This window comes from Xiphophorus couchianus, chromosome 15, assembly GCF_001444195.1.
Source record: "Xiphophorus couchianus chromosome 15, X_couchianus-1.0, whole genome shotgun sequence".
Classification (NCBI taxonomy): Eukaryota; Metazoa; Chordata; class Actinopteri; order Cyprinodontiformes; family Poeciliidae; genus Xiphophorus; species Xiphophorus couchianus.
The window spans coordinates 15,762,447-15,874,301 of NC_040242.1; the positions used below are offsets into that span (position 1 = coordinate 15,762,447).

At 40.7% G+C, this 111,855-nt stretch overlaps 6 protein-coding genes across 10 annotated transcripts; 3 read left to right on the forward strand and 3 right to left on the reverse strand.

Moving 5' to 3' along the window:
* The first annotated feature begins 27,165 nt into the window (after nucleotides 1–27,165).
* On the forward strand, nucleotides 27,166–29,399 carry fkbp3 (FKBP prolyl isomerase 3). Its single transcript, XM_028039914.1, has 7 exons — nucleotides 27,166–27,324; nucleotides 27,521–27,622; nucleotides 27,752–27,853; nucleotides 27,945–28,080; nucleotides 28,193–28,260; nucleotides 28,879–28,976; nucleotides 29,108–29,399. The coding sequence occupies exons 1-7, from the start codon at nucleotides 27,223–27,225 to the stop codon at nucleotides 29,160–29,162; spliced, it is 663 nt and encodes a 220-aa protein (XP_027895715.1). The 5' UTR covers nucleotides 27,166–27,222; the 3' UTR covers nucleotides 29,163–29,399.
* A 1,052-nt stretch (nucleotides 29,400–30,451) lies between these two features.
* faua (FAU ubiquitin like and ribosomal protein S30 fusion a) lies at nucleotides 30,452–33,015 on the reverse strand. Its single transcript, XM_028039916.1, has 5 exons — nucleotides 32,878–33,015; nucleotides 31,389–31,470; nucleotides 31,099–31,243; nucleotides 30,787–30,842; nucleotides 30,452–30,685 (listed from the first exon to the last, which is right to left on the reverse strand). The coding sequence occupies exons 2-5, from the start codon at nucleotides 31,461–31,463 to the stop codon at nucleotides 30,560–30,562; spliced, it is 402 nt and encodes a 133-aa protein (XP_027895717.1). The 5' UTR covers nucleotides 31,464–31,470; nucleotides 32,878–33,015; the 3' UTR covers nucleotides 30,452–30,559.
* Nucleotides 33,016–33,481: 466 nt separating this feature from the next.
* Nucleotides 33,482–40,705, reverse strand: prpf39 (PRP39 pre-mRNA processing factor 39 homolog (yeast)). 2 transcript variants are annotated; one of them, XM_028039913.1, is made up of 15 exons: nucleotides 40,558–40,705; nucleotides 39,234–39,645; nucleotides 38,884–39,074; nucleotides 38,644–38,769; nucleotides 37,918–38,036; nucleotides 37,659–37,826; nucleotides 37,381–37,561; nucleotides 36,878–36,985; nucleotides 36,638–36,802; nucleotides 36,024–36,150; nucleotides 34,942–35,210; nucleotides 34,611–34,795; nucleotides 34,442–34,525; nucleotides 34,211–34,325; nucleotides 33,482–34,133 (listed from the first exon to the last, which is right to left on the reverse strand). In XM_028039913.1, the coding sequence occupies exons 2-15, from the start codon at nucleotides 39,610–39,612 to the stop codon at nucleotides 34,044–34,046; spliced, it is 2,307 nt and encodes a 768-aa protein (XP_027895714.1). In that variant the 5' UTR covers nucleotides 39,613–39,645; nucleotides 40,558–40,705; the 3' UTR covers nucleotides 33,482–34,043. The 2 variants fall into 2 exon arrangements, with proteins under 2 accessions (XP_027895714.1, XP_027895713.1); XM_028039912.1 differs by having other exon boundaries at nucleotides 39,234–39,648; nucleotides 40,558–40,691.
* Nucleotides 40,706–46,402: 5,697 nt separating this feature from the next.
* arf6a (ADP-ribosylation factor 6a) lies at nucleotides 46,403–62,354 on the forward strand. Of its 2 annotated transcripts, XR_003598419.1 has the most exons (3): nucleotides 46,403–46,605; nucleotides 46,762–48,013; nucleotides 62,312–62,354. XR_003598419.1 is itself a non-coding variant. In XM_028040108.1 (2 exons), the coding sequence occupies exon 2, from the start codon at nucleotides 47,425–47,427 to the stop codon at nucleotides 47,950–47,952; it is 528 nt and encodes a 175-aa protein (XP_027895909.1). In that variant the 5' UTR covers nucleotides 46,405–46,605; nucleotides 46,762–47,424; the 3' UTR covers nucleotides 47,953–50,764. The 2 variants fall into 2 exon arrangements, 1 of the variants encoding a protein (XP_027895909.1); XM_028040108.1 differs by lacking the exon at nucleotides 62,312–62,354 and having other exon boundaries at nucleotides 46,405–46,605; nucleotides 46,762–50,764.
* A 1,610-nt stretch (nucleotides 62,355–63,964) lies between these two features.
* Nucleotides 63,965–79,379, forward strand: LOC114158785 (E3 ubiquitin-protein ligase pellino homolog 2-like). 3 transcript variants are annotated; one of them, XM_028040647.1, is made up of 8 exons: nucleotides 63,985–65,287; nucleotides 69,595–69,724; nucleotides 70,037–70,138; nucleotides 70,606–70,803; nucleotides 70,876–71,061; nucleotides 71,139–71,344; nucleotides 79,065–79,111; nucleotides 79,201–79,295. In XM_028040647.1, exons 1-8 carry the CDS (start codon nucleotides 65,208–65,210, stop codon nucleotides 79,203–79,205), a joined length of 954 nt encoding a protein of 317 aa, XP_027896448.1. In that variant the 5' UTR covers nucleotides 63,985–65,207; the 3' UTR covers nucleotides 79,206–79,295. The 3 variants fall into 3 exon arrangements, with proteins under 3 accessions (XP_027896447.1, XP_027896448.1, XP_027896446.1); XM_028040646.1 differs by lacking the exon at nucleotides 79,065–79,111 and having other exon boundaries at nucleotides 63,965–65,287; nucleotides 79,201–79,379; XM_028040645.1 differs by lacking the exons at nucleotides 79,065–79,111; nucleotides 79,201–79,295 and adding an exon at nucleotides 72,288–77,749 and having other exon boundaries at nucleotides 64,023–65,287.
* A 14,540-nt stretch (nucleotides 79,380–93,919) lies between these two features.
* Nucleotides 93,920–100,520, reverse strand: LOC114158129 (homeobox protein OTX2-like). The gene is made up of 4 exons (XM_028039399.1): nucleotides 100,149–100,520; nucleotides 96,388–96,605; nucleotides 96,086–96,237; nucleotides 93,920–95,819 (listed from the first exon to the last, which is right to left on the reverse strand). Exons 2-4 carry the CDS (start codon nucleotides 96,482–96,484, stop codon nucleotides 95,151–95,153), a joined length of 918 nt encoding a protein of 305 aa, XP_027895200.1. The 5' UTR covers nucleotides 96,485–96,605; nucleotides 100,149–100,520; the 3' UTR covers nucleotides 93,920–95,150.
* Nucleotides 100,521–111,855: the final 11,335 nt, after the last annotated feature.

Consider the following 111,855-nt stretch of genomic DNA (forward strand, 5'->3'; position numbering starts at 1 on the left):
CCGGTATTGATACTTTGACAGGCATGATAGAGAAGGAATGCGTCTAAAGGTTGCATGACAGGAGCTGTCGACGATTGGATTTGAACACCCACGATAGACGAGTTGTGCCGCCAACGAGCAGCAGGATTTTTCTAACAAGAGCTAGAAATCATTTCCAATTGGAAAAGCAGTACGGTGAGCAGTACGGTGAGCAATATCCACCTGCCAGGTGGATATTGCAAATAAGAATTTACTCTGAACATCTCATTTGGTTAAATATAAAAGTACATTTCATTTTAATCTCTGTCATTTCCTTTCGAAGCAAAATGACTAATTAGACGTAACAGTGCCATCAGTCCGGCACCGCTTGCTGCTTCCTGCTTCCTGCACTGTCGTCATGGTTTCTAAAAGCTCACAGCCGCGTTGGGTATTCTCCACTTGTGATTTATAAATGGTACAAGGCAGCTAATGAAGAACCATTTAAGTTAAATGGGTTTTTTTTCCCCTGCAACCTGGTTTCAATCCACTCCACAGTCTTGAGATTTTGATCACGAGCCTCGGCGCTCTGATGGATCATAATATCTCCGTTTGGGGTTTGCATCTGGAATTAGGGCGGGCGGCGATGGTATCCCTTTTAATTGGTTTTCACCTCAACGAGTCAAGCTTCATCTCACTGCGCATGTGGACCAACTGCGGCTGCTGACAGTGAGACGCATTCGTCCTGACTGAGAGGCACGCCGCTCCGCTAATGCATATTTAATTTTGTGAGCCGCAGCTACACGCTGGAATATTTCAATTACTTGCATTAGACTTTTCCTGGGAGGAACAGCTCTGCGTTTAATTTGATTGTATATAATTACTGTAAAAATGAGTTTTATTTGTCATGGCCCGTCTTTAAAACAACTTAGTACATATCTCCTTGCTACTAGTTAGCACGGGTCTCAAACTCCAGTCCTCGAGGGCCGCAGTCCTGCAACTTTTAGATGTGCCTCTGCTGCACCACACCTGAACAGAATAATTAGGTCATTATGGCTCTGGAAAACTGATCTACACAAGGAGGAGGTAATTAAGCCATCTCATTCCAGTGTTTTGTACCTGTGGTGCATCTAAAAACTGTAGGTCTGCGGCCCTCGAGGACTGGAGTTTGAGACCCCTGAGTTAAGGTGTCTTCTTTTATGCCAGGGAGAAAAAAAAACACAGAGGCTCCACTCAGAGTATATTTGGCTAAATTAGGAGAATGAAGTCAGGCTAGGTAACCGTGTGAGAGCAGGTCATGAAGACACAGAGAGATCTTATTAACCCGTTTTTACAGAGGAAGAGCCAAACCTTGGAAAACTCATCACAGAGGGGGCGCCGCTTGTGTTGAGGCAATTTGAATGTGAAAACAAGACCGCTAACCCTTTTTGTTACATCGGCATCAGGCGGCGCTTCCAGATAAATCCTAACGAGCTACATTGTTCCTCCATCCAGACTTTGTTATGGGGCTATTATTGGGCATCACAGTAGCCGTATTATCTGCCACGTTTTTTTTTTACAGTTGGTTGCCTGTTCCTGCTCTCAAAGAACACCGGCACCTGGGTTTTTTGTTGTTCACCATGAACCCCCTTCACTGTCTCCCCCTGCCACAAAAAAATGAAATATGCATCACTCTCGCTCTCTGCCTCTCTTTCCCCATCGGTGGCTTCTGTTGTCCGAGTGGATCCGGCGGGTTCCGCTGGGGTGGAGATGAGCTTCGCCTATTCGAAAATCGGGAGACACAGCCGCCTCATAATTAGATTTGCTTTCTGTGTGGCGCCGGTCCCTTCAATCTAATCTATTTATGCATTCCCTCTTTCAGGCCTCATTGAGATTCTATCGCCTTGTATTTGTACCCTGCCTGTCAAAACTGCCTTCTTTTCTTCACAATTTTGGGCTCATTTCACTGGCGGAGATGGGCGATGATTGCCCGCTGGTCTCATCGCGAATGCAATGTGCTGGAACTTAAGAGGCTTCTGTGTTCTCTTTAAAAGGTAGCTCTGCTTGAATATGCGTGTGTGTGTGTGTGTGAGCTTGCATTTTTGTTTATGGGGATGACACATAGGCCGTGGGATGTGTTTTTGTGAATGTGTGCTCATGTTCTTCGGTCTCTCTCATATTGATGTGGATGTCAATAAATAGTCTGTATATATCTGTGTGTGTGTGTGTGTGTGTGTGTGTGTGTGTGCGTGGGTGTGTGGCAGAGGTGTAGGACTGTGAAGCCAACAGGGAAGAGAGGGAGGGAGGGCTGGAGTGTTAAAGTAAGATTAACTTTATTGATCCATGAGAGACAGAAGTGGTTATTGTAGCCACAAACACCAGGCTATGGTTGAAAATGCAGTGAGGTGAAGATGACGGTGCGTGTGATTCTCACTGGCACCACGTTACAGCCCGTGGCTTAAATCAGATCTCAAATTTGCAGACTTGTCTCGTTCTTGGAATGCTAATGTGCTCAAGTTGTCAGGCCCAATTTTTTGCACTGAAGGTAGTCTCTGGTCAGGGGGAGTCTGTGTTGCCGCTCACACCTTTGTAGTCTATTAATAAAAGGTAAAATGAAAGGATTGAACGCAAGACAAGGAGTGTAAGGGCAAGAAGGCCCTGCTCACACGGGAATCAATAATAAAGTTTTCGGACATATGCAGGGGTTTATTGAGAATAAATAATTCTGTTTTCTTTTTATCTCTTTTAATTACCATACTTTTAGGACTATAAGCCGTTACTTTTTCCCCACGCTTTGAACCATGCGGCTTATGGCCCGCTGCGGCTTTTCTGTGAATTTTTCTTCAACCACCAGGGGGCTCTTTAGCAGGAAGTGAATCATTGGAAGTCAAAATTGGAAACCAAAGAAGAAAGCACTAATTTTCACTTAGAACAAGCACATGCTAGCAGCAGGCAAGACGGAGAAATGTTTTCAAACTCATACCATGGAAACCACACGAAGAAGTTCATATGATGCAGTTTTTAAGTTTAGGTCTATCGATCTGGCAGTTCAGGAGGAAAATAGAGCCCCTGCACGTAAGCTCGGCGTGAACGAATCCATGGTTCGGTGTTGGAGACGGAGGGCTGCTACCTTAATAGCAGATTTATTAAGGACCCAACCTGCATCCTTATGGAAAACCGAGAGCGGCGGAGATACCAGCAGCTTATAGCCCGGTGCAGCTTATATATGTACGTTTCCAGTTTGTTTTTTAAAAAACTTTGTGGGTGCGGCTTATAGTGAGGTGCGCTCTATGGTCCGGAAAATACGGTAGTTGCAAAGCTAAAGCTAAAGGAAATAACATGTTAGGAAACACCCTCAAAGCTAAGGGTAAAGGATGTGACACACTAGGGAATGCCCTCTTTAGGGCATAACTTAGATAGAGGCTAACCAAGAGAATGGAAAACTTTTGTTTGATGCCATTTTGACCTACTAACTACTAAAGGTAGCATGAGAAATGGACCAGCTGTATTTTTGTATTAATAAATGGAATTCATTTTTGTTAAATGCCATCATCAGAATCATCACATATCTCAATCAATGATGATGGATTCATTCATCAATGTTTGGATTATAATGAAACAAAGGCAGCTCTAATAAGGTGGATTTTTAGTCTTGATTTAAATGAACAGTTTTTCAGCATCTTTGCCGTTTTCTGAAAGTTTGTTCCAGATTTGTGGTGCGTAGTAAATTGAAAGGTTGTATTTGGAAGATCCATGTATTTGGTGGTTTCAGAGTAGGGGGGCTGAACAAAAATGTCAGATGTAACTTTTAATTTTAGTATTTAAAAAAACTGTTGAATGTGACAAAATGTGGAAAAGCTTAAGATGTATAAGTACTTTTTCAAAACACCTCATGTCTTGGAAATGTTTTACACAGTTTCTCTTTCTGTCGTTCATCTTTGTAGCTGTGCCTCTAAGAGAAGAGCTGCCTGCTGAGACTGGAAAAGAGTTGAATTTTGTTTCTTAAAAAAACGCTTGGATGTGTTGTACAGAGAGACTCTGAATGGACCTATTACAGCTGAAATCACCGCGTTTTAAAACCAGGTAAACCAAAACGGTCGAATTGAACCAGACTGCCACATCAGCCATTAAGTGCAGTTATTCTGAGAAACAGAACGGTTGTACCAAGCGTTGAAAATCTCGGAAATAAAAATATGAAATGTGGTTCTTAATGCTGGCTATTAGGGGAAATTACAAGTTTATACAATCTCAGACAGAGCATTACTCTTTTTGACCTTCCCAGCTTCAAAGCTTTCCCCTATCGCCCAGTTTATGTGAGGGGACACAAACATAAGGTAATCACATACTTGGCAGTAAGTGCAACCATTATTCAAATTTTAATGCATGGAAGTGAGTCCTTAGATGTAAAATGATACAAAGAAACATGTCAACACAGATGTAATATTTTTAAGTTTGAATAATTGTTCCCCGACTTTGCTGTGTGTTCTAAAGGTCTGAAAGGCAAAACTTATTTTGTAAATCGGATTAAACTATCTTTTTTATCTGCAAATAAGAAAAAGATATTTTCAAGCTTTTTGTTTGATTTTCTTCCAGGAACTTTTTTTTTTTCTGAAATGGTGGGCAGAAAAAAAAAGCTAAGAAATTGTGTGGACAAAATCTGACCAGACCATTACATCTGTCCCACAATGAAAAATGTGTTTGTTTGTTTTTTAATTCCAGAAAAAGGGTTTTGTTATGCCTTGAAAGGCAAGTGGGGGGAAAAAAAGGTTGTTGAGAGGTTTATTTACTGCTAAGCACTTTGGATTGAATATTTCTACACAAATAAACTTGCCTTTTATTGCCTTGTGTTGAGTTTGTGCTGTTGTTTTGTGTTCACAAGAAGACAGGGAAGGACATAGATAGGTTATACAACGCATTTATCTCATCACATTATCTACTGACTACAGAATAACAGCTAATTGTATGATAGACTGGGATGACGTGGGGTAATCTGAACCTAACTACCAGCAGCCAGGGTGTCCCGAGCTGATACTGATATCGGAAATCCAAAAAATTGAGTATCGGATTACATCGACCTGAATCTAAAATCTCCAATATAAACACTCAGCATCTCTATTCAGCAGAGCTTGCATTCTGCATGCAGACATGTTATTAATAAGTGGGTCATTTGTTGTTGATTATTGTTCTGTTTGAGTAATATAACTTGAGCAAACCTTTTCTGACATTCCACACTATAAAATAAATAGTAAAAGTATGATTTGTGCTGATATTGAGTAGAAGGTGAAAGGTTGAATTTGGAAACACTTACCAGAGCATTGTGTCAGTTTCTCCTCTGTTTCTGAGGTTCATCATGAGGAACATTACTATTACTCTGATGCCTGTGGCCAGGCGTCACCACTGTGCTTGTGTAAACCATAGCATAATTGAATGGAAGCAGCTGAAAGTCTCACTTTTTTCTCACAATCACCTTGCGTTTTCACTCATGATGGTTTAAATACAGCTGTCAAAATATGATCCACTCAAACTCTAGAAGCCTGTTCCCATTTAAATTTCGTAAATCGTCACGCAGTCTCATTAAGCTTTGCTCGGAATGTGATTGATGCAGAGCAGGGAGGTTAACATACTGCAGTGCAACCAGAAAGATACCACAGTAAAACACTCTTCTTCTGGAGAAAACATAAACACTGGAGTTGATCGAGAGTGAAATGATATAAATAGACTGGTTATTGATTTATTCAATTAAATGATCTGGGCCACAAGAAAGCAAAGATCATTTTGAACAAGTATTCTGATGAAAGAAATTAATAATTTTTGAAATTTTGTGTTAGTGCAATCAAGTGGTAGAAAGATTAAATACACCCTTAATAGATTAGAGATAGTCCGAGCTTCAACTGGCACCAAACCTTTAAAGCCAATCCACTTTCTGTGTACAAGATAATTAAATTTAAAAAAGCACTTGCATAAAATTTGAGGAAATCATTATACTCCGCGAAGACTTTGAGTCACCCTCATCTTTATTCATCTTCAGCCAGGCTTCTCTTTCTTGTAACGAGCAGCACTGATCCTGATCAATAGTTCTCCGGGCTTTCTAAAAGTCTTTCAGAGTTTTTCTTTGGACGTTTTCTGTGTAATCGCTCATTTCCAGCCGTGTCCCTCTATCTGACGGTGGCAGTGCGACGTTCAGTGTGTCCTCAAGAAACTCTGAGGAAACCGGAGAAGTGGAGGGGAAAATAGGAAGTGGCAGGTCTAAAACACTATCTAAAATAGATGAATAGAAACTGTAAAGCATGTCCTTAAGAAATGCTGTGAAAAAAAAAAAAATCCTGACACAGGGTTTAAGAGATGCATCATCCTGCAGTTTATATATTGCTAAAATGCCAGCTAACAGTTCTCTGGTGTCATCTTGTTTTTTATCTAAAGATTTTATTTGTGTGGTTCACTTTTAATTAAGTCAGTGATATGAGTGCTGTTATTTTTCTACAACAGTCACTATTAAATTAGCCTCTAGGTTTGCAAATGAGGCTGATAACATTGGAATTGCAAGTTTTAATTAGTCAGAGGGATTTTCGCAAAGCTGAAAAACTGATTACTGGTTTGTAGAAATATATTGTGGTCATGCACTTACCATGGACATAAAATAATTTAAACAACATATTCATACGCAGTGTTGCAGAATTATTTAACATTTAGTGTTTTTCGTTTTTAGCCAGAACCGTACAAGTTTGGTCCCTTTCTTTCTTACACCGACAATGGCTTTCTTCTGTTCAAGATATTGACCACCTCATAAATAAATATATTTCGCATGATTTTGTTACAGGCTAATACATAGTTGTCTGCTTTGTTTGCCTTGTCTTTTTAGACCAAATTTTACTCAGCAAAATAAGTAGCGCTGAAAGTTTTACGGTGCCTTGCAAAACTATTCATAACCCTTAATTTTTCACATTTTTACATCCACAGAGTGTCTATTTCATACAGGGATTTTTTTAATAGTCCAAGACAAAAGTTACATATAGGGAAAGGAAAAATTTAATTGATTTTTTTAAAGAGTTTTGTTATGATGACGTATGTAAAGGAGCCTCTGCAGAAAACAACTGGAGAGGCTGTTTAGTAACAAAACATGGTTAAGTTACTGAGGAAAATCACTGGAGGAATAAGGCATGGCAGAGTAGCAGATAGAGTAATGGAAGAATCCAGCAAAAACAAAAAAATATTATAAACTGTGAGTTTATATACTGAGGCAGGGGTTGGAAAATAGAACAAACAAAAACAAAACAGATAAACTAATCAGAGGCAATGAAAAAAGAATAACAAAATGGGAGAATGAGACAGGTCTAAGAGAACCAACTTCAAATTTACGGAGAACACATAAACTGAGAAATTAAGCACAAAGGAATGAACCTGTACAGCAACACCATTCTGGCAATAGTGAAGAGACGTGATCATAAACAATAGAAACATGCTTAAAACTGTGAGACAAATGAAAACCAAAACACCTGTGGATTGTAACAGGTTTTTACATATAAGAACTGTTGTTGCGCAACACCCCCCCCCCTCCTTTCTGTCTCTACTCTCTCACTCTCGTACTTCCTCTTCTGAGAGGGGAGATGTGCTACCAGCTCTCCGTCTAACGGGTCCGTTGAGTTTCCTAAATCTGCTGGGATTTACCCTGTCCAGAACTGAAGTAAACTCTGTTTAAGCTGGTTTCGAGAAACGATTCGCCTGGTTATCTGACGGCCTACATCCAGGTGTCCCACCCTTCTTCCCCCTGTGAATTAGCCAGACTGAGCAGCCTACAGCCAACTAGTTTCACAGAGCACACCTGTTAACGGTCGCTCGTTCTCTATTTTACAACTTGCATTTGTTATTGAACCAGGTAGGTTTTAGTGACTCGGTCGAGTCCCAAGGATGATGTTTTAAATATGGGCTACCAGCAACCTAAAAACATTTTCCACTTTTTCCTCTCCAGAATCAAACATCACAGCTATTTTACAACCATCAAAGAACTTTAATGTGACTCATTAACTGAATGTCCACAACATCTTTAGATTTTCTTTATGCTAAATATTTTATTAGTAAGGCAGTTTTGCAAGGGTCAGTACAGCTTAATTCAGTAGCAGAAATAATCAAATAAGTAAAATCAATCATCTAGTCTATCTTTCCCTACTGCTGACACTGAGAACTAAAAAAGGGAACCTTTGAGAGAGACGGACGGAGTTTGGCGCCTCGAACCCCAGACCTGGCACGACGACGAAGAAGGTGCGGCAGCAGGAGGAGGAAGTTGATCGACGAAGGCAGGGATCTCCGCAGGTCCGATGAGCTTCTTCTCCGCATGGATGCTGAGGTCACACAGGACTTGGTGCTGGCAGGAAAAAAGGCACCAGCTCTTCTTCCTTGTCTTTGTCTTCATCTTTGTCTTTGGGGTCTGAACCCAGCCGATGAGAGAAGTGCGATTCGAAGCCACAGATTGTGGGCCAGACGGGTTGGTCTCCATGTGCAGGACAGTCTCCGGCTCCGTGGCCCCGGCTCTTCTTCAGCTGCAGAGTTCTTTGTCCATCTCGATCTTGGCTCGAAGCTGCCCGGAGGATCCAACGAACGGTTCCTCTTTTGCACCCACCTTATATAGGGTTTATCTGTCTGCTTAGACAGATGATCTCATATCCGTCACTGTCTTAAGAGACATCATGTCATGATGTCTGTGCCAATGTCTCAGGGCTGCTCAACCTCCTGTTTCCATATAAGGTGCTGATCATCTCTGCTCTCCTGTTAGTTCCCCCTTTTCCCTTCCTGTCACCTTTCACCTACCATCTACCTCCAACATATCAGTGATGTTTAATTGCAGTTTTACAACCTTTTACACCATTTCAAGTTCAATGTCAAAATCACATTTATATCACATTTATTTTCTTTAGCTTCTCTGATTTAGCATTCATTTATAATTTTATAACCATAACTTATATCACATTTATTTTCTTCAGCTTCTCTGATCTATCATTCATTTATGATTTTATAACCATAACTTATTAGTTACTCTTATTATGATCTTAATGTGAGTTATTACAGATGTTTTTCTGAAAAGAAACCAAGAATAATACATGATTCTAATTATTTACTACTAAAGTTACAGTTACTTGTTTTTCTTGTAGGTGTTCTCACAAATATAAGTGTAAGTATTATTACAAGTAAACCAATATTAATATAAGTATTTTACTTTGAATCTTATCAAATTACTCAAAATGTTTAGATTTAATTTTTTAAAATTTTCATGCTTTAAAATAGTCTCAGCTATTTTTATAAATCTGCAGGCTGGAAACTTCCTCTTTTTCCAGGAAACCTGCTTTTCCTGTTTCATGAATCTCTCTGACTGACTATGATTTCTTATGATTAGATGGAAAAAAGTAGAATTAAAGCAAAGTTTGCATGAGACAAAAACAACACACACAACTAGATTTATTTTATTGACACTTAAGTCTACTGTTGGGCCTTGATATCACTTGAGTGATTCATTTTAAAGATAACTTTATTTATTATTACTGTTAAACTAACTTTATTGACACTTAAGTCTACTGCTGGGCCTTGATGTCACTTGAGTGATTCATTTTAAAGATAACTTTATTTATTATTACTGTTAAACTAAAATCTCCAGCATGGGGAAGTGGGATGAGCTTGGATTTTCTTGACAGAACTCTTGACGCGTTCGTGCTACTTTTCAGTGAAGATCAGATTTGTGCGATCTACAATCACTAGTTGTTCTTTTGACAAATGTTCCCACCTGAGCTTTGGGTCTGTGCAATTTCTCAAACTTACCTTTACCCAACTGGTTGCTTCTCTGATTAATGCTCTCCTCTCTTCTAGACGTATCACTGTTGTGCTATTGTGTAGTTGCACCATTATCCTTCCTTTTGCAGACAATAGCTGGAGTATAGCTCTGTGAGAACTGTAGAGCTTGTATTATTTCAGAACCTTACCCTGCACTAAAACTGCCAATGGTGAGCAGAGCTAGCCACAACGTTAGGTGCACTGACCTCTAATTAGTTATAAAAAAACAAAAACGAATCTTAGCTTACAACACTAAACCACTAAACACATTTTTAAAAAACTTAGCGCAAGATAATGCTAAACTGCTAAGCATTAAAAAACATTGCTAAACATAAAAAGCTCTGCTATCGCGAAACCATTATACACAAAAAATTTGCAAAAGCTAACACTTAATCACTAACCTCATAACAAATTATCAGAAGCTGACGCTTAATCACTGAACTCATAAAAAGTTAGCAGAAGCTGACGCTTAATCACTGAACTCATAAAACGTTAGCAGAAGCTAACACTTAATCACTAACCTCATAACAAATTATCAGAAGCTAACGCTTAATCACTGAACTCATAAAAAGTTAGCAGAAGCTAACGCTTAATCACTGAACTCATAAAACGTTAGCAGAAGCTAACGCTTAATCGCTGACCTCGTAAAAAGTTAGCAGAAGCTAACACTTAGTCACTGAACTCATAGAACGTTAGCAGACACTAACGCTTAATCACTGAACTCGTAAAAAGTTAGCAGAAGCTAACGCTTAATCACTGAACTCATAGAACGTTAGCAGACGCTAACGCTTAATCACTGAACTCGTAAAAAGTTAGCAGAAGCTAACGCTTAATCACTGAACTCATAGAACGTTAGCAGAAGCTAACGCTTAATCACTGAACTCGTAAAAAGTTAGCAGAAGCTAACACTTAATCACTGAACTCATAGAACGTTAGCAGAAGCTAACGCTTAATCACTGAACTCGTAAAAAGTTAGCAGAAGCTAACGCTTAATCACTGAACTCATAGAACATTAGCAGACGCTAACGCTTAATCACTGAACTCATAGAACGTTAGCAGACGCTAATGCCAACCATTAAGAAAACAGTTTGTGCCACACATCTTCATCTCCTTCCGGCTGATGACTTGCTGTAAAATTTGAACTTAAAAATTAAAATTTTAAGTTGAAAACTTTCACATTTTCAACGTGAAATTGTAAGTTGAACGCACATAATGGGACATGATCCAAGACATGGAAATGGGTAACATTGTATGGCAGTAACAGGTTCAAAAAGGCTCAAAAACGGCAGCGATCTTGAAACATGGCCGTCATCCTGAACTTCAAGTTGTTAATGGGAAATGTGAAAAACCATACGGCGTGAGGGTTGCAATTTTTAAAATTTGTTTTGCTTGTAACCACATTTGAAAGATTTTTACAGTAACATGCTGCACCGTGAAAACAAAGAGTAGAATAAAATAAGAGTTTTCATCCACAGCGAGGTGAAGGAGGGCAGAGATTGTGTTATTCTTTGGAAGTGAAAAAGAAGAGGGAGGTGGGTGGAGACCAGAGATAAGGTTCATTAGAGGAGGTACCCGGGAACCAAGCATTATCTCCCGTTTTAACCTTACCTTTAGACGAAGGCCGCAATTGATGCTGTGATAAAGGACTAGTACAGCCTTCAGGTATGCACAGCATACTGATCAATCCCTTACTATTGTTATCAGGAGATGTTGGCTAATGCTGCGATGGGGAACGGCTCTTCTGCTGCCAAGGAGGACATTTTTCTCCCCATACCCTTTCTGTTCCTCGCCGCTCTTTTTCACCGTCTGGATCTATCCATCTTTCCTTTCACTGCTGAGTGGAGAATAGCTGCCCGGGGCCTTTGATGGCGTAAAGGGGCGTCCGTGTTTTGATAAGTATTGATATCAATCTTTTTAAATCTGAATTTAATGGCCCGATATGCCTGGACCGTGGACATTTGTCTTTCCAATCCTCATATGAGGAATCATGTTAAATAGGCTTCCTGAATTAGCATTAACTCATTTTTGACAGGAGGCCGCTCGCATGCCAAACAGCGCCAAACTGCGCGGCGCGTCTCCCCAAATACGTACCGTCGGAGCAGGAGGCGCGTCCTTTGTGCAGGAACCAGTCGAGGAAGGTGATGAAGCAAAGGCAATAAGATGGGTGAAAGACGAAGGGTTTGAAAGAGAAAGAAAATACACAAAGGAAGGAAAAAATCCAATAGGAAGAGAAACCGAGGCTCAGCAGGAGTTCACTCTAACCTCCTGTGCTCCTTCTCCTTCCTCTTCGCTTCCCCTCAGCCTGCCTCCCTTGATGGATTGGCCCGTCGGTTAGAAATAATTAGGATGAGCTGTACTCTGGTCTTCCTGAATGCGGCGTTACAGGGGAACAGGGTCGAGCTTTAAAAGCAGCACTCCACTCCGCCTTTGTATTTCTATAAGCAGAGAAATACAAAGGCATTAAATCACATCATTCCATTTGCTCTCGCTCGGCTCATGAACATAAATATTGCAGTTACGCGGGCTGAGGTTTGAAGCCTCCCTGGAACTGCGAAATGACTCGAAACACTGGCGCATTCATTTTTGAATTCATGTCCGCTTGTTTGTGCCCAATTATAAAACCATCGGCGTTGCAGCAGTTGTTGAGTCACCCACGTCTCTCCCAACCTTTTCCTCCCCATTTCTGATCTACGGTTTCAAATTCAGCTCGTCCTCCTGTCCGCGTCCACGCGCCGGATCTCTCTGAGCCTCTGCCACATGATTGGCTGATAAGATATGCGCTGTAACAAGCCGTCGAACAGGTGTGCAACTCCTGTCACATAGTAAATTACCGAGCCTGTGGGCATCATCGCGTCTGCATTCTCCCCTCCCATCTCTGCTCCCGTCTCATCACTATGTAGAGAGTCGCTCGCTCTCCGGCAGACGCTCATGTCCACCGGAGGCCGACGCTCAATCCCGCGGATTGCCGATTAAATCCATTGTCATACTTGCGCGCCTCAAGTGTGCGCTGTTTATTAAACTCCGTCGTACCTGCGTGACTCGCGTTGAATGTCGGAACAGAAAGATGAAGGCAGGTGTGAGACGCCCGAGTCTCTCTGCTCAGCAGATCTGTTCTCGGCTTGTTTTACAACCACGTGACTTAAAGGAACAGCGCAAACACCAATCAGGAGATTCATACTACAACTAATTGTATTATTATTATTTTTAAGGGTTTATTGTGATTACGCACCCAACCGCCAGAATAAGGCCCGGTTAGAATACGGAGCCCTCTAGGGGACATGGGATTTTTTTTTTCTTTTGCGTTACCTCACAATACTATACTGATCAATACTGTAAGCCTTTTTTATGGTGGCCATCGTTATATATAAGGTTTTCATGAGGTTTTTCCATGTATCTTAATATCTCGTTGTTAAATATCTGAAGTTTTATATCTTTTTCTTTAGGATAGAAAGGCGCCACAAACCTATGACATAAACAGAAACTTTCCGTAAGTAGGAAAGAAATAAAAATACATCCAAACTATTTGGAGTAAATCAGTCATCTGACAGCTTTGATTGTGTTGGTAGTCTGAATGCTTTAAAGGGCCGTTTCCATCTCAGCCTTACACAGACATAAACATGCAGTGAATAAATCGATTTTTAATCAGTGTGTTGCACCAAAGAGTTAAGGATAAACACGATTTCGCCGAGGCTCTTTAAATGTGCACATATTTGACATTTTAAAGTGACATTGGTGACTGTATACAAAATAGACCGGCAAATATTGCGGTAAGCATATTGCGAGGGAACACAAAACTTACTGCAAGGTAGCGCAAAAGTTTTGAGAGGGAACGTAAAAGAAAACAAAACATTTCCCCATGTCCCTCAGAGGACTCTGTAAGAATGCACTGCAAAAACACAAAATTTTTGTACTCTTGAAAACAAAAGTAACATTTCAGCAAGACGTAGGAGTTTCTTTCAAGCCTTTCATGCATTTCATGAATTATGATCCTTTATGTCAGGATTTTTTTTCCATTTTGTTTATTTTCTTAAGGCATGAAATAGGTGTGAAAACAAATTTTGTTAAACAAATATATATATATAATTTTTTTCTGGGTGATCAGTTGTATATTTTCTCCAAATACAAAGTTGTTATCTAGAACATTATTTAGAAAATACATCACTCTAGTATTAGTCTTTAGGGGTTACTTGTCACCGTATTTTGTTTTACCTGCAAGAATCCTCTAAAGTAGAAATGGGGACTGGATATTCCTGCTTTTTCATTTGTCTGCCATATTGGATTTAACAAACCTTTTTTTTGCACTGGCAGTGGATGGCCCGTTGTTGATGATGTATTGTGTGGTGTACTAGAGTCCACTTCAGTGGACTGTGTGCATTTATAGCATAAAAATCCACAAGAAACACAAGAAAGTGGCTTTTAGACAGCTGTCCCTTGCAGTGACCGCCGTGCATTGAAAGGGTTAAGTAAATAGTTCCTTAATATTGACTTACAGTCCCACTTGCAGATTAGTTCACTTATAACATGGGGAAAATCTCTTGTTATGTATTTTTTAAAAAGACAGTTTAATAAGGTGCTATATTTTCAAATGGAAGTTAAAATCTCCAACTCGACAACTGGAATAATTGCTCACTTTTACCAAGTGAGAACCAAAATGTCTTCTGACTATTACCTCAAGCTTTCAACTGTGACATGAAATGTCTGCCGCGCGTTTTCATGTCTGTGAGGTCAGTCAGAATTATGACCTATTTAGTAGTGTTTGCACATTGATTGCAATCATTTTATCTGGAGAAAAAAAATCACACAATGTAGAGCAAGGTTTAGTCAGCCCGTGATATCTGGGTTCTCCGAAAGCTTTTGACTGAAGTATTTCATTAGGCCACCAAGAGGCTTCAAACGCTGGATTTTCACATTTCTAATTCCTCAGACTTAGGTCGCCATGGACTCGTCTGAACACTTGTCACACAAGTAAAAAAGTACAAAATGAAAAAAATAATAGAGGAAAAAAATAAAATAAGTAATTTCAGGTAAATGTTTTTAATGTGACTTGGACGTTGAGCGATATCGGCGAATGTGAGGTCAAGCATTGACAATGAAAACTGAAAAGAACTCAAAGGCCCCTTTTGAGTTTTAAAAGTCTCACGGAGAAAACAAGTTATTTTCCTGCTGTGCTGCCCGATCAGAAAGGAATCTAACATTTACTTTGCCCTTAGCACGCAATTTTTATGTGCGCAAAAAGCTTTTTGGAGAAAAAAAATAAATCTATTCTATTAAACACCAGAGAATTGGGTCAAAAAAAAAAAAGATGAGCAGACAAATCCATGCCTCGTATAGCAGAATTTAGTTTTCCTTAAATGTGCGATCTCTCTCACAAGCTGTGAGCCGGACATCCCTGAATGCCTATGGACTGAAATTGAAAGAGCAGCGTGCGCGCGAGACTGGAAGGAAAATGAAAGTCGTCTCTAAGAAGAATCAAACATGAACTGAAATGCTTTTAGCCGTCTTCCAAAAACACATTTAAAAAGAGACACTAACAGAACCAATCAAACGTTGGCTTCTGGCTCTTTGCCTACTTTTTTTTGCACATGAAAGAATGGAAATTAAAATAATCTTGCTTCCCAAATAAAGGAGAATATAGACATTGTCAGAGTTTGTGCCAGGGGAGAGAGTTTGGACAGCCCTACCTGTTTCAAATTACACCTGTCTCCAACTGTATGAGGTGTTATTGCTGTCCTGGGGTCGCCTTGACCTGCCGACTGTGTATATTGTCTGCAGCCTTCCTCTGTTTTTTTTTTTACAGTGATGAAGTTTGAGCCCCAGGGGGTGTAATCTACCCTCACAGGTAAAACCTTTCAGAGGTTGGGTTGTGGCTCCAACTGGTGCCAATCCTTAACGTCAAACACATTCGTCAAAATCACGGTCAGAGTTCACTGCAAATGTATTCAGCCCCCTTTTCCCCTTACGTTCTGAAATAAAAATGAGTTAAATCTACAGGTTCGGTGAAGGCCTCAGAGGTTTTCCAGAGAGTATCCATGAATAAAAGCGTCACGTAAACCAGAGAACACGGCAGGAGGAGGGTTGAGGAATATCAAGAGGAAAAATGGCAACAACAAAATAAAAGAAATCGACCCGAATTTCACTTTGTAGTTGGTCATACGAGGGACATAGCAGAAGATGTTCTGGTCAGATCAAACCAAAGTTATGTGGCAATACACCTTTTAACGCACAATCAGTTCAATTCAAAAATACTCTATTGATCCCAAAAGGAAATTAAATGTTATTGTAGATGCTGATGGGAAACATCTCCTGTAGCGGTCTGTCTTACAGTGAAGTTGAAAAAGCTTCTGACTGAAGACGCTCTCACGAAGCAGACGCTCAAGGTTGTCTGTACTTATCTAAATGTTATGTGTCTTTATCAGGCTGGTTCCACACAGTGAAACATGACAGGGGCGGTATCATGCTGAGGCTTTGGTTTTTGTAGGGACAGACAGGTTGTTAGTCGGAGCCGTTTGGAGTGTTGATGGAGCTAAATACACAAGAACTCCTTAGAAGCTTCAGGTGGAGGTTATACTTCCAGCGGGACATTTATGTCGTCCTTTGTCTATCAAATAAAATCTCCTGAAGTTCCTGCACATAATGTGACAAACTCTGGAACCGTTCCAGGGCTATCTGCAGCGTACTTCTCACTTCCTGTCATTTATTTATCCTGGGAGGAGGCGAAACATCGTTTTCAACTTCCCGTTCTGCTGTTCCTAAATGCTTCAGGCTGTCGCTGACAGACAACCAAAACCAACGTTCACACTCTCCGACTTGAGCTGTAGTCCATTCCGCAGATTCATTATTCAAACACGACCTTTCTCTGTCTTCCCTGTCATCCATTTAAAGTGGTACCTGCACAAATTTAGTCAGATAGAACGTTTGGCCGGCACCCTAAAAAAGAAAAGAAAAAAAGAAAGCAAGGCGGTGGCGCTGCCGCAGACAATCTGCTCCTGGCACTTCACACTTCTCCATTACCGAGATGAATGGGACCCATCAGAGCGGAGAAGTGATGTCTGGGAACTGTTTTGTGTTTTTTGAGCCCTTTTGGTGAAAACAATGGGGGGTGGGTGAGAGTGAGTGTGTGCAGGACAAACACGTTAAACAGAAATAATAATAATAATAATAATAATAGTGATTATAAAGGGACTGTGTGGATGAGTGGCAACCTTCTCTGAGAATTTGTCTGTTTCTGTGTTTGTTTTGCTTTTCATGTTCACTGCGCGGCACCTTGTTCCCGTCAGGCTCCGCTTGCTGATCAAACTCTGAGCCTGAGTGGCTCAGCTGTCTGCAGGGGGCCGGTGCAGAAAAGCTGCACATAAAAGAAAAAAAGAAAAAAGAAAGACTGGTCACAGCTCTCTGGGCCGCTTTTATGTCCCTCTTTTTTTTTTTTCTTTTTTTTTTGCACCAGGTGCAAACTCGGAGCACTCACCAGATTTAAAACACTTACACTTGATCCGTTAACTGCCTTCTCTCCTCTCGGTTTGTCTCATCCTCCTCCAAGTGCATTCATCCAAAAGCGTGTACGCTCAGAGGACAAAGGGAAAAAGGCAACATTAAAGGATCCCTGTGCAGGAAGTGAAAACATTACGGCTTCATGCCTCGCATTCAGCCCAGGCACTCTGTCTTCAGTCTCATTTAAGCTTTTTCTGGGAAAGAGATCCAGCCAATAAAATCTTAGCAGTTGTGTCATTAATACATAAGTACAGGAGCATGTTCTGTTATAGATAAGTCCCCCCACCCCACTCTTTGCAGACATGGTGCATTTTACATGGATAAGATGGAGAAACCTTCTCCATCCCGATGATGGAAGTCAAGGAGTGAAGACAGAACTCCGTTTATTGAACTGGAGCAGATTTTCAGTTTCAGAAAAACTCTCCTTCGATCCGTCTATGCGTGTGTGTGTGTGTGGGCGAGGACTCTTGGATTGGAGCGACTTTGTGTTTTCGTAAACTAAAAAAAGGGGATTATATTCTATTGTGCTTAGTAGTAACAATGAAAGTGAAACATGGTCTGGGCTTGGAATAGGCCATTCTAACACGTGAATGTGCATTGATCTGAACCAGGAGTGACATTCCTGCCGTTGTTTACACTAATAAAGATTTGTCAAGATCCACCAATGCTATTCAAGAAGTGTCTAAAGCTTAGCAAGTGCATAAATGACTACAATATGACATTTGTTTGTTTCACTCTGAAACTTATGAATCATAATTTGATGTCTATTATTTGGCTTTACAGAAAAAGCATATAAAACATGTCTGTACTTCTTTAAATAGTTTGTCAACAGTTATGCAAAAGAGGGACAAAATACATTACAAAGCTGCCAGTTAACTTAAAAAAAAAGGTAGGTGTCACTCTATGGTGGAAACATGATGCAGATAAGGCACAAGATAATTTTTTTTTATATGTTTAAAAACTGCTTGACTGCATATCGACTTTGACCTAATTAAGAGCCACATGCGGCCCTAGAGCCCCAGGTTACACGACTCTGATCTAAACCGTTTCACCTTTTCTTTTTCTCCAGGGTCATTATCGTGTTGGAAGGATTCACCAGGATTCTTTGTTTTTTTTCCAGGATTGCCCTTGTATTGTTTTTACATTTTGGTGACATCTAACGAGAGCATCTCCCCCCCCCCCCCCCCCCCCCACCTGCCTTCTGGGGGAAAAAAAAAACTTAAACAGGACTTGCTATTCACAAAAAAAAATCCCAATAAAATTGGCTACGGTGCGACAAAAAAAAAAAAAAAAAGCATGAAGTTGTTTTGTCTCGTTTGCCAGACACACTGATGAGGAGAACTATCAAAAAAGAAAGAAAAAGAAAGATTTGCTTGAGCAATATGGGGCAAAGTGTTTTATGAAATCAGTGCCGGTGCCGAGCTGAATGCGCTGGCATGGATTTAATGGGGGCTGATAAGAGCACTGAATCACTTTTGCAGTTAAAGTACTTGATAAACTTGGCTTTTGCCAATTCCTTTGAGTCATCTGCTGGTGAGGTTAAATAAATCAAGCTCAAATAATGAGGTAATCCAACGCGTCACATTCGGAGTAATAATTTGAAATGATGAATGTGGCCGTTTAATTCTCAGATAGTGCTTCCTGAAGAAAAAAAAAAGGAGAGGGGGAACAGGCCCTACATCAAGTTGTACACATATAAAACCAAAATGAGATCAGGCCGTAGAAAGCCCTCTAAATCTAAAGTGGATCTTCCTGACACACGTTTTTCCACTCCTACAGTTCTCCTTTTGACTAACACTGCTCTGCAATCACACTCCCAGCTTCACCCTGAGAATTTCCCCTCGAAAACTGCGAGACGTTTACGCGTGGAACACAGCCTGACACACAAGCGCCGACTGGCTCAGTCAGCCCAAAGTTCACGAAGGCAACCTCGTCTTCGGTGACGGATGTTTCGTGTACAAGCAGACAGAGGGCATGTTGCGTGTCTGAGCAGAGCCTTGACATCAGCCTGTCCGGCCCCGCAGGCATCGTAAGACAGCCGGCAGATTCGGCTTGCAGACGTGAATTTAATGTGCTTGAGAATGCGTGGCCACATGTGAATGTCGATCTGCTCGTTCTACGCCAGCCCGCCGCAAAGCTGCATCTTTTCGGATCCCGACGGTATAGAGTGGCCACGAGTGGCTCCTGGATTTATCAGAATTTGCTCCGGCCTTCGGCTACAGCAGAGAGTTTCCGACAGCTGTTAAAAGTGAAAAGAGCAGCGATGGAAAGATAATAGTAAACAAAACTGCATATTAATGTTTCGTCACGCTGCAGACTTTAAACAACACAGTGGCTCGCGCACGTATTTATATTCCCTCGACTCTCTTTTTCTGTTTTGTCGTGTAGCAACAACAAATTTCGGTTTATTCCCCCTGGTGTTTTATGGGATATCTCATCTCAAAGCAGCAGACAGTTGTGAAGGGCAACGACAGCAATACATAATTTGCAGCATTTACAAATGGAATATGTAAACCATTGTGAATATTTATATTTGCCTCCCCCTCCCCCCTCTATACAACTACTTTGTGGAACCACCTTTCACTCCAATTACATAATTTCGGGGTGTATCTTTCTGCCAGATGCGGACATTGAAAGATTGGAAATTTTAGTCTGTTTTTGTTGTTGTTTTGCTAAACAGAAGAAAAAAAAACTAAAGTAAAGTGAGATTGAATGTAGGGGGTCTGTACAAGTCTTGACATTAAATGTGAGTTAAAATAGTGTCTAGATTTGGCTACGAAACTCTGTTAAAGTAAAGTTTGTCACTCTTATATGTCAAAACGTGTAAAACTTCAAGAAGAGGAGCTTCCTGCTTTCCTTTTATGGTGCAGTCATAATATTGTGCTGTAGTTTAAAGATGACAGAGTTGACAGTGCATGCCTTTTATTCCATCTGCAGGAAGCCTCAGCAAGGAAGGCGCAGAAGGAAAATAAAGTCAAGGCCAACGATTCGCCGCGGAACTAAGAAGCTTTATGTCTGACAGCATTCTTGAAGGTGTGGGAGCAAGCTGTGAACGTTGCGGCCAGTGTGAAGCCCTCAGCGCGGCGCTTGTGGAGGTTTCATGCGGCCCTGAGTCTTACTGCTAAACTGCAAACAGACAGCTTGGAGGGATGTGAAGAGACAAGAGTTTAGTGGAGAGTTTTCTTTTTTTTTCTTTTTTTCAGAGCATGTGGCTCTGAAGTCTGTCCTTTTAAGCCCGGTGAGATTTTCAGACTGGGATCGGATCCAGCAGAGACTTCAAAATCCATCTTTTCTCTTTGGTTTCTAATTAGCGGTGAACAGATGACGCATCCTGAAGAGACAGACGGGAAGAGGGCATGTAGCTGTGTACAACAAAGCCTCTGGCGGCTGATATCAACCTCGCATGCCACCAAAACGTTCACTCTTTTTTTAATCTTTCTAATACATTTCTTCCAGGTGAAAACTTTTTCTTTTTTTTTTTTTTTAGCCTTTGCCTCAGAGGCCAGATTTCAGGTGATCTGAGGTAAACTTATAATAAGCCCTCGTTTCGTGACACGTAGCCAAGAGATCAGATCTGACAGGGCAAGGCATTGGCTGGCACCGAGGCTGCAGATCTGCAAGCTAAGCTCTGGATTGGAAGCCTTCCAAAGCATGGAGCAGCTCGCTGAAACCAAGAGCTCCGCTGCTGCATGATGATCGCAGGCGTGTGACTGTGAGAAATGGCACGCTTCCCTTTTCACCAGCCCACCTGCTGCTGTGACACACTTTAACCCAAGCCTTCGCTCTCCTCCCACAAGGCGCAGCTCCGGCAGGAAAAGGTGTTAAACTTTATACGAGAGAGAGAGAGAAAGAGAAAAAAAAGAGAGGAAAATACTGAAACTTTCTTACAGTCGGATGTTGGTGGAGTTTTCCCCCCGCTGACCCAACATACCTTGCACTCTGCAGAGCTCCCTGAGGGGGAGGAAATGCAACCTCGTCTAAGGCGTGAGCTGTCAGCTCGAGCTGTTCCAGCATATGAATCGCGCACTATAGCAAAGGACGTGTTCTTGCAGCCCTGCTTCTAGGCAGGTGAACTGAGCTTGCCATATGGCTTAGAGGGAAGCTTATTAGGCTCAGAGCAGAAAACACATTACCCACAGCGGGCCGAGGCCTCTGAGGGATGATTTCCATTCAGAAAGCCTTTAATTCTGGCAATTGTGTGTTGTGTAAAGGTGTAACGAGTGGGGATGATGGAAAAGCTTTCTATTTACTTGTTTGTTTTTGCATAATGTCAGGGGGGGGGCATTGAACTGATTTCTCTTAATTGAAGATTGAGAGTACAAACTACGTGAGCTAGTGTACCTTTTCCTTTTCTTTAACAGACTTCGGGACTCCTAATTTACACATAATGCACTTATTGTCTTGTTTTTTGTTTTTTTTAGATATATATGCAAAAAATATTTTTGCAAATTCAATTAAACTAATTGAATTCCAACATGGGACACGGATGCTAGCAGCGCAATAAGTCGAGTTGTGAAATATTCCACTGTCGAATGTCAGATGTGTTATAACCACGATGAAGGGATTTTAATTGACAGCAACAAGTGTTAGGCCATCGATGATGAGAGTGTGTGTTCGGTGGACGCTGCGCAAAGGTCGGCAACTTTCTGCAGACCTACAAACTTCAGGTGACCTTCAGATTAGACCAAGAACAGTGCTGGGAGCTTCCTGGAAAGGGTTTTTATGGTCAAGTAACTTCATTAAAGCCCTACATCACTAAGTACAATGCAGAGTATTGTGCATAGAGGTGTAAAGCGCCTCTTTGGCTACCCAAACCCGATCATTTTGCCCATACGTGACCAAAATCCCAAATTCTTTATGGCAGTCTGAATGGCCCAATTCCAATCTTCTTACTGCTCCATCAAAAAAAAAATGGATTTGTGCAACTTCCATATTTTGTACTAAATAATTCGGATAAATATCTGATTGTTTTCATAGTGTCTGCGGTCTGAACACATCTTTACGCCATTGACTTGCATCATAATTCTGCACCAAAAGAAGTCAAAATTGTTTAATTATTCTGTAATAGCTTCCAGACCATGTGACCAAAATTTTCGTTACTATGCTGGACTAATGGGATCCACCAATTTCTATTAATCTGAAATCATTAGATTTTTTCTGTTAAAATTTCATAGGGAAATAATTGATCACTTATATAGCTTTCAATGTGGCTAAATTACAATGCTGAACTAATGAGATGCCTTCATTTCTATGACATCAATTTGTAAGCTACTGGTTTTTGGGGGCCGTTTTGTTTAACTTTTGTTGATGGTTCCTAAACCAACAAATATATTCTGGAGCCTCTTATCTGTAACAACACCTGGCATGTCAAGCCATCGCTGCCTGGAGTAAATCACAGTGAGAATGTCTGTCAATATCCAACTTAAAATTAACTTCACCACAGGAGTAAACCACTATGAAAGTAAAACCAGACATTTGGAGCAAGGAAAACGGATTATCCAATCAAAATTGTTCTACTCCACCCAATTCCTCTGTTCGCAGCCAGGACCTTCCCAATGCTAAGGGTGGGTCAACATCAAGTTAAACCCCATAGATTACAAACAGGATCTCCTTACAAGTTCATATGATAAATGGCTGCTTTATCAAGTCAGAGGACTCCAAAGCTCTTCAGATTCCTACATTCAGGAATGTACATAATGATGATGGGAAGATGTTGTACTGACAGAAGCCAGGCTGCAATGCAACTGAGACCAATGGACGACCCCCTGCAGGCAAAGCGGGGGAAGTGTCTCATTCAAGGACACAGAAAGGCCAATACTTTTAACAATACGATGTCCTGTACATCTGGTGGCATCACCTAAAGCGGAATTATGTTGTATCTTGCGAGGCCATGTCATTTTACCTCAATAAAACACATGTAGGCAGTTAGTGAAGAGGACCAGGGAGACTAGAATGACTACATGTCAATATCAAAGGTCATCAGCCACCATTTTGAGCAGAGACACTAAAAAAAGCAAAACATGCAATCTGTTTGACGTGAGACAGTAATTAGATTTTTACATCCCAACGATGTTTCCTGCATAGCTTCTGTATCGGTCACTACTTCTGCACTTCTGCTGTGAAAGATTGCCAGACAGCCGGGCTTATGATGAGCCCAATCCCGCCAGATAGCTCCACCATGCCTGCGCATGCCTAAGTCAACACAAAAGGCAGGAGGAAAGAAACCCCATCGCCTGCGAGTCAGAAAGTGAGAGGCTGTTCTGCTTAGCTAAAGTGATGTTAGTTCAGACTGTATTCAGTGCCACAAATCATCCCATCTGCTGAAGGTGATACAAGTGAAATCCAGTATTTTCTCGTTTTGCGATCATTGTCCTCATCGCCATTCGGTCCAGCTCGGCCCTTCATCATCACTTAGGGGTCATGAGGTTCTAACTCTTGATCAGGTAGGAAAGGTGGAACCCCTTTCACCTCAAATGCAACAATAAGGCATCAGAATACAGGATGGAATCGGTCAAGTCATTTGTCTGCCATTTTGTTCACTAATGCCAGCATTGTGATTTCATTGACCCAGTAACACCCAAACCAGAATTATCTGGGCTTTTTCAAGATACTTTTTAGAAGGATAGTATTTTGTGAAAATCTTGCAATAAAAATCAATTCTTCATCACCGTATATTTGTTGTCAGTGTGCATTTCCTAATGAAATAAACAGACCACCCCATTGTGTCTCTGTTACAAGTTATGGTAATTATTGTTGTCTTCTTTCTCTTGTTTTTTTTTTTTACAGCTTGTTGAATAATGATCATTGTTGCTCTAGTCAAGCCTTGTTTCAAACTCTGTACGCTGAAGCTCTGCAACGCCTTACCAAGAATGCGTAAACACTGACCCCTAGAGGTTTACAGTAGAAACTGCTCCTCAAATGAACCTAATGGGTTTATGTCACTCTTGTGGTTCTTTAAATGCCACAGTAAAGCCTGTTTAATAATGTTTATCTCACACTGCATGAGTTTAAATTTGTGTAGCAAAGCACAAGTCGAGAGATGCCTCTGAGAGGACGTGTATCCCTTATTTGCATCAGCTGTTGACGTGAAGAGCTCTCAGCTGGAGCATCAAATTAAATCTCCCTAATTCTTGATCCCTGAGATCATTTCAACTGTTCAACTATGCATACCAGAGAAATGTTTGTTTTGTGATATGCTTCACTGGCTGAATTACACAAACGTTGCGGCTTTTAATCGATTTGCTGTGTTTAACTTTGACAGTTAAAAATAGTAGTAAAAGCTACACTTCTTCCATTCAATTCTTAATGTTATTTTACTATGGATAGCTGGTCAAGAACTCCAAGTAGGTGTTAATTCACAATACTATGACAAGCATGGATGAATGAATGGACGGACGGATGGATGGACGGACATCCGCTCACCAATCCATTTTGCATCTGATTAAATGCAGGTGCAAAATGGAACCAAGCAAGGAACAAAATGACAACATGTAGGTCTGATATGGGTTAAAAAAAAAAGAAAAATTGTGAATTGTGAGGGCTTGACACACTTTTTTCAACAGTTAAAAAATTGGCAGTAATCTGTTGGTTGACTGCTTTGATATGTGACAAAAAGAGATGTAATTAATACACTATAGCGTGTAGTAGTGAGTGTTGTTTTCACATCTTATGTGCTGAGAATGTGACCATATTGTTTGTGAAATTAGCCACTATAAAAAGTTCACATAGGACTGAGGCACATGCTGCCAAGGTTAAGATGTCGTTGAAATTAACGTTGCTAAGTTAGCTGAGTTTCTTGCCAGCCAGCAAAGGCATAAAGAAGCTGAAGTACGCCAGTCAGTACCTCAAGCCAGAACCAGGAAGAAAATTATTTATGAAAGGGAAGTAATACATTAGACAAGAATGGAAGTTCCTGTCTATGCCATGAATATTTTCAAGATGTGACCACAAAGGAAGCATCACACTATCAGAGGGAGGGGGGAAAAAAAACCCTGATACATTCAGTTGAGAGATTGGCTCTGCTAATGTCACATCATCACACTTTGCACAGTTGTAACTATTTTCCCCACAACAAAAGAGAAAAAATGAGACCTGGGAGACTTCCTATAAAGATATAATTATCCCTCTCCTCTTGCTCTCCCAGAGTCACTCTTGTTGCCTAGTAACCACCGAGGGTAAAAAAGAAAAAAAGAAAAACTCTGCACAGCCCTGTTCTGCAGCTTGGTACAGTGTCTGCAAATCATCATCACCATCATCATCATCTCACTGCATTTCATGGCTACTGATAAACAGGAGGTAGCAGGAGCTGCAGCAGGGCATGTTTTCAAGCCTGATGCGTCTCTGTTGGTGTATTAGCTGTGGACTAGCGGAGCAGCAGGGCGCATGTAGCGAGGCAGGATGATGCAACAAGGACGAGGCCGACATGTTCACGCTAAGGAAGATGCCAGGAGGCAGCAGACTGACAGAGAACAAGAAGCTCCAGCTAAACCCTGACTAAACACAAAGCCTTGTGTAGAATGCAGCTTCAACAGACGTATAGAAAGACAAACAGGAAAGGATTTCAAACACAGATGAAGTGTAGATCATTTATTTGGGAGTGGGAATTATATATTTTCCAGCCACATAGTGCCACTTTGTAGCATAATCAAGGAAATATATTGAGTTCAGTTGTTATAACAAATACTGTGTATATCAAATATGACTTTTTAAAAAAATGACTTTGTAATTTAACGCCTTGAAATTGGGCCTCTGTCTCTTTAAGAAACTCCTGCTTCAGGAAGTCCTCACAACATCTCTATTAACCCTCTGACAACGTTTTTACCAGCGTTGCACTGAGGAGTAGCTCGGATAATGAGCTCGGCAGATGCACAGTTTCACCAGGTGTTTGCTAATTACTGCTGGCTAGTCTGAAGGAGCTGAGTGGGAGAGTCAACAGGGAGATGCATTTGCTGCGCTTTGAGGACAAAGCATTGTTAGAAATCTGAAAGAGAATGACGGTGGATCACAATTTATGTTCAAACAGCCTCCAGTAAAAGCAAAACAGCTGAGTGCTTTACTTAAAGGATCAAATCTATGGCATCATAAGCAATGAAAGGAAAAATCTGTAAAACATTTACAGGGTTTATGCATATGTTTAGCAGTAATGCCAGAATGCACAAATCTATATGAGAGTACAGAAGAAAATCTTAGGGAAAATAACACAAACAAATGACCTGAACTTTTGTTCTGAATGTGTAAGTATATTATTTGAATTGTTGTTGGTGCTTTTGGTTGCTTCTCTTTCTAATGCGCTTCTTGCCTTTTTTTTTTCCAGCTTCTAAAAAAGATTGAGCGGTAATCTCTGTGATATACCCAAGTATTGTTTTATAAAGTAGTCCCGCTTAAACGCCTCCCTTCTGTGTTCCTTTGTCCTCATGATGTTTGTTCACTAATGTTCAAATCTCTGAGGCCTTCAGACAACATCTGTGTTTATGTTGAGATAAAATGGTCCAGTGGTGAACCGTATTTACTGAACAGGTGGCTGCTGAAGGCAGCTGGTTGCACCAGCTTTCATAGACATACACAGTTGTGACCATGTATTCTGATATATATTCTTTTCTCTCCTAATATTATTACACTAGTGCAATCTTTTTCCAGTAGGTGGCAGGGCAAACACAGAATTGCAATGTAATACTTGAAACGTCAAATAAATTTTAATCTAAGACAATAATATATTTGAGTAAATTATTGTATCATATATTATGAAAAGTAAAATAAAAGGTACGATTATAAACATTTTTGCAGCCTTTGGGTTGCAAACCTAACTAAGTAGACTCATCCATATATCTTATATATTTTATATGCGCCTAGTTTAGTTAACATTTTATTGAACGTGAACTGAAACACAGTCACTGAGAGGTGTGCTGAAAATAAACCTGTTCTGGTGTGGATTCAGTGCGGGAGGGCATCCCCCAGAGTTCAGAGTTCACCAGCTCGCCTCTCAAAATGGCGGAGCCAGCACGGGAGTGGAGCGATGAGCAGCTCAAAAGTGATGACTTGCCCAAAAAAGACGTAATAAAGTTCCTCCAGGACAATGCGGCCCACTCGGTAGGGTTTCCACTTTAGCGTTGCCTCGGTTTCAGTCAGAATAGCGTCTTTGTAATTCCTCACATTGTTCTGCAAGCATGCTGCAGAGTTAGCATAGGGGGAGAGCAGCATGAGAAACACGTTATCGTCCAAAACACGCCACTAAGTAACGCAAAGTGTCCTGATGTTCTCCCCTGTGGTGCGTGTTGTCTTTCAGTTCCTCAATGAGCACAAACTGTTGGGAAATATTAAAAATGTGGCCAAAACCGCAAAGAAAGAGCAGCTGGTTATTGCTTACAACCAGCTCTTCGAGAGCAAAGTAAGTGGTGGGAACTGAACTTTTTCATGTTGCTAATCCTGCATCCTCAGCTGGCTGCGTTAAAGGTTTTACTGTGTGTGTGTGTGTGTGTGTGTGTGTGTGTGTGTGTGTGTGTGTGTGTGTGTGCAGAGGTTTAAAGGCACGGACCCAGTGGAGGACGTAACCGAGCAGGTTAAAGCCGTGAAGGTTGAAGAGAAGCCCAAGGAAGTCAAAGCAGAAGTTGTGGACGAGGTGCTCAACTCGTGGTTTATAAGAATGCATTTTCTTTTAAATACCTCCTACCTGGTTTGAAGCATCTTTAAGACGCCACTGCTTGTTTCAGGGTCCACCAAAATATACCAAAGCGGTGCTGAAGAAAGGGGACAAGACCAACTTCCCAAAGAAGGGCGACACTGTGAGCTGCTGGTACACAGGCAGCCTGGAAGACGGGACAGTCTTTGACACAAATATTCCCGCAGGTATATGACTGCATCCACACGTAGAAGCTGACTGAAAAGCCCCCCATTTAGGGCTTTAAAATCACCAAAGTCCAATAAAAGATTTTAAACCTACACTTTCGTCTGTCTGCAGCTGCAAAGAAGAAGAAGCAAACCAAGCCTCTGAGTTTTAAAGTGGGCATGGGCAAAGTCATCAGAGGGGTATGTCATTGTTACCTTTTGTATTTACAGTTCCAAAGGGTTAAATTTACTCGTCATGTCGTCAGATACATTAATTTTGGCAACCAAGAAAGAAAAACAAAACACCTGCTCCAAAAGTCCAACTGAACAAGCCAGTGAATGAGACAATTAGCTGTACAGCCTCAGTGACGTTGAAGAATGTCTGGAGGAGTCGAGGTTGAGGCTTTCAGATCTAGGAAGTGTGAAGCACAGTGGCGGCCCCATCATGCCGAGGGAGCATTTTGCTGCCAGCGGTACTGGTGCTTTGCAGAAATTGGGAGGGTAACAAAAAATAATGACTTCCACCATTTTTCATTTTTATTTTGACTTTACCTCAGAAGAGTTCAATGGTAGAAAGTGGGACAAAAAGAAAAAAAATACCAGTGATCCCACACATCAGAACTGGTTTTGTAATGAGTAAAGCTTAAGGATCAGTTCTGATCTGGTCAAATTTGGCTTCTTTGCAACTGGGAAATTTATATTTATCCAGATAATAGTGGAAGTGTACTTATACATTTTAGCCTGCATGCATATCTGTGATCTCGGGTCGTTTTGGAGAATACAGACAGTTAGATGTGATTATTTCTGTTCTCACCCCAGTGGGACGAGGCCCTTCTGACAATGAGCAAGGGCGAGACGGCTCGGCTGGAGATCGAACCCGAATGGGCTTATGGAAAAAAGGGCGTTCCAGATTCCAAGTATCCTTTTCTCTTCATCTGGAAGGTGACGTGGTATTCAGGTTTTGACAGGAGAGGCTTTGTGTCGACACATTTGGGCATGAGTTTGAGCTGTTGGTGATATGCAAATATTTCCTTAATTCCTGTTCCAGAATTCCACCTAATGCAAAGCTGATTTTTGAAGTGGAGTTGGTGTCCGTGGATTGAATATCTCCCAACATGCACGCAATGTCTGTTTCTTTCTCCTCCCCCCTGTAAAGATTTTAAGTTTACACCGTCTTTGGACTGCATTTGTCAGTTTACTTTAAGAACAAATAGTTACTGGCAGTTTCAAATACCGAATGGAAAATTTATGATTTTTCAATGTTTATTTTAAGAGGAGGAACGAGTTGTTCTTTGTTTTTTTTGCATGTACATTATGAATAATAAACCCGTTTCATTGAACTCTGTGGTTTTTATTTCAGAGGTTGCCGAATTGTTTTCAGGTTAAAAAGAACTACCTGAGTAGTTCTGCAAAGTGTGATGCAACCTGCATCAACTGGTCTGAGTTTGAAGATGCAAACCCCATCTTTGAAAAGTAAGATCAGATAATGATCACCCAGTTTTCCAATATTTAAAAACAATTTAACGATGTGCCACACTAAAAAAGTATCACCGTGGAAACTGTTTTGTCTGTGCCAGTTAATGTATGTCACTTGTTCCACATATAATTCACTATTTCCAAGTTTAATACAACTTTTTAGGGCAGTTAAAAATGTTTTCCTTTAGCTCCATATGCAAATGAATTAATGGCAACATTACTTGATCTTCAAGGCTTTTCCACACAGCTTTTTTTTGTGACAAGGTTAAACCAGTTTATGAAATCCTACCTTTCAGGCTGAATCTTGCTCTACACTCATCATGGATCACAGTTAGTGGACAGGGTAGCCAATGAGGACATTGATTTTAATTACCTAAAGAAACAAGTCTGTTTCAAGAGTAGAATATTTGAGAATTTACAGCAAAAAGTCTTGATGCTCAGTGATTAATTGCTGCAGATGAATGTTAGTTTCTATTGTAATAAAACCCCAATTCTTCATCTAGAACAGGGTGGGCAAATCGAGGGCTGGTCTCCTGCAACTTTAAGATGTATCACTACTTCAGCACACCTGAGTCAAATAATGAGGTCATTACCAGGACTCTGGAGAACTTGACCGCACTTGGGAGAAAATTCAACTATTGGATTCAAGTGTGTTGGATCAGGGAGACGTCTAAGATTTGCAGGACACCGGCCCTCGAGGACCAGGATTGCCCACCCCTGATCTAGAATGTGAAATAATGCCATAAGAAAGTGAAATTAATACTACCACATTATTACTTTTAAAGTTACCATAAACAGAAACAGTTGTCCAGAGTACAATGGACAACTTTCACCTAAGACCACAAAGAAACCCTGTGAAGAGCAGCTGGTTTACTGGAGAGTCAGGTTTGTGTAACTAAAGACATTACTAGATGAAGCCAAGTCAAATATCCTTTATTCTGTACAAGACAACTTTCAACTTGGTAAAAACTGATGACTCTAGTGATGATGATGGTGTCATTTCTCCATTAGAGCATTGAAGCAATTAGGAGTTGGCGTTGGGTCCCTTCTTCTTTCCGAAGGTGGGCACAACGTTCACAAAGCGCCTGTTGTACTGGATGCGGCGCTTGGCACGGCCGGTCTTCTTTTTCTTCTTCTCCTGCTTGTCAACCTGGAAAAAAGAACAAAAAATTCTCAATTCCTTGAGACAGTTTTTGACAAACGACTGCAGTCACTTCTGCAGCAAAGAGAAAAGAATACGGGATACTTTACCTTGGGAGTCTGTCCCCTTACTTTTCCAGCACGGGCAAGAGAACCGTGCACCTTACCTGGAAGAAACAACAAACTCATGCTCCCACAAGACTCAACATTATACTGTGACTGCATTAACAACTACAAGAAATTACCCTGCAATTTTAAATGACCTAAATGTCACTGTATCAAACAACTACAGTTAAATTTAAACAAAAAGCCAAATATTACAGTATTACAACTCCATATGGTTTTTAAAACCTGTTGCTGTGGTTCAATATTTGAAGTCATGCTTTCGTGAAGCAAGAAAATGTTTGGCAACAACGAACTGACCTCCGAGCAGCCTGCCAGCCACCTCCAGGGTGCAGTGCTCAGTCACGCCGCAGGTTGCCAGAGAGGCATCGTCCTCCAGTGGGCAGCCAGCGAGCAGCAGCACCTGGTCCTCAACCAGGAGTCCTTCCAGAGCCTGGACATGGGCCTGGAAAACAACCAGAGTCAACTCTTCTTTAAAATACTGCTCATACACAATAAAAAAAGATTAAAGAGCTCAGTTCAAAACAAATCATTCTGGAATCTTACAAATTTCAGCTGGTAATTGTATTGATTGTTTTTTTTAAATTTACCTTGATCTGGCCAACAGTCTCCTGTCCGGTCACCTCAAGGGTGTGAGTGTTCTGGCCATGCAAGAAGAGCTGCATCTTTACGCTGGGAGAGGGGAAGAAAGCCAAAAGGTTAAGTAATTATTGTATTACCAGCAAATGCCAGTGACTGGATTTGCAACTAACCTACTGATTGTGCCATCCCCTCAAACTATTTTATATTTGCTATTGTGGGTTAAGGTTTCTGTTTCAATGTTTCATCAAGTAAAATTTAATTCACTATGCATTACTTCCTGTGACCAAAATAAGGCATATTAAATGTTAGCTCTGCAAAAGCCTTTATCAGAAGAATAGTTTTGTTTTTAAGAATCAATTTTTAAAAAAAACCTGTACCTATAATCCAAAACTCAAGTTTATTTATGAGTAAATGCTGTACTAATCCCAGAAAATGTGTCCATATCAATACAGCTAAAATTAAATTCTAAAACAGTTTTGACTGCTTAATAGACTAAGAAAAAAAAAATCTTCATTACAAAGGTTGTTTTAGGAAACAATTCAAATTCATGGTTATTTACTAATGTTCTGTTTTAATGGTGAAAATATGCACTTTCCATAATACAATAGTAGAGGTTTCTGCTAAATAAAAAGAGACAGTCAATATTAATTATAAGTGAAATATAAACATCTAACACAGAATGTTGCTGACAATAGAAATTTATGCTGCTTAAAAATTATAATAGTTTTAGAGATAAACACTCTGGGGCCACAATATGATTTTTTTTTGTGTGTGTGTAAATTGAGACACATAACATAACCCCGATTTTCAGATTTAAAGATTCTATAGCTTAATCATTAACAGCATAACATGATCTTTGTACTGTTTGTAAAGCCATTTAATTGCATTACACAAGAAACAGTTTGTTTTTTTATTTCACTTTCATACAAACAGCTGTTATAACAATACTTAGTTACAATATTATTTTTAATGCTGCATAAAACTAAATCCAATCTTAAAACAACAGTTGAGTTAGTCTAACTAGTTTCAAGTTATCAACGTAGCTTTTTGGTGCCACTCAAAGCTAATCTGCGACACCAGAAATTTGTTTCAGCTTTAGCACAGTGTTTGAAAATCAACATGTCGGCCTTTCGATCGGAAACTGCTAATGTATTGGCGCTTTATCCCATAACGGAAACCAACAACAAATTGACCACATCATTAAACCTCCACATTCGGGTTTTTTATTTATAGAGAGCAAAATACACCCTCTGGGAAACACCAGGTAACTAAATTAGAGAGATGTATCTACTAGCAAACTCTATGCTAGCTTAGCTTAGCCACATGGTGCATGCGTTTGAGAGAAGTCGGTCTAAAATATGTTAAATACAGATTCGAAAGAAAAGAAAAATAGTCACGACACACGGTGGCTATTGATTATAATGCTAAATGTGCAAAGGAATATGTTACTGGACACTTCATAACAAGAAATAATGTCAGAAAACGAAGGCGACTCACCTCGTTTGATGCTAGTCGTTCCACGCTAAGCATAAAAAGGACTGTCTGAGGGGCAGCACAGCGCATGTGCAGATTTACGTAAGGTTTAGCGGAAGTAACTGTTACGCCCAGGATACTGAGCGGTGGGAAAAGACAAAGAATAACTTGAAGCCAACACAGAAAAATTAACAGATACCGAATTTAATTATAAGTATCTAATATTTTATTTACAAAATAATTGTATTATAAAAAAAAAAAATACCGCAAGCTCTTAAGTCAAAATTAGTTGTAAATTGTAAGCTTATAGCAATAATTTAGCAATAATTCAATCTAAGTGATACGTTAGGAGTACAACTTAACTATATTCGGAAGTGAGCTGTTTTTTTATTTTTATTTGATCATTCATCACGTGACTTCAGAAATGAAATATTTTTCCGTCATTAAAATGATTACCGGCTTAATTTATGTTTACTATAGCTAATAAGGAAGTCAAACTTTACTTCCATAGAGAAACATGCTTGACTGGAGGATTGCGGGTGTGTGTGTGTGTATGTTGTAAACAGTTCATGGTATTGTTGCATCATGAGTACTAAACTGATTACTTCTTGCCATGAAGCAGTAAGCCTTGAGGATATCAATTTCTTTATTAGGAAATCAGGTCAAAAATAATAATAAAAAAAACAAAACAAAAAAAAGAAAACAGGGAGCTCTTCATGGAAACTACCATGACATTTTTACAAGTTTGGAAAGAAGAAACATGACTCAAGAAACATACAGAAATGCTTCTCTAGAAACCTTAAAGCCAGAACACAAAGAAAAACCAAACTAAGTCAGTCAATCTAAAAAATGAAAAAGCTTTTGTCTTATACAGGACAAAAAATAAAAGTACATTTGCCTTCAACATTTATTTCACCAAAACAAAATTGCTTTGACAACATCTCTAGCAATTGCTGTTTTAAAACCAAATTCTTACATTCCTACCATTGTGAACCAAATTTGTTCTTACACAGGGAAGTAACATGAAATTCAATTAGCACAGAGTAAACAGCAGTAGTGGAAGAAGAAGAAAATAAAGGCTATCCTGCTCAGTGTGTGGCTGAATTAAAAATCTTCTTGACACCCAGGTAATTTGCTCTGCTCCAAGGTTTAAAGTCAGGGGAAAAAAAGCAACTCCATCTTCAAGTGCATCATGTAGGAGGAGGAGGGTAGTATTGGTTGTACTGGGCATACTGGTTGTACTGTCCCCAGGAATTTTGTCCCCAGCCGCCATACTGTTGCTGATAAAGAAACAGAAACCAATCAACTTCATTCTTGGGGGGTGGACAAACCAACAAAGCATTCGACTCAAACCTACCTGGTACCAGTTGTAGTTGTATGCAGAGCTGTTCGCCTGCATGTCCGTCATCGCATTTGCTGCAACTGCAGAAGGATCGTCTAGTCTCTGCCTTTTGGCGTCAGGTTCTTGAGAACTTGAGAAGAAAGTTGGAATGAGACAATTCTGGCTTGAAGACCATTTAGCTTTAGTGGTTAAACAATGCTTGGTGTTTGACAACACAGAGCGCTAATGTGCCGTTTCCTCGCCTACCTGTCATATCCGTTCTCAGCTGTTCTCTTTAAAGAGTCGCTTTCCTTCTGTAGTTTTTGTTGTTCCTCGTACGCAGCCACCAGTCTAAGTATGGAATTAAAGGAACACTGGTGAGACGAAAAGTTTTAACATGTCGGTAAGGGTCTACACGTAACTCCGCTTTACTTACGCGTTGATGTCACTGCCAAAGTCTTCTAAGAATTCAACTTTGCGCTGGGAGAAAATGATGCGGGAGTCCAGGGACAACGGGCTCCTCAGGGCCCGGTCAAAGCAAGCCAAGATCTCCGCCTGGTTCTGCATCACATCTCCACTGAATTCCAGCTCCAGCAGGTTTAGATATAGTCTCGAACTAGTCTGCAAAGGCAGACATACATACACATATTACACACAACTGATAGAGCAAGTGACGTCTGACGTCCTGAAAGAGGAAATGTTCAACCAAGAAAACAAGAACGTAATGTCCATATCCACTGCGTCGTCCAGTGTCGACAGATCCTCACCTGGTCTTTCTCAATGGCATCAAGAAGGACCTTCTTCGCTTTGCTCAGACTTCTCTGCACCTTCACCAGGTGTCTAGCCAGCTTCACGGCGTAGAACGACGACTCCATGTCATTATTTGCGGTCTCCATTCCCTCCTTCAACAGGGCCTCTGCTTCATCCAAGTTGCCGCGGCGACGCTCCAGACTGACCCTGCGGAGACGAACCATGGCCAAATTCGGGATTGTTTCCTCCAAGGCTTTCAGGATCCCGCGAGCCTCTTCCACGTTGCCTAGACAACAAAAAGAGTGATGCTTTGACCCGAGTTCATTTACTCACATTCCATTACTCTAAATGCCGTTTCACTTTTGACCTTTTAATCGTAAATTTGAATTTCTAATAACATACATTATTTAAACTTGCATGACTTTGAACAACTTTGTTCTGGGGTTTCTGTAATTCAGGGGCCAAATTAGACAGGCTCCGACATAAAGTTGGAAATAAGGGATCAGCACTGGAGTAGTTTTAATCTTATTTCAAAGCGACAGAATTGTTTGAGTTAGACTACGTTCAAGTGCTCATCTCTCTTGTGGTGTCCCTCAGGGATCAATTCTTGGACCTCTCCTTTTTGCCTGCCATGTGCTCCCTTTGGGTTCTACTTTTACAGCATAGCTTCACATTTCATGGCTATGTGGATGACACTGAGCATATGAATGATGCCTGTACTTCTTTGACATGCCTTCTTCTTCAGTGGAAAGTACGGCATGAATGGCGCCAAATCTTCTGAAACATAATGAAGATAAGTTTCAGAACGGATCAAGCCGGCCAATTTCAGGCTCAGGCCTTAATCCCGTTAAAAAGTCTGTGGACTGTGCAGAACTCTAGCCCAACCCCAAAAGACATTGATTAAAATATGAGTAGGAAGTGCACATGTATATATTTGAACCAATGTGAATCAGTTAAAATAATATTTTTGCTTGAAAAGAAATCAAAAATGAGTGGTCTAAACTCCTGATTAAAAGCAGAGAACTAATACTACATTCTATAAAGTTAAATTGAAAGGCTTGCTGAATTTATTTTTTACTTGTTTTTTTTTTTTTTTTACCTTGCTGCTCCTCAAATGCTGCCCACAGAAGGTGGATGGCAGGTTTCTTGGGCAGGTGAATGGAGCACGCCTTCTTGTACACATGTCTCGCACCGTCAGTGCTGAAGCCTTCTAGATACTTAGCATACTTTAGAATGGAAAAAAGGAAAGCAAGTTGGGAGAAAGGCAAGAGGACAGAGGAAAAAAAAAAGAAGAAGAAAAGAAGAAGAAAGGCAAGAGAAACAGAACATTTTTAACCTGTAAATACAGTTCATACACTCAGTGAATTGCTTCATAGACAAGATCGTTTTTAGAAATTTTCTGTGTAAACCCATCAGCACCTTCATGGAACCAATTAGATAAGTTTCTGTAAGGTAGTGGGAGACGAAGAAGATGCAACGTAGTAGTTGGCAAATGCTGCAGTCATATCTTGTGTGGCAAGCTGGCCATCCCCTAATACAACAGATACAGTCACATATCAACGTTACACGCAAAGAGAGTGCAGGACGTTTCTTTTTTTTTCTTGTTGTTTTTCTTTTCTTTTTTTTAAACTGAGTCGATGATGTGATTATCAACGTTGATGGGGAAGTGCAGGGAGGCAGCAGCAACGAGTCGCGAGTTCAAGCCCAAAATACCTTGATCCAGAACTCCTCGTAGAGGGCGCACGCGATGAGGCATCGCTCAAAGAGGACCACCACGCGCTCCGGGGTCCCGTTCTCGATTTCGAAGTCCAGGTACTCCTTCCAGTTGTTTAGCTGCGTTCTCTCCAACGCTTTGACGTGGAAGTAGGGTCGCTTAATCTGACAAAGAGAGAAATCGTTTAGAAAATGCCGCTTTAACGAGCGAACACTGAGGGAGGAAAAGAAAAAACTTACCCCTTCTTCAAAGGACCAGCGCTTGCTGACTTCGTGCTCGTTGTGGTTGAACACTTCCTGTCGAACCTCGATCACTTTGTGGCGCATGTTTTCAATTTCTGTCATCCTCTACAGATAGAAAAGACACACACCAAGAACCAGATCAGCACTTTTATGGCTTCTCTCCAGCACAACATTGTCCACTTGTTGAATACTGCTAGTCCTGCAACCAAGGATTTACATCACCATGATGTTGCCAGAGACAAGAAGCCTGTAGAGGGGACAGGAAAGTTTGCACCCTGCACAGCTGGGTTCAAAGGAGCCCCGGTTGATCCTTTTAGTTTAAGGGCGAGTCCCTTACTGGATCTCCTGGCTTGGCTGGTGACATAGAAAAACTTCTTCAAACCTGAGCATTTTCTTTTTTTACCCTATGTTATCATGGACAACAGGAATGCTCCTGCTAAACCTGCAAGTGGAATGTTGTCAGTTTTGTCCCTTACCAGGAATGGCGGAGACGTTCTTACCTTGGCGGGATCGGCGAGGTCCTCGGTACCCGGTGGCAGCTCCTCCTGAGGAACGTTCGACTCTCCGTCTTCACCGACCATTCCAGACAGGCTAGACTTAGAGAGCTCGAGTCTGAGCTGAACAAACTCCTCTTCTGACAAAAAGTGTTTGGGGTGGTTGCCCTGCACATGATCTTTGAACCTGAGCAAACAAAACCAAAATGTCATTCTCAGAAGAGGCATGACTGAAGTAGTTAAAAAAAATAAAATAAAAATTAGCTGCTCGTCCTTCTGTGTACCTCTGAAAGTGCTGGGAGTACAACTGCGTCGGTATGCCTAAGACGCGATCGTAGATGGTGGTGATGTTAGCCAGCTTCTGCTGGTCCGTCTCCCAGCTTATGTAGGATTCCCAGAGGCGGTCAGATCGGAAATCTGTGCCTGCTGCGAGCACTGCGTGTTCGTAGGAGCTATTAACACAGAAGGGGAAAAAAAGGATGTTTATTGTCAAAGTCATGGGTTTTAAGTAGGTCACGTTTAGGCAAAAAATGCTCTACTCACGCTCGAATTCGTCCTTCCGTCTCTGGATCGTTGGGGTCCGAGTTCTCTTTGATAAAGGTGAGGTAGTGAAGCCAAAGGTCCACACTAAGAGGAATAGCCTGCAAGCCTCTTCTGTATACCTTGGTAGGAGAATATTTGAAAGTCGTTTGTCAGAAGCTGAAACTGTTTTATGATGCTCTGTAAAAGCTGAACGCTTTGGCGCGCTCACCAGATAAAGATTTAAGTCTAACCACAAAGTTCAAAGTTTGTCTGTTTTTATTGTGCGACTGTTTTCCCAACTCTGGTATTCGTGGCACTATCCAGCACGTTTCAGGTTTGTTCCCACTATTGGACACTTTAATATAAAGTAATCAGTTACCTCAAGAGCTCATTAATGTCACAGCCAGAAAAATTATTGCAACTGGGTGTTTCAGTTAAACATCTACAACATGCATGGTATAATGGCATGTTGGGGTGGAGAGACACCACACTGCAAACTGTAATAATATTGCTTTCCCTGTGTAGCTTCCCCTCAAACTGTATAAAATCATCAAGAAAAAAAGTGTTTTTTTCCTCATTATATAATGCTTTTTTCTCTCTTCTTTCTTATTAACAAAAACACTCCGCTATAACTACTTAAAGGACTGCACTGGACTCTGTTTATGATTTGTTTGTTTCTGTCTGTTGACCTCATTTCAGTGCCTTTGAAAAAAAAATAAAAATAAAAAGTCTCAGAGGAACTTGTACCTCTTCTGAAACCTGTAGGTTGCCGTGTTTTTTCTCCATGTCTGCATATTTCTTCCAGTAGCCATAGCAGTAGGGATAGCGTAGGAAAAAGACATCAAACGATTTCCTTGCAGGGAGAAGAAGATTCTGCAAAAGACACACAATGAAAACAGATTACAATTCTGCTTCTAAAGGAAAACCTCAGGCATATATACAAGCACAATAGAGGCGAGTTGCTGTATTTCAAGTATGTTTTCTTACTTCTTGCTCGACGTACTGCAGCACCGAAACCCAGGCGTTGAAGTCTTCCGGGCTGTCTTCACAGATCTTAAAAAGCTTTTCGAACTCTGAGGATGGGGTTGGTTCTGTTGGAACAGGAATTTCCTGTGAACTTTCTCGGGCTGGTTCTTCCAACTCCATGCCATCCTCCATCTGTGTGGCTTCGGTACCATCTACAAAAGATTTGTAGAATTTTTTTTTTTTTTTTAAATAATAAGAAGGAATACTCAGTTTCAAAGTGTACAGTCTTTTCAATTTTATTTCAGATCCTAGGCTTGCTGCCTTACTAAATACCTAAGGATGTCAAACTTAGATTTGCTATTATTAGTTACCTTGACTTCCATCTGGCACAAAAGCCTCTGGCTGAGGCTCAGTAGCAAATTGCAGCGGTTGGTCTGGATCCTCTGTAGGTGGTGGCGGAGGGGGCGGCGGCGGTGGCGGAGGATGCTCTTCTTGGAAAAGAGACGCGTTGGCAAGCTGAAACTGCTCCACAGCCTTCTCCACGGATCCCAGCTCGGAGGAGTTCGTTTGTTGGCTTTGCTGCTGCTCTTGCGCCAGATCGTCCTGAGAAGAATCGGAGCCCTCCGGCGCTACGCTGGCGGCAGGCTGTGGAGGAACTTGCTCCAAGGACCAGTCTGGTGCCTGAGCAGGAAGGTCAGGAAGAAATTCGTTCCCATTACTCTCCATGGCTGTGGACTCAGTGTCCAGCATTCCAGTAGAAGTGGCACCTTTAGAATCACAGACCTGTTGGGGGGGTGGGAGAAAAACATTGGTTATTTTATGAGTAGTAAAAACATGTGAAGTACCTTTATTTTACAAGCTAAACCAAGTTTTAAAAAAAAGACTATGTAATTACATAGTCTTAATTATTGATCAAGAAAAGTAGTTTGGAGCAGCCAAAGCATATTTCCCAGAACTCGTTTGACTGCATGTCTTTCAACCAGGTGAACAAAAACCTAAATTGAATTCCAGCACCCATTCATTACATTTGAAGCAACATTAAGCGCAACATTTACATTAAGAATAAGGATTACTTTTAAATGACTGGGCGCCGAAAATAAATCCCATGCAGACAGTTGACAGAAGCGCCAGCTGGTGGTGCAACAAGATACTTCCAAGTCCTAAATTCAATTTCGATACAAGGTTCAAAGTGACCTGCTAAAAGTAATAGATGTGATAGAAGATAATGATAGATAGGAGATGTGTTAGCTATGCCCAATAAAACAAGTTTTAAAAAAAAGACACCAGTGTTACAACTGACAGGGTTTGCTGAAATGAGGCGATGTTTCATCCGGGTGATCGCTTGCTCAAAGTTCAGCGATAAATTAGGCCTCTAAGCCTGTCTACTTGACGCGAATGTTAAGCTAGCTAGCTAGCTAGCTAGCTATAGCTTAGAGACATTTTTCCCCGATTGCGTTGTTTTCATAATTGCTTTATTTACATAATCAAATACCCTCTCTAATAACTGGTCTGAAATACTGAGATAACAAAGCAACGGAACTATAAATCTTCTCTTTTGATTTCGGCCCCGGTTGATACTACACACCAGACTGGCTAGCCGGTTACCGTCTCCCCCAGCGTGGCTAGCATTAGCACAATGTCTAATTGTAGTCATTAATTGCAAAGTAGAATGAATGTCGTGGTTGAAAATCTCACCTGCAGCTCCCAAGTCGCTGAAGTCAAACCTCTCAAACGGTAATTACTCTCAAAAGTTACAACCGAACAACCGACAGGCGCGCGTCATCCACCATACCTATCAACTTGGGGGGAAGAACAGACCCAGAGTGCGCATGCCTGCTCAGAACACCATGGAGACACGCTGAACGGGGTTACCAAAGGAAAGCGCAGGGGCAAAGACTTTTTCTTTTTTTTTTTTTTTTTTTACAAACCTTTATTTACACTGAGACAAAAATGTATACAATAATATTAAAATGTAAGTACATCTATTATATTAAAACAAACAAGCAAGTAATTAAATAAATAAATATATAAAAAATAAGAGAGGAAAAGAAGCCCAAACTAACTGCTGGAGCTACATGGACGTTGGTTGGTTAATATCATCTGCCATATTTGTTGGCAGGAAACCTGTGCTTGTTTGTTTTGGGTTTTTTTGGCCCTTTTTTATTGCATCAAAATGTCAATACAATGTATAGAATGGGGGAAAACTAAAAATAGTCTTACAGGGAGCAGTATTGACATTTAGTGCTAGTGCAGCATAAGTTAAACTGGATATTCCTTCAGCTTTAGATAACAGTATTCTTCCCCGTAAAGATAGATCTCTTTGAAGCCAGTGGTTTAATTTCTTTTTGGTTTCATCAATTGTAGGGTCAGAGTTAAGCTTGCATCTTTCTTTGGCATCTTTTTGTGATAATTACACCAAGATATGAAACTTGTGTTTTAACGGGAATGTTGTAAAGATGGGCTTCGCTACAAGATGATAGGGGGAGCAATTAACATTTGTTTAAATTAAGTTTGAGGCCTGAAGCATCAGAGAAAGTTTGAATGAGCTTAATAACAACAGGAATTTGGTCAGCATCTCTCAGAAACAGTGTTGTGTCATCAACAACTTGACTAATACAAATTTCTCTGTCAGCTACTGAGATGCCACGGATATTGATTTCCAGAATAAATGTTGCAAGAAGTTGGGCTGCGATCAGGAATAAATAAGGGGAAACGGGGCAGCCCTGTCTCACTCCTCTGGATACTGGAAATATGGGACAAGTGCCATGCTTCAGTTTAATACAACAGTTACCTTTCTTGGAAAGAGTCGGAATAGATTTTATAAAATATTGCTCGAAACCAAATTTTTCTAAGGCCCGATACACAAAGCCATGCCCTAGAGAGTCAAAAGCCTTATAGAAGTCTGACAACAAAATAAAGCTGCCATCATTTATTAGTTCTGAATAGTCTAGTAGGTCCAGCACAAGCCTTAGGTTGATTGTGATGTGTCTGTGGGACGTGACGCCTGATTGAGATTCATCAATATTAGAACTTAGGGTTTGCTTAATTCTTCTGGCCAAAATAACAGCGAAAACCTTATAGTCATTGTTCAGTAAACAAATAGGTCTCCAGTTGTCAATGAGTAACTTGTCTTTGCCAGCCTTTGGGATCAAAGTAATAAGGCCTTGTGTTAAAGTAGGAAGCAATTCTCCACGACCAATACTTTCTGAAAGAGTGCTGAGAATAAAGGGACTAAGTTCTTTTACAAATTTATATATAAAGTTCACTTGACAGCCCATCACTACCTGGTGATTTGCTGTTTTCAAGACTTAAAATAGCCTCTTCTACTTCCTGTAGAGTGAGATTAGCATCACACATTTTGCTACCAGCCTCAGATATAACTTTGCAATGTTTAATAGAGTCAATCAGTAAAGAAGCATTTCCATCTGAGTATTCAGAAGAGCAGAGGTTGTTGTAAAAATTGGAACAAAATGAACCAAGGGTTTTATGGTCTGATACAATCTTGTCATTAACTTTAAGTGTGTCTAAAGTATTTTGAAGTTTAGACTTTTCTAAACCAAAAAAGTAGGAAGAACACTGCTCCCCTTCCTCCAACTCTCGCTCTAGACCTGACAAACGCGCCTCGAGCCTTCTGTTTATATATTTCATCAAGTTTAGTTTGACATTCACTAAGGAGAGATAGATCATCCTCATTAAGGTTATCATGGCTAATCCTGGATAAAGAAGCTATCTGAGAGCAAAGACTTTCTTCCTCTTGCCCTCTCTTTTTTGAAGGATCTCATGAATTTTCCTATGTCATATTTTAACAGTTCCCAAAAAGGACTAAAGGGGTTTTGTCTCCAGGCTTCCTCCCAGCGGGATTTAATCAGGGATCTGATCGTTTCAGTAACATCCTCATATGAGAGAAGACCGTTGTTCATCTTCCAGCAGACGGCTCTAGGAATGCTGGGCGTCGAGAGTGAAAGGCATAAAGTGATTCTTTTATGGTGAGAGAAAGGAGCAGGGTGCGTATCAATATTAACAGCAGCAGAATCGACTTGCTTTGATACCAGCCAGAAGTCAATATACGGGACTTTTTAGAAAGGTCTTCTGTACTCCCTGTAAATAATTTATATGTAGAAAATGTTTCCCTAAAATGTCTAAGACATCAAATTTATCCATAAAATCTTTCAGGTAGCCGTTGGATGAGTTAAGAGTTGTTAGGAGGCTGGGGTGTGCTGTGGTGGCGCAGGGATTAAGCACAACCCACATATAGAGGCCTTAGTCCTCAACGCGGCTGTCGCAGGTTCGATTCCCGGCCTGGCGACCTTTGCTGCATGTCTTCCCCCTTCTCTCATTACCCTCTTTCCTGTCAATTCACTGTCAAATAAAGGTCACTAGAGCCAATAAAATTTAAAAAAAGCGTTGTTAGGAGGGTATCTATCAATATTATCATAAACCACATTGAAATCACCACCGAAAATTAGAAGGGCTTCAGGAAATTTTGATAACCAAGATGAGACCTTTTCATCCCATAACTCAAAAAGTTCTCTGTTGTCTGAATGAGAGTTGTAGCCAAGTTGTAGCCATATACAGTATGTTGGTTATTATTATAACCTTAAGCCTCTCAAGTTTTAATGTTACCATGCTCTCGAGTGAGTCGGCCCGGGCATTGACGATGGCGGAGAATCTGAGAACTAGACAGATATGTTTAAATTATGGCTTTAAGCACAGTTTTTAGCGGAGCTTGAGAATAGAACCCTTACCGAGACGCCATCTCGGCTCCCCCCCACCTGTGCTTGTTATTCTGATTTTTCTTATTCCTATTATGACATTGGGAAACGTTAGCGACTCTCTGAACTGCTACTGAACAACCTCCCTGAAGAAGTGAACCATTAGTTCACAACAAGAAAGCAATATTAGCAACTGAATAACTAAATGTGTGTTAAATCACATTCGGTTATGTGATTTATTTATTTGGAGAGAACTTGCTATAATGTGTGCATACTGAAAAAAAATATGTACCGTGTATAAAATATACAATACATAACATATGTGTTATGTTAAGGATAAACAGAATATATACACCTTGATTTACATTTTTTTTACTTTAAAAAATTAATTCAGATGCTTTTCACATACCTAACATTTCTTTTATTCTGTCTTGACATTCCTAAGTGTCTTTTTTACTATGCATGACCATTCAGTTGGTTGTACGACTTGGACAGAGCATAAAAACAAAAAACACACTAATATTAGCCTGTTCAGTAGCAAAATATCATACCAGGAACAATCTGTTTACTCCTTCTATGCTGACTTACGTGTAATATTTTAAATATCAAGGATCAAACAATTTATTTTGTAAAATTCTGTCATTGTACAAAATATCATTTGTGAACTTGTGTGACATTGTGGCCCCTTGTTGACCTAGCAACTGCTTAGGGAATGGCTTAAGAGCAGCACTTTTAGCTCTTCAACTCTTTACATAAGTGTAATGTGTCCAGTTTGTGAGTACTTTTGGCCATCTTTATTTATGTTTATTTGTTGTTTTGTTTTTAGATCAAATAGATCATCAAGTGAGAATACCTTTCATCCATACCCAAAGGGGCTAGAAAAGGAGATATAAATAGTGAAAATTCACAACGACATAAAATATCTATAAAGACACACACAATACCCAAATGTTCACTAAAATAGTGGAGAACACGTAAAGATAAAAAGGTGGGAGGCTGAAGTAAAAGAAACACTAAGAGATGAATACGGCAGCCAAGTGATAAGGTTATTCAAAGCAACAAAATGACTAAAACTATTAGAACTGTTGACATCAAGTGCAAAGTGCCCATTAAAAACTGAAAAAAATATTTTACTCGGTTGATCAAATGAAACAATGATTATGCAAATTACAGAATATGTATGTTGTAGTTTAAACATAGAAACCTGCAGCTTCAGAGATCATCTAATTGAACCATGCCATGCTGTCGTGTTTTGTTTCATTTGTTGTTTGTTTGTTGTATTATTTTGCTCTGAACCCCCCATTAAAAAACACTGGTCCCACTCTTGCCCCCCTGGTAAGTTGTTCTGGAACCACCACTTATGGCAAACTACAGTAACACAAAATCGGTTTTGTCACAGGACACCCAAATTTACAATTTAAATGAAGATATCTTAAAATACCATACAGGGTCTTGAAAATGTAGTTGTGCCCATTTTACACCTGGAATGTGATTAGAAATAGTCTGGCGAAACCGACTTTACGTTAAAACGGCCTGCCGTACCCCGCTGGCATTTTTGACAGAACAGCAGCGCTGTAGTTTCCCTCACTCACTCCCCGCCCATTTCATGGACAGCCTCCACGTCACGCACTAATCAAACGGAAACTGTTTGAATGACTGATCGGACATGTTGGAAAGAACCGCTTGTAAAACCCATCTTGAAATCCTTTAACTATTTTAGTAGTTTTACTAAAAAAGGTACACGTCACATTGGAGGTGATTGTGTCTGATATGAGCGCTCTAATGGCGGCAACACGAGCTAATGGGCCGACTTGCAACTGAGCTGCTGCTGCTTTCTTTTTTTTTTTTTTCTTGCGCATGCGAAATGGCTGCGGCGCCTTCACGGGTAATCGGAAACATTTATTTCCCATGTCCACATGGCTGTACATACTGTACAGTAGATAAAGAATAGTAAATAATAAATTATTTATCATGTTAAAGAATTAACACATTCCGAAATATTGTTTCAGTCCAGGTTTTTAATTTTATTCTAAGATAATTATACATTGGTTTTGACGAATAATATTAACTTGATCTAAATGTTAGCATTAATATTTGGACCACTTACTATCAAGCAGATGGACATGACAGTGAGCCCCTTAATTTATTCATTTTCCAAAATTACCCCCAAACACCTCTCAGGAAACAATAGAATAAAATAATAAATAAATGTGGCTAAGCCTAACCAGACTGGGCCTGTGAATTAGCCTTTGGCTTTAGGGTCTATTAACCCTGCTCAAATAAATTTGAAATTATGAATACAAGTGAAAACAAAAATAGCATATGACGTTCTGTAATAAGAATGAGATTGCATAAATAAATAGCCAAGCTTAATATTTTTTAAAGGTCACCACTGTAAATGTTATTGATAATTTCAAATTGAATTTATTTTACTGTTGAAGTTATTGACCACTTTATAGATTTACAAAGATGTACTTACCTGTATTTAGTTTTTGTATGAAATTATTTACTTAATTTTATGTAAATTCAATTAAATTAAATATTCACACCTTTATAACTCAAAATGTGTTCAACTTGCAAGCTAGGCAAATTAGATAGGGTCTGATTTTTATTATTTACATTGTTTTATATCAAATAAAGTACAACAGAGCAAAGCAAGTGAAATTGCTTTGGATGCTCCACTATGTTCCATGTCTGAAATGTTATTTATTTATTTATTTATTTATTTATTTATTTATTTATTTATTTATTTATTTTAAGGCCGTGCTAATAGTCTTAGCGTAATTTCTTTTTAATCTCAGATGGCGGAGCTTTATTCGTGTTCCTGAACGCAGCACTCCTATGTGTGTGTGAGTGCGCGCTGCAGAGGAAGTGGCGGCTGATCTCGGTCCGCACCTTTTCCGGTAACAGCCCCGCCACCGCTGTGCCTGACTGAACGGCTGGAGACACAGAGGGAGGAAGACAAATCGAGAGCGGCAAGAGTGGGGGAGAAACGGCCCGGGGGACTGGGGAATGGTCGCCGCAGACGCAGGTATTTATCCCGCTCTTGCAGTTTTTTTTTATTCCTCTGTTTTCCGTTGAGCCTGTAGGTTTCAGCAGAGAGAGTTTTTCTCTTTTTTTCTGTCGGATTCAAAGTTGTCCTCTGTACTAACACCCCTCCCTTCTTCGGACCGCTCCTATGTCACAGGGGGAAGGAACAGAAGAAAGTCGGATGAATCAATGACCTTTTGAGCGGTACCCCGGTACTGAAGCGGACTCGGAAGGCTCCGAATTGTCGCCGCCGGTTAGCGAGGAAAATCGGCGTGCTTCGAAATTCACCGAGGGGGAATAAGCTAAGTGTGGACAGCCGGCGGCCAAGAAGGAAGTGGGAACCCCCGGCTTGGCCTGGGCCTGATTTATATTGTCCTCTTTAGGCTGAAAGAACTCCTCAAACCAGGCTCTGCTCGGTCACCTGGGAGGGAAAAAAAGGATCTTGTAAGCAGAGTCGACCCATATTTTTGCTGGTTTTGGGAGGGAGCGTGTGGTCTAAGTCGACTTTGAAAGAAGGGAATGTCAGTTTTTCTTCTCACGTTGGAGGGCAGTGGATCATGAAAATATATCCCCACCCAAATCTACAAAAGCACCACATAAAGTCCCTCTGATTCCTCAGGCCAGATTACCTCAATCCAGCTAATTGTACTGTAAACGCTGCCGCCAGCTCTCAGACTTTTTGACACTTGTCAACTCACTGTTGTCACGTGTGTAGCTTCACGTTGGACCCGGGCCTTCTCTGTTGTCCTGAAAACAAACTTGGCTCTCATTAGGAGTTCCCCTTCTTCTTCCAACAAAGTATTTATGCACGGTAAACACGATGGGGAAGATGCTGTCAAAGATCTTTGGCAACAAGGAGATGAGAATATTGATGCTTGGACTTGACGCTGCCGGGAAAACCACCATCCTGTACAAGCTGAAACTGGGACAGTCGGTCACCACCATCCCCACGGTGGGGTTCAACGTGGAAACCGTCACCTACAAGAACGTCAAGTTCAACGTGTGGGACGTGGGCGGCCAGGACAAGATCCGGCCCCTCTGGAGACATTACTACACGGGCACGCAGGGCCTGATCTTTGTGGTGGACTGCGCCGACAGGGACCGGATCGACGAGGCCAGGCAGGAGCTCCACCGGATCATCAACGACCGGGAGATGAGGGACGCCATCATCCTGATCTTCGCCAACAAGCAGGACCTGCCGGACGCCATGAAGCCCCATGAGATCCAAGAGAAGCTGGGCCTGACCCGGATCCGGGATAGGAATTGGTACGTTCAGCCCTCGTGCGCGACGACAGGGGATGGACTATATGAGGGCCTGACCTGGCTTACCTCAAATTACAAATCCTAATGTTTCCTCCCACCCACCAGCTTGGACGTTTCGAGACACACACACACACACACACACACACGCGCCCTCACACACACGCACACAAAAGTAGCAGAGAATAAAAATAAAAAATGAAAAAAAAACAAGGATGCAATTTGAAGCTATTAATTCAATTCAATGATTTCTTTGCTTAATGTGTATTAAAGAGAGTCGTAATTTACTTATTGGTTTATTTTTCTTTACGATAAGTATTTCACTTTAATCCCAAATTTTCAGTTAATCAAAAAAAAAGTGTTTTTCTTTTTTTTTTTTTGTTTTAGTTTTCTTTAGTTCTCGATCTGTGTAATCAGTTCTGTTAATCTACACATCTTACTTTTGTGCTTTTTACTGCATTTTGCTTTTGTTTCCCCATTATTGTATCGTTTCTTTTAAAGGGGGGGACTCACCTGAAAGGTGCCGCTGCCCCCTCGCCCACTTAGTTCTCGTCCTGCGCTCTCACAACCCAGCTACATATCCAAAGGATGGGGGGGGAAAGCCCAGAAACCGTTTCCTTGATCAGCATATCACTTTTGAAAACTGGGGGGGAAAAAAACAAAAAATGCCTCCGTTTTCTGTCAGAATGTGTACTTATGGGTGTGTTATTAGGACCTTTTAAAAAGTTCAGCTGATTGTACTGGGATGAATGAGATGTGGAAGCTCCTCTCTCCTGTGCAGTGGTTCTCCTGGATTTTCACACTGTGATACGGATATATACATATAAATTGTTTTGGGTTTTTTTGGGGGGGGCAGGGGGAAGGTTTGTTTCAGGGCCAGAATCTGTTACCAACCAGTCTCTCGTCATCTCCACTCTTGTTTCTCTCAGAGCTTCCATTGAGTGTTTTTGTAGTTTTCAGCTGCCTTAGGCCGGACCAGGGTTCCAGGTGTCCCCCTCCTCCCCGAAACTGAGACAGTCGCAATGGCGAAGGGTATTCTCAGCCGCTGAGTTTGCACTTTGAATGGGAGAAGGGAGGGGGGGTTGAGCAACTTGCTGGTGGTGCATACTTTCTTCTTTTTTTGGATTTTCTTGAACTGACTTTTGGACTCCAGCGAGGTTTACAAAGTTCCCAACCGCCCCCCACCGCCTCCAAAACAGGTGCTTTTTTTTTTTTTTTTTTTTTTTTTTTTTTTAGGTTGTTTTCTGTTTTAAACATCACCAGCCCGTTTGAAGTCCTGCAGTCAATTCTGTTAAAAGTTTATTGCTGTTTAATTCTCCCCCTTACCCCCAAATACCTTTTTTTTTTCTTATGCTATGCTGTTGAAATAATAAAAGAAATATATATCCAGATCAATATGGAAGTGGTGCCTTTTCAATGACCGGTTGCTACTTATTACAAAAAGAGAAAGAGAGAAAAAAGCAATATTTCCCTTCTGAAAAAGGTTGAGCTCATAAAAGAGGAAATGAGAGCTTAGGGCGTTGCGATAGTTGAAAGAAGGACAAACCGAAGAGAAGTGAGCCTCGGCTTGTTTCCTTTCTGCTCCTGTGAGTCATTTGTTGTGAATAAATGATGAGAGCTCTAGTTTCCGAGTAGTGATTGCGAGGTAAAGCGTGCTCCCGTCAAAAAGGTCTCCCGAGTGTCACTTCGTCCGGTCCGGTCCGGTCCGGGGGTGGCAGACTCTCTCGCAGCGGTTCTCGTGTTTTCTTTTCTACAGATTTCATTACCAAGACAGAGTCGCCGCCAAAAAGCGCACGCACAGGCGAGAGGAAATCACATGATGATGATGATGAAGTTTATTCATCACCGTCCTGCCACTAATCCTGAGGCAGAGACCTGAAGTCGGGCGATACTATTTCAAAAGCCATTCAGTCTTTGCTTTCCTCCGCCTGCTTAACACTTGATATCTGCGCTTGGAGCGTTATGTGTCACCCAGGCCATTCAAACATAAGGAATAAAGTTGCTTGTGAAAATGCCGTCTTAAGGATGAGGGCATGGCATGAAAGCCAGGAAAGTTTTTTTGTTGTTTTTTTTTTTTTGAACAAAGCTGATTGTTGGCACTGAGATCTGAGAGTCACCAGAAGGACAGGTGAAATCCTATAAAGTGTTTTGCTTTGTGTATGTGACTTCATCTCCTATTTAAAAAAAAAAAAACCCAACCTTCCAAAGACTTTTTAAAACAAAAAAAGTCCATGGATTCCTGTTCAGGAATGCTTGCTTTGTTTGTGCCTCTCTCTGCTGCTCTGTTTGCTTTTGTTGTGTTTGCTCTGCAGCTGTCGATGCGAAGCTTGACCGAAAGCAGAGCGCCACTCCGCATGTGTCCAGCTTGAAGGACGGAGCTTGTTCACCCGAGATAGTCACACAAATGAGACGAGGGGCCCCCGTTATCTCTCACGAAACCGCCATCGCTTCTTCTCCAGCGGTGTATTTTTTAAAGTAGAATCACCAGACACAAAAATGTCCTGTCCTTTTTGTTTTTTTTCTTGTCAGAGCAGTTGGGTGCCAGAAGAAGTGTCAAGCATATATCCCTTGTTTTACGACACTTTTCTTTTCTTTTTGTTTTGTTTGTTTGTTTTTTTTTTTCATTCACGACCCTTTTTGGGTTTTTGGATGCGGAAACTTTGACCGAAAACGTGGCTCAGAAGGGGGAACCTGTGAGAGGAAATGTGTAAAAGGGAGAGGAGTTTGAAACTACTCCTGATGTTACGTCAGCGCCGGGTCGGGTGAATCACGCTGCGTTGTGTCACAGGCCTTTTGTACCGCTGTCAATGTGCTCACCGGCACATGCTCTATTGTCAAACCCTGTCAGGCTCACCTGTGGCCCCTCTGTTTAAACAATATAATTAAATGGACATTTTCTACTTTTTTTTTGTTTGTTTGTTTGTTTCTGTTCTTTTCCCTTGGGCGGAGGCTGACTGCTCTATTGTACGCCTTTGACGGGGTCGACTTCAAACAAAGCTCAAAAACCGAGCCTACTGGTAGTTCCCCTGTCAACTGTTTACTCAGGCGTTCCTCTTTGATTTTAATCTCCCTCCAGTTCTTCATTCAGCTCAGCGGAAAGCCACCAATTAAGCCTTACAAGTCGACACAAAAGAGAGCTAACGCCGAATTAAAACGGCGCACGAATGTCGACGTCCTCAAAGAAAGATATGCGTGGATATGGAAGACAAAAACGAGCCGACGCGCTTGTTTTCTCACGCCTCAGACACCGGCTGTCTGTGTCCTCCTCCTACAGCTGTTTCCATGGAAGCGGAGAGTTTACGCTTGGTACTGGAGTCAGGGGCCAAAGTAACGACGACAAAACAAAACCTTCCAAGTTTCAATTCCCGAGCTTTTGCTCCCAGGTTTTACTGCCAATTACAGGTGTAGGCTGGTTTGAGAAACCTTGAGTAAAAATATAGTTATCACTGCATTTGAATTGCGATTTCAAACAAAGCAGTTAATTGCCTTGGTTTAAAGAGAACGGCAACAGTCGCATTTCTATGGAAGTACGTGTCCGCCATTCTGTTAAAAAAATTAAATAAATTATCTCAATATAATGAGATAATATGGTAGTATCTCATTATAATGAGATAATTTATTTTATTTTTTAACAGAGTGGTGGAAACGGGCTTCCATTCATTTCAGATAACCGAAATATGCAAAGATATTACAGTTGTCTATGCCACGGGTTATTTATTTTTGATGAAGTGACAAGCAAAAACTTAGAATATACCCTTAGTAGTAGTCAGTTAAATTATTTAACTAAATATATCTTTTTGCCATTCCGGACCTTGCTTCACAATTATTTGCCTACAGGCTACAGTACAGTTAATGGTCGTTTGCTTTACAAGACGTACAACATGTAACCCGTCAACTGCAGTGTGAAAACAGAGTTACCTGTTAAGAGTGAGGTCAGATACTAATTTTGCTTTGACATCATGATTGTCTGTGCTTTTTGTGAGAAAATATCTTCGAAATGCATCATTTGTCCTTAAAGGTTTGGGGGAAAGTGCGACCTGCTTTCCAGCAGTGCATAGCAACAAGTGGAGGAGGGGGGAGTATTATGATTCTCTATGCATGTCACTGAGTTTGGGCGAAAAAAAAATCCTGGTCACTTCAACACATATTATAACGCATCTCGTTAAATAGACTTAAACCAAAAGAACAGGAAGAAATGCTATTGTTATTATGACTTTTGATATAGCACTCTACTTGATATATATATATATATATATATATATATATATATATATATATATATATATACTGTATATATATGGTTCTCTGGGTTAAATGGGGCACGAAAACAGAAAAGAAAGGGGGTAATAAGTTAAAAAGGAAAGAGGAAGATGGTAGAGGAGAGACAGAAGGAGGAAGGAAACACCCTAGAAGTCTAGAAGTCTTCTTCTACACCTGCAGAAAAAGGTGGGGGAAACAGAACTGAGAAAACACAGTGACAAAAAAACATTCCCAGGAGAGAACGTCAACAACCTCACTGAAAAGCACGTTGTACTAATTATTGCAAGATGTATTTTAGTGGCAACTGCAGCCCAAGATGGAGTACTGAATCCAAATCTCTATATGTCTTAATGAAGCCGTTACAAACATAGCTTAGTTTCCAGTTTTCTGTTCTTTTCATAACGTTGAATGTAAGAACAATTGTGCATATTTAAATGAATAGATATTCTTATCCAACACAGAAATCAAGGTCTTTTTAAGTGTCTCTGATAAATCTCAACTCCTAATTTCTCTGCTGCTTATGTTCATAAGTGCAGCCAGCAAAGCTATAATTTAGGTTATTCGCATCATTTTATTGATCAAATAATTTTAATTTTCCCTTTGCAATGTATGCACCTTACAAAACCTTTTTAAAACGGTGCACATGTTCTAAAGAAAAAACTGTTTCGATCTGCTCGGATATTTGCAGACGGCTCTCTGATTGGAAAGCAGAACTGCACAGAAAGCAGCTGAAACGCTTGTCGTTAAATTGAACAGCGTTCAAAGTAAAGCGTTACGTGTACAAAGTTAAGAGAACAGTTTTTCCTCCCGGATGGGTTATTACAGAGTCAAATTAAAACAGATTAAATATGCTAACGTTAGCCTAGCGTTCAGCAAACTGCTTTCCACAAGTCCGCGCCTTCCTAATTTACCTAACAAATGCTGGATTGCGTAGGCGTAGGAACCGGACGGGACGTGCAATATTGGCGCTCCTCTAGCCACAATGTTGTATTTCATCACAAGGAAATGAAACAGCAGCAAAATTAGCCTTTTTGTTGTTGTTGTTGTTTTAAGTGTAACGTCAGTGTGAGCAATGGCCACACAACACTTGATCATACTGACCACTTAAAATAGTGAGGCTGTTGAAGAAAGGCGAAGAGACAGAGGAAGCTCTGGTGAGGTCTTCGATTAGTTTATTGGTTATTAACCAGTTTTAATTTTTAAATAAACTAAACTATTTTATTGTGAGAAGAGCAGGTCAGGGAAGACATAGGTGGAGCTTCAGGATGTGAAGATATAAAAATTATATTAATTTTAGTAGAACCAGAAAGGAGAACAGATGAGAACTGATGTCAGGTTGATTTTTCTTTTAACTTTTTAATATTTTTGTTGTTATTTCCACACTATTCATGAGGGTAATTGGTTAGGAGACAATAAGAAAATGGCTTGAGGGGAGGTTGTAAAATGAGTGAAAACTTTTGCTGTATGGGTTACACAGTAAATAGAGTTTAATGTATCCATCTGAAAATCGGTTGTTAGAATTCTCATTCTGTATGATAAAAACATGCTTTTTATATTTAGTTAATGCACATTCTGATCCTGTAAATGACTGTAGTGTCGTAAATCCACAAATCCATGCAGGAACATCAGGCTGCAGAGAGTCAGAATGAGGGAGAGACAGAAACACAAAACAGTAGATATTTTAATTTTAATTTGTGGCTGAAATGACAGGAGAAAAAAAACACTTAGGCTTTATCGCAACAGTTTGTGTTTTTCAACCTTCTGAGAGCCATGGCTCATGTTTGACTGGAAAGTGAAAAATGAAGTTATTGAATGCAGGGCTGGAAAGTGAGACTGAGTTATCAGTGAGGAGCTACAGTGTCTGTTAGATGTGAAAAGCATAATTTTTAATTATATTTGTAGGGCAAACTGTTGCACTGACGTAGAGAGTTATTCAAGAACAAAGCTTATTTTTTTAGATTTTATCTTTGTTGGTCAAACTACTGTACTGAGTTTAAAACTGCTGAGTCCCATCTTACTGGCTATTTTTTACTTTAGAAAGAGGCAGAATCAGTTCAATTGCCAGTCAACTTTTATTATTACATTTTTGACCAACAGTCAAATGTATTTTGACCAATAAAATCTGGTAGCTCGCTTGTGTGTGCTGCCAGAGTATTTATCTTGCTAATTGTGAGGCAAATGATAAAGTGAGTGTTCATCTTGGAAGTCATTTTGCTCGATGAAAGACTGAAGCCATTTTGTTGAAAAGGAAATGGAAGAAGATGTATTTGGGGGAGTTTGTCACCTTGAGATGACAAACATACATACAGGCCTGTCACAGTAATCCATAAATCAATTAATCACATGATGTTGATCTTTCAGATTGTGTTCTTGCATTATTATTTTTGCAATTACCGTTACGTCACCTAAAAATGGTCTCAAAACAGCAATATTATCATTTATCGCAATAACTTCTGGAACAATTTATCGTCCATCAAAATTTGCTATTGTGACAGGCCTACACACATATGATGTATAGTGTAGTTAATTTATTACCAGGGATGGCATAGCTACTTTAGAAAGTAACTTGATTACTCAATAAAAAAATTCATTCATCATCAGCTAGAAAATGTCCATCTCTCTTTCCCTCCATCGTTTGCGTTCGTGTCGCTGGTGTTACACATGAAACGTAACTCGCCAAGAAAAAAGAAGAAAGCAACAATATGTGCTAAAAAAAAAATAAAAGTACAAATATAGTAACACCCAGTAACTTGGATACGTAACTTTAATCTGATTATTGGATCAGATTAAGTAGTAACGCGTTAGGTTATGCATTACAAGGGGTCAGATTAGAGTAATGCGTTGATGACACCATTGTTTGACATTCTGACAGATATTTACGGATCTGTCAGGTTTTTGATATGTGATAAACTTGTCCCCCCCCAATGATAAACTTGTTCCTATGCCCTTTCTGGATTCTGACACTTTTGCAAAGTTTCAAAAAATGATGATTCGTCCTAAACCCCGCAGCACAAGCCGCTGATCATCAGCCAAACATTTGCTGTGTGGAATTCAATGAGCTACTGTACTTTTTACAGTTCTCTTTTCTCCTCGGCATCCTACCGCTTGTGTTTCTCGGGGCCTTTTAATCTAAAAATGTATTCCTTTGTCACTCGCTACAGGGCCAATAAAATTCCTCCGCATCGACATAATCGTTCTTTCCAGCAGATTCCGCTTAAAAGGACAAAAGCAGTGCTATTATTGGACGGGCCAGAGAGCTTCGGCTTCGCCGTCACAGTTGCAGCACAAAGGCCCCCCACCCCTCCCGCTTAAACGGCGTCCATTAAAGCAACACGCGGGGTGGCATTCAGCTAGCAGGGCACTTTTGAGAGCTCCTCCGAGTCTGTTGCACACTCCGTTTCCCTCTGCTGCGGACAATGTGCTAATAATTATAGGGAGCCCAGAGCCTGCGTTCGCCTTTTTGGAGGAAAGCTGTGCAATGGGAAGGCGATGTGCTTCTGCCGCCGGCGGCACCAAAGCAGCACCAACGATTTAGGCCACACAGTTGTAATTAATGGAGGCGGTGCATTAGCGGCAGTGTTCGCTGGATGAAATCCGTCTCATTTAATCTTTATTGAATGAAATGTATAATTAGACTCAGGCACAGAAAGCTGCAGAAGTATTTATACCCCTTTCTGTCATATTCAGGCCGCAAATTGCAATGTATTTTAGTGGGATTTTGTGTCGTCGACCAACACGGTGCTGCATAATGAGAACTGGAAGGAGAATGGTACATGGCCTTCTGAATGTTTCACCACTAAAAATGTTGCAATGTGGTGTGCATTTGTGTGCAACTGCTTTATTCTCACACCAATGAATACATTTCATCTTGTGGGAACTATTTCATTCGTCTGAGCATAAAAAGAGCACGTCAGAACCGCAAACCCGCCGAGGCCATCCAACTAAATGACCAAATCGGACAAAGTTTAATGATCAGAGCACAAATCCGGAGGCCCACTTTGACTCTGGAGGAGCTGGAGAGAATCCATTTGCATTTTTTGACTAAAGGTACATGAGTAGCAAACAAGTGGAAGAGGAGCTCTGGTCAGAAAAGATCAGAACAGAACACACTAAACTCGGCATGACCCTGCACACATTGTACCGACGGCGAAACATGGTGTTGGCCCTATCATGCTGTGGGTAAAGCTGTTTAGAGTCGACGTGACGAAAGATGGCAATCTTAGAAGAGAAACCGACTAGAGGTCCACCTTCCTGTAAATCTCAAAAGACTTGCCATCGTAATTATGGCTAAAGTATTGACTCTAAGTTGACTCAAAGTGTGTAGCATTTTCCTTCTGCGTTAAAATTGCTCACACCATAAAAGCCCATTGAAATAAATGAAAGTATGTGACATTAACATGAGAAAATGTTAAAAATAATAATAATTAAAAAAAAGTTAAGAAATGCAAAGCACTGTGTTTCTTTTGTTTAAAAAAAAATGATCTCAGAAGCAAAGTGAAGAAGCTAAGATACCTCAGAAAAACCTAGCAGTAATGGTTACCTCTACCGATGCCTATCTTAAATAACAGGAAGCCGTGAGAGTTTTTAATTACGCCAAATCTGTTGTCTTCTATAGACAAAGGCACGGTGGGGTGAATAAATGTTGAGTTGTGCTTTCGGTTGTGACAGGAACTGACATGTGCTGCAACCTTCCTGTGTGACACATGGCACACCACAGTGACAGATGGACAGACTGAGATAGCAAAAGGAAGAAGGCAATATCAATGAAAGAAAGAGGCTGGTTATTAAGGCCTGGGCCCGAAAGGACACAGGGCACTGGCTTTCTATAAGCAGAAAAAATTATATTGACCTGATTCCACACCATAATGCCAGTGAAACAACCAACTGTGCACCAGTACACTTTTTTTTGAGAGAAGAAGAAATAAAACATGTCAGACTTAGGTAAAAAATTACAGTTTGCATTCTGTGTAATTATTAATATATATACTGTCAAGATGTTAACAGACAAGGCAGGTTTATGTCTCTGGTTTCTGTTGTGTGTTATTTACATCCCTAAATAACACACAGCACAAAATCCCAAAATAACCCACCCCACACACTTCACACACGCACACACGCACACACACACACACACACGCACACACACAGAGCCTCCCCACTGGTTCTTACAAATGTCCCATCTGAAGAGCCATCTGCTTTAACGTGAAGTAACTCGGCAAAGCTCGGACCAGCAGCTGTGTGTGGGCGTGGGTGTGTGTGTGTGTGTGTGTGAGGTCTCAGTGCTTGGGTCATGTACATGTGCAGCAGGTTGTTAGCAGGTGCCTTATTAAAATTGTTTTAACAGTTGTAGTAGAGCTCAGCGGTGCAGGATTATAGGCCTTTTACACCTCGAGCTAAAAACCAAGACAGCACACCACAGATTATTTTAATTAGGCGATAAAAATAGAATCTCCTTGCATGTGTTCCTCTTTTCAAGAGGACACGCAAACTTGAACTGCTGCTTTTACGCTCTGCCCCCCCCCCCAAATACAAAGGTTAATCCTGTCACATGTTTATGAGCTTTATATTTGTGATTTCTGTCCACGAAAAGCTCTTACCTCCAGCTTCTCATGCTCTTCGGCGTTACGCTGAGATCTGTGAGTCTGCTGAAGCTGCTACGTGCAGCAAAGACCAGACAGTCATTTGCTACAACATTTGTTTATTTGGTGTAAAGTGACGAAACTTGCTTGCGTGTGCAATTAGACTGCTCCCCAGGGGGCAGGCTGAAATCACTAGCAGTGGCAGGTAGCAGAGCCGCGCCAGGATCCGCTACCGGAGAATTGGAGTATGCTGAGCCATCTGCGGCATCACGCCTGCTGATAAAATACATAGATACATGACATACGGACACACCTAGCAGGCACACACACTACGGGCACAGTCGTTTGTTGCAGTTCAGGTTCGATTGCGTTGCGCTTTAATGTCTCAAGTTCTGCTTTGTTGGTTGCCTTCAAGTTTTCAACACAAACAGGGGAGACAGTTTGTTTAATGACAGACATACCTTTTCTTTGTTTGCCGCTGTCTCTATGGCAACAATGACAAAGAAACCAGCAGCAGATGGCTGGAGTGTACAAGTGATCTAAAATGACTGTTTTGACTCCCATCTTTTTTTTCTTTTTGCCTTTCCCCCACCAAATATTCAGATGAAAACTTCAGTATGCAATACAGACTAAATCCAAATGAAGAGATGTGTTTTATTTTTACCGGTGTCTACAGCTTACAAGCAACATTACTATTATTTGTGGTCCACATTTGAATTTGATATGGTTTAAAGAAATGTTTTTGTCTGCTTAACATTCGAAAGCACGTCAGTTTTTACAACCTGGTGTCAGTCGTCTGACATTTACAAAAGGGAGAAATAAACTGCATGAGAATAAGCAGCTCAGTTGTGAGCATGGATAAAACCTATGCTTCCTCTGGATATGTGTTTCATACAAATAAAGTTATCTCTGAAATATCCATATTTGTTCTTATTTTCCAAAAATTCTAATAATACAATCTTGGCTGGCCAGGCGTCCTGCTGTGGTAGCATAAATAATTCATCCCACATGCTCAAAATAAGGCAAACAATCTAACCTGTGATTAGTTAACTTAATATGGCTTCTGGTTAAATTGGAGGATTTGATATCGCTGTTTCTTTCCGGTTTTGCTGCTTCCATCTCGTATTATTATGAGAAGTTATGTAGACAAGCTATGGTATGCAAGCTATGCATAATCACAACCGAGAAGCAGCCAATATATCATATTGTTGACATTGACTGATAAGGTACTAATACTCTCACGCAGATGTTTTGCAAAAAAACAAAATGTTGCATGGATGTTGAAAACTAAAGTACAATGCCAACCTGATTACCAACAGCAGCAGCGATTCAATCGCTTCTTTGTCAAGACCACTGCGCCGGCCAAATATCAAGTCAGACAGAGGGCAGATGTTGCACACACAAATCATAGCACGGTACTAAAAACAGCTGGTCCAGCTGGAACTGTGCCATGGACGTAGCCAAGGTTTTGTCACCATCCTTTGCAGGATCGGCCTCAACAACTGCAAAGCATAACTTCAATTTTAAAGAGGCTACACTCTCTTAAACACAAATCCAGAACTGTTTCTTGTTGCTGTTTTATACAGAACGAAGAGGGTTGCGCAGTTGCCATTATATTGCAGATCTGGATCCCCCATCAAGTGGTGCAATATATTCCCAAACGTGAATCATATGCCAGGCAAATTGTTGTTGGTATTTTGACTCTTGCTGGGAACCTTCAAAACATCAATACCACCTACAGTCAGGAGAAACGTGCTAGTAAAATAAAGATATTGTTTTAAACCAAAATCTGACAAGGGTATGAATAAGTTTGGGCTTAGCTATCAAGACTCACCGCTGTTGCATTCCCCCACTTTGCACAGGAGTCCCAGAGGGCTCTGTTTCAGGCCCCGTTTTATACATTACCATAACTGCTGGATTAGAAACAATCCAGATTGTGTTATTTTGCCCAAAACATCCTGGGTCAACAACAAAGTGCCTAAGTTGATTTACCACATTTTGTGTCACTGTTTGCTGACTCAGCAAACTGCGGAAGCCCAAACAGTGTGTCAAAGTGACTAAATCAAATGTTAATCTTACCGAAGAGTGGCTTGAAAAGAATAACCAATAACCTAGAGTACTAGAAAAGCACTGGTTGGGTTAAAATTGTTTTTTAAATTTATTATTTATTTTTATTTAATTTTGCACTAGAAGTTACCGCCTCAAAATGTGTAATAGCACTTTTATTGATAGAGAAAAGTTAAATGTACTCCATACCTAACACTGCCGAAATGTTTATGCTTTCCTCCAAAATGTAATTAAAAATTACATTAATACAACTAAAGCGTCTGCACAATGTATGAAATTGCAATTGGAATCTGTAATTTAATAACGTATTTCTAACAAATAATATACTGGAATCATCTTGCATGCTTTCCATATACATCTTGGGCTTTGATAGACTCAAACTGATCTTAAACACTTTATGTATATTTTAGTGCCTGAGATATTAAAACTCACATACATTGCCGGAGACCTTGTAGAGTAGTAAAGCAAGAAAACAATTATCTGATACTGTGTAGCCTTTTGGTTTTCTTCAGTGTTTACATCAACCTGCTGGCATTAAGATTGTTATATATCATTTTCTTACTTCTTGCTACATCCTGGAAGAGGTCCTGAACGATTTGATTTGTTCTTTGTTTAGTTCAAAATGGTCGACTCGCTTTAGTCTCTTCTCAAATCAAACAAAACGCTGAATGATACATCCAGTCCATGGGTAGACGAAGTAACCCAGCAGGTTTTTGTGGGCACCCTCTTTGCACATTCGACTGTGTTCGTTCTCATCCCACAAAGGCCATTACTGAGTTGTCGGAAAGCACAAAAGAAGCTGGGCTGATCAATGAAGGAAGCCAGCATGCCAACAGAGTGAAGGTCAAGAGGCTAAAAGACCTGAGCGTCAAAAACATCTCAGCTTTAAAGCAGAGTAAACATCTGATAATTGAGTTAAGGGGGAAATGAAATTTTCACTTGCCACTGAGTATTGACGCAGACAAATTGGGGGTGGGGGCGTAAGAAATACGAAGTTTTATTTTCGGCTATTCATAAATAAATAATAATAAACAAAATCATTCAATAAAAAAAAGCCCCTCAAACACAAAAGTTCCTGAGAAGTCTGAGAAAAAAAAGAACTCTCTCAAGATCTGTTTATGTCCTTCTGCTGCAGCACCAGTGGGAGTATCCTCTGTCAGATCAGCATCCTGTTAAGGCGTGCAGCTCTGCAGCCGATAAGGGAAGGCACTGTAGAAAGGTGCAGAAGACTGCATTAAGGGCATTATCAGCTGTCCACTCTTAGAGACAAACACACATCCCTGTGGGCTGCAGAAAAGACTCTGGATGCTACTGCCACCCCATTAATCAGCTTGTCTAAATGTCGGCACCAAGGCAAACCTACCAGGGCCCAGCAGAGCATGTCCTGCAAAATAAGAAAAGAAAATCTCAAATCGTTACCACAGAAAGCTTACCTTGTGGAGGAAACTTTTGTGCTCTTTATGTGTTTATCTACCGAGAGTGACGAGTGCCGCATTACAATAAGCAAAGGACTTATAAAATAACTATTTAAACGTGTCATTAATTTATCGAAACTGGATATTAAATACAGCAATGATTCAGCAAGTATAGAATTGATTATATGTGGGCGGTGCTAACGTCGATACTGTCGGACGTTTGTGGTAGCTTCCTCCACGAGTGAGCTTTCTTGGGAACTTATTAGCGATATTTCAAGCCAAACTAGAGATATAGAGGCTGAGGTTGCTATTTTTTAAGTAAATAAGCAGAAGTTGAAATATTGTCCCAGAGTCCTAGCAGCCTTGGAGGAAACTGTCTTGACTTGCCGCCAACCAAAACGTCAGTGGGCGGGGTTTGACGGGTGAAGTTGACAGATTAAATTAATGCATGGTGTGCTTCATCACATGAAATAAGTTATTCAATCATGGAAAATAAAAGCCATGCATTTAATTGAGGTACACGTGATTAATTTTATATTTAACAAATTATTTCTGGATTCATTTCCAGCTTTAATGACACATTTAAGTAATTATTTCACAAGTTATTTGTTTGTTGCTATTCGGCACGCTTCCCTCTCCATATTTATCACTTACTGACCGACTTTTTATGATCATCTGTGACAGTAAGAATTGGTTCTGAACTAAATGCTTCACGAGCCAGTAAGTCCTTCCTACTGTTTTTCTGCTTTTGCCTTCTAAATATGCTCTTTAGCAAAAACAGGAAGTTTTGATGCGCAAAGCAAAGGGAAAATGTTCCTCTTGGGATTACTGCATAATCTTTCCATAGGGTCTGTCCAGCAGAGAGTCCATACATTCGTTCGGGTCATACTTTAAATTCCTGAGCTGAGAAGTGAAATAAACAACTCCAGCTGTCTAAATTGGATCCTTGTCCTTATGTCTGAACAATGTAGCTATAAACTTTTCATCATTTAAAAGCTTGGGAGATTGTTTGCTTCTTTGTGTTAAAACTCAGCCCCACACAGCCACGGAAAAGCAGACAGAGACTTTAAGGCAGAGTAACAGAGGGTGTGACCTTAATCCCACAGTGGGAAAGAAAGGAAGAAAGGCACACACACACACACACACACACACACACACACACACACACACACACACACACACATCTGGCCTATCCAGTTTCTCCTTTGTATCTCATAGGAAAACTATGTTGGAGGTTAAACAAGTGATGAACCCAAAGCAGCTTGTGTAATCTACTTCTTTATACCCAAGAAGAAGTGAGTCATCATTAAAGGCGGACACTGTTTCTGCGGGAGGCTGTCATTCATAAAATAAGGGTGTGGACGCCTGTTTCATTTATCCTGAGACTCATTGATGAGTAATCACCCATTACCCAGGTACGCTACCTTTCACTTCTCTGATGAACACAGACATTTTCATAGACAAGTGCTTTACAGGGGCCAACATTACCACTTGCTGCAGAAGACTGTGCAGGGCATGCAAGCCTTTACATGCTACTTTTAATACCTCTGTTGCAGCTAAAGGCACCTCTACCCAGCTGGTGGACTGAAGAGATTTTGTTACTGAAACTTTGGATTCTATCCAAATAGTCTGTAGTCAAAGATGAACACTGGAGCCCTTAGAGGCAAAACACGGGACATACTCACAACAATAAAACTTTTCATATATAGTCTGTTGCAAAAAAAAAAAATGTAATAAATAAATAAGAAACCAAGTCAAACCACGTGAACCTTCTCCAGTTTTTGCATTATTATACAACCACAAACTTATTTGTGAGAAGGCTTAAAGCTGGTTTGGTTATAAAATAACAAAAGCCACATGAGAGGCTTTGAACGTCTCGCACAGCATTGTTCAAAACACCAACTGTAATTTGAAAGTGTATGGCACAACTACAGACATACCAAGACATGGTATGAGAAAACTGCAGAACTCCTAAACTGACAAGTTGGTCAAGAAGGGCATTAATCAAAGCAGCAGTAAAGACGCCCATAGCAAGGAGGAGCTGAGGTACACAGCTCACATGAGAGAAAGTGTTGACAGGATAGTGTTGCACTCCATTCTGGCTCTTATTAAGATCCAAGGAGAGAAGAAGCCGCATTTACCTTGCTGTGAACCCCTCCAGTCAAGTTAAAGATTCAACGATCTGCACTGTACGTCTGTCGTTACTTTCTCCAGATTTGGACACAAGTAGTTCCAAAATTATGCGTGTAAACCAATAAAATGAATAGATTAACGAATAAATAGCAACAATCAATCAATCAATCAAATTTTATTTGTATAGCACATTTCAGCAGCAAGGCATTTCAAAGTGCTTTACATCATTGCAAACACAGAATCAATGCAATATAGAATCAATCATTAAGTCAAGTTCCATCAATAAATTTGTAATTGATTACATTTCAAATACAATTCTAAACAGGTGGGTTTTCAGTTGAGATTTAAAAGAAGTCAGTGTTTCAGCTGTTTTACAGTTTTCTGGAAGTTTGTTCCAAATTTGTGGTGCAATCAATCATGCAAAAGAAAGGCATAAACAATTTTTAGATTCAAGAAGAAAAGGGACAACATTTTAAACGAACAGTTTCTAAAACCCATTGACTGACATGTCAACTTGCACGAATATGCTAAATGTAAAAATAAAATTTTTACATAAACGTCAGTTGTTACATCTAGCAAGTGAAAATAATGACTATATGCATAGTTAAATCAATAAGCATCAATATAAATGATAAAAACTAAATACTTCTTATCTTAAATGTTTAATGAGAAAATACAAAACCACAAATTAATAATAAAGAATTATGAATTTGTTTGTAATTACTTACACAAATGTTGTCAATATTAAAATAATAAAACATGACAGCAACCAGAAACTGAAAACACAATCATTTTTAAATCAATTGCAGCAGCCAATCAAACCTTAAGAAATACTTAAGCGAAAAACACCAAAAAGTACTCCTAAGTGGCTTGCCAATTATTTACAGCAACAAGAACCAACTAATTTAATAGACTGGCCTGTTTATTTTGCCTCTACACTGCCCTCGTGTGGTTACAACGTTATAGTTTACTACACTTTGTGACAAGAGTATGAGTGAAGTGAGTGTGTGTGGGGAGGAGGGAAAGAGATGACAGAGATTCAAAACCTCAAGCTGGCTTATGTTTGTGTTTCAGCTCCCATATGAAATACGGCGAAGAGGTTCTTTCTGGAGCCCGCTAATGCTCGCCCACATCTTGCCTCTGCCCGCAAAGAGACTCATTACGTCAGACTTTACAATGAACTACAACAGTACTAGCGCTTTATGGCCGGACATTAAATTAGAAGGTGTATATCATCAGCTTAGAAACTGCAGAATCCATCAATATGCCTTGGGACACAAGCGCTTCCTGTGAATTTCCAAACGCCTCATTTTATTCTGTCAGTGGGAGCCAGGGTCTCTCTCGATGGAAGAAACCATTTGGACTCATGAAGGTGGTGTTCGTGTTTCAGCTCGCTCGCTTTTTAAAATACCAACACGTCTTTTCTTTCATTCATACGAACTCATAGAATTTAACTACGTTGTATGAAATACGGAATTAAAACAAGCGTACAGAACGACGGTTTATAAAATATGTGAAGCACATTGTGAATTCCTACCCTCCTGAAAAAGTTGGTACGTCTTACACCCCGCCGTTAGCCGTTGTTGTACCCTATGCTACTGAACAGATTTACCGCGATACAAACTAGCTTCCCACTGGCCTCAACCGCCAGAAAAGATGCTTCTTCGCAGGATTAAAACGATAAAACAAACACCGGGACGTCTGTTAAAACTTTACCCAACTGTGCCCAAACTTTGATAAGACCACCAACCAGATATAGTTTCGAGTGTGTTAGCTTTGTTTTATTATCTCCTCACTATTCTTTTTTTTTTTTTTCCCCACTGGTCGAGGTTTTCTGCTTCTTTCTTTTCTTTTCTTATTTTTCCTGTTCATTGGAGGAGTCCAGTCTGATGAATTCGCCGAAAAAGGACGGAGACGATGATGTGCCCGTTAAAGACCCGGTGAAATACGGAGAGCTGGTCATTTTGGGGTAAGTCCTTCTGTTAACGTAACGGTTGAGGGGGAATAACGCTCCAGCGGCAAATCATTTTAAACGCGTGGGAGCCCCTTTAACACGGTAATCCGTGATGCGACGTGTTAAATCCGGGTTTACTCACAATATGTCGCTCTGAACATTGTTTTTCGACACCAGCTGTATTGTAGTAACATAGTTAGGCTCATTTATTACACATGCCCGTCGGTTCCACCAATAGTCTGACAGCCTAATAGTGATACAAAGTAGGTTTTGGCGAATAAACCGAGCAGCATTTATGAATAATATCCCAGCACTTCATATAAAAATGCAGACTTCAGTGTAAATGATGCAAAATCTGCAGTTGCTTTACTTCATAAAGAAGGCTACTACGGTGGTAGCCGCTTATTCATCAATGGTTGTAGTGGGGGTGAGCAGGCTGAAAATCCCAATGATGTCATCCACTGCTGGATCCGTGACTGCCTAAAAGTAGGTCTGAGGAGCAAACCATTGTCAGACATATGCATGCACCTCACTTATATATATATATATATTCATTTGTTTATTGGGGTCTGGTTATTAAGAATTGATAAAAAATCGTCTCAGTCTGATTCATGCCAGGGATGAAGGCGGAGGAGGTGAAGTAGGATGATGAAGAGGAAGTGGAGGAGGAGAAAAGCCCCTTTCCATCTCTAGCGCACACATGCATGCAGTGGGCAGGATGTGCTGATGACAGCCACCAGCTTCCACAGCAGCTCCAGCCCCTACAGCTGCACGCTGGTCTGCAGGGACCATAAATGCCACAACACACACACACATATATATATATATATATATATATATATATATATATATATATATATATATATATATATATATATATACACACACAGATGCACCATCTTAACCAAACTCTGCTAATGCAGAGCTTCCTGTCTCTGCCAAAGATAAGTGACCTAATGGCCTAACTCTTCCTTCTCTTCGGATGAACATAGAGAGGAGGCTGTGGTTGCTCTCATCAGCATACCGATTAGTTGCCCCCGCCGCCTTGTTATCTGTCTGTTTGAACAGAGCTCCCCTTTACATCCTTAAGATCAGGATGAGTAACAAGTGAGAGCCTTTTCCAGTTCTGCATCCTGTAATATAAAACCAGAGGGGGACAAATCAGGCTTTTGCTGACTTATACCGATTTCTGGCTGCCGTTAAGCTTCGACCTGTAAATTCTCAATTACTGTTCAAGAAGTTGCAGGATAATCATTTTTACTGAAATACCTACAATGGTTAACAAACACCAGTGGTGAGTTTACTCTGACGGTGCTGAACATAGAGTAACACAGCTCTGTTGGTCAGGTGTTTCTCTTACCTACAAAAGGCTATTTAAGCTTTCTGAAAATGTTTCTAGTCACAAAAAAACTATACCTCCACCAAGCCCTCTTATGAAGTAGCACTGTTATAAAACTAAAAACATATGATAATATATTTTTGTTTTTTAAAAATGTGAATACAATGAAACTGGTATTTATTTTCTCAAATTATGCTACTGTGAGCATTTGAAATTGCTCAATTTCAGATCCTGTTATCTTTCATTCAGTGATTATAATCTGATTATGCCAGGAAAAGAAGCATTTATAGAAGAATATAATAGAAGAGCCGGGTTCCCCCCAGAAAACCTGCTATTGTCAACCCACCGTGTTTGTGAGTTAAAAAATGGTAAAAATTGACAGAAAATTTTAAAATGTCTCCAAGTAATAATTATGTGTTATTGGAATAAATTATTCCACCAACTTTTCAGTTTTCTTCAAAGCTGAAAAGTATTGAAGAGAATAGAAACAGGCTTTATTGTCTCTCAAGAAGGAAATTCAGTTGTAAAAATTTTCTTAAAGATTAACAATATACTACACAATATTACAACAGAAAATACTGTGTGGTTATTAGGTATAGCATAATGTTTTTGCTAAATCGATCCTAAAATATGTTTTTGGTAGGACTTGTTAGAGACCATAGATCACACAGCAGTCCCTCCCCCCCTTTAAAAATCAGATAAAATATGTTTAAACAGGCCTCTCTTTCTTCTGCTTCCTGTCTGATATCATTACTCCCAGGCCTGTTTTGTGCATGTGTGCATTTACATGGATAAGGTCAGCCGCTGACGCTCACATGGCCTCTGCGGTTGATGCCTGCCTCACTGCGGTCCGTGTGCTCTGTGCAGTCTCATCCTGCCAACACTCGTTGTCTTTACTAGTCTCCGTACGATGCACCACGTCCAGCAGAGTTCGCCCACACTCGTCAGCATTTCAAACATCTGCCTCTGCGCGCGTTCTCGTCCACAACCCCGTGGTGCCTTCCGACCCAGTCCCCTCGCTCCCGGCCCTCCCGTTCTGCTGAGTGTCAACTTTGACGGAAGCAGGCTCCCGGTCTGTGGTGGCTTGGCCTTAACAAAAATAAACCCCGTGTTGAGGGGCAGAAGGAGTGAATATTTCATACGGTCTTTGCACATGCGTGTTGCGTGGTCATGGTCCACAGATGTACCATGAGGATCTGGATCTCCCTGTCTGGTGTTGTTTAGGATTTATGCTTCTGGTTCTGATTTTTTAAAATTAGATTCTGGCTGCTTTTATGCCGTTTCTGTCCCATGTACTCCATTTCCTCTTGTCCATTTTCTCTAGATATTTTCTCTTACGATCTCTAATGTCCTGCCTTGTATCACATCTGTATCTTGTTACTCAGACCCCATTGAACTCTGTCCTTATGTGTCCTGTTTCATCCTGACCCAGATTAGTTTGAGCTGACTGGCCCGGACATGAAGACCTCAGGTTAACTTTGAGTCATGCTCCTTGATTTAAACAATGCTGCACTACTGGTGACTTGTTCGAAATGTCGTCTTGGTAAATTCACTTTGATTGGTCTGGTTAAAATTAGTTCAATTTGTAAAAGAAAAATAAGATGGATAAAAGAAAGTTTTGGCTGTATTTACACTGATATGAGGAATTGTGTTTCTGTTTAGGTGGAGTTGTTTTTGATTCCTATACATATGATTAAATTATACTTTCACTAGAGCTTTAACTGCTTCAGCACTCATTGCTTCCTAACAGTACAAAAATATTCTCCCCATTTGAGCTTTTTCATATTTTTCCAAAAACAAACAAACTTCTTTATATTCTTTTGGAATTTTATGTGACAAACCAACCAAAAAACAGTGGATAAATATTCAGTAAAAAGAAAGTGACACTTGAATTTCCAAATTTATTACACATACAAGCACATAGTTTGGTATCCATTTGTATTCGACCCCCTGATTCAACATTTTGCTTTTTTTTCTTCTAGTTGTAATTGTTTTCACTTTATTCCTTAAAGTTAGATGGAAGGAAAACCATCTGTATACAGCGATTTCAAAACATTTCCACAATCTGTAAGGTTTTTTTTTCTTTAACTAGGCCATTCTAACACACAGGAATATGCTTTGACCTAAACCATTTCATTAAAACTATGGTTGTAGGGTTAGTGTTGTTTTCCACATAGACAGTGAGCCTCTTTGCCAATCTCAAGTCCCTTGTAAACTCTGCTTTTTGTTGGTCTACCCAATAAAATACTGAAAATTGCGAAGAGGATGAATACCTTCCCAACGCTCGTATCTGTGGGCCAATATGGGCAGTTGATGAATCTTTTGACAGTCTTCTGGTGCGCTGTGTCTCTCCCTCCCCCCAAGTGGTTTTGATAATGACCAAATTCTGCTGATTAGCGAAAGTAGCATAGCACGTTCTGTGTGAACCCAAATCGTTAAAGTGATGTTTTACACAGCTTAAAAAGTGCAAGAATCGCTTTAGATTCGTCTGTACCAGCTCTCCAACAAAGTTTAATGTCACACGTGTTTTATATTCAAACAAATGTGCTTTTATTCTGAAATATAACTTCAATACCGAGAATATAATAAACATTTTTTAGACAGTTGTAGTCAGGCAAAAGTAACAGAGTTAAAGTTTCAGTTAAAGCACATCTTGATGATTGCATTGGTTTCAGACGACTGCTCCAGCTGAATGACTCATTGCAACAGCTAGCTGTTTGTCTCATTTAATTAATTTCAAGGGAATAAAAGAATATACCTCCAAAGAGCTGCATGACGGCTCAAAGTTGGCAGCGTCACATACAAAGATGCAGTAAAACAAAAAAAACTTGTTTCATTTACAAATATGTTTGAAACTAAGCTATAATAGACCAGTGAACTGGCTAGGCTGTATGTTTTGCCTCTCTTGTGTCATTTAACACTACAGATCGCCTGTAAGAACAGCGATTTATTGCAATGTTCTGATTTCCTTGTCCGTCTCCAGGTACAATGGCTCTCTGCCGAGCGGAGACCGCGGGCGCAGAAAGAGCCGCTTCGCTCTTTACAGAAGGGCCAAGGCCAACGGCGTCAAACCCAGTGCTGTGCACATCCTCAACACGCCGCAGGACAGCAAGGTATGTGTGCTTGCACGCTAAAACGGCTTGTAAGTTTCCTGCCCTTGATCGTCTGTTGACCTTTGTTTGCCTGTCAGAGGCAGGATGTGAACTTGTGAAGAACGGCGTTTTTGTGCTCTGTCCCTTATGTCTTCCAACTTGGGTTTCTTGGGAACATACATAATAAAAGATTTACCATTATCTGGTCAAATTAAGAGTAGATTTTTTTATTTTATTTTTTTTTACCAAACTGAAACTGTTCCTTTTGTTTTCAGCGGTGAAAATAAAAGTTGTAGCATGCTTATGCTGCTTGTTGCTGCTTTCATGTTGCAGGCGGTCCACAGCAGAGGGCAGCACAGCATCTCTTTCACACTGTCCCGTAACCAGACTGTGGTGGTGGAGTATTGCCATGACAACAGCACAGACATGTTCCAGGTAAAACACACAAAATAATCTTTAAGACACAGTTGCGTTTCTTTTTTAAAACATGCTCTTCCTGATACCTGCGTGATCATGTGCAGGTTTCTCCGCAAACGCTCTTATGTAATGCAACGTGAAACTAGGCAGATTATTTCAGTTCAAAGTTGCGACGATTAAGTGCTAAAAATAATTTTCAAAGAAAATCTATTTTTGTCTTAAAACTTAGGCTGTTTTTTTGTGTTTTGTTTTTGCTTTATTTCCTGTAAATGATGAACTGGATTTCCATTTCCTTTTTAATAATTAAAAACATAAACAATCATGGTTCAAATTCTCAGTAAACTTCAGAGACCTAGTTGGAAACTACAAAAGAGTATTTATTAACTGATTCAGCAGTCATTTTTTAACATCAATAGTAACAAATTGTAGGTTTGGTTTATTTTAACACTATAATGAAACATGAGAGAATTTTGTTTCTCATGCAGATCGGACGGTCCACAGAAAGTCCCATTGACTTTGTGGTGACCGACACCTCCGGAGGGGGAACAGAAGGAGATGACCCCTCCGTTGCTCCCAGCACCATCTCCCGCTTTGCCTGCAGAGTGGTGTGCGAGCGCAACCCGCCCTACACCGCACGCATTTACGCCGCAGGCTTTGACTCGTCTAAAAATATCTTTTTAGGGGTGAGTGTGATAACAATACTGCACGGAGGTGCTTTCTGTTTTTAAATGCTGACGCGGCGCTCTCATCACTAGGAGAAAGCAACCAAGTGGAAAAATCCTGACGGCCACATGGACGGCCTCACCACCAACGGGGTGCTGGTGATGCATCCGGAAGGTTTCCCGCAGGACCCCAAGCAGGGTCTGTGGAGGGAGATTTCTGTGTGCGGAGATGTCTATGCCCTCAGAGAAACGCGCTCTGGGCCCAGTCGGGGCAAACTGGTGAGTCACCTCAGCAATGGTTTGCTCCGTAGATCTGGTTTGGGTCGAATTGTAGGCATATCCCTGTCTGTATGCAGGCAGAAGGGGAGAGCAGCGCACTGCGGGACGGCTCCCTGGTGGATCTTTGCGGCGCCACTCTGCTGTGGCGCACCGGGGAGGGACTGATGCGCGCTCCCACCCTGCGTCACCTGGAGGCCCTTCGTCAAGAACTGAACGCGTCCCGACCGCAGTGTCCTGTAGGCCTCAGCACGCTGGCCTTCCCAAGCTTACCACGCAGCCACAGGTGAGGCTGCCGTCACTTGATTTAGTGTTAAGAACTTTTATCAGGAGTTCATTATTGGATTTCCTGTTTGCAAAAGGCGACAGTATAAATTATTAACAGGATGTCCGTGCATCCTTAAAAAGTCTTAAATATATGTATCTGAAATCAAGGTTTTAAAATGTCTTAAATTCAATTTTTTTTTTCCATTTTACCTTAAATATGTTAATCACAGGTCTTAAATTTTGTTGTGGCCGGATTATTTAATCTCACAAATACTATGTAGTTTGTTTTTTTTCTTGCCTGACTTTTTCTGTCAGGCAAAAGTTTGAGTGACTCGAGACGGCAGAGGCTGCAGGTAACTAGCAGCTAATACACCTTTGTTAGCTAGCTTACTTTTTGCGTTTATCATGGGAACGAGCAAGTTTTCACAAAATAAATATACATACATATGCATATTGTACATTTACCATGATACAGGTCCTAAGGTTTGTCATGGTAAGACTATTTAATCTTAAACCCTATGTAGTTGGGTTTTGTTTCTCGCATGACTTTCCTATGTGGCAAAAGTTTGAGTCACACCCAGAAATTGAGAACAGTGAGTTGTGTGGAACGAGGCGGTTGCGGCTACAGGTAGCCTGATGCTAATACACCTTTGCTAGTAAGCTAGCAAAAGTTTTGCGTTTATCATGGGTACAAGCAAAATTTTTGCAAAATGCACATCCTTAAAAAGTCTTAAATGTATGTACTTACATACATATATATATATACATAGTACATAGTACATTTATAGCAATACAGGCCTTAATTTTCACTCATAATAGCCTCATAAAGTCTTGAAAAGTCTTAAATTTGAGTTGATGAAACCTGCAGAGACCCTGATTAACACCAATTTTTACCAGTACTGCATTGTTACAAACATACAAGGAATTGCGTGACGTTACATCGAGTTGATTTGTTGCCGCAGCCTTGAAGAGCGTCAGCCCTGGGTCTACCTCACGTGCGGCCACGTCCACGGACGCCACGACTGGGGCCAGAGATCTGAGAGGGTGGAGGACCCCGGGGAGGGTGAGGGCTCCACCAAGCGCCGAGAATGCCCCCTGTGCAGAAGCGTGGGCCCCTACGTGCCGCTGTGGCTGGGCTCTGAGCCTGCCGTGTACGTGGACGCCGGAGCACCCACTCACGCCTTCGTACCGTGCGGCCACGTCTGCTCGGAGAGGACAGCCAAATACTGGGCCGAGACCCCTCTGCCCCACGGGACACACGCATTCAGGCCAGTCTGCCCCTTCTGCTCCGCCGCCCTCGGTACCCCGGGCTGGATACGGCTCATCTTCCAGGGCCCCATCGACTAGCTGGACCTTCAGTAACCACCATCCCAACCACAGGAAGCTACTTGAGCCTCATTCTCGTGGCAAACGTCAATGAGTGATGAATCAATTCAGTGTTGAGTATGGCTGTCAGGGCAGCATATGCGTTCTGAGTGGTCGACCACGCTCTCGCAACGTTGTGTTACAGAATGTCAATCCGTCCCCTTGTTTATCCTTCTGAGCTTCAAGATCAGGAGGACATGACAGACTAATCAGTGCTAACAAGTAGATAGTGATTCTTCCAATCTAACAAAAACAGAGTGAGCTAATTTTTGTTACGTAGAACGTAAAGAGAATCTGTGGTGATGCTGCTTGAGCTTTTAAAAATCCCTCACTATAAGATGACTCAGCCCCGTTGTACTGTAACTACACACTATCAGGTTCAAACATCCTTTTTAATTCTCTTCAGAGTGTGAAATGTTAAGTAGCTTTTTTGCACATACAAAACGAATGGCCTTGACTGTCTCTTTTCCAGCGTTAATTGCAGCTGTGTTCATTTAGTCCACTAGCACGTCTCCCGCTGATATTACATAAGTCGCCACATCCTGAAGATCCTTTTAACAGAAATGGTCTCAGCTTCACTGTGGCCGTAACTTTTACTTCCTTCAATTACTCTCATTATCTTCCCCAGTTTTTCATGTTAGCGCCTGAAACAGGAAGGCTTACCCCCTTTAACTACACTAAAATATGAACGTTCCAACTGATCCATTTAATTGCGCACTTTGTTCTCCTTTGTCTTCACCAATCCTTTTAGTGTTAAATCTATGCACAGATACTCCTGTAAACGAAACCCCTTGGTGATCTCTTAAGTGGCAGAGTGAGCATTACGTACGGCGCCTTTCAAAAGTATTCACACACGTTAAACTTTTTCACGTTTTGTCATTTAAAAAAAAAGGATTTTATGTGACAGACCAGCACAAAGTAAGGGATAATTGGGGAGTGGAAGAAAAATTATGAATGGTTCTGGTTAATTTTTTATTTTTTTTGCAAATCAAAATCTGAAAAGTGTGGTGTGCTTTTGTATTTACTCTGATAACCCCATATCTAAAGTCCAGTCCCACCAAGCGCCTCCAGAAGTCATCTAATTGGTAAAAAGAGTTTAGATGAGAGAGTGGGTCGACTGCATATTTGTGGACACCACAAATCTGGCCTTTGTGGAAGAATCTTGAGAAGAAACTTTAGTTTGTGTTACTGTCAGAGTTGATGGAAGATGATTGGAGCTAAAAACAGGTCAATTGTGGCCCCAAAAATATCAGGTGCTGCAGGGAAACTACTTTCAACATGCAGTCAGAGAGCAATTGGAATGGTTTAGGTCAGAGAATATGCATGTGTCTAAATGGCCCAGTCAAATTAGGCCTCAATCTTTGACATTATTTAAAAATGTATGATCAGTTTTTAAAAGTTGAATGTGGAAAATGTAAGTGTAATAGCGCTGCAGCTTTAAGTGGAGCAAATGGTGGTTTCACAAAGTATTCACACACAGAGGGGTTCAATACAAATTCATGCCACCGTTTTTTTAAAGAAGTTTGGAAAAAACTACTTTGTGTAAAACCCCAACGAAGTGCAATGAAGCTCACGGTTGTAACCAGTTGTGAAAAAGTTAAAAGGATAGCAATACATTTGCGAGAAGCCGTACCGTAACCTCAGTTATGAAGCAGAATGAGGATAAACAAAGGCAGGGAATTAAAACTGGGTTCACTTCACTTCACAACTCTCAGAAGCAATAATAGCACTTGCATAGATAAGCTACGTGTTTTTTCTAGGTCTAGCCAGGCGTTCGGTCGGCTGTTCCTGGAAGCTCGAGGGGAAGAAAAATAAAAAAGGGTTTTCCAGGTTCAGAGGTCAGCCAGAGGTGTGTTCAGTTCACCAGATTCTGCGCAGCGTCCTCGCCATCTTAAAGGAAGTCGACGGGTTCTGAACTGCGTTGATTCTGAACGCACCTCGGGTCGCTGAACTTCTTCTGACAGTGTGCGTGTTGGTGTGACGGAAGGGGCGGTGCGGTTTGTTCTTGTGTGACCTCAAAAAGAAAAAACTTTTGTTTCAAAGGGGGGGAAAAAAAACTATTTTGTTAAGAAAAGGGGGAGGGCTTTATTTTGAGGGAAGCGGGAGGAATTCTTTTAGATGTACAATGTTTAAAACAAACAGACAAAAAAAATCTAATAACTATTTTTCTATTCGCAGTGGGTCTAGTTAATTATTCCTACATGGTGTGAGCAAGTTGTGCCCAGCTGTAACTGTGCGGTAGATTAGCAGAGCCCGTGAATGAGAAGACATTACCAACACTGTGTCCACTTCCACACTGCTACCATGAAACATTGCCCAGACAATGAATGTAGCCAAATACTCGGGCTATGTTTAGCCTTCGCTGGTGCTCATACTGAATGGTCTATATTGTGATGCTATTTTTATAACTGGATATTATGCTGTAGCTTGGTGAACTAGCTTGAAAAGGTGTGGAAGTCATGAAAAAGTCAGTTATACACGCTCACAAGGGAGCCGTGTCCAGCTCGCATGCGCTGGACAGTATTTACGCTACATGGACACTTATTCAGAAACGCTGCACGGTGGTTTGCGAATTCGTTACTCACGCTGAGCAAGTATGTCACAATTAAGGTTGTCTTCCGAGTCAAAAAGTTAAACCGCTTTTTTTTTCTTTTCTCAAAGTTTTGTGCTGTTGTTTCGAGGGGAAAATGAAGAAAACGAGTCTTAAAAAAACTGGGATGCACGGATATGAAAATCTGGGCCAGTAACGATATCCGATATTAATATCGCTGTTGTGGCTGATAACCAATATTTACCAATATTATTTATTACTTCATTACCTTTTTGACACCTTAAACAAAATGACCACACTTTCAGTTAAAATACCCACAATCCTGCACTGCATCACTTTGAATGTCACATGACCAACATTCTCCCTTGCCCCTACGAAAACAAACGCAACAAGATGGGGGAAAAAATCCTCCCAGTTTTATTTATTGGACAAATATATCATAAAATTACTAATATCAGCAAGTGTCTATGTAATTGTCGATATGTCGTGGGACCCTAAAAAAATAACATAATTCTTGATATAACTTCATAAATGACACCTCTTGAACTGCTATGCTAACGTTTTCCAATAATTCTTCTGCAGGATGTTGATAGATTTGGCACATGTTTCATTCAGCCGTTAAAAAAACGCGTCCTAAAATACTTCAAAACGTGCTGTTTTTTGGAATGTGGTGTTTTCTTTTTGTGTTTTTTTTTTTTTTACCCATTTGAAGCCTGAATGCCGGATTTATTGTGTGGTGGATAAGTCATGTTGTAGTGACAATAACAATAGCTCAGGATTAGCGATCTCAGAGTCACAGCTGGCAGGGCAACCCTAGTGCAACATAGAGGAAGCAGAAAGTTTGTGAATATATTCAGCTGTTTGAGGTAAAGAAGGCTTGATGACCAGTGGTGTCCAGAAGACGTGAGACTGAGATACGTTTGCAATTTTGAACAAATGTATCTCACCTGAAATAATTGGCTTACCAGCTCATGATGCATTTCAAACACGGCATCAAGCTTTTGAATTATTTTTGGGCAGCCTGTGATCCACACCACATATGATGACACACTAAAAAGAAAGTAGAAAACAATTGATCCAAATTGTGACTTTTGTTTTCTTTTTTTTTTTTTACGTTTGTGGATAAAGATTTACAAAAATCATACCACTTGGATTATTTCACTAAAATATTTAAAATATAAGCAGGTAGAAATTAAAAATGGCCTGTGAGTCCTTTCAACTTGAACATATTAGCCTGTGTGGCAAAAAGTTTGGACACCCCTGATCCAAGTTGATTTTGTGCTGCAGTGCCAGCTGAAATTCATATTATATTGATAATAACTACTTCCATATGCATACACCATGCTCAGTTATCGGCCCCTCTGGTAAAACCGCGTGTAAATCCTTAAATTGTGTGGTTGCTATGGAGACTTCACTAAAGCTAAATCTCGGGCCCCTGTCTAGCCTTGTTTGTTACAATTCCTGTCATTCAAAAAGATGATTAATTATGGCTTTGACTGTAAATGGGAGTATTTATTTTGTTTTAGCCTCCCCCCCTAACCTATAAAGATCAACACACCTACCTAATCTGACAGGTGTGGTCTCTTGTTTTTCCTGTTTTGGAGAGCGGCTTACAGAAACGTGCCTCTGTGTCGCAACCAGTTTATACCCCAGAGAATCATAAATTACTGACTAAAATGTTCCTGGAAACGGATCAACTTATAAAGCCTAAATGACAAAACTGCTCCAGTTTACAGGAATCCTTAGGAATTCAATAAATGTGTCACCAAAATATATATATATATGTATATGTGTATTTTTTTTTTTGTCAAATTAATGGTTTCAATCTTTTTGAAGATGTCCAAAAGCAAGAACTTTGGTGGGCTTATTTTCAGGCTCTCTACGCATCTACTTCAATAAGCGTGCCAATAGGGGTGAAAGGGTGCTGTTATTAAAAAAGGAGGAGGAAAAACTGACTCCAACAGGCAAATATCAGCTGGCGGTTATGAATCGTGTCAGCCTCAGTGAATTGTGCCCGAGATCTCCGCCTGTAATTTGGCATGTGGATGGATGAACATGCCCTCATTTTGCTCTTTCTTTGCTCCTTTTTCTCTTCTGTAATATTTGCTTAAGTTTAGTCTTTGTTGATTTATAGGTGTTCATGTGTTGTTTTCTTTATTTCGTTTAGGTATTAGGTACCTCTCACAGTATTTTAGCACAGCGTTAATTTGTTCAATACCACCAGTGATATCATAAGCTCGTCACAAATGTAGTTTTTTTTTTTTCCATGTGTATTCACTGACCCTTATTCCAGATGGCGAGACCTCAAACACCTCAACTTCTAAGCTCTCCGTAATGTAGGTGAGTGAGTAGCTGACGTGTCTAATACAGCGAAAAACCTCACAAATAACAATGCATTCCTTTGACTATATCTTATGTACAGCTATTTTGTATTATTTTATATCATGTTCCTCTGTAATTGTCCGGTGCACAGACAATCACTATACACATGTCAATAAACCAGATTTTTAAAAAAACAACTGTTTTTTTTTATTATTATTATTTTGCACTTCTTAAGGTAAATGTGTTTCCAGCAGAGGGCGCCCTCTGCCAGCGCTGCGGCTTATTCAGGCAGGAGCTCGTCTGCGATGGTTGCTTTAGATTGCATCACCGCTTTAAAACACTCATCTGCTTTAATTAGCAGTTTTGGCCGTCAAATACGGTACATCGGCATGGAAATACGATAAGAAGCTGAAAATTACAGAACGCCCGATTCCCAAAAAGCTATTGAGGAGACGGCAAAGAATCCAAGAAGTGAAAGACTCGCTGCGAGTCGTTTCTTTAAGAAGTGTGTTCAGAAATGATCAGACTTTTTGAAGCCTGAGGAGGAGTCTTTTCTTTCAGAGAGGAGTGCGTCATGGTATCTCAGTGATGCATTTCAAATATTTTAGAGCCACCTCAGTCTATGTGTAGGAGAAACTATCTTAATTTTAGGAAGTATTATGACATTTAACTACGTGAAGCGAGTCTGGGCTGTTGTTTGGATTGGATTTACTGCTAAGATCTGGACCCAGCATCATATTTCCCCCAAGACATTGCTTTCTACTAGAACATAAAAAGACAGAAATCATTTTAATTTTCATAAGGAAGGGACTTTGGTCAAAACCTTTTTTTAAGAATGATCATAATATAAACTTCTTCAAAGATTTACATATTATTTATTGAATTGAAGTATTTAAATCCTTTTTTTGAAGCTATCATCAGTAGTTTTTCTTTTCTGTTCACATTCTCCTAAAGTGCACAACCCATGTGACGTGCCATTACACACTGCTTATTTTAATTCCAGGCCCCTTTACAGTCACACTAGGAAATATGTTGTAGCTTTTATGTATCGTGTTGCGCGTTTGGTGGAGGTACTGTGTATAACAGCTGAAGTCTCAGTGGATGGATTCTTCAGTTTTGATCCTAGCTAATTATTCTGAACCCCTCATTGGGAGCAATGGAAACTAGAAGGTTTCTGTTATGGGGACTGTTGTGTGTGTGTGTTAATCAAAGGCCCTAAAATCTGAACCCTCTGCGGACTCTACTCTGTTACAGAGGCAGCAAGGGAGGGCGTTTCTGCAATTGTTTCATCTATCCCCCATTACCTTCATACACTGGGAAACTTTAATTAAGCTGGGGCCGGAGACGATTAATTAAGACTTCCATGTCCTTTTTTCTTTTTTTCTTTTGCTTCTACATATTTCACTGAGCCATTGGAAGAAATTAGCTGCGTAATTTCCAAATCCAATTAATACCAATATTAATGCACCGCAATCTGCTTTCCTGTGTTCTCTTGTCTTAGGAAGCTATTCTCTTTTGTGTCTCCACTGTTAGAGGATACCAGACCAAGTAAGCTGAGTTGGATGTATTAAACAAGGGTTAGGTTGTAATAAGTTTGATTATTTTAAGGAGTTTATTATGCTGTGTTATCCTGTTAGGGTGATGATGATAATGCTGTGGCTCCGGAGTGGTAATCCAGACGGTCTCGTACCTCGACAAATGGAGCTTCCCCCTGTGGATTCTGTCATCCCACATCATCATTTTAGTTGGACAGGCCCAGCATGGCTGTAGGTGGATGAGATTATTACAGACAAGGTAATCTGTTTAGCACCTGTCACACACAGCTCATCCACTGTCATGGAGATACCTGTTCACTGAGACAGTGGTGGGAACCTAAACCTGACCCATCATCTGTCTGTTTGCTTTATTGCTTTAACAGCTTAGACTTTATATATGGAAAAATATATAAGGGCTTTAGGATTCCAACAACGTACAATTGCACCTCCATTTGCAGGTACAATTGGAGGTATAATCTCCAATTAGCAATTTCTCTCGGCATTTTTTCAAGTTTTACTTAGTTAAAAGACGACAAACACACAATACATGTATGTGAAGTGGGGAAAATAAGTATTTGACAGACCACCAATTTCTTAAGTTTCAGCAGTAATTTTTATTCTAGGCACACCTTAACTATGAGACAGAAACTAAAAAAGTCATCCTAAAAACTTAAATTGTATAATTTTCAAATCATACAATGTTGGACCAGAAAGTTGGGTAGGACTCTTTGGTCCAGTACTCAGTTGTTTCGAATATTACATAAAGAACAGGGATTTCTTTGTTTCAATAGGTAACTTCTCATTGAAGTGGACCCCTCTAATTCAATAACTACATGCTCCCACTAACTCAGGTTATAACAAGAAATAAGATTAAGACTTAAGATTAGCCACTATAACTACACGGATGATGCACAGCTCTACATTACTATGTCACCAGGTGACTCAGAACAAATCCAATCAGTGAACAGAGAAATGTGTGGATGTGCCAAAACTTTCTCCAGCTGAACAGAAACAAAACTGAAGTTATTATCTTTGGACCTAAAGAGGAACGATTTAGAGTCAATGCTCAGCTTCAGTTATTACAACTAAAAACCAGCAATCAGGCCCGAAACCTGGGAGTAGTGATGGACTCTGACCTGAACCCTCAGAGCCACATAAAGACAGTTACAAAGTCGGCCTTCTATCACCTGAAGAACATTTCCCCGATTAGAGGACTAATGTCTCAGCGAGATCCAGAGAAACTCATCCATGCGTTTATCTTTAGTCGCATTGATTATTGCAACAGCGTCTTCACAGGTCTGTCTAAAAAATCAGTCCTCCAGCTTGATCCAGAATGCTGTGCTCAAGTTCTGACTAAAACCAGGAAGGTAGATCACAGAACACCAGTTTTAAAGTCCCTACAGTGGCTCAGAGAATAGACTTTAAAATACTACTGCTAGTTTATAAATCATTGAACGGCTCAGCCCCACAATACATTATATGTCTGTTGTTGTATCAACCTTCCAGACCTCATAGATCTTCTGGTTCTGGTTCTGCTCTGCATCCCCAAAACCAGCTAGAGTGAGACTTGACATTGGAGAATGGGGTTTAGAAAGCTTGCACAAGTGCGGGACATGGCCAGTTTGATTAGTGTTCTATGAATGGCCTGAGGCAGCTTAGACAAGGGCCATGTCTTCATTACAGAATTGTTTTACAAACGAGATAAGTGTTTCTCATCTGGCCACCTCCATAAAAACTTTCTGCAGGCCCCCCCTTAAAGGAGCCTAAGTGAATTCAGGCCAAAGTGAGCCTCTGTTCTCACATCTTCCCCCCTCTTCCCCGACGCCTCTCTCACTGCGTGACCGATAACTGCCTCGAGGTGCTGTTGCTGTAATTCTCTGCAAATGACAGCTAATGAAGATGGTACATCCTCTCATTACTTTGTGTCTTTGAGGGCTGTCAGATGATGCAAGCACATGTTCCGGCCTCGCTTTCCCTTGTTTGGGGAAAACTCCTTTTTCATCGCGCTGGCACCTTCAGCGGTCAGGGAACGATAGCGCTTCTCTCCCCTCTTCTGCCGTATCAAGCACACACTCAATTAACACAGCGTGAAAGGTGAGAGCCGTTTTGAAAACATTTCTCATTACACCTTATCGCTGGGCCACAGAGGGGGGGCAACACGAAGCAAATTAGAGGGGTGGGATGAGAGATGGAGAGCAAAGAAAGGAGGGAGAGTGCCGGAGACATCAAAGTGTTCTTGCTCTATTTAAATTGAGTGATCTTGTGTGAAAAGATCCACACTACACAAAGATTAACCCCATCCACCCTCCCACTTGCACACACAGCTAATAATGCACCCACGTACCCTTGGATTTATGTGTCAAGGGTTAATAGCTGTGAGCAGGAGGACACTGGGGGGTTTGTGTGGGGTGTTACTGAAAAATGCACGTGTGTGCTTATGTGGAACGTGTTCACGTGCGAGGCAGAAATGTTTGTGTGTGTGTGAGAGAGAGCAGAGTTGGAGATCAAACAGAGCGAGCACGAGAGGCTCAGTTTCATCATGGAGTGACAGACTGACACCAATCCCACGAGCAGCGCCGCTGGAACAGACCTGCCAGCGCTCTTACAGGGAACACACACAAACACTCACAGAGGCTGGGAGCTGATCTGTCGCCTGTTTTCTGCCAGTTTCATCATGTCCTTTACCGAGATGCAAATTTGACTCATTTTCATTACATTGCAGAAGTGTTAAGCTTGTGGAATATTTGCATATGTGGGCTTTTCTGTTGTTTGTTTGGTTGTCCTTCCACCGGGATGTGTTACCTGTTGTTGTGCGGCTCGTAAAGAAAGAGTGTGAGTGCTCCCTCTGTCGCGACCCAAGTTGTCTTCCCCTGTAGGTGTGTGCCTGCTCAATCCCGCCCGGTGGATTAGTGACGTCGGTGGAGCTCACCCTCTCGCTCCGATAAGGGCGTGTGCCGTTGCCTCCCGCTCCCTGCACCCCGTGCTCAATTTCAGATAGAGCTAATGGAATCTGTCCCGCACGATTGTAATGCGAACGAGACTCATTTTCCACGGAGCTTGGAACTGTCAGCTTGGCAGGGTGATGTCGGGTGGAAGGCGGGCAGTATGGAGGGGGAGGATGGTTGGTGTACCAACAAGGAAAGAGTTGATGGGATGGGGCTGTAGGAGGTAGAACAGGATGAGGTGTTGTGTTGTGGTGAGTCTCGCTAAAGTAAAGGGACGCCTCCAGAAAGTTTTCAAAGTGTGGTAAGATGCATTTGACCAATCATCCAGGAGTGGCACGTCAAACCACAACCGAGTATAGAACCATTGGACGATATGACGGATTAACTTGGTTTCATTCTCTTCTGTGTTGGACACTGTGAAATGGACGCAGAATTTCCCCAAGAGGCAAAGAAAATCTATGTTTCCTACAGTATGTCGATGGCTCTATGTTTAAAGTTATTGGGGACTCCAGTGAATCACAGTGAGAGTCAAAATTCACATATGGAGAAAAAGCTGGAACGGTTGAAAACTTTCTCAGGAGTGGCCAGACCAACACAAATAACTCCCAAGAGCAGGTCCAAAAACTCACCAGCAGGTCAACAAGAGCCCCGGACAATACCCAAGGGTTGGCAGGCCTGTTATTTATTAAAGTAAAAAGAGCTTTTTAAGTGAAATATACAGCAAAAATTAAGCCTTGAACAAACTAGTAACAAGCATTTTTATATCTGACATAAAGTTAACCAAAAACAGCATTTGATCTCTGCCACAAAGCCAACTTAGTTACTTCCTCCTGCTATGAATCAGTTATGATCACTAAAGCACTTCTCTGCATGTTTTGACAATTTTATCATTCCATTTAATGAGCATTTTAAAATGTTTGCTACAAGAAAAGTGTTTTTTCATGTTGCATTGATCATTATTATTCTAGCAGATTGTGCTGTAATCAGAACTTTAAATTTTTCTAACATTTAGTTTTATTGTCAGCTACAGTGTATCTATGTACTAGAAACATACCAGGGGTCGTTGTTTAATGATTTCAGACTATCCAAATTATCTGTCTTGATATTTCATTAGAGTTTATCATTAATGGTGGAGCCCAAGGCTGTGTATTTTTCATAGCTGCCTGCAGGTGGCAATGTTTTCACAATGAATACTCCATGAATAAGACCGACCGCTGACCGTTTGTCATTCCTGGACTTTCTTTTTGTGTATGCAGCTTTGTTTTACTGTCCTTGTTTTACTGTTGGTTTTTATTCGGTTTATTTACAAATCACACCAGCCAGTTTCCTTGTCAAAGTTACACAGTTCCCCATTATTTACAATATTTGGAGCAATTTCCTTCTATAATTTAGAGAATATAATGCGTTTTGGTGAAACACCAATTAAATGAACATACAGAGTGGATAAATTCAAGTCGGACCAATGCCTTTTGACACCCTCTCAATCTCTGTGATGCCCAATTCAGCAAAGGGAAAGGAAGGAAATACCAATTTGGCAGCATTACAGGGATTATGGCGGCTGGCCTCTTTAATCTGGGACAGACTGTGGCATTTGTCGGCACTTAAAGCTGTCATCAGTCGCCCTCTCCCATCCAGTAAAAGCAGCAAACGCTGCTGGTGCTGATTAGACTCTGTGGAATAAATAAATGACCAAACTGCAAAAGCTCACAGCCAAGCTTTAAACCGCTGGAGAGACACTCTCCTTTTAATTATACAATGCTTTCCAAAAGCATTCACACCATTTGTAATGTTTTCACATTTTTCTAGGTTAATACCAAAACAAACCAATGTACTTTATTGGTATGTTGGTTTATGTTGTAGACCAGTGCAATGAGGACAATAATTGTTGGGGCAATGAAAACCAAAATGGTTTTCAACATTTCTTATGAATAAAAATGCACTTTTTAGAATCATCTTTTACTACAAATGATTCTGGAGACAATCAATTCAAATGAGTTTCATTTCAGAGTATCACTGAAATATTTTTGAGTTGATAGGATAAACAGACTTTTGCAAGACACTCTGGATCACATTCCTGGTCCTCCGTTTACCATTAAACAAAAGGAACGTGCTTATGAGTTGTAATAAGCAAGTCCAGAAAGTTACAATGTTGCGATCGCAACTATTAATGCAAATTCACTCATTAAATTTTGCGCTGACTTGCAATTTTCACCAGTCAGAACAAACGTTTTGCAAATCTAACCAATCGCCGTAATGTTTTCTGGCCAATCACTGCGCCCGACAGAATTTCAACCAATCGCCCTAAAACCCTACTAACTAGCAAACCTGCAAGATGAAAGCATGTGTGTGCTAAGCTGTAACATTTTCCTATTTTTTTTGTAAAAGCCATTTTAAGATGTTCATGTTAACTTTTAACAACCAACATTGAATTCCTACTTTGCATTTTTGACAACTTCTCAGGACATGATTGCATTCGTATTAAGGGTGCTATTTCAAGAAGGTGCTTGAAAATATTATTTGGATGTTAGATTTTAACTATGTTGTGTGCAGAAATTTCATCTTTTTTGTAAGACTACCATGTTTTGTCAAAAAAAGAGAGTGAAGCTTAAAAAAACTTGCAACTTTGATCGCAACTTTTTTTTAAAAGTCCTGCAAAATTAGTAATTTTATAGGCTGCAGCAATCACAAAAAAAAACCATTGCAACATGTCTAATACACTTTAAAGAGGAAGAAGATGAATGTAAATATGCTTCTGGTAACTGCTGCACACATGCAGGTGAACCTATTCTTAACCACTGGTGGAGTTTCCCAGGAAATATTAAAATAACTCGCTGGATTAAAATTCTTTAAACTGAACATTAAAGAAACTCATAGTTGAGCTTTTCTAGAAATAAAAGGCAAGTCATAATATTCCACAGTGCAGAGGGAAGAATCAGCGGCTGAAGGTGGCAGACTGTGATATCGAGGTGGAAATGCGTAACGTCGCAAGGAAGACAGACTGATAAAAGAACGAAACCATTAGTGGAGAAAGAGAGAAAGGCCCCCACAAATTGGCAAAGGGAAGTCAGGGTCTCTCTGCTTTGCATTTCATTTACATGGCTGGCCGTATCGACCAATCGGATTGGGAGCAGAGCCCGAGGCTTAGGAAAGCGAATAAAGACTCCAAATGCCTTCACTGCTCTCATCCCTCTCGCTCATAATACCCTGTCTGCCCTTCTTTTCTGTCGCTCCCTCTCTTTCCTCCCCTCGCTGTCATAATACCCTTTCTCTCCCCATTCTCCTCTCCCTAGCGTGGTACTATAAGTAGACCCTGTCCGATGTGATAGCGGGATGAGGAGAGGTGAAGAGGAAGAGGGGAGAGGGGAGGAAGAGCTGCTTTTTCAGCTGCACATCGCAGGTGAAAAGCAAAGCAGAGTGGGGTGGCTATTGAATGTTTTTAAGTAGAAACTGTGGGAGAAGGTCCACTGTCACCGTGATGTTTTTCTTGTTTGGCAATATATATATTTTTTTCACTTGATCAGGATGTGCTCTTCTTCTCTCACAGTGCAGGAACAGATACTGGACAATAGCAGTGACCTCAGCTCCCCTCACTATCCTCCGCAGGGTCTCGTTGTATCAGCTGCAGTAGTAGCGCAGCATAAACACAACAGGGTTTCTGCTCAACCTTCCAGTCAAAAATTTCAGACCATTTTGAGATATCTCCATTCTTTTTTTGACGTTTTAATACGGTGTTTCAGCATATTTGCAGCTTTATGTGAATTTGTTTAATTAGCCTTGATATTATAACATCTGCTGACAGAAAGTCTTCCTAAACTTCGCGGTATCCTGTTTTCTATAGATGGTATTTGGTTTTGGCCGGAAACAAAACTCAGCCAAAACATTTTTTTTTAGACTCCATTTGTTGAGATACGCAGATTAAACCAATTCAAAGCTCCAATTTTGTGTTTTCTGTCAATTTCACACACAAAAATCGCCTATTTATGATGAGCAAGGATGTTTTTTTTTTTCCTGACATGCATGCGGTATTTCTTCATTGGGACGCTGTAGCATGCACAAACACGTACACACTAATTACTAATTGACGCTCCACTCTTGAACTCATTTAGATCTAAATAATAGTATGTGGGAAGAGATACTACAAAACCTAAGAATGACCCCAGGCATTTTTTACAAGACGCACGTATTTACTAAACACATGCACACACTTTCGTGCAGACCTTAGGGGCTCAATTTGAGGCATATTACAAGTTTAGCAATTTACCCCCATCCATGCGTGACAAACGAGTCGAATGAAAGACTAGAGGAAAGACTTGAAGAACAGGTCAGTAACCAAATTCATGCTTTTCATGGTCATTATAAATGCATAATTTAAGCATGTAGCCCCGCCCACATTTTGCTCAGACAACACTGTAAGGCCCACCCTCCCTCATTGTCCCGACACACACCCCACCAGCTTCATTTACCGTTAACCATCCATAACAATGCCTTATTTGTCGGTGAGGAACATCCACAATGGGAGCCCCCACCTCCAGGCGTGTCAGCACCTCCCCCGACACCACAGTGAGTCAGTATGCCGCCAATGCAAACTGAATGAGGTCATAACGGGACGGGGTCATTAGCAAAGCAAACCCGTTGACCCCCTGGGGGGGGGAGGAAGAAAGCAAAGAAGTGAGGGAAGGTTGCAGAAAATCTTCCAATCATGATAAAACTCACATGTCACAGTTTGAAGGACTCATCCGATAAGTGATAGATAGATTCCGGCATCCGGCGAGATCCATCGCAGTTTTTCTCAGTCGCTTTGGTGCATTTCTTTGAGTAGAATTGAAATTCTAAAAAAAAACCCTGCTTGTTCAATCTTCAAATCATTGTGTCACTCGTGCACATCAAGAAGCCGTTTTCTCATTTCTGTAAACGCGTTGAAAATCTTTCTGTATATGTAGTCAAGCGATTATGTACAGTTCTCTCTTTTTTTCGTACATTTTCAACTGTAGGATGTTGATCAAAATTTAGGATATGAGTCTCGGTTTGTTGTGCAAGTCTTAACATGCAAAATGCTTGAAGAAGTTATAATAAGTAAAGCGTACTTCTATGCATTTCCATTAGTCTTTTGTTCTAAATCTGTCCTGAATTGGTAAGTTGCTCCCCGGTGAATTCTGACTTTCTCTAATGCAGGTGAACGTGTGAAGCAGCAGATCAAACATTTAACCATAAAAAGTTACGTTTTTATGGTTTTGGTTTTTCCATTTAATTACAAGTAGCACCAGATGATGTTTCTCACACAACACACATTTCAAAGTAATTCAACAGAACATGTATGAAGCAAACAAAATACATTTTCTGATAGGAAATTTGGTTTGGAAATCTGTAAGGTAGAGATTACTCATTGTTATCTTAGCTGGATCAGAAATGAGAGTCTCTTATAAAAGGAAAGTCGATATATCAGCACCAAAATCTATAAAAATATGTTGTAGCATAATAGTACATATAATAGTACAAAATAATACAGAACTACATTAAATCATACATTGACATTTTATGAGGGTTTTTTTATTATTTCCCTTCATAATTCATCAAAAAAAGAGGAAAAAAATGCCATGAGAAATAAACTGATGCAATTGTTAAGTGTTGATGTCCAAATTGGGTTTTTTTTTTCAGGTATGAAGTGAAAGTAGCCTGGGAGGAAACGACAACGCACTGATAAGAAACGGGGGTGTGAATTGGCAAATAGACAAACTGGCCCGTTGCCAGGTGACAAACCGCTTGTTTAGGTTGTCTGTTCATTATGATCGCGTTTTGTTTTGTTCACGACTGCCTGCCGGTTTCTCCTTCTTAACGTCAGTGTGTTTTCATGGTTGAAAAAGTGGGACAGATTTGTTGTGGGTCACGACAGGAACGACAAAACAGCTTCCTAACGTCTCCAAAAAAAAAACCTTCCTCTGCTATGTCCAAAAGAAAATCTAAGCCCAAAATGAACTGAGAATATTTTCACATTCACTCAGAAGTGATGCTTTTAGCTCAGGTTGTGGATTTTTGTCGTAAACTTTGAAAACCCGGGGCGAAGTTACAAGCGATTAGCAGAGAGGCTGTCTGGTGCGAGAGTGTCCTTTGTTGGCCGGCAGCATATTTGTATTTGTGTATCTTCATTGTGACGCGTGTAATCCGCATGCTCTCTAATCCCAGAGCAGGTGGCCAGGCGTTTGCCGGCTGCAGGAGGGAGTGTGGAGAGGGCACACTTCTCCTGGTCTCCTGAACACGCACGGATCCTTACACACACACACACACACGCACACACTCACACGTACGACTGATCCACACGCTCCCACCGACCTACCACTGCAACATTCAAAGAGTTGTAACGGGAGAAACCTGCGAGGAAGCATTTCCATTCTAGCTTTCTCTGGACACCCACTGTCTCGCTGCGGGTCCACAACAGACACGCTCCCCTGTGGGAGCTTAGTCACCGCTCTGAACAGGTGGGCTAAGACCGGGTGGAGCAGGGAGTGAGGCATCTGTCGACAAACTGTGCTGCCATCTCCTCTGCTGTACCTTCCCATGCGCAGAAACGAGGAACGCAAATAAAACCAGTGACTTATCAACCCCAAGGAGGCTTTTTCCTCTAGTTGTGACTTTCCTTCAAGAAATGTTAAGACACCTACACCCTCAAATCAAGGGCGCATTTCAGCAGCAAGTGCTTTACATCATAAAACCAACATACAGTCCACCAGTTATGACACAGCAGCAATAAACATGCTTTACCAAATGACGTCATCAAAATCAAGAAGCAAATACATGTCAAGTATGTTGGTCACTGTACCACTTGCTACAAGTCAGAAGTGACCTTAAACAGTTTGTTTTTAACCTCGATTTAAAGGAATTCAGTGTTTCGTCTGTTTTGCAGTTTTCTGGAAGTCTGTCCCAGATTTGTGGTGCATGGAAGCTGAATGCTGCTTCTCCATGTCTGGTTCTGGGGATGCAGAGCAGAACCAGAACCAGAAGAGGGTTGATTCAACAACAGCAGATCTTTGGTGCTATAAGCCGTACGGTGATTTAAAAACTAACAACAGTATTTTAAAGTCTATTCTCTGAGCTACAGGGAGCCGGTGTAGGGACGTTAGAACTGGTGTGATGTTCTCTAACTTTCTAGTTGTAGTCAGAACGTGAGCAGCAGATTCTGGATCAACTGCAGCTGATTTTATCATATCGATTAAACTATCATCTATTTAGCCAGCTGAAAATAATCTTACTGAGACCCAGAAAAATACACAGATATAGACCTTAAACCTGAAATATTAATATGGCTGAATATGACAAAGCTTTTGTGCTAACTATCATTGTATTCCTATTTAAGTTACATGCAGATTACAGGTAAAGACCAAGTTAATAAACAGTCATTTGTTCTGGAGGGTAAAATGGGAATTTATTATTTTCTTTTCTCTTTCATTGTGTTATTCTGTAAACAGGTTATAACCTGTATTTTATCCTAATAATTATCAACCAACTAAAGTCAGATCACCAAATTATTTAATGATAATGACATTTTAAAAAAATGTAGCGGTATTGACGCGTGCGATCCGATACTTGGTATCTTGATACTTGATACTTGGTGTCGGATCGCACACCCCTAAAATGCATACCCACAGCATCATGCTGCCACTGCTGCACTTCACTTTGGAGACAGTTTGTTCAAGGCGACATCTAGTATCTTTCTCTGTTGTTATTATTTTCAGTTTTACCAAGCAGATCAATGTTAATATCTGATCATTCTTACATATATTTGCAATATTCCATAGGCCATATGCGTGTTTTCCCGTGGGAAACGTTTTATTTCAAAAACAATTTACAAACGCCCACTTTAAGGACCGATTTATATCCAGCTATACAATCCATTCAGGAGCCAAACTAGTTCAGTGTTATTTATTACTTTCCTTCATGAACAAGAGCTAAACACAAATATGATTAAAACAATTTACAGTTACATAAAAAATTTAACTTGACAATACACAGTAATTCAAATCTGACTCATAACTTCGTATCATGAGTAGAAGGGAGGTTTAAAATCTGAGCTTAGCTCTGGCTAAGAATAAAAAATTGCTCAGCCTCCGCTTGGCACATAGCCGGCATTCCACTTGTTTCTCTTCCGAGTGGGAAGTTGGGATTTTTTGAGCTCCGAAAGGCACATTGAAGGCACCATTTCTACCCAGCAACATTTCGATCCATCCCTGCTACCAACGCGCCTGCCTGAACGCCGTCACCAGCAGCTCCTGGGGCTCTGCGGAGGCCCGGCGTTGAGCTGTTCAGCTGAGTCAGAGCTTCAAAGAGAGCTGGATACACCTGGTCCAGTCTTGTTACTCAGACCGGAGCCTGGACAGTCCTGCTTAAATGATCCAAACTTTGAAAAGCAAAACGTTGCCCTCCTAAAATCCTGGCAGTTGAAATAAGGAGCGCAATTTACATAATAACGTGTGCTGCTCTCACATGGGGCTAATCTGTGTTTAGAGCAATTTAACTGATTAAATTAAACAAGTTGATTTTATCACAAAAACTAATTCAAACTGAAATAAAACGAACAACAACATTAGTTTGCATACAAGGGCCACTAAACTGATATAATCATTGATACTGTTGTGAAACGTGTTACTATGATATCTTACAGACACATCTGTGTGACTATAAATAAGATAAAATATTGTAATGACATATTACTTTCTTTTATTACCAGCTGCTACTATTTTCTTACTTGGATGATACAGGATAAAACCTTAGTTTATGTTTTACGCACCTTTTGTTCCCGTTGCCTCCCATATATTCACTTCCTTGACAGAGCTCCTCTCCATCATCTCTTTGCGTCAAATGCTTTTAGTTTAAACCTATGTAAATGTGACCATTAAACGCCCGTAATCTCTTATTAAAACCCTTTTTTTTTTTTTTTTTTTTTTTGCTTTATAATGAGATTTACAGTTGTTGTTTTTTCTAATGGTCTGTTTGCAAAAAAGGCAAAAATTACTTTGCTGGCTGAATGTCCACTTTTGGCATAATAAGATGCTGTGGGTCTCAGGCTAAATGGATGCTTTGGGGAGAAAAAAAAAACCCATATTAGAACGGCTTTAAATTTATGTACAGCACTAATACTTTAATGGCAAGTCATTCTTTTACATATGCTGTATTTTATGTCAAATCTGTAATCAGCTTTCTGCTTCATGTGATATATATACATAACATATTCGCTCATGTTTACAGAAATGTCCTGCAAAAAAAGCAAAGTATTTATGACCGCTTGCGTCTCTCCTTTGTTAAATATTATATTTGATGTTTTGATGTCCTAACGTAAAGCGGACTAAAGCCAAGGCGATGTCCTGTGCTGTGTCTGGAACCATGAGGAACGCATCTTTTTTTATCACAAACAAAATTAAAAAGCAAGAAGTTAGAGAACGTCTCTACATTTTGAGGTATCAGAACCGCAAACATTACTGCATTTATTGGAACTGTGCATAAACAAGACGTATTGTGTAACTGTAGAGAGGAAGAATAGGGACATCGTTTTTAATTTTTTTTCTTTTTAACGACAAAAACATATGTAAGGCAGACACTTTTAGTCACACCCTCTTTATTGTGGCATCTTAAAAGAAAAATCAAGAGCAACCGATCTCCTTCAGAAAGCAACTAACTTGTAAATCGTTTCCGTGATGTGTAACTTAACAGTCTAAATTGATCTGTTCATTGAAGGCCTCAGATGTTTTCTGGAGCACAAACAGCATCCTGAAGAAAAAAAATGTCTCAAGCTTTAAACATCTCATAGAGTGCTGTTCAAATGTAAAATGAAAAGAGTGTGGCACAAATGCAAACTTAAAAAGTCAGCCACCCAAACTAACAAATTAGGTAAGACTTCAAGCTGGGATTTATCTGTACGTGCGCCTATAAATACTTGTTGATTTTTTTTTATTTTTTTTTTGGGAGCCAAACATTGGCTCTACTCTCCGTCCTCTTAAGCCTCTGCACGGCATCGTCTTTCACTGTTTGCACGACGGAATTTTGACGTAATTTCACCCAACAGCCGTAGTCCGTCATCCACAGGGTGCGTTCTCCACTTCTCCATGGTCAGTGAGGATGAGGAGCTCGCCGCCCGTCTGACGAGAGCACAGAAACGCTATTGTTTCACTTATTTAAATGAGATTCCACGACTGCTGCTCCTGCTTGCAGATGAATTATGTATGCGTTGCTGTGCTTATACGCGATCGGCATCGGCTCCCTGGGAATGTGGGACACATGCTTACGCATAACAATGCTCGACGGGCCGTTGAGCAGAAATGTTCCCGTCTTTATTTATTTAATTATTTATTTACTTTAAAGAAAGTCCATTCTGTTCATCCTGATGCGATGCAGCAAGTGTCTGTATCGGGTCCGTGTCTGGCAAGGCATTCATAGAGATTCTTTTGCTCTTCTTATTCCTAAAGAAGCAACAGAACACCTGCCCAGTCAGGGCTGCAGATGATGGGGGTTAAATGGAGCAGTTTGGGACACAGAACATCGAGTCCAGACAATCTCTCTTCTACGCATGCGAGCAGGCGAATTTGAGATATATCTGAGGTGATTAACGGCAACTGGTACGAAAACTTTGTGGTCAAACAGCCTCAGCCCGATCCCACCTCTCCTCTCCCCCAGCTGGGAGGAAATCCCGGAAATCCCCGGTCTATAGCTGAAGTGATGCCGCTTGGGGAAAGCCTCGCCTCGGGGCCACAAAAAAAAAAAGAAGCTGTCTAATCGGCCGAAACGAGGGTCTCTTTCTCTCTCTCTATCTCTGACTCCCTATTTTCTTCTTTATTATTGTTTAACATCCTTAAATGCGATGAGAGGATTAATAAAGCGCGTCTCCCTGCCTGGTCCATATGTCCTCTTTAGGGCCGCTTGTGCTTAATTGAAGGAAACCTGGGAGGGCCCCCCGCTCCAAATGCTGCAGGAAATCGGACTTACTGCTCTTTATTGACATTTATTAGAAAACCCGTTAAAGGCTTAAGTATAATCACCAAGTCATCTGCGGATATTTTGGTAGTGGAGCCATTTCTTACAATATGATCTTGATATTTTCACGTTTCTTTTTCTACTCTTTATTTTCTATTACGTTATTATTACTTATGCTATTACTATTGCTATATTAATCGTTTTGATTATTATTATTATTATTATTAATTCATCATTGAAGATGTCCTTGATGATGCGTTGCGTTGTTGTTATTGTAGCTTCAGTTCATTTCAAAGGCTGTTGCGGCGCCGCGGTATAATTGGGTCAATTGTTGCTAATTGGCGGTCGGAAGGACAATGCAAAGCCTTCAAAAAGTCACGGCTTAGACCCGAGAGGAGTCGGTCACGTTTCCCGTCCAGGCCTAATTAAAGCAATATGACGTCCTGCTACCGGTGACGCTGCTTGGGCCACGTTCGCTTCAAAAGCTACAAAAACGCGTCCTGACAAACTAGTTACGTCTGAGTTAGATATCAATATAAAGTTAAGTCATATAATTATATAGCTTTTTTTTTTTGTTGTTGTTGGTTTTTCCCATTGAAGACGATTCGATGTGTTCCGTGCGCTTTTGCGCGCAAACTGTTCCAAAAGCGCGGCCAACATGTGTTTGTCAGTTTTCCGTATGAACTGGGAATGTCAGATTGACCTCCTGCCTGACTGAGTGCGTCAGTCACACTTTCTGCCCCACTCAGCGGGTGCTGCCACAAAAAGTTCAGGTTTCGAAAATTCCTTCAAACAAACTCTTAAATGATACGAATTTAATGTGCGCCAATTGGGTTTGCGTGAAAATGTAAATACATTTTGAGCCATAGTAACTAATTTGCTGACATTTTGTGCTGCAATAAACGAACAGAAACATCAAATCTGAGTCAAAAGGTCTTTATTGTTTTATGGTGGGTGTTGTCGCTCTTTACAGTTTTTAATGGACCTTGAAATGCAAGATGTACACTGTTGTTGTTCCTGATTTATCATGAACACCAATAAAATCCTTCTTTTAGTTATCACTGGTAACATGGAAATAAAAATGTGAAATTCACAGCTTGCTTTTCCTGCGCATTTTACGCAAGGCAGAATTGCATACAGGTTATACAAAAAAAAAAAAATCACAAGTCGGGTAAAAAGAAATTTTACAAGGGGAGAAATGAAAATTTAAAAACACATAAAATACATTTCGGCTCACGCGCGAACGGACTGATTGTCAAATATTCGTATATTTTTTCTTCTTCCATAAATTAAGTAGTGCATCCAAGTTCGCGTCAGAGCTGCTTTCACACTCTCGCTCACACACCCCATCACACACACACACACACACACACACACACACACACACACACACACACACACACACTCCTTACAACACAGACACTCATGCACATCGCTTTGATCAAAGGGGCGCCCATTCAGCGTGCCAACAAGAAGAAAAAGAAAAAGGAGAGTCTTTAAGGAGCTTAGCAGGAAAAAGACCTGACCAATTCTTCAAACTCCTCCAAGCTGGTCTCTCTTGATCCTTTTCCCCCCTTCTTCTTTTCTGGTCAGCAGATTTGTTCCGTGCCCCTGATCAAAGTTGAGTCTCGATGGTCAATAAGTTAGTCCAACAAGTGTGAGACAGTCCTGCGCTGCTCGACCCGAGGTAGAAGTTAGGGCCTGAATTCTTGTGGAGGGAAGAAAAAAAAAAAAAAAAGACATTTTTATTTTTGCATGAATGCAGAGCCGGGTCGAGGCAAGAGCCAGACGCTGGTGCTTAGGACCCCCAGCATGCCACCACACAGAACATAGATCCAAAGATGTCTGTTAATCGAGAATGAACCTACTTTTAAATTTGGCCATTGATTTCTCCACAGTTTACTTGTCGGTATCCCTTTATTTAAATACATATTGTGAAATATTATATCATAATTGTGTGATGTGATCAATCTAACTGTTATGTTAGCAAACTGTGTAAGTGGGAATAAAAAAGCCCAATAAGTTAATATAGGTGGTGGTGTGGTTGCTGGTGGTGCCACCCGAATCAATTTCCGCTCAGGACCGCATTCAGTCTTAGACCGGCTCTGCATGGGTTCGTAAAAGTTCCCAATTTCTTCCATTTTTCTTCCCTCACAACACTTGAAACTTCCAAGCTGCTTGGTCTTTATAATCCAGACAGTCCGAATTGAAATTTAGCTTCCACGATGAGGCAGTTTGGTCCTTATAGTCCAGACAGTCCGCAGCACCGGTGAAGCCGAGCCCCGTCCCTCCGTACGCCGACGAGGAGAGAGAGGACGCCGGACTCAGGTGGCTGGACACCCCGCTGGCGCCCATGGGGCTCATGGTGGAGCCCGTGGCGGACAGCTGGTGGTGCATGGGCGACAGATAGGAGCCGCAGTCCATCCCGGTGAAGTAGGACGAGGAACCCGTGTAGCCCTGGTTGTAGCCCGTCGCCTGGGTGTAGGTCATTGGGTAAGACCGCTGCATGCAGGAGGAAGAGGAGGAGGAGGTTGTGGAGGAGAGCGGGTCGGAGAGCGGGGAGATGGAGGCCGGGCTCCAGATGGAGACAGGCGCCGCGCTGCTGCTGCTGTTGCTGCTGCTGCTGCTGCTGCTGCTCACAGCCGGCATGGAGGTGCTGGAGGGCGGCGTGAACTGGCCGCTGGCTCCGCTCTCAGAGCTGGCCTCTCTCACAGGGGAGCCTTTCTTTTTCACCGGCCTGCTGACAGACTTGTTCTGCACGCCCGTCTGGGTCTGCTGGGCCTGCTGGCGGTGCTTGGCTCGTCTGTTTTTAAACCAGACCTGAAAAGAAAACATATTTAAATTAGAGTAGATCACAAACTACGAAATGATTACTACAGGAAATATAGTTTACACAATTTAACCTGCAAAAAGTGGCATTTTAAAATCTTTGGATACAATACGATAAAAGACTAAAACACGTCTTGGTGGTGTTCAAGAAAACAAAACAAAAAATTCCAGACAGAGTCAACGTGAAAAACGAATTTAATTGTGTTTCAAACATTATGTGCATTTTTATTACAGAGTCGTGTAGTTTTCGGACTCACTTGCACTCTGGATTCAGGAAGGTTGATCTTTAAAGCCACCTCTTCCCTCATGAAGATGTCAGGGTAGCGGGTCTTGGAGAACAGGTTCTCCAGCACGTCGAGCTGGGCCCGGGTGAAGGTGGTCCGCTCCCTCCTCTGCTTGCGAGGGGTCGCTAATAACGACACGAAAACAGAAGGATGTCGCTGTTCCAATTTAAAACCAACATATCTGGATTAACACCATCGACACTCCTTTAGATTGGAGTGGCAAATTAAGGACATTGAAATAAAAATGGTTACTTTTAAAGAAATCCCTCTGTTACCTTGGTATCCCACTGAAGGATGCAGTAAGTCCACTCCTGAGGTAGATAAGCTCAGTCCGTTCACCGTGTACGGCGGTTGTTTCAAATAGGACATCATGTTTGCCTCCGGCACCCCGATCACAAAAAGTAGTCAAGAAAATGGCGCAAATAATAATAATATTAAGAATAGCGTTTTCCCCCCACTGGCGTCTCCGAATTCTGAAATGGTCCAGATGAATCTGAAGGTAAACATAAAAATATTAACAGTAGTGTATGTCCGCCAGGTTTTACGCGCAGCCTTTACGCACACACACACACACACACACACACACAAAGTAGGCGTCCTCAAACTCGCGGGGCTCTTAAATCAGAATGTAGACCCCCAGCTGTCCCCACTGGACTGAAGATGCTCTGTCTGGCTGATAGGCGTTTACGCCATCAACCCCGCCGCCCCTCCCTCCAACAGCTTCAATAACCCCGCCTAAAAAAAAAATCGCTTCCACCCGCTCCTCCTTTCCTTGCGCCACCAAAAAAAAAAAAAAACATTGTCGTTAAAATGCGCACTCTCGTTGGGCCCCAACTGAGCACTCAATTAGCATATACACCCACAGGTTGGGGACGAAGCAGCTGATTTGCAGAAACAAAGCGCAGTGTTGACCGATAAGTAATGCTGATAACAAAAGACTTTAAGGGAACAAACAATGGGACTGCAAACTGAGCGCGCATTGAATCACACCTCTGCATCTATTTGGGCGATTTTGTTTGTTTCCTTAAAAAATAGTGCTTAACGATTTAAACTGGAAACTTTAGGGAAAAAAAGTATGAAACATAAATATCTCCTCCTCCTCCTCTTCCTCTTTCTAAAGAATTGCTCCCGGTAATTAGATTTAAGACACGTTGGAGACGTGTTGATTAGAGAGGAGCGGTTAATCTAAACAAACGAGGAGATTGACCACTACTTATCTTCGAGTGTACCAGAAAACTATCTAGAATCTAAGATGATTTCATAGCACCAATTGAAGATCGAAACTGAGCAAATAAAATATAACTCAAAGCAATAAAACAAATGGAAAAAGACCCCCCTTTTTTTTTTGTCTGATTAAGAGGAAAGCTTCTTTTTTTTTTTTTTTACTTTCTTGGACTCAAAGCTGAATCTTTGTGTTAACGAGCATAAATGAATCACTCCAAAGCGGATTTTGAAGGACTTTAAAACTTTGTTTTTGTTTTAAAAACATGTTCTAATTGTAACATTTCACTGTTGGGTACACTGTTAAAACAAACTGTTAGAACAATTCATTTAAATCTGTGTAACCGTCTGCTTGCATTTTGCTTCAACGTATGCTAATTTAACTACTAACGAAGGTGGAGATAAAGTAGTTCCATTGTGACAATTTGTTAACTTTAATTTGTTAACTATTAAGCAAAATTTCCTAACATTGCCCTGAAGATGCAAACAAACTGCTAGAATTTAACCAATGGTACCATTGAAGCAATTTGCATCCATTTTAGTTTTGGACGATTTTAATTATTTCTTTCTGAGTAGAAAGTTTAGCAGAAGGAAAAAAAACTCCATATCATAAAGATAGTTTTGCTAATTAATAACCCATGTTAAAAATAAGCAAAAAAAGTAAGACTTGGTTTGTGATAATTTGTGATAAAAAGAAATTATATAAAGAGTTAAAATAATGTAAATAAAATAAACACAAAAAAAAAACATTCATTGCAAACGACTAACAGCTTTAAGAAGCTCAGCTAGCAAGTTTGAACGAACATTAGCATTGTTGCTATTAGCTGAAGCTGTATCAGTTTAACTAAGCTAAGTTTTACAGTTCTCTCTTGCAGGTCAAATATCTAATGTTTAGTACTGTAGGGCTTGTGTGATATGGTTAATTAGAATGCATATATATATATATATATATATATATATATATATATATATATATATATATATATATATATATATATATATATATATATATATATATATAGATAGATAGATAGATAGATAGATAGATAGATAGATAGATAGATAGATAGATAGATAGATAGATAGATAGATAGATAGATAGATAGATAGATAGATAGATAGATAGATAGATAGATAGATACAGTACAGACCAAAAGTCTGGACACATCTTTCTAATTCAATGGGTTTTCTTTATTTTCATGACTATTTATAAGGCAAGAAATCCCACTTATTAACCTGACAGGGCAGGTTGACCTATGAAGTGAAAACCATGTCAGGTGACTACCTCCTGAAGCTCATCAAGAAAATGCAGAGTGTGTGCAAAGCAGTAATCACAGCAAAAGGTTGCTACTTTGAAGAAACTAGAATATAAGGGGTATTTTCAGTTGTTTTACACTTTTTTGTTTAGTGCATATTTACACATGTGTTATTCATAGTTTTGATGCCTTCAGTGTGAATCTACAATGTCAATAGTCATGAAAATAAAGGAAACTCATTGAATTAAAAGGTGTGTCCAAACTTTTGGTCTGTACTGTATATATATATATATATATATATATATATATATATATATATATATATATATATATATATATATATATATATATATAATATCAAGCCCTGAGTTGTTCATCAGATGAAACATCTTCTTGTTTTTTAGCATCCACTCACAGGGCCTACACCTGCCTGGCATTAAAATGTGCACTTCTCTATTAATGCTATTATTAGCATTAGCCGGGATTCTTCGTTTCTTCCGAAGCCAATAACGGCCGCTCCTATCCATCCTAAGCTCAATCTGTCACTTTTCTCCTCCTCAGTAATATTCCTCCCGCCCCGCTATGGGCTAATAATTATTATTGGCTCAAATCTTTCTCTTTTTTTAACCCCCCTCTCCACCTCTCCGTCTTCCTGAGAGAAATTAACGACATAATCCGGACGGCACGCGCTGGCCTGATCGCAGGACGCCATGCAGCCGCGGCTCCGGGTTCGGGCCTCCGCAATTTTCTGCGTCATGAAAATAAAACAAAGAGTGGCATTGTGTTTATTGGAGCAGCTGACTGGCAGACGACCCGCACACACCCCGAACCCCTCTCTCTCTCTAAAAAAAAAAAAAAAAAAAACAGAAACAAGAGGAATAGTGGTCGCTGTTATTATAATTATTATTTCTTTAACTGGAATCAAAAATATACCTTAAAGAGAGATAAGTGCTACAATTGTTGACAATAATGAAAAACAAGATATTTTCAATTTTCTAAAATAAATGAGAAAAATTGTTTTAAAAAAGAATTCTGTAAAAACTTTCTTGAATTTGTTCTTTAGAAAAAAATCTAAATTTTAGACATTTCTCAAATTATTGTACATTTTGTCTACATTAAAATTTTACGTAAAATTTCTACTTTTTTTGGTCTAAAATAAAATTATACATTTACTTAGAAAAGTATCATTTTATTTTTAAAATAATTTTAGAATTTTTTTTTAGCTGACAATTAATAGCTTTCACTACTTAAATACAGCATATGGAATTAGCTAAGAATGGAATAGACAGCCATTTACAAACTGACTGCATGGCCTGCTTTCCTCTCATCATGACTAAATCCTTGTGAAGTTGTGAATCCTGTGAATCCTGACCTGTCCTGTAATTCATTGCCTGGATGCTCCTTTGGTTGGAAAAGGGGAGAAAAGTTCCCCCCACCTCTCCTCAAACACGCCTCCTCAATTATCTCCCTATAAGCTGCCCGGTCTGACTGTAAATTAAAGGAAAATCCTAAAAAGGAAAAAAAAAAAAAATCAACAACAAAAACAGAATCCTACTTACTTCAGTCTTCTGTTTATATTAAACGATCCTTTGGTTGGGCTTATAGACCCATCAAGCGGCTTTGATTTGTTTCCTTCCGGATGACCTCGTTGGATGCGGATTAAACTGAGAGATGCTCAGTATTTATTGGGAGAGAGGGAGAGAAAGTGTGTGAGTGTGTTTGAGAGGGAGGAGAGGGATTTTAGCAACCAATGGAAATGAGAGTGAAATTTGATTTGCAGAGGTGAGAGGAGAGAAACATGTGGCTGCAACACAAGTAGAGCAACACGAAATTGGATAATAGCGAGTGTTAGGAGGAAAATCCATAAATCTTTTATCTCCTTTGACCGAAATTCACCTTGTCAAATACAAATCATCTGCAAACTACCACTTACTTCAATCATTGTATTTTATGTGACAGAATTTGTTTCTTTGTGTGAAATGAGAACAGGGCAGCTGCAGTTTGAGACAAAAAAAAAAAGATATTCAAAAAGAAATTTAAAGTAAAAATTTTCATCAGTTAAAATAATTTTAAAAATCATTCATAGCAAGACAAAGTTGACAGGGATAGGATATATGGACTATAAAGTGGCAGACTGACTCACATTGAAATACAAGTTTTAAAAGGTGTTGGCCTTATTAAAGAGCCAAGAGGGAGACCTTTTTACATGAAGGTAACAAGAAGATAGGCCACTGAGTTTAGCACATTTTAAAGGTCTTTATTTTTTTCATTTTGCCTTTTTGGCTGTAGAAAATGACGATTATAATTTTGATCTGTTAGTTCATTAAGCTATTAGGGAAATAAGTTGCTGCAGTGACATTTCATCTACGGCTACTGCAAACTAATCAGAAAATAAAATGAAATGAAAACAGCCTTACTCTTTTGTCTACAATTTATCTTACAAATCCAAACTGAAGTTTGAGGTCAAATCAAAGTCCAAAGGTACTGAAGGCTGATGACAGGGTGAAGGCTACATGGTTAGAGTTTGTGTTACCAACAGGGAGCAAGTGACTGATTCAAAAGAGCAGAGACCAGAACCAGTGGTTCTGGTCTCTGCTCTGGACCGGTTTTATTCCTATGGAAATGGGGTTTAAAAAGTCAATAAAGTAAACTTATAAAAGAAAAAAACAAAGGTTAGATTAAAACCTTGTCAAAAATCAAACTAATTGCTACAATAAAAAGCACAATATTCAAAGAAGCTAGAGGTGGAAATTTGATTTCTTTCGATTTTGTTTTAAAAAAAAAAAAACTACATCAACTGGTTGAAAACATAATGTCTAAGATGAGAAAATAAAATAAAGTTCATGTAACATTGCTCCTTCACCTGGACTCTCTGTTTTTTGCATCTCAGGATTATATAAACGCATGCGCCGGATTATCAGAAGCTAATTCCACTCTTCTGTTTCCACAGATCTTCATCGCTCTGGTTTAATCCAGGTTCAATCTCGTTTAGATTCTTTGTCTTTTGTGTGATTCTAGTCGGCCAAAGCTTCAGCCTCGGCGGCGGTTTCAACCGAAGCTCTCCAACAAGCAGCAGGTTAGGGAACTAATTAAGAGTCTGCATGCCAGATGAACAGACTGTGAGGCTGTTGGCCTTTTAGTCGAGATGAAAATCAATGAGACCTTTGTGAGCAGACTGTACTCCATCCAAGCTAGTTCTCATAACTTCAGATTTATTTTCTCATATAAAAAAATTAAATAAGATGTATTATAGAAAATAATGAAGATATAGAAAAATAGGTATAAAAAACATTAATGTCACAGATTAGCGCAAATACATGTTTTTTCAATATGCAGTATAATGGTATAAATATACAAAATATATATACATCTATTTAATTAAAGCATAGGATACTACTGAAATTGTAACAAACTTTTAAAATGTATTCCAACAAAGTGGCATGTAACCCTTCTCTCTGAGAACAACAGATAAAATGTCCTGGTCAATGGCAATAACTGCCTCAGTATAATGGTGTCAAGCTGTAGCTAACCTAGCTGAAAGTAGATACCAAGTTAAACTCTTGTAAAGACACAACCTCAACCACAAGTCTTTTGACCCTATAACTTTTGTCAAGCTTACTTAAATTCACTCATAACACAACCCTTACTAAATTATTAGTCTCATCGTCCCCAGTTGGACATCGCATCCAATGAGTAATAGCAGCATTTTTATCGCATTAGTAGAATAAGAAGGAATAGCTTCCTCATCGCTGCTAGCAAACTTGACTTTAGCATTAGCGTTCAGCACTTAACTCAAGTATTTGCTTCAGCAAAGAAAGTTTCTCAACCATAAATCTTTTAGTACTTAATCTCTCACTAAGTTGACGTATAAATTCATAATAAACGCTTCATAATATATTAGCTTGCAGCAAGACGCGGTGGAAGAGCCTGTAACTTTTAGCCCTCTAGGATTTGATTTCCAACATGTCTTCCCCCTTTCCTCACTGCTCATTTCCTGTCTAATTGCTTTAAGTAAATGCTGCTTGTGCTACAAATAAAAACAATTGCTTTACCATTACCTCCTCTAAACTCTGTGAATGAAAATAGCTCATGTTGACTTACCCAATATCTTCAGTTAAATTTCAGTCCAAATATTCAGAGGGCAAATAATAATATTATAATCTGTTTGGTTAAACACATCACAATTTCGATGGCTAATATTAATACAATTAATAATTTACTTTTGTAGAGTCTTTTTTTTTTTTTAGCATAGTGAGGCTAATATTCCTCCTGATTGCAGTTTTACTGTAGCCTCCGAGTGGAGTTTTCCCATTTTCCCCAAACGATCATAAAACAAACAGCCTAACCAGGCTTAAAAATCTGCTCCCCTTGTTGTCCCCCCAGCTATGTTCTTGGCTCACACTGAGCGCTTTCATCTTCACCCTCTGATATATAATTCATCGGAAAATATCTAATAGCCCAGGGGAGCATTTCAGCTAAACGGGGCCATGCTTGTTAAAAGGTGAGGACGCTTGTTAATGTCTGTGGCAATGTGCCCTCCCCCTGTCTCCCGGCGAATCGACGGAGTCACGCTTCTCCTGCTGACAGGGAGACGAACCGAAGGCTAAGGATCGTGGGACTGACTCTGCCACTACAGAGCGGGCCTGGCTGCTGAGGAAGGCGCTCTCCGCTAGTCTGTTCTTCCAAGACTTTAATTGCTAAACTTGAACATTTCGTCACATTTAGCAAAAATAAACAGGAAAGTCAAGATCAAGGCAAACAGCTCCTGTAAAGTGTTGCTTTATGAGTCCAGTTTTTCCTTCATTCACTTCAGCTTGGCTGTCTGTGTCAAGGTCAAATCAATGGCTTGGCCTGTCTTACCGGGCCTATATGTTACACACTGACACTTTCAGAACTGTATCGGACAAAAGGTTTCTCTTTAGCCATATGCACCTAACATTGATAGATTTATTGACATGAAGCATGCTGGGAGAAGCTGCAACTGCTTTTTTGTGGATGGTCACAAGGATCCAATCGGAGGACAGATTAGCTGCTGTCGCTCTGGAGAGCAGGTGCTTTAGGGGAAAGACTCAGAGACTAAGATATTTGTACATTTTACCAAAAACTGTGGCTTGGGAGGTTTCAATTCAACATGTATGAATCCCAACAGACTCACAGGACCTATGCAATCACTGTTAATTATTGTGTGTCTTGAAAGGTTTGTAGTTTGGCAGAGATGGCTCGGTGTACCTCAGGGAGTAGTCCTCAGCACCCTTTGATTCCCCATTTCTTCTTCTTCAGACTAAAGGGCAAACCTAAGTTATTTATGGAAAGAGAACATTCTAATCTCTGAGAAGTCTAGTAGAGTTAGTTCAGAGCTAAATTGGTGGTAAGGTAGTTCAGATGACAAGCTGTGAATTCTTAAGAATGGTGCTCTACTGGTAGGATTTCTTCTTCATCTCATTAATTAGTCAACCAAGATGGTTTCGTCCAGGCACATTGTGATTTGCAGACCAACAGAGGTGGTATTTTGGATTAATATTGAGCTATTGTTGTTATGCTCTGAGCCTGATGCTTTGAAACAAAGGTAGATTGGGAGCAGGAATACTCAGCTTGATCAAGAGTGTGGCATTGTGATGATGTACAATGTACAATGTCACACATCAGTTGTGATTTTAGTTCCAACTTGGACTAAAGTCCCACTGCAGAAATGCTAATCTATCTTGAATTTGATTTTAAATAGAGCCTTGAAATACCAGTTTGATTACTCAATGACTTCTACGGTAGGAGCAAAGGAGTCCGCCATGTTAAAACATATTGCAAGACTCATCAGATGCTTCTTTAGTCCAATCATTTATAGTATTAGTTTTTAAACAAAACATCAGACTTTATCTTGTTATGTATAAAGAAAAGTCCTTCATTAAATGGCTTGGTGGAGGATTACCTCCAGTAACTTTATTTTCTGCTCTACGCACTCTCTACTGCTGTCTTATATCTTATTCATGCCCTTCATTGAGATACATCCACCACTTGTGGTTTGCCCATGGGAGGGTTTAGTGTCTTGTGGCTGCTGGTACCTCGTTAACCTCCCACAGCCTGTGGCTAGTGTTAGCCAAGCCGAAAAGCCTTATACCTGGATACTGGTCAGCAGGGACGCACCCCGGGAGCCCGGGACCCCCCACCGGCCGAGGGGAGGGAAGCAGGCGGGACAGAGGAGGGCCAAACAAAAACACAACCTGGCATCCCCACAGCAAACAGCCCACCTACTGTCAGCCAGCATCTGAGGCACAGCACACAGCTCCTCTATTCAAATTCTGCCAATGGCAAACACACAAGTTTATCTGTAAAACCCCAAATTGTTTTATACAAATCATCACCAAATGAAAAAAATGTATTGTTTAAGTTCAACATAACAGCAAAGATTATCACAAAAAACTCTACAGATGTAGCTTTCTGGGGCCCACCTGGACGCTTTGAATGCGTATACTTCCAAGGGAGTAGATTGCATGTGGAGAGTAAAGTTCGGAAACTCCACAATAGAAAGAGATTGTGGAGAGAGAGAGAGAGACAGAAATAAGGGGGGGGGAGTGTAAAGTTAATCCCGTCTGAATTGCTAGGCCCGGCTGCAGCACTGCCACTGAAAACAGTTTTTCTTTTCTTTCTTTTCTCTGCAAATTTGCTCTCCCCTCTCCCTCTCTCTTTACTTCCTCCCGTGCCTCTCGCTATTTCTCTGCCTTCTTATCCTTTTTAATTAGAGGGGCTATTCTACTGCACAGAGGACCTTAATCCCCAACTGACCAACATTATAAAACGCCAGCCTTTGAACAGCCGACCCGCACCCCTCTAGCCCCGCTTGCCCACCACCACCGCCAACACCAGGGCCGCCAATCATTGCAATATCTCAGCTCACGTTGGAAAAACACGACTTTCCAACATCTTGGACAAAGCATTTGAAGAACTATTTAAGAGTAACTTGGCCATTCCTTTGTCCACCACAATTATTAGAGATCTGGTTTGAAATAGCAACAAAGCATTGACTGAGTGGTAGGTTATTGACTCAGTCAGCGATACAGAGATAACAAACTACTATCTACAGTGGATGACACTGAAGGCTACCAAGATTGTTCTTAAGTGGATGGAAACAAAACAACAAAAAAAAGCATTATTAACATTAGCAGAGTAAAAGAGTGCTTGACATCAATGGGTACACTGTAGCAGGTCAATGAGCCTGCCATGTCTTCAAGGGTAAGGTTATTTAGGGCTACAAATACGAGAGGTAAGATTATAAATCAATATTGGCTCTAATTAGGAAGAAATCCTGGGGGGAAATGTTTCTGTACCAGTCATAAGTCAGGTTAAATGATATTGAACCAATCAAAAGCGACAGAGAGTCCTGACTGACACCTACTACATCGTTCCATTCGCCTCAGAAGTTGACCTTAGGGTCATTCCCACTTTACTAGTGTTGTAGCTACAAAATGGAAAACTAGTGCAATTTGGTAAATGTGCCCAGTTACCAATGGGATTTACCTATATCCTTGCATAACAAAGTCTTTCTTTGCATTTTAAGTATTTAAGCACTGTGTTAACTCAGAGACTCCTAACTTGTATAGAGCTCACCGTTCAGCTGTTTTAAACCATCAGCATACAACACAGCAGCCATGTTAGATTTCAAGACCAGGGTTGGTGAGCTATTTAGGGTTGGCATTCCAACTTCAGGTATTTACCTTTCTCTGAGCATCACTTCAGACTAAGTTTTAGGTCTCCAAAACAACCTAAGACTGGTGCAGAGGTTCATCCTCCCAGCAGGATAAAAACAATAAGCATGAAGTCAGTTATACAGAGGAATGGTTTACAGTAAAGCACATTCAGGTGTTTTAATGTCCTAGTTAGAGTCCAGACCTAAATCCAGTAGAGGATCTGTGACCAGATTTGAAATTTTATGTTCACAAATTCCTACCATCCGATCTCGATGAGTTTGTGCTATTTTGCAGCAAAGAATGAGGAAGCTTGCTAATCTCTACATGCAAATATGGTCGAGGCAACCATCTATAAATTCCCCTTTACTTCACAATTATAAGAAATTCTGTTGATGTGTCATGTAGCAAATCAATAAACCACCCTGATGTGAAAGAAAGGATCTGAGAGCTCCTCCCTGAGGTACACCATAACTCTGTCAAGCCATTTTAGAGATGTGGTTAACGGTAGAGGTTTTATTTGAGAAGTATGAGCTTCTTGTGGTTGAATTGCATGGAGTCTATTGGAGGAGTCCTGTTGTTTTGTAAGGTGGCAATCCACAGCTGTTGTATATAAATGACCAAATAACTGAGTTTATTCGTCAGAGTGAAAGAGAGCATAACTCATCATAGATGACTCCCTCTACTTGAATAAGAATTAACCAGCCAGTAATGATGAGTCACTTTGTCAATACTGACAGCATGGACATTCAAGCTATTACAAACACAATAAATTTGTTTCTAATAGCGACAACATCTAAAGCAGCAGGGATTGTTTTACCTGTATCTTCACTTCAAGCATTTTGCAGGCTTGCCTCCCGAGCACAATGACAGTCCGTACGGTCACATCCCCGCCCCGTGCCCAAATGAATCTCCATTTGCTGCTGCTGCGGCTTTCTATTTTTACAACACTGGTACAACAGTTCCCCTCTTACAGGCAGAGGGAGATGCAGGCCAGCCAAGCCCAGTGCCTGGGTAATCACAGGCCCAGTATTTCCATAGCAAGCAATTAGCATCCTGCTTTCATGTGTGAAATGACTGAGGCGAGAAGAGGACTGAGTCAGAGAGAAAGGCACTGTAGAAACACAGAGAGAATAAAAGAGCAATTAAGATGTTGGGTGAGCGGAGGACAGCGGCAGACTGTCTGCTGCCGTGTGATTTGAGGCTTGAAGGCCCAGTAATTAGCCCTTCATTGTGAGATAATGGACTTGGCCGATCTTCCCGGCTCCTTGAGCTGCCTAGCTCGAGTCGACCCACGATAGGTCAAAGGCCACAATGTGCAGTTTGCTCCTGCATTGTTGCACGCCCGACTGAGCCGCGCGCCGTTTGATGTTAAAGTTCACGCTGGAGAAGCTCGGTGTAGTTTGCGAAAGAGCGCTTGTATTCAGGTAAGCAAGTTATCTCCGGAAGGAGGCGGCGAAAGCAGCTTTGAGGAGTCGGATCCATCCCTCCCTTGGCCTATCGCTCCTTTCTCCCAGGAATCTTTAAGAGAGCGGTAATCTGTGAACCCTGAATCATCAGCTTTGGGCAAATCTATGTAATACGGCTAATTCGATGAAGCAGTATTTCCTGGTGAGAGGCAAAATCCTGTTGACTATTCAGGGATTGAATCATCCAACAGTAATGCCATTAGACCAGAGCCGCGGATTCCTCAGAAAATGCTGTTTAATTGCCAGTAACCAGCCATTGTTCGGTGACGGGTAAACACTGGCCGGGGGCGTGGGGGCGGCGGTGGTCGGGTGGTGAGTGTTGAAGCGTGTGAAAAAAAAAAAAGGAAAAGAAAAAAAGATGGCCGCTGAGAGACGGATTTACTTGGGCTGGAAGAGGCCCGCGCTGCAAAGTGGCAGCAGCAGCACCGGCTTAACCAAAGTCTTCAAGAGTATAAATACAGAGTAACCCTTTGCTTTTAATACAGGATTTGCCCAACAATGCGATTTAGGGGGCTGTCTATTCAAGACAGACATTTATTTTATGCAGTGGCAAGGTGTTTAAAGATCAAGCCTTGTTGCTCGCGTTTATTAGCGCAGGACTATGCAGCTCAGGGATTGTTTGATGTAATCACTGTGCAGTTGATCCGTGTTTGTTGTCCCTGTGCATGTAACCCGACACAAAGTCTCATTCTTGAGAATCTTACAGCACAATGCCACTACCTACTCTCAGCGGTTTATCCTCACTCATAAGGATTTCGGCTTTTGAGCAACACAGACTTGATAACATCCGTCAAAATCAACATGAGCCCATTTAAAGACACTGAAATGTATTTTTTTTTCCTTGTTTTTTTTCTGGTGGGGTTGTGTTTTTTTTGGGGGGGGGTTATACTTTTTTCAGCTAATCCTATTCTCACCACCCGGGGACGTTTTATGAGAACGTGAAGAATCTGCGCTGCTTTCAGGCCCGTCCTGGAGGAGGCAGATTGGAAGCGAGAGGTGAAGCGGCCGAGGCTGGGCTCCATTGTGAGCCGGAGCCTGGGAGACGAGCAGCAGTGCCAGAACAGACACTGATTGGGTTTGACACTGCGTCCAGGAGGCGAGAAGAGGCTTATCTTTTGCTCTTTTTTTTTAATTCCCCAAAACTTTTTTTTTTTTCCTTTTTTTTGGAAGAAGTGCTCCTCCTCTGAATCCCTCTGTTGTGTTTCTCACCCTCCTTCTTTCACTCCCCTCTTTACATTCCTACAACTACCTCGTTTTCAATTCCCAGATTAAGTCCAGGGCACTTCTGTTTCTTTTGTCTTCCTTCTTCATTGTCCCTCTCACACGGATTTGGACAATAAATTTGATCCCCGAATGTCAACATCACAAAACTGTTTTTAGTTTTGTCTCTCATTCCTAACTGAACATTGTAACTTCATCTGTCTTTCTTGTGAGACATGTTAAAACTAATCCTGCATCCTTGGATAAAATGCCGTTTCAAACATCCCTATTCTCAATGTTTTGTACGTGCCACTTTTTGTTCCTCAAATATTAATCGTTTTGGTGGAAGTTTTCCACCATATTTCTAAATCCACAGGGTTCTGCTTCAGTCTAAGGATCGTTTTGAATCGTTATTCTGTTGAAATATTCACTGGAGAGCAACTTTCAGTTCTAAGACCTCCTGGTTCATCGTGTCATGCTCTCCAGGGCCTTTGGAAGAGAAGCAGGCCCACAGCATCACACAACCCACACCAAACTTAGAAGTGGATCCAGTGAGATTTTCCACATCATCGTCCCAAAAAAGCTAAATCCCAGTCCCGTCTGACCACACAAACAGTAGAGACTAGCTCCGCATGTTTACATTTGTGATGGTAGGACAGAAACTTTTTTTTCTCTTTAATTTACTCTCAGAAGACCAGTCATGGAGGGCATGTAGATGGCACCTAAAGGTTGTTATGGAGACTTGATGAGTCCACAGTTCCACTTGTTGCTGCTTCTTTACTCCTTATTATCTGTCTGTCCATCCCACTGCAAGGTCTCAATTGCTTCGACTGCAGACGTGGGCAAGACTAGGTGAGTGGAAAATGTAGAACAGCATTTTTTATTTTCCTTCTGCTTCAGGTTTATATCCTAAGGTTTGGTCTATCTTATTAAGCCCCCAGGACACAATCAAATCTAAATTATTAAATAGTCCGTAGCTTTCAAAACACAAGTTGATGTCCACCATCCAGTCTACTCTTTACTAATTGTTTTACTAATTCTGATAACAGTGGCATAAAAACCCGTAGTGCAGTCAAATTCCTGTTGTGTTACGTTTTACAGGAACTCTTAGACAGCAGCATGCTTAAAGGAGCTCGTGGTTAAGAATTGCTAAAAATCACAAGGAATGAGAGTTGACGTAAAACTCAGCTTTGGATAAATAAGGCACTTTCTTCCACAATGATGTTTGGGAAACAGAAAGGACAAGTGCGGAAATGCAAAGACAATCAAACGAACAGAACCGAGGAGGTTCTGTTTGTTTAACTGTTTGTCCCTTTCAAAACATTTCGCCTACAGAGAACCTTTCCATGAAAAAAAGGCCGGACTGAATATTTGTTTCATGCGGATCACCAAAGGAGAACACGAAAAATCTCAATCCTCCTAATAGAGCCACTAATGATGGCCTCCATTAGCTTAATGTAAGCTTTTATCGCCTCACCCTTAGATGACTGTAGCGTTTCATTAGACATGTCTGCCTCATATCTCTCTTTACACCCAGAGGAAACTGTGAAGGGATTAAATTTTTGATAGACCCCCTGCCTCTTCCTGCCTATCACCCCTCCTCCTTCTCATCCCTCCATCCTCTCCTCTCTTCGCCGCCACATCGAGTTTGGGGAGGAGGGGGGGTGGGGACCCAGGAGGAATAAGTGTCTGTCGTCCTGCCGTTTTTTCAGAGTTGAGGAACAAGAGGAGTTTAATCCTCATTGTCCAGGAGACTGCAGAAGGTGAAGGGGGGGTCCTCCAGCTGTAAAATGATCCAACTGGCCTCGGCTAATCCCTTTCTAGCCCCCCGCCGCTCCCCCGCCCGACCCCCCTCCTGGCCTTAATTCACGCCCCACAGTAGCACACTGGAAACACACTGATCTGTGCGTATAAAGCCAGTTTAGATCACTTTGCCTTAGAGGTGTGCGATAAGGCATTCATTTGGTATCAGTTTGACACCAAGTAAATACAACGAGTATCACCGATACGACATCGATGCATTTCATCCAAGTTTGATCTTCAGGCTTCTGACGTTTAGTTGTTTTTGTGGGTTTTCCTTTAAAGTGTTTTGTTAAAACTGAACACAAACGACACTCGTGTCTGCAAAATACTTCCATAACATTTTAACACGATGAACAGAAACAGTAGAAAATAAAAGAATACCTTTTCCTGCATAAACAATTTGCAAACAAATTATCCTTTGAGAACAAATCCAAACAAAATCTCCTTTGAGGTAGAGTTAAGAAACTACAATATCAAAATTAAAGTGAATAAACTTTAAAGAGGGAATCGGAAAGTAAAGTATCAATCTTATCGATACTGATGTCAGCTTGGTTTCGATACTATCGATATTTTTTCCACGTCTACTTTCTCTCTCTTCTGCACGTGTGTATAAGCTAGCAGCGTCGTTCTCAGTTATGCACGTTTAAGCGGGGATTTACCTTTAATCACCTGCACGAACCCCACCACTGGAGCTGTCTGATCGACTCAGCTCCTACACACACGTTACAACGCCGCGCGCGCGGATAAGTGTGAATTACAGTGTTGTTTCACACAAAAAGCTTCATTTCGACGGCTTTGACGTCTGCACACATGTGACAGGAAGCAAACAGCCTTGTGTCACCGCGTGCTCGATAAGGAGTCATGCAAAACGTGGGCTGAAAGCGCATAAAACCAAACAAGCAGCCTGGGATTTTTTTTTTTTTTTCATTATTATTATTATTCCTCCCATTAACTGGGGGATTATTCGGAGATCAGACGGGACAGGGCCGGACATCTAGTTGACGTTAAGTCTTTAACAAGAATCTGCCACAATCTTCTCCTTTCACTGTTCCCACCTTGTACACTCCCCCTCACTCCCTCCCTCCTCCTCTCTTTCCTTCGTCTTTCCAGCTCTCTCC

Excerpts from the sequence above, each read along its gene's own strand:
- fkbp3 (XM_028039914.1), top strand. The coding sequence starts at position 27,223 with ATGGCGGAGCCAGCACGGGAGTGGAGCGATGAGCAGCTCAAAAGTGAT. Across the intron at positions 27,623-27,751 it reads ACCAGCTCTTCGAGAGCAAA|AGGTTTAAAGGCACGGACCC; the intron begins GTAAGTGGTGGG and ends GTGTGTGTGCAG. Across the intron at positions 28,977-29,107 it reads AAGGGCGTTCCAGATTCCAA|AATTCCACCTAATGCAAAGC; the intron begins GTATCCTTTTCT and ends TTCCTGTTCCAG.
- faua (XM_028039916.1), bottom strand. The coding sequence starts at position 31,463 with ATGCAGCTCTTCTTGCATGGCCAGAACACTCACACCCTTGAGGTGACC. Across the intron at positions 31,244-31,388 it reads AGACTGTTGGCCAGATCAAG|GCCCATGTCCAGGCTCTGGA; the intron begins GTAAATTTAAAA and ends GTTGTTTTCCAG. Across the intron at positions 30,843-31,098 it reads GGCTGGCAGGCTGCTCGGAG|GTAAGGTGCACGGTTCTCTT; the intron begins GTCAGTTCGTTG and ends TGTTTCTTCCAG.
- prpf39 (XM_028039913.1), bottom strand. The coding sequence starts at position 39,612 with ATGCTGGACACTGAGTCCACAGCCATGGAGAGTAATGGGAACGAATTT. Across the intron at positions 38,037-38,643 it reads ACCTACAGGTTTCAGAAGAG|GTATACAGAAGAGGCTTGCA; the intron begins GTACAAGTTCCT and ends TCTCCTACCAAG. Across the intron at positions 37,562-37,658 it reads TACTCCCAGCACTTTCAGAG|GTTCAAAGATCATGTGCAGG; the intron begins GTACACAGAAGG and ends TTGTTTGCTCAG.
- arf6a (XM_028040108.1), top strand. The coding sequence starts at position 47,425 with ATGGGGAAGATGCTGTCAAAGATCTTTGGCAACAAGGAGATGAGAATA.
- LOC114158785 (XM_028040645.1), top strand. The coding sequence starts at position 65,208 with ATGAATTCGCCGAAAAAGGACGGAGACGATGATGTGCCCGTTAAAGAC. Across the intron at positions 65,288-69,594 it reads GGAGAGCTGGTCATTTTGGG|GTACAATGGCTCTCTGCCGA; the intron begins GTAAGTCCTTCT and ends GTCCGTCTCCAG. Across the intron at positions 71,345-72,287 it reads AGCTTACCACGCAGCCACAG|CCTTGAAGAGCGTCAGCCCT; the intron begins GTGAGGCTGCCG and ends TTGTTGCCGCAG.
- LOC114158129 (XM_028039399.1), bottom strand. The coding sequence starts at position 96,484 with ATGATGTCCTATTTGAAACAACCGCCGTACACGGTGAACGGACTGAGC. Across the intron at positions 96,238-96,387 it reads TCCTTCAGTGGGATACCAAG|CGACCCCTCGCAAGCAGAGG; the intron begins GTAACAGAGGGA and ends TGTCGTTATTAG. Across the intron at positions 95,820-96,085 it reads TTCCTGAATCCAGAGTGCAA|GTCTGGTTTAAAAACAGACG; the intron begins GTGAGTCCGAAA and ends TTTTCTTTTCAG.